The 144,179-nt window shown below is 37.7% G+C and overlaps 2 long non-coding RNA genes and 1 pseudogene across 2 annotated transcripts, besides 5 other annotated features; all 3 read left to right on the top strand.

The window, feature by feature from the left end:
- Positions 37,445–38,644: an enhancer, noted in NCBI's record as "MED14-independent group 3 enhancer chr3:182240944-182242143 (GRCh37/hg19 assembly coordinates)". NCBI's record gives its function as "activates an origin of replication core promoter dependent on BRD2, BRD4, P300/CBP and CDK7 cofactors, and independent of MED14, by STARR-seq in HCT116 cells {active_cell/tissue: HCT116}" and the evidence as "EXISTENCE:reporter gene assay evidence [ECO:0000049][PMID:35650434]".
- LINC01995 (long intergenic non-protein coding RNA 1995) lies at positions 54,676–63,510 on the top strand. The gene is made up of 4 exons (NR_134941.1): positions 54,676–54,717; positions 57,086–57,128; positions 57,346–57,721; positions 63,377–63,510. It is a non-coding gene; the product is annotated as a long intergenic non-protein coding RNA 1995 (long non-coding RNA).
- Positions 60,919–61,736: an enhancer, noted in NCBI's record as "OCT4-NANOG hESC enhancer chr3:182217852-182218669 (GRCh37/hg19 assembly coordinates)". NCBI's record gives its function as "activates a minimal SCP1, AML or CMV promoter by ChIP-STARR-seq in naive and primed H9 embryonic stem cells {active_cell/tissue: H9 hESC(naive and primed)}" and the evidence as "EXISTENCE:reporter gene assay evidence [ECO:0000049][PMID:30033119]".
- Positions 63,511–75,437: 11,927 nt separating the features above from the next.
- LINC01994 (long intergenic non-protein coding RNA 1994) lies at positions 75,438–114,830 on the top strand. The gene is made up of 4 exons (NR_040105.1): positions 75,438–75,606; positions 90,619–90,698; positions 112,961–113,072; positions 113,386–114,830. It is a non-coding gene; the product is annotated as a long intergenic non-protein coding RNA 1994 (long non-coding RNA).
- Positions 81,485–81,779: a silencer, noted in NCBI's record as "tiled region #13029; K562 Repressive DNase matched - State 8:EnhW". NCBI's record gives its function as "represses a minimal TATA promoter and a strong SV40 promoter by Sharpr-MPRA in K562 cells {active_cell/tissue: K562}" and the evidence as "EXISTENCE:reporter gene assay evidence [ECO:0000049][PMID:27701403]".
- Positions 100,745–101,580, top strand: EIF4EP3 (eukaryotic translation initiation factor 4E pseudogene 3; annotated as a pseudogene).
- Positions 107,753–107,953: a silencer, noted in NCBI's record as "peak4954 fragment used in MPRA reporter construct". NCBI's record gives its function as "represses an SCP1 promoter by STARR-seq MPRAs in K562 erythroleukemia cells {active_cell/tissue: K562}" and the evidence as "EXISTENCE:reporter gene assay evidence [ECO:0000049][PMID:32103011]".
- Positions 134,839–135,425: an enhancer, noted in NCBI's record as "OCT4-NANOG-H3K27ac-H3K4me1 hESC enhancer chr3:182144163-182144749 (GRCh37/hg19 assembly coordinates)". NCBI's record gives its function as "activates a minimal SCP1, AML or CMV promoter by ChIP-STARR-seq in naive H9 embryonic stem cells {active_cell/tissue: H9 hESC(naive)}" and the evidence as "EXISTENCE:reporter gene assay evidence [ECO:0000049][PMID:30033119]".

Genomic DNA, 144,179 nt, shown 5'->3' with positions numbered 1-144,179 from the left:
GCTTATGCCATTCCACATCAAGCCACAATGATGTAGTGTTAAATACTGAGAGCTGACGTATAGAAAACCTGTCAGTCAGCAGTCCTCCTCACTTCCCTAGCGTTGGTGAGCAGGACAAATAAGCCTCTAACTAGATTAACTTATTAGGCCATTTTCATTCAGGGTTGCTAATTTTCACCCACATTGGAACAATGGGTGATTCACAGGTTTATAGTAATGCCTGTAACTTATTTTCTAGTTGATAAGCAAATTATTTAGTATAGCAAATCATCCTTAAACATCATAAAAATCAATTTGTTACCAATTGGAATAATGAACATTCCAAGAGCAGGATTGTTCTGTATCAAGTGAAATAAAAACATAGTCATTGACTTCATTACACAGTCATTGACTAATCTATAATTGAGTAACTGGTACTGGACTCACCTTCTTCTATAAAACAGGAAACTGAACAAAATATATGAAATAATTGTTCTCAGATATTAGACAATAGGGCAACATGGGTCTATGATCTCTGAGAGGAGGAAGCAAATGACATTTGCTTGATGACTGCATTGGATTTCTTAAATTTTGCAGCACAGAAATGGGAAACTCGGGAGGAGGAGCAGAGCCATCTCACTGATTTGAAGACAGAAATCAAAGTTTCAGGGGTTTGAAGCAGCTGGAATTTTCAGAGGAGAGTATTAGAGAGATAAGAGCTGTGCAGAGAAAGAGCTCCAGAGATCTGTACATGGGTTCCTTTGAGTCTGGCTGAATAAGCTGCATACTCACAGAAGGAGAATCCATGAGGATGGACAAAGAAAAATTACTAGGGAAAGAACAACTGCAAGGGAGCTCAACCAGGGGCTAGGAAATGTTTAAGTGGAAACAGACAGAGCAAAGAGATTTCTTCACACACCCAGTTTATTAATAATGACTTCAAGAAGGTTACTCCTTAGCTCTAGGGCCCAAATAGCTCTATAACAAAGGTTACTCTAGATCTGTCCTAGAAAAGCCTAAATGTAATCCTTAAAAGGATCAGGCTTATCTGCAAGTGGCTGAACTGACTGACAAAACAAAATTCAACACTCTTTAAAGGAAGAAAACAATATCCAGACACTGAACAAAATCCAGACACTTGAGATGACAAAGAAAAAGTTTGTGTAGTCATTTAAAATTACTGTACAGGTAAGGAGAGCATCAGGAAGAATAGCTAATGGATGCTGGGCTTAATACCTGGGTGAGGAAATGATCTGTGCAGCAAACCATCATAGCGCATGTTTACCTGTGTAGCAAACCTGCACATCCTGCACATGTACCCCTGAACTTAAAATAAGAGTTGAATGAAAAAAAAAAGAAAAAATTACTCCACAGGCAAAGAAACAGTAGATGTGATCCATAACCAGGAAAAAAATAATCAGATAACAGAAATAGACCCAGAAGTGACAGAGGTGATGAAATTAGCAGACAAAGGTATCAAAAATGCTATTATAAGTATGCACAAAGATTTAAATCAAAATACGAAAATACAAAAATAGTGAAAAGTGAAATGGAATGTTGTTTGGGCTGAATCATGTCCCTTGAGTATTTGTATGCTGAAGTCCTAACCTCCTGTACCTCAGGATGTAACTGTATTCGGAGACAGAGTCTTCAAAGAGGTAGTTAAGGTTAAATGAGGTATTTGGGGTGGGCTCGAATGCAATATAACTGGTGTCCTCATAAGAAGAGGCAATTAGAACCCAGGTACATAGAGTGAAGACCCTCTGAAGACACAGGGAGAAGGCGGCCATCTACAAGCCAAGGAGAGGGGCCTCAGAAGAAATCAACCATGCTGACGTCTTGATCTTGAACTTGTAGCCTCCAGAAATGTGAGGAAATAAATTGCTGTTGTTTAGCCGCCCAGTCTGCGGTATTTGTTATGGCAGCCCTACCAAATTAATATAAAAATATTTTTGAAAAATTTAATCAACTCATGGGTTAAAAAATATAAAATTTGAAATGAAAAATTTACTGGATGAGCGTAACAGCTTATTAGACACTGCAGAAGAAATATCAGTGAACTTGAAGTGTGGGGCAGTAGTAGCTCTCCAGATTGAGGCACAGAGAGGGAAATAGCTGGCAAACAAAGGTGTAGAACTTCAATGACCTATGGGAAAATATCAAGCCACTTAACCCATGTGGATGGAAAAAAGTATGGAGAAAAGATGCAGAAAATACTTGAAGAAAACTTGTTAAAAACTCACAAATTAAAAACTATAAATCTATATTTGAAAGAGATCAATACATTCCAAGCATGATAAACACAAATGAAATCACACACAGAGACAACATAATAAAATTTCCAGAAACCAATGATAAAGAGAAAAATCTGGAAAGAAGCCAGAGAAAATATGCTCATGATATACAGGGGGACAAAGATAAGAATGACAAATGTTTTCTCATTAGAAATAATGCAAGCAAAAAGAAAAGGGAAAACACATTTACAATGTATACAAAAGAGAAAGATCAACTGTATTAGTTAGCTTAGGCTTCCATAACAAAATACCATAGATTGCGTGATTTAAATAACAGAGATTCATGTTGTCATAGTTCTGGAGGCTAGAAGTCTCCAATCAAGATGCCAGCTGCTTAGATTTTTGGTGAGGTCTTTGTCCTTGGCTTGTAGATGGCTGCCTTCTAATAAGGTCCTCACATGGCCTTTCCTCAGTGCATATGCATGGTGGGAGAGAGAGAGGCAGAGAAAGAGAGAGGGAGAGAATGAGGTAGAATGAGAGAAAATGAGAGAGACAGAGAAAGAGAGAGAGAGGGAATGAAGTAGAGAGAGTGAGAGAAAATGAGAGAGACAGAGAGAGAGAGAGGAAAAAAGACAGAGAATACTCTGGTGTCTCTTCTTATTAGGGCACTAATCCTATTAGAACAGGGCCCCCACCCTATGATCTCATTTAATCCTGATTACTTCCTTAAAGGACACATCTGCCAGTGTAGCCACACTAGGGGTTAGTGCTTCAACATAGGTAATTTGTGTGTGGGGCGGAGTGGAGGAAGGGTGCTGACATAAACATTCAATCCATAACATCAACCTAGAATTCTATATAAAGCAAATCTATCTTTTAAAAAGGAGGTAAAATAAAGACATATTTCAAAAATCAAAGGTGAGAGTATTGATACCAGCATTACCAACTATTACATGAGCAGTGTGAAAATATTAAAGGAAAAATTTTAATGAAAATATCTTTTATATTACCCACATATTTTCTATTCCTGGTAGAAAATTTCATTCTACCAGGAATGAATTTCTATTTTCTGTTCTGAAATTTCTGTTCTGCCAGGAATAGAAAATATGTGGGTAATATGAAAGACATTTTCAATTTTAAAATCTCTTTAAAAGATAAGGTAATGTCTAAAGCAAAAATAATAGCAATATATTAAGGAGATTGATTATAACATATGTGGAAGTGTATGACAATACCACAAAAAAAGACAAGGCAGTGGTAAGTGGAAGATTACTGTTGTAATGATCTTATATTATATATGAAATGGTATAATATACTTGCATGCAGACTGTGAAAAGTTAAACATGCATATTTTGACTTTTTTCAAAAGAGAAAACATTAAGAATTAAAACCATTACAGCTAATAAGCCAGTAGAGGGACAAAATGAAATCACAAAGACCCTAATTAATCCTCCAGAAATCATAACAGCACAAAATAATAACAAAGACAAATGGGACCAAAGCAAAACAAATAGCAATACAGCAGACTTAGGACCAGCCATATCAATAAGTGGACTGCACACTTTGATTAAAAGAATAAATAGGGAGATTTTATAATGATTAAAGGGTCAATTCATCAAGAATACATAGAAAGCTTAAACATGTATACGCTTAATGACAGATCTTTAGCATATCTGATCAAAGAACTCTTGGAAGTAAAGGGAGAAAGAGACAATTCCAAAATTATATTTGAACGGTTTAGACTCCCTCTCAGTAATTGCTAGCACAGATAAAAATCAGAAATCATATATATGACTTGAACAATACTACTAATCAACTGATTTGTATTTTAAGAACATTTTACCAAGTAATAGCAGAATATATATTATTTTCAAATTCAAATGAAACATTAACCAAAATAGGTCACATTCTGGGCCAAAAAACAAACTTTAACAAATTTTAAAGGGTTGAAATCACGTAAAATATGTTATCTGCTCATAGCAGAATTAAAATAAAAGTGAATAACAAAAACATATCTGGAAGGTCATGAAATATTTAGAACTTAAACAACACATTTTCCCACAATTCCTGGGTCAGAAAAGTCACAAAAGAAATGATATTATACAACATTTCAAAATCGGTAGGGTATAGGTAAAGCAGTGTTTTGAGAGAAATTTATATCAGTGAATACTTACAGTAGAAAAACGGAAGCTATAGAAGCTTCTAAGCTTTTGCTCTAACAACTAGAAAAAGAAGAGCAAATCAAACTAGAAAAAGAAGACCTTAGTGAGTGGAAAAAGAAAGCAATAAAGAAAGTTAAATCTCTAAATGCTACTGATATGTGGTAAAAAAAAAAAAAGGTAGTAAAACTAGTGGAACAGATAACAAACAATAGAGAATATCAATGAAACCAAATGCTGGTACTCTGAAAACATTTTAAAAAATGTATAAACTCTAACTGCAAAGTTCAAGATTAAAAGAGAGAAGACACATATTACCAGTTATCAAAAATGAAAGTGGAGACACACTGTAGATACTATAGACATTAAAATTATAATAAGAAATCAGAATGTCAATAAATTCAACAACTTGTATGTAATAAACAATTTCCTTGAAAGACACAGTTTACAAAAATGGACAGAAGAAGAATTAGAAAATACCAGAAGCCCTATTAAAGGATTTGCATTCATGATTTAAATTTTTTTCACAACAAAAAACCAGTAGACCTAGGTTCTTTCAAGTGATAAATTCCCTCTATTTAAGAAAGAAATGGTATTACTTTAAACAAACTTTAAAAATATACAAGAGAAGACTTCTCAACATTTTTTTGATAACGACATTAATCTGACGCTAAAATTAGACCAAGACATTATAAGAAAAGAAAATTTTAGTCAATATTTTTCATCTATGTTGCAACATAGATGAAACAATTTTTAAAATATAATAATGTAGCTAACATTGAATTGCAACATATAAAATTGACAATATATCATAACTAAGAGGGATTTATTTGAGGATTGCAAATTTAACTGAACATGCAAAAATAACCAATATAATTCATCATATTAAGAGAACAAAATAGAAAATTTATATAATTATTTCAATACATATTTATAAAAAGCATTTGACAAAATGTAACATTCACTCAGGCTAAAATCTGTTAGCAAACTAAGATAAAAAGGTGCTTTCTCAATTTGATAAAGAGCATCTACTAAAAACCTAGAGCTAACATCATGTTTCATGGTAGAAGAATGAATACTTTCCTCACAAGATTAAGAACAAGACAAAGACATTTGCTTTCCTACTACTGAAGGTTCTAGTCAGTGCAACAGGCAAGAAAAAAAGATAAAAAGCATATATTTTTGAAATAAAGATGTAAAACTCAATTCAAGAATGGCATGATCATGTATGCAAAAATTCTAAAAAATCCACAAAAAACTGCTAGGACCAATAAATAGTTTTAGCAAAGTCATAGATTAAAATTTAATATAAAAATATTAGCAACCAAATCATTAAAGATAGAAACTATAAAAACTATATTGTTTATAATAGATAAAAACATGAAATACTTAGGGATATCTTTAAAAAATTTATACACTGAAAACCATAAAGCATTGCTGAAGGAAATTAAAGAAGATCTAAATAAATAAAGAGATATATTATGTTCATGAATCAGGTGATTCAATTTTTTAAAATGTCAATTCTCTCACATTGATGTACAGATTCAACAAAAAAATCCTCCAAACTCAGCAACTTTAAAAAAAAATTGACAAACTGAGTCTAAAACATATATGAATGTAGGCATGCAGATATATTTATATTACCTTGTTTTAAGACTTACTATCAAGTTAAAATAACCAAGAGAGTATTGTATTAGCACAAAAATAAACAAGCAGATCAACTGAACAGAAAAAAGACCCTAGAAATAGATTTACACATATGAAGTCAATAGATTTTTGACAGAAATGGTGAGATAATTCAATGGGAAAAGAAGTCTTTTCAACAGACTATGCTGGAACAACTGGCTCTTCTGTTGGAGAAAATAAATCTTGACTTTTATTTCACATTGTATATAAAAATTAACTCAAATGAATCACAGGCCTAATATAAAACCTAAAACTAAAAGACACCTAGAATAAAACATAGACAAAAATCTTCATGATACTGAGATAGGCACAGATTTCTTATGCAGGACATTAAAAAACACTAATCATAGAAGAAAAAAAATTGATTCAAATAAAAGTCTTCAACAAAATGAAAGTCTTCTGGTTTTAAGTCCCCATTAAGAAGAGTCAAGCTACAAACTAGGACATATTTATAAAACTTACATTAAAAAAGGCTCATAACCAGAGTATAAAGAAATAAAAATGAAAAAGCAATCTTATAACTCAATAATAAAAAGACAAATAACTCAATATAAAATAGGCAAAAAATTTGAAAAGACACTTGTCAACAAAGATATGTCAATGACCAACGAAAGGTATCTAACATAATTAGTCATTAGAAAAATGCAAATTTACACCACAATGAATATACACACCTACTAGAAAGACTAAAATTTAAAAGCTGGCCAGGTGTGGTAGCTTATGCCTGTAGACCCACCAGTTCAGGAGGCTGAGGCAGCCAGATAGCTTGAGCTCAGGAGTTTGAGACCAGTCTAGCCAACATGGTAAAACCCCATGTCTAAAAAAAAAAAAAAAAAAAAAAATTAAAAAGCTAGCAATACTTTACATTGGACCATACTTAACAATGGGGTAAATGTAAAGCAACTAGAACTGTCTAATATTGCTGGTGAGTAATTTGTCCAATAAAATGTACAGAGAGACAAGGAGATAAAAAAAAAAAGAAGGAAAGGAAAGAAGAAAGAGAAGGGATCTAGGGAGGGAGGAAGGAAAGAAATAAAAAAGGGGCATGGAGGGGAGATGAAAAAACTTCAATATATGCACAGTAGAAATCCCAGAAGAAGAGAATGGTAAACAGAAGAGCAAACAGAAGAGCAGTATTTGAAGAGTAAACACATGTAATTTTTCCCAAATTGAATAAGGATATGAGTCATTAGATTAAAACTTCCCTCTGAATATAAAGACATATAATTAATGTAATCTACACCTCGACAAATCATAGCAAAACTTTAGACTAACAAAGATTAAAGAGAAATATCTTTAAAACAATAAAATAATATATTCAGAATGATGAAAGAAAATACAAATTATAATTTTATTTTCAATTAAACACAATTCAGGAATGAGAGAAAAATTAAAACATTTTCAGACATAGTCCAAGAGAACTTACTACCCATGCATACTTACTAAAAAATCTGGTAAAATGTGTACTTCCATAAAAAGAAAAGTGAATTCAGAGCGAAAGCTTGAGATACAAGGGAGAGCAATGAACACAGACACTGACTGAAATACATTTCGAAATTTAATAGCTTATAGTAAGTAAAAAATGAAACAAAACAAAGCAAAAACAACTCGAATGTGTCAAACTAAAACACTAGAGAATAAAAAGTCAACAGGAGAGTGGTGTTTTATAATCACTACACTAAATAACTCAATGTTTGGGAAAAGTGAAAAGCATGTTTAATATATTTAGTAATTGTTATAAAATTTTATATTTAAATGTGGAAGTAAAAATTAAGAGTAAGCACTAAATCAGTAGAAACTTAATGTTTAGTTTTAAAATTAGCAGCAGAAAATAATGTATCACTTTAACAGAAAGTAGGAATGGGGAAAAAATGAAAGCGAAAGAAAAGAATAGTAAATAGAAAACACAAAATGAAATGGTAGAAATAAAGCCGAATACATCAGTAATCATTAATTCTGGGAGGTTGAGGATGCAGTGAGCCATGATCATGCCATTGCACTCTAGCAGGGTAAGACCTTGTATATATATATATATATATATATATATATATATATATATATATATATATATAAGAAAGTCCAGGTTTTAATTGAAAATCATTTGTTATAACAACAAACTGGGGAGAACTCAAATGGAATGAAAAATAACAATGAACAGATGCCAATACTGAGATGACAAAGATGTTAGAATGATCTGAAAATAAATTTAAAGCAGCCATGAAAAATATCCTTCAGTGAGCAACTGCAAAGACACTTGAAGCAAATGAAAATATAGAAAGCCTCAGAAAAGAAATAATTTCAGCAAAGACATAGAAGAATAAAGAGCCTAGGGGGTTTACTGCACTCCAGCCTGGGTGACAGAGTGAAACCCTGTCCAAAAAAAAAAAAAAAAAAAAAGTTAAAATGCCATACAAAAAAACAACCAGAAGAAAGCTAGTGTAGTGACATGAATATCAAAAGAAAAATAATTTAAGACAAAGGCATTCATTGAAATAAGGATACCTAGAAATCCCCATCATCTCAGCAAAAAAGCTCCTTAAGCTCATAAGCAACTTCAGCAAAGTCTCAGCATACAAAATCAATGTGCAAAAATCACAAGCATTTCTATACACCAACAAAAGGCAAGTAGAGAGCCAAATCATGAATGAACCCCCATTCACAATTGCTGCAAAGAGAATAAAATACCTATGAGTACAGCTAACAAGGGAAGTGAAGGACCTCTTCAAAGAGAAACTACAAACCACTGCTCAAGGAAATCAGAGAGGACAAAAACAAATGGAAAAACATTCCATGCTCATGTATAGAAAGAATCAATATCATGAAAATGGCCATACCGTTCAAAGTAATTTATAGATTCAATGTTATTCCCATTAAACTACCATCGACATCTTCACAAAATTAGAAAAAAACTACTTTAAAATTCACACAGAACCAAAAAAGAGCCTGTATAGCCAAGACAATCCTAAGCAAAAAGAACAAAGCTGGAGACATCACACTACCTGACTTCAAACTATACCACAGGGCTACAGTAACCAAAACAGCATGGTACTGGTACAAAAACAGGCACATAGACCAATGGAATAGAATAGAGATCTCAGAATTAAGACCACACATCTATAACCATCTGATCTTTGACAAACCTGACAAAAACAAGCAATAGGGAAAGGATTCCCTATTTAATAAATTGTGTTGTGAAAACTGATTAGCCACAAGCAGAAAATTGAAACTGGACCCCTTCCTTATACCTTATACAAAAATTAACTCAAGATGGATTAAAGACTTAAATGTGAAACCCATAATTATAAAAACTCTAGAAGAAAATCTAGGCAATACCATTCTGGACATAGGCATGGGCAAAGAGTACATGATAAAATCACCAAAAGCAATTGCAACAAAGGCAAAAATTGACAAATGGGATCTAATTAACCTAAAGAGCTTCTGCACAGCAAAAGAAACTATCATCAGAGTGAACAGACAAACTAGAGAATGGGAGAAAATTTTTGCAATCTATACATTTGACAAAGGTCTAATATCCAGAATCTACAAGGAACTTAAACAAATTTACAAGAAAGAAACAACCCCATTAAAAAGTGGGCAAAGGACATGAACAGATTTCTCAAAAGAAGACATTTATATGGCCAACAAACATGCTCAACATCACTGATTATTAGAGAAATGCAAATCAAAACCACAACGAGATACCATCTCACACCGATCATAATAAAAAGTTAAGAAACAACAGATGCTGGCGAGGCTGTGGAGAAATGGGAACCCTTTTACACTGTTGGCGGGAATGTAAATTAGTTCAACCATTGTGGAAGATGGTGTGGCTATTCCTCAAACACCTAGAACCAGAAATATCATTTGCCCCAGCAATCCCATTACTGGGTATATACCCAGAGGAATATAAATCATTCTATTTTAAAGCTGCATGCATGCGTATGTTCATTGCAGCACTATTCACAATAGCAAAGACATGGAATCAATCCAAATGCCCACCAATGATAGATTGAATAAAGAAAATGTGGTACATATACACCATGGAATACTATGCAGCCATAAAAAGGAATGAGATCATGTCCTTCGCAGGGACATGGATGGAGCTGGAAGCCATTATCCTCAGCAAACTAACACAGGAAAAGAAAACCAAACATAGCATGCTCTTTCTTATAAGTGGAAACTAAACAATGAGAGCATATGGAGACAGTGAGGGGAATGTCACACACTGGGGCCTGTCAGGGGGTTTGGGGGAGGGAGAGCATAACGATAAAGGGCTAATGCATGCAGGGCTTAATACCTAGGTGATGGGTTAATAGATGCAGCAAACCACTATGGCACACATTTACCTGTGTAACAAAGCTGCACATCCTGCACATGTATCCCAGAACTTAAAATAAAACAAAATTAATTTTTAAAAAAAGAAATAAGGAGGGGCATTGCAAACAATAAATGGAACAATCTAGGAAGAGAAATATTTTAGCCACGAACTTGTATGTACTAAATTAACAAAGGAATTTCATTTACAGTGAGGTTTACCATATCCTTGTCAAAAACTGATGAATCAAGTGGGCCAGAAAGTGTTTTCAAACAATAAAATTAGCACTTTACCTAATATATAGAAATAGGCTTCTGCACCTCACAAAGAAATTATTTTCCAAGCACTCTCTATATGAGATCTATTTTTTCTATTTTTATTGTATCCTATGTAACCTACTAGATGGGAAATTTTATATGCTTTAAAAGTACATACTTTAAAAATAGAGTGATCTAGAAAAATGAATCAAGAAAATGAAAAGATAAAGGTACAAAGTAAAACAATACTACGGACAAAAGTGGAGATATTAATTATAGAGATTAAAAAACATGACTAATGTGAACTTTAAATCAATAACTTTGAAATCTTAAAGTGAACAGTTGTTTTGGAAAATTTAAATTACCAGACTTGACTGAAGAATAAATGGAAAATTAAATAACTCTTGATAATAAATAATCTTCAATCCTTAATTTTCTCACATGGTGAATTTGCTTCATCTCAAATTCACCAGGACTTGATAATTTTCCTAAATGTAAACTTTATGAAACATTCAAATAGAATATTGGATTAGTTATTCATTATGTTATAGAGAATCCTGTGTCATGATTGGTAGATCACACACACACACACACACACACACACACACACACACACACACACATCATCCATTGGCGGTAAAAAAGGAGCTCCTACATGAGCAACACCAGTTTCCCAGAGCTCCTGGATTTCTTGGTGCATTCATGTTTTATTTCCCATTTCTTTGCCAAAATATTCTCTAAAATCCTCTAAAACACGCTCAGTCTTAAGTGACTATTAGTAGTACAAACTGTTACCACTGAGCAGCTAGGAAAATGATCTTTTACCAAATAAATGTTAAATCTCAATTTAGAGGGGAATATTTTTGACTAGGACCTCCAGTGATCCCAGTAGTCAGTGTCATTTTCTTCAATGTGAGAATAAGCTGGCTAACCAAAAATAAATAAAATGAAATAAAATAAATCAGAGATAAAAAATGAACCTTGCATTCATTTATTATGTATTTTTTCTTATCATTAATAAAAAAATGATTTGCTGGCTAATTTCCAGAACTAAGTCTTAGATTTTGAAGACCTTGGAAATATGCAGTAAAATGCATTTTAGAATCAACATGCCATCTTTACTTTCCCTGGTTCCAAGTATCTTTTGGATGGTAAAAATTACTCTGGTAACATAGAAGAAGTATGTGTCTCCTAGTTGCTTCACCTAATACTGTGGGTACTTTATTACAATGAAGTAGGATCATGGTGGTTTGGAATCCTAGTAAAATGCCATAAAGAAAAATCACCATGAATATAGTAGAGTTCTTAGATGTTATTTAAAAGAAATGATATCTCCCCTTCCCACATTTTCCTTGGTGTAATATTGATAACCTCCTGATTTCCAGTTCAGCATAAATGGGAAATGTGGAGTTGGAAAGCATAAAATCTACGATTTCTGAAGGTACACTTTTGATTGTGTTTAGTCTGAATAAAAAGCAAAGGGTGTATATTGAACCATTCAAAAGGAACTGGAAATTGCATACTTCAAGCACACCTTTGAAAGGTCTACTTCTGTCATTACTGTATTAACAAAAGGCTGTAGGGATGCCGGCAGTCGTATCTACCTACTTTCTGGGGAAGAAAATCTAAAATGAAAAGACCCAACAAAAGACAAGAAGATGGAAAGAGATTGTTGTGAAGGAAATGTCCTGGATTTCTTTTTTTTTTAATCTGTTACCCAGGATCCCAGAACCTATTTTACACAGAATGTTTCTTGGATACAGTGCTGCTAATAACTCTAACTGCAAGTCAGGTAAGACATGCAAATATTAATACATCTTTTTTTAATATCATGTACAATCAGGCAATTGAAAATAAAATGCTGTGACTTGATAAAACAAATAAAGCATATACTTTTGGTGATGGATATGCATGATGAAGGTAGAAATAAAATGAACAGGTCACCTAAAGTAGAATAGATGAAAGAATACTTTAGAGTTCATAAGAAGTTTTCCTTGCAAAAAGATCAAAGAATAGTTGAAAGTATATTTAAAAGCTGCATTGTGGTAGAGCTTCTATTCTAAAATTCTTTAGCTATTCCATTTGAAAACACACACTAGCTGTTAGGTTAGCACCAAATATGGAAATGTCAAAATGACCATGGTCTCAGTAGGGTTAAAAGGAAAAATAAGAATTTGTTGTAAAAACACATCATTAACTATATTTGCACCTCTGGTTCATTGGCCTTGATAACATAGGTTGTTTTTCTTTACCATCACAGTCAGTTCCACCCTCTGGAACAATGAACCCCTAAGCTTTGGCTAGGTGTGCCTGGCAGTTTTCTTTGAAGATATTATGTTGCATTGTAATGAGGTCTTAACTGGATTGATCTAAGTCACTCTCAGATCATCCTGGGCATCTTTTAAAAAAAAATAGATTTCCTTTTTTAAGAACAGGAGCATAAAACAACCACCACCACAACAAACATATTAAGTAGGTCTCATTTTGAAGGTTTCAGTGACTAGTTTAATTTTTCCAAAATCATCTACTTATCTTTTTACTTCAAAGCAACAAGGTAGGACAGTCATCCAACTTAGACTTATTTGAATTAAACCAAGAGCTTGTTTCTCTCAGCAGCTTAGTATAGATTTAAAATGACATGAAGTGAACATACATGTTGGAGAAATTACATTGGAGTATATGATATGTTCAAGAGACTTCTAGGTTTATAACAGACAGTATAGCCAGGCTTGAAATATTCTCTGTGTTGCACTCTCCACTCTCTAATCATGTGGGCAGCATCTGGGGTGAGAAATTAACCTAGGTGTCTCCACTGAACACATCTTCATATTTGCATTAATCAAAAATATTAATTCATTCCTCATAAGCTCCTTGATAATAAGGACTAGATTTATCTTTTAATGATGTGTATCTTTAGTAAATTTTGAAAAAATAAGCTAATGATATCTTGATATACTACACTGTCCAATGCACCTCTTCTTCTTTTCCTTCTTGTACTTCCTTACCTGTTCTCTGTTGAATTTGCTCTTCAGCAACAGATGAAACAGTGCCATAACCTAATGCCATTAATTCAGTTTCTTCCCGGTCACCTCTCCACTTGTACAGCATTTTTATTTGTGGAAAATAATAAGAAACCCAAGACTTCAAAAAAGATTTAAGTAGCAGTAATGTATTCATAATTTAGATTCTGGGTTCTTTTAAGATGTAAAACTCACCTGAAACACATACTTTGCGATAGACATGTCACCTTGCTAAGTTGTATTCTAAGAAAGCCTACACCTGTTTTAATCCGCTCTCCCTTCTCCCTTCTCCGACTGATTCGAGGGTTGCTACACTATCAATGGTGAAGTGACATGACAAGAGCTTTCCAGGAATGCCGTCGCTGCAGGTGTGTGTAACAAACTATTCTAGGGCAATTTTAAAGGAATCGAGGGAAAATAAGGACAGGAAATAAAATAACTTAAAAATGAAAACAATCATTTAGTGAGTACATGCTCTGTGCCGGACACTTCATAATACATTTTTTTTCATTTAACCCTAACAATAACCTTATCAAGTATGTATGACTACCTTATTTCATACCTTCGAGAACCAGAGTTGCAGATAGGTTGAGTAACATACTAAACAGAAGAGCTGGGATTCAAACCGGGTATACTTGACTCTAGAGCCCATGCTTGTTCTGTGCCCACAGCTCTTATTACCAGGAAAGCAGTGACACATTTTATTTTTATTGGTGGGAGTCACTCAAGCCAGCCCATTCTCTGCCATTGAACCCTGCTTTTGCCAAACAAGTCAGTGAAGGTAAGAATGATACATTGGGTGGGTCAGTAGAATTATGGAAAAGTGATCACTGTATCAGCGTCTCCAAAATAATCACATTATCTCTAGAACATAAATATACAATGTTTACTGCTCATAGACTTTTACATAATTTAACTTATACTTGTAAGAAAAGAGCACCTATCCTCTTAGGAACTTTCCTGTCATGCGGTGATTATCTCTGGCCTATAATGAATAAAAACATTTCTATTACATCTTTTTGTTTGGTAGGAAGAATAGGAGCTGTTGACTCACCTATTCATGTTTTGGAGATATTTTTCAAGAAAGAAATTGGAGGAAAGCAAGGGAAGAAGAGAGAAGCCTCACAGAAATATTCTTGAGTGCTCACACATTTTTCTTAATATTCAGATGGCAGATGTTCAGCAGGAGTTAGTGCATCAAAGATTTAGGTTTAGAAAAAAGTAGAGAAAGGATTAAAGCAAGTCGATGGGAGAGGCAAGGATGTGTGGTGAGATAATGATGAGGAATTTGTTGTTGCTCTGTAATTATCTTCTAGATTTGTGTCTCTGCCACTACTGTGATGTACTGAAAATACACCATAAGATCTGATGTGATGCTGGGGAGGTTTAGAGAGTAACTCTAATACATCGCATTTTATTTTTTTCATTAAACCTTAATCATCTACAATGTGTGAGACTGTGCTAGGCACTTAAAATAAAGCATCCTTCACTTACTGGATGTGAGTTAAAGGAGGGTACATATTCTCGTCCCATTTGTCAGAAACAGCTCCATGGCAGGGGTCGGGGCAGTCAGGGGGTATAAAAAACCAACTAGATAGTTACCATTTATATTATTGGTGGTCCTCAGGGCATAAATATTACATAATAGGATGTAAATATAGTTTATTTTAAAATGTAGGAAACAAATTATCCTTTTTTTTTTCCTTTCATAGACTTAAAACAGTTAAAAAACTGTTGAGAACATTAACAGGACCTGTAACTCAGCACTACTTTTAATAGGTATGTAAGTTAGCTCTTCACATGCAAGTCAGATGAAAAATTTTATAGAAAGCGGGCAATAAACTTAATAAGGTGTTTTATAATATGCAGAATAAATATTAGTACAGTACATGAACCTCAATGCCAGCAACAAATTATAAAGCTTAGCATGCAATTAAAATCACTAATGGAACACTGTACAGCGAGAATGTGTTCATTCTTAGATCAGTCAGAGAGGAGCTATTTGGTGTCAGAGCCACCACTTGAACTTAATGACACCCTCTTAAACTTATTTTTAAACACTCTGTCTGTCATGCAATAGCTATACTTTATGGGTGTCTTCAGTTCTGTTTTAACATATGTCATACCTGCTAACAAAATATATCCTCAAGACAGAATGGCCCTTGTGGCCAAGAGACAATCTTCTACACTCAGGTGAATTTTTCTGATGTCAAACTTATGAACAAATAACAATAATGGTGTATCATTCAGTGATTGGCATGCCTACAGTGTCTTAAGATTTAAAATTTAGGAACCAGAGAGCTGCCTGAAATTTATTAGGTCATCAATCCTGCTGCCATGAAAACTATTTTGTCCTGATTTTAAAAATAAAATTGTGCTTTTTTGCTCCATGCTTTTTTGTCTGTGATTCTGTCAATATCATTTACCTCATCTCCATGTGTACAAATATTACTCATCTCTCAAGACCCAGATTAAATGCCATGTTCTCCATGAAACTCTCCCCCACTTTTCACAGTTGGAAATAATCTTCTTTTTTTGAACATCCATAGCACTTATTTGCATTTCTTTAGTGCTTTTTACTATCTAATAGTAGTGTATGATTGTTATACATTTTGCATAATTTTATAACTATATTTCTATACAATATATTTACTTTTCTGTGTACATTGTCACTTTATTTGGACTAATAGAGGAAAGAAGTGTCTCAGAATTAGGTATAGAAGCAAAGGGTTTCCATCTTTGGTTTACAAGCTAGATGTGGATATTTACTGGAAACTTAGCCCTTAAGTGGGGGATATCTGTCAGATGAGGGAATGGCTTTGTAGTCTCTGATGGCGCTGGCACATAGAGATGCCCTTTCTATGTGTAAATTTAAAAGTCGACATCTGTCAACTTTCTTGATGAAAGAAACGTTTCCATAAGTGAAAGGTTTCAAATCCACGCCCACATTTGAATGAGAAGAAAGACACGTGTTAGACGTGTCGTCTTCCTAAGTTGTGTTCTAAGAAAACCTCCACCTGTTTTAATTGGCTCTCCCTTCTCCTACTGATTTGAGGGTTGCTACGCTACCGATGGTGAAGCGACATGAGAAATGGCCTCCTATATTCAAGAAGAAAAAGCTCACAGAGCTCATGGTGAAAAATAGGAGAGAAAATTGAGTATTGGAATTGTATCTGATCTGCTCACCCTTAGAAACCGGGAGCCTTTTTGTTTCTGTGGTCATGGAGGTGGGCCCCTCAGACCTTCCCTCAAGACAGAGCGTGCTGAAGAGTGCAATCGGCAGACAGCTTCCAGATGCTGCACCTTTAGAATCCACCACAGCCTTCATCTTCAAGTCTGTGCTCTTTTAGAACTGCTCCCAGTGAGTAACTGGGTACAGGAGGTGTTCTGTGAGCCAGGCCACTTCTGCCCAGTGAGAGACTCCTCTAAAAAACAGTTTGTTCTGTGGCTTTCCTTGTCGTGGCTAGGACTTTCTCGAGCTACACTGCTGTTTGAAGCACTTCCTTCCTTCCTGCTCTCTTTTCATAGGTGTTAGATCGGCATTGTGATATAAAGTCTTTCCCTTCCTATAATTGCTTTATTTATCCTCCACAGACAAGTACACATGTTTGCACTTCTAATTCCATCTCTGTGTCTGCTTCCAGGAGTGCCGGCACTGACAGAGCTGCAGACTAGCTATCGTATGGACCAACCATTATGGCAAATTTGGACCCAAGTCCCCACACCCATGAATTCATTCATTTATTTGACTTATTTTAAAATATTTTTGAGCACTTTCTATGTTCAAAGCACTTCTGTTCTAGATATTAGTGATATGGGAATAAACAAAGCAGATAAGGTTGATATTTTGAATAGAACTTACATTATAATAGCATTAAGTTACTATTCTTTTACATTTATCCAGTATTCCATAAGGTTGTGTAGCTCATGACCATTTTCCAATTCTTAGCAAATTAGTGTCTGAAAAAGTCTCTTCATGTCCTTGTCCTTGTTTTTCCATCCATCTTTCATCTGTCAGAATGGTTTATTATATATGTGTATAATGAAAGAAAACAGAAGCAGATTTTGAGACTGTGTCTTATGAAGTAGCATATCTCAGGCAAAGTATATCTCATAACTTGGGCAGAATGAGGGAATGCTAATACGTTATCAACATAGGATAGTGGAAAAGAAGGGGGAGTTGGGCCTTTAAAAATCTATGGTTGGCTGTGGATTGGACTTGGGCTTAGACGGATTGATTTCTTTCAAATCTCAGGGAATTTTGCATGTGGAAAAAATACTCAGTACCATTTGTATCTTGTTTAATGCCTATTTTTTGAATTTATTTTAAAACTCTTTAAAATATAAAACCATTACTATTCCTCCAAATTAGAAGTTGAAAAAAATATAGCCCAAGGACCAAATCTAGCCTGCTGCCTATTTTTGTAAATAAAGTTTTATCAGGACACACCATGCCCATTCATTTAGGTATTATCTATGGTTTCCTTCATGCTACAACAATAGAGTTGAGTAATTGTGACAGAGACAGTCTGGCCTGCAAGTCTAAAATGTTTACTATTTGGCCCTTTTTAGACTAAGTTTGCTGACTTCTGGTTTAAATATTTTCACACTGCTGACCCAGCTACTATGAAAATACTATGGCTTTGTCAAAATAAGTATCCCAACCTATAAAAATTAATTACATATTTAATCCCTTTCTTTGATTGTAATTAAATCTGTGAAACTTAATATATCTTACTCTCTTAAATATATTAAACATGTCTCCAAACAAACCAAACATGAAAAATACCACAATGATTACAAAATATCAGTGATTACAAAACATGTAAAAACTTACACTAAAAGTGTTTATGAAAGTTCTAATACCATGGAATGGATTTGCATTTGTTTCTTCATTACCTCTCTCTCTTTATTCATTTCTTAAATTTTAATTTTATACCTTTCTCAACACTGCCTTCCTGGTTGCTATAACTAAGAAGATACTATTTCTAGGGTTGCAGTAATCATCCTAGTTGTACTAATATTATCAGGCATAAAGAAAAAAAATGGAGACCAGTTTAGGCTGCAGGATTGGAACTGATTCTTGCAGAGACAATAATTGATTGTATGACCCAATTTAAATGAAACTCAAGTCTATGATCATTAGGATGAAACCTTTTATTCATGGTTAAGTTTCATACTTGGTGGTTAATAATGGGAATTCTAAAATCCTTTACTTTTTACTTTTTTTGGAATTTGGAGTCTTCCCTGCCTATAATTGGGTATTGTGCTGCCATTGTGATATGTTTATCTGGTTTTAGCACTACTGGAATCAAATTATATATCACGTAAGTATTTGATTTTAATAAGTAGTCACCCAGAGGTTTTCTGCACAGACAATGAGGGATCAAATTTGCTCAGTTAATTCCCTTCTTTGGGATTTTGTTTTAATTATTCATTGTGTAACACACTGTGAGCTCCTCTTTTTAATTTCTGTTGTGTATGATCTCTGGGACTGACCAACTGATAGTTTTTTTTCCCACTTGGTTATTATCTGTGACTACTGGTGTTAAGCAGTCCTGTCCTGTTGTTGGTACTGTGAGCTTTTCTGGATCTATTTGACTTATTCATGGCTTCCTGTGTTCACTGTTTCCTGTACACACAGATAAAAACAAGTATATCACTATGATTTAAAAACACACATATATGTATGGAAATAATTAAAAGCTCACTTACATCAACATTTCACTATTTGTTAAAATAAATAAAATGCTATCTTTGTATTACAACTACTTTTATACACTTTTGAAATGAACTTTTTTCAGTGCCATAATGAATTCTACCTTTCACAGATTCAACTATTCTAATTAGCCATAATCATTAGCATATTTTTGTTTGCTTTGAATGTTTGAATTGTCACACCTTGTGAGTAGTAGCTCTTCAGCTGGATTTGTTGTCTCTCTGGCACATCCCCTGGCATCCTAGAAAACACGCTGATCTATAACTGCAAGACACACCCTTGCCATCCTAATTTTTCCTACCCTAAAACGTGAAGTCAGGTGTTTTTACCAAGTCCTGGTTCCTATGAGTGTGATTTGAAAACATAATCCGTGCTTTGTGAGTGCTCCTGATGGCACATTGTGCATGCAAGTGCTGCTGTTGCTGCAGGTGGAATTATTTTAGTGGCAGGGCTGGGAAAAACTTTAAGAGTCTGAGCTTATATCACATTTTTTCTCAATTAAAAAATTTTAATTATATGTTTTCATGCTGCATTCACATTAAAAATAAAACTGCACAAATAGGTTTTGTAAACCATGGATGATTTCTGTCCAGCACCAATATTTTCTGAGATTAGCTATGATTGAATCTGTAGTATTGGTCTCCCCAGCAGCCCTTTCTCCTTTCTTTGTTAATAGTACTTCAATTTTTCATTCTGGGACTTCTCTTCCCTCCTCCCTTGCTTTTCTGATGAGGTGGTCATGTTCGCTATCCTCAGCCTCCTCAGACACATGTCTGAGGTGAGACTATCCCATCTTCTCAGAATTTCAAATATTCACTGCTTGGACATTGACACAAAGCACTGACAAGAGTCTTTCCAATGACTTTCCCCTAAAGACTAAAAGAGATAATCTTTTAATACCTATTTCCTAATTTCCTGGAGCATCTCTGATCCTATTCTTCCCAAAGCCTGAATGTTCACTTTTTCTTTAGATTTTCTAATTTATTTTTTATTGTTAATGATTATTATGATCATTATTACTTTGCTTAAGTTAACTGGGGTCCATTTCTGTCACTTCCCACCAAAGAATCCTAACTGAGATACTCATTTTAGTGGATGGGTATGTGGGTGTCCATAGCTTATACTGTAACCATGGCAAGTGATTCTGAAAATCATTTGCATGATGCCATCATCAGTTCATTGAAAGAAGATTTCAGTCAATGACGAGGTGTGTGGGAAAAATGTGAGTTATTTTTATTCACATGTTGTCTTTTTTTTTTTTTGAAGCTCACTTTGCTTTTCTGTTTTATGTACTTTTCTATGTGTTTTCTTGGAATTATTTATTTTTATATGAAAATGATAGCTTGCTCATATTTTGTCATTTTCACAAAGAGAAAGCATAAGGCCATCTTTGAGAGAAAGGCCTGCGTAACTTCACCACCCTGGCCCTAAGTTTATCTGAGGTTGCGTATCCTGTATATATAACATAATTACTCAGCCTCTGTCTTCATGGGGGGGAAAAGGCCAGAGGTACTTTTGGGTTGTTTTCTTTGATGTCTTGGGATGGTTATTGACAATGGCTTTAGGCCATCAAGTGTTTGAACTTGTTTGAGTTGAACTATATGACTCCTACCAGCAAGGGTGCTGTGTTTTTCCCATTTGTGAAGTGCTATTTTTATTTCCTGTGTTCTGTAGACAATAATAACTGACCTTGAATTTTGCTGGGCTAAAGTGCTAGGTAAACAGTAAATAATCGTAGTGACTCCATGAGATCACTGTCTAGGTTGGGTACCTTTTGCATTCTTCAACACTCCATTGTTGGTTCAGGTTTTCTTTTTTTTTTGTTTGTTTGTTTGTTTTTGGTTTTTTTTGACAGAGTCTCACTATGTTGCCCAGACTGGACTGCAGTGGTGTGATCTTGGCTCACTGCAACCTCCACCTCCCAGGTTCAAGCTATTCTTGTGCCTCAGTTTCTTCAGTAGCTGGGATTACAGGTGTGTGCCACCCCGTCCTGCTAATTTTTGTAGTTTTAGTAGAGATGGGGTTTTACCATGTTGGCCAGGCTGGTCTCAAACTGCTGACCTCAAGGATCTGCCTGCCCCTGCCTCCCAAAGAGCCGAGATTACAGGCAAGAGCCACGGCACCTGGCTAGTTTTTGGTTTTTAAATTGCCTGACTTAATCTTCAGATTATAGTAAATGATTCCAAAGCATAGCTACAATAGTAGCTACCATTTATTGAGTATAGTGCCAGACACTGTAGTAGGTGCTTTGTAAAAAGTGTGTTTTATGTTAACCAAAATCTTGGGTGGATATTGATGTGGTAACACTTATAGACAAGGGAACTGGGATTTGAAGTTCTGTGATTTGATAAAAGTTTTATCAAAAATTCCCATGCCCTACATTTTGATATTTATTGAAATGAAGTATGCCCTGGTCCTGCATATTTGTACAGAGATATTACAGTATGTCTATGCTTCTCTAGTGGGTGCATACTTGCTGAAAGCCAATACTGTAAATGAATCCAATTTTTCTAGGAACTCAGTTTTTAAAGGGTTTCTGTTGCCTGCAACTTTTTAGGAGCGCACTGGTACGATCATGGCTCACTGCAGACTTGACCTTCCAGGCATAAGTGATCCTTCCACCTCAGTCTCCTGAGTAGCTGGGACCACAGGTGTGTGCCACCACACCTGGGTAATTTTTGCGTTTTTTTGTAGAGAATCTCACCACATTGCCAAGGCTTGTCTTGAACTCCTGGGCTCAAGCGATCCTCCCACCATGGATTCCCAAAGTACAAGGATTACAGGTGTGGGCTACTGTGCCCAACTGGCTTGCAATTTCTGATCCACTACTGTCTCCCAAATATTTTCCTTTTCATTATGTGTGAGTTAGATAGGAGAGAGAAGACAAAATAAACAAAGGCTGGGAATGATAGTCCTAAGAACTAGATGCACACTAAAAAACTCCACTTAGTCTTCTTTTCTAAGTGGAGTCATAAAATATGCATTATAGTCATAAAATACTGGAGTTGGAAAGTATCATTTTCTTGAACCCTCTATTTATTTAATGCCTTTAATCTCACAGCTTGTAAGTAGTGGTTCAAATTCTGAGCCACGAGTTTTCTTACTTGATCTAGAACTCTTTCCACTACTTAAACATGGCCGGCCTTCTTAAGGGTCTGGAGAAGATTCACTCAAACACACGTCATATTGAACACGATTTAAATAAGCACTTTGTTATTTCTGCAGGTGAGTGACCATAACCTCTTCTCAACAGAGAAGCCTACTTGGCAAAACAAATAAAAGCCTTGACAAATAATGGGATAAAAACAACACATATGACTACATAGCCCTTGTTTCAATCATTTTCAAATCCCAAACTTTTTACCCGCTTATGCTTTTTTCCACATCCAGCATCCAATACCTTCTCCAAGCCAGAAATCTGAATGTCACCCTTGATTTCTCCCTCTTTTTTATTTCCTTTAGTCAATCAGTCAGCTGGTTTTGTCACCATATCATTTGAATATGACAATTTTTATTTCTTCCTACTGCTACACTACAGTTCAGTGCACCATCATCTCCTCACCTCAGTGATGGGATTGCTGCAACAACATTCTAGCTGTACCTAAAAGGAAATACCTCATGTTGTCTATGCATAACCACACCTCTTGGAGCCATGGCCTTTTGGGGGTGACTTGGGTCCTAGAGGGCATACAGCAGAGTGAAATTGGCTGATAATGGGTTGCCACAGAATTGGTGAAGAGTACAGATTGGCACAGTTTGTTTCAGTGCCAGGCTAAAGTTGTCACTGGAACTCTTTGAACCAAGGATGAGAGATTAAATTATTAAACAGGAAATGCAGCTGGCTTTGGACTCTAGGCATAACAGAATAGTGCTTCATGCTTTAGAGGCTGGGTGAAGGTATTAAGAGATCAATGGGAGGTCAGCAATAGATGAGAAAAAAACAAAATAAAATTGGAGAAGTAAGATGGTTACTTTCCTAACACTTACCAAGTTCTAAGTAGGACATATTTGTTGAATTGTATATAGACTGTAGTCTTGTTTATGTGGTATCAAGGTCTTCCCACATTGACAGTTGACTCAAAGTGGCTAGGCCAGCATACACATTTAGGAGCCAAGGGCTCGAAGCCTGAGTATCAGTTCTATGAGTTTAGTAAGTTCTTTGATTTTACTTTTTCCTTAGCTAGAGATTGAAAAGTGGCCTTGTTATGCCCAAACAGGTTGGGTCATGCTTAATTTGGACTGTCCAAAGGCAGAATAAAAAATTAGTAACAAAGGTACAGATAGCCAGATTAGGTGAGATTTTTAAAAAGATAAAATGGAAGATGGCAGCTTTATATGAAAAAGACTGTTAGCAAAGAGATTGGCCACTACAGGTGAAACTGAATGTTAGATGGAATCCACAGGGCTAAGGCTGAGGCTAATGGGTTTTGCTAAATCACTATGGGATTATATTTACCAAAAGTACCAATTCATTGTGTAGTAAAGAGAGTCTTGCCGGACAAGCATAAACAGTGGATTCCCTATCAAATAGCACACTTAGCTTGGGAGAGAAACCGTATGAGTCTTTCATAGCCAAGATGAAACAGTGTTTCATTGAAAACATTCTCACTCTAAACTCTCAGGGATCCTGATTTCTAAATTGGTTTCAATTAAATATTTTTTTTCCTTCTAAAAAAACAACATACACCTTTAATCTCTTCTAACTACTGGCAGATCTGTGATGCTGTAGCACTCCACACCTTCCCAGTGGCTGCAATTACACACATCAAGTTTCAGAATGAACGACAAGGTAAGATTCTGGAGGTAAAAGGCTACCACTTATGGTCCCCATTTTGCTCTCATGTGTCACAGCCTTTTATTGTCAGGAGTTATTTAGAGAAACAGTCACCGGCTAACAAAACCATCTGTTAGTTAACAACAGCAAAATATGAGGCTTTTTCAAAATGGCATGGGGCATTTCAAGTTAAGGGAGAGGGGTGCCAACTATTTTTTCCCTTTAGTCTTTCCTTGTTAAAGAAGAATGCATTTGTTATCAAAGCCAGTTTGGCTAATGTGCTTTCACCTCATACGTATCTAGAAATCAAAGCTGCCTAGAGAGTTATTTGAGGGTATGTTCTCCCTTTGGAGCCCATCTTGCTCCAGCCATGCTCATAAGAATTTCATGTGTGCATCAAGAAAACAATATAGCCTTTATGCCATTCAACCAACACGTCCTACTCAGAACATGGTAGATGTTGGGAAAGCAAAAATGGTCTCTCTGGACAGATTTGGTAAAATTCTTCACCTTTGTACTACTCCATTACTTCTCCCAGCCAGGGGAGAAGGGGTGGTAGATGAAGAATCTCTGTACTGCTTTTCCCTCAGCCAGATAGTTTCCCAAATCAGCTAAATATAACTCCATTTATTGTCATGCTAAAACGTTCTATTTAGCTGTGTTTAACTGGATATCATGGTTTCATGGGGTGACCTTTCACTCCTGGGAAGTCGTTTTAAATTCAATCCCCAGCAAAGGAAAATCCTTCCAATTCGTTGGCTGTGAAAGGTCACAAGTGAGATGTGTTTTGATGGTATCTGCCTATGGCTTAATTCTCAGTAAACCTGAGCACTAACTGGGCCTCAATTGTCCTTTGTCTTGGGAATCTGAGTTCTAAGAAGCCTGGGAGAGCTGAGTGGGAGACATGGGCTGAGTTGCTGGCATCAGGAAAGGGTACACAAAGGTACCAGCTGAAAGGTGAGGTTTATGGTGCTAAGTTAGGTCAACTCTGCCTTCTTTCTGAGCTGATTGGGAATTGAGACAAAATATATAGTTTCTCTTCTTGTTTCATTTGATCTCTTTAAGAGGGACATTTCCCACTTTCTGGGAGGCAAAGAGGGCTTAGGTGAGGTAGGTAAGGAACTAGGAGTGTGTGAACCAGTCAAGAAGAAATTGGAGTATCTGAACATTTAGCCATTTCAGGGTCCAGAATTTCAAGTTTGAATATTTCCCTTTCAGGACCTCTTTCTCTTCACAGTCCAGTAGCACTTCAGTCTATTCTGGGCTTTCCTCACCATCATCAGGATGCTAATTTTTTACTGAATTAAAATACCTTCAAAAATCTTATCAAAGAACCTCCCACTTAAAAAAAAAAAACCTCATGTTTTACCAAGCAAAGGTAGGAGTTTTGTCAGACATAGGAATGAGCACAGATTGTGTGACAAAGACACCAAAAGCAGTTGCAACAAAAGCAAAAATTGACAAGTGGGATCTAATTAAACTTAAGGGCTTCTGCACAGCAAAAGAAACTATCAGCAGAGTAAACCGACAACCTACAGAATGGGAGAAAATATTTGCAAACTATGCATCTGACAAAGGTCTAATATCCAGCATCTACAAGGAACTTAAACAGATTTATAAAAGAAAAGCAAACAACCCTATTAAAAAGTGGGCAAAGGAAATGAACAGACATTTCTCAAAAGAAGACATACATGCGGCCAATAAGCATATGACAAAAAGCTTCAATATCACTGATCATTAGAGAAATGCAAATCAAAACCACAATGAGATACCATCTCACACCAGTTAGAATAGCTATTGTTAAACAGTCAAAAAATATGGATGCTGGTGAGGTTGCAGAGAAAAGGGAACACTTATACACTGTTGGTGGGAGTGTAAATTAGTTCAACCATTGTGGAAAGCAGTATGATGATTCCTCAGAGAACTAAAAACAGAACTACCATTTGACCCAGCAATCCCATTACTGGGTCTATACCCAGAGGAATATAAATCATTCCATCATAAAGAAACATGCACCTGAATGTTCATTGCAGCACTACTCACAATAACAAAGTCATGGAATCAACCTAAATGCTCATCAGTGACAGATTGGATAAAGAAAATGTGGTACATATACACCATGGAATATTATGCAGCCATAAAAAAGAATGAGTTCATGTCTTTTGCAGAAACATGGATGGAGCTGGAGGCTATATCCTTAGCAAACTAACGCAGGAGCAGAAAACCAAATACCGCATGTCCTCACTTATAAGTGGGAGCTAAATGATAAAAACTTATGAACACTAAGAAGGAAACAGCAGACACTGGGGTCTACTTGAGGGTGGAGGGTGCGAGGAGGGAGAGGAGCAGAAAAGATCACTATCGAGTACTGAGCTTAATATCTGAGTGATGAAATAATCTGTACAACAAACCCCCATGACATGTGTTTACCTCTGTAAAAAACCTTCATATGTGCCCCCAAACCTAAAAGAAAAGTTTAAAAAAATACATGCAGAAAAAGGGAGTTTTGTCAGAGATTTTTGAAGAGTTCAGTATATGAGGTATTGGGTTGAAGGTTCCGTAGTTTTTTTTGCTTTTATTCTATTTCAAAGTTTTAGTGACTCTATATATTCTTTCAATCAATAAGGGTAATATCTGGCTTTTTCCTACTTAGAAAGAAGCTGAGAGAGCAGTCTGTCCTTCCCATCACTCCATTCCTTTCTTACAAACACAAACTATGCTCGAATCCAGAAAGTATTCAATGATTCTTGAAAATTATTTGAAAGTTTGTACTTCCATGTCTATGTTTATGTTGCTTCCTCTTCCTGGGACATCTTCATTTTCTCATCAAAATTCTGTTCCTGCATAAAGGCCAAAATGTCACTTCTTTCTGTAAAGCCTTCAAAATTTTTCACTTCCCTTACATTGTCTCTTCTCTCAAATTCATTCTCCCGTGTATTGAGGGGACCTTAATGCATGGAATGTGTATTCTAACGGTGACTTCCAGTTGGGACCCCACATCCCTAGTGGCCACAGCCCATCCTCTAGATGGAACTGTCACTTGCTAATAACTTCTGAGCCATGCCTCAGTTTGTGACTCCCTTCGAGTACCATGTCCTTGATTCTCTGTCTGTTCTTTAAGATTAACTGCTTCAACTAGATGAAGTCTCTCTAGTACTGGGCTCAAATTATTTTGAGAGGGTCTCTGCTCTGACATAGCTTGTTTTTTCTCCATGCTGATTCTGTCTTGATAAGGGTCAGTGTATCTTGTTTATGAGAGATAGGCATAAAAGTAGAAATCTGTCAACGTAGATTTTTCAAATTAAAACAAATTCATGCTATCTAGTTCTTAGATATACTATGAACTCCTCAGAGGCTGGAATCACATCTTAATCATTAATCATCTCTGTATTCCAAGTATTTAGTATAGTATCTGACAGCAGGCTTGCAATTTATTTTTGTTGAGTGAATGAATGAAGCAATGCAGTTTGTTTTGAAAGCCATCAGTATATCTCAGCATTGCAGGTCCATCATTCATTTAGCAAGCATTTTTTGAGAAGTTGCTTTTATGTGCAAGCACTATATTAGATGCCATGGAAATCTGAAATAGCCTTAATGCTACTAAGAATCACAACTACCACTAATAATTGCAACCACACAACAATAACCAACATATGTTGCGTACTTATTAGATTATAAGAACTGTGCTAATTGCTTCATAAGCATTCTTTTAACTCTTACAACAACTCTGAGTCAAGCATATTATTATTATTCCCATTTACAGAAAGAGAACTGATTTTCAGAAAGGCTAAGTAAATGAAAACAAGTTGGGAATATAATGTTTACCCAATAGAGTTAGGGAGATACAACAGTCATCTGGAATGTCTTAAGTGTCACAAGGAAATACATTTGCCGTTCTCAAATGTCATTTAAAGAGCCCTTGAATGCTAAATTGATACAACTGGGGAATTAGAATTTACTGGGTAACCTTTATTTAACCTGCGTATTATCACTAAAGAACTCTGCTTTCTTCATTCATCCATCCATTCACCAAACATGAATGGCATGTTGGCAGTGTGCCAGGAACTGTACTAAGCATTGGGGGCAGGGTGTAGGGAACTGGGAGAGGTGAGACAAACATGTAAAGAGGTCATTGTAATTCATAAATAAATGCTGTAATAGTGATGGGAACATGTTTCCAAGGAATATTTCCAACATTTCACCATTAAGTATGACATTTGTAGTAGGTGTTTGTGGTTATCTGCTATTAGGTTAAGAAAGGTCCTTTTATTTCTAGTTTGCTAAGAGTTGTTTTTTATTTTTCCTAAATCATAAATAACTGCTGCATTTATTTCCTGTAATTTTTTTCTACATCTCTTCAAATGATATTTTTCACTTATGGAGATTATTTGTCCTCTTTTATTTATTGTGATACTTGCATTGTCTGAAATATAATATTTCTTAACATTAAACCAACCTTGCATTTTTGGGATGGACCGTAATGTTATAGACCTATTCAGGTTTTATACCTTTTTTTCTTTATTTAAAAAAATTTTTCATTCACTTTTGTTATGTATTTGTAGGAATATATCTATTTTACCTAAGTTTTTGAATGTATTGGCATAGTTATCACACTATTAATTTATCATTTTTAACTTACATAACATCAGTAGTTATGGCCGCATCATTTTTAGTATTGTTTATTTATTTGTTTTCTCTTTTTTCTCTTCATTAACATTATTAAAAAGCTTCTCAATTTTATTAGTCTTTTCAATGACTACATTCTGGCTTTGTTTAAACCTAATTATTTTCTAATTTCACAATATACATGTTTACCTTATTTAATTTTGAGCCTTTCTTTTCTTTTCTGTGGGCATGCAAAACATACATTTTCTTCCAAGAAGTACCTTAGCTGCATCCCTCAAGTTTTGATGTTTATTTTTCATATATAATTTATTTTAAAATTATATAATAATATAATTTCCGTTATGTTTTCTTATTTTGCCATGAGTTATTTAAAATGTATTTTAAAATTTCCAATGAAATAGATTGTTATTATGTTCTTTTTGAAAAGTTATCTTTATTACATTGTGGGCTGAGGATGTGGTGTATAGAGAGTCTTTGAAATGTATTATACTTGCTTTATAGCCTAATGCATGGTTAATTTTGGTAAATAGCCCTCGTGTGTTTGACAAGTAGTTTGATGCAGTGTTCTAAAAATATATCCTTTGGATCAGGCTTGTTATTTTGTGTTGTTCAAATCTATACCCTTGCTGTTTTTGGATTGTTTGATCCATCAATTACTGAGAGAAGTGTGTTAAAGTGTATGAACATATAACCTTCCGTTAACTGATAGCTCAAGTTTGTATTTATACATTTTGAAGCCATAACACATACCTTAGAGTTTAAAATTGTTATATGTTCCTTGTGAATTGAAGCTTTTATTACTATGTAGTGACCATTCTTATTTCTAATAGTGCCTTTTAGCACTATTAGACCTTAAAGTCTATTTTACATGATATTAATGTGGGTTCACCAGCTTCTTTTGGTTCATATTTGCTCAGAAGGAAATATTTCCAAAAGGTTAACAGTCATTAATGCTGGGTGATGAGATAAAATGTAGTTGTTATTTTCTTTCTGCTTTTCAGTATTTTCAAAAATTTCTTTAATAAGCATATACTATTTTCATAATAAGAAAAACTACATTTTAAAAATTTGATTTAAAAAATGATTAAGAGCCCAGAGAGATCCTCCTTTTTGATCAAGCTTAGTATGTGGGGTCTAGATTCTCATGTAACAGTTTATATGTCATACAAGTAGCTCTTACCAGTGAAACTTTTTAAAAATTAATTTCTATTTTTATTTCAATAGTTTTTGGGGGTACAGGTGGTTTTTGGTTACATGGATAAGTTCTTTAGTGGTGATTTCTGAGATTTGGGTGCGCCCGAGCAGTGTTCACTGAGCCCAATGCGTAGTCTTTTATCCTTCAACCCCTCCCACCCTTACTCCTGAGTCCCCAAAGTCCATTGTATCATTCTTATGCCTTTGCGCCCTCATAGCTTAGCTCCCATTTATAAACCAGAACATATGCTATTTGGTTTTCCATTCCTGAGTTACTTCATTTAGGATAATGGCCTCCAGTTCCATCCAAGCTGCTGCAAAAGACATTATTTCATTCCTTTTTATGGCTGGGTAGTATTCTATGGTTTATATATACCAGATTTTCTTTATCTACTTGTTGGTTGATAGGCACTTAGGTTGGTTCCATATCTTTGATATTGTGAGCTGGGCTGCTATAAACATGCATGTGCATGTGTCTTTTTTGTGTAATGACTTATTTTCCTCTGGATAGATACCCAGTAGTGGGATTGCTGGATAGAATGGTAGTTCTACTTTTAGTTCTTTAAGGAATTTTCATACTGACTTCCATGGTGATTGTACTAGTTTACATTCCCCCCAGCAGTGTAAAAGTGTTCCCTTTTCACCACATCTGTGCCAACATCCGTTGTTTTTGACTTTTTAATTATGGCCCATTCTTGCAGGAGGAAGGTGGTATCTCATTGTGGTTTTGATTTGCATTTCCCTGATAATTAGTGATTTTGAGCATTTTTTCGTATGTTGGCTGTTTGTATATCTTCTTTTGAGAATTGTCTATTCATGTCTTTTGCCCACTTTTTGATGAGATCATTTTTTTTTCTTGCTGATTTGTTTGAATTCCTTGTAGATTCTGCATAGGAGTCCTTTGGTGGATGCATAGTTTGTGAGTATTTTCTCCTGTTCTGTGGGTTGTCTGTTTGCTGATTATTTCTTTTGCTGAAGCACTGAAACTTTTTGAGGTCTTTCTTGGTAAGTAATATTCTATTCTACCGACTGCATTATGTATTATCAAGGATGATGAAATGTGATGTCTTACCTAACACTTGCTGGCAGAATTAGTGACCCCCCTTCTACGTTTTCACTCCTTTTCTGGGTTTCTGGTTTTTGAGTACTCATCACTCTACCTCGTGGACATAAAGTTGCTTGGGGCAGGAATCTCTGGCTTTCTGGGTGGGGTCCAGGTTGTAAGCCAGCAAGGTCCATCAGACAGGAAGCAAGGTCCAGCCTCAGGGCATTGGTAGATGTATGGGGTTTCAGAGCCGGGCTCCCAGGCTGGACTCAGTACCTTTGGCACCTGGTGTCAGAGGACAAGGAGTGCTAGCTGATGTCATCAGGTCAAGTCAGTGTTTACTAAATGGAAACATATTCATAAATACCAATTCTTTAATAACCCTGTAATGGATACATTGTTGTCCCTTATGACAAATTGTATGGATAGGCTTGCTTTGCTTTTTCCCACCCCTTCTGGCGTGCCTTCTTCATCTGCAGAGGCTGTACAAGTAGCAATGATATTTTCCACATGCCCTTGCAGCTATGAGGTTGGATGCAATTCCAATTTTACCACTTGTACTCTCACAAGACTTGGGTTAGTAATAAAGTGGAATATAGGGAGAGAGATTCGGCATGAGGCATCTATCTTGCTAGTAAGGAAGATGCCAGAGGTAAGTGGTTGTCTCAGAAAACAGCAGAGGCCTATTTACCCAACTCTTCTCATGCTTTGGAAAGTGACTCAGTAATACATTTCTTCTTATTTTAATTAGTTAGCAAGGATTTTGTTTTCTGTAGTTCTGATCTGACAAATAGATCCATTGCACACAAGAGAAAACAGACTTGGAGATGGGAAGCGACTTGCCCAAGATCTCACTGCTAATGAGTGTCAGAGCTGGACTGTGAGCCTAGGCCGTCCAATGCCAAAATAGCACTCCTTTGGCAGCAGGACAAGTGACAGTCTCAGAGATCAGGCTACAGACACCCCCAGGGTCACTGAGATGCTACTAAGAAATCACACATCAGCTTGGCGTGGTGGCTCATGCTCATAATCCCAGCACTTTGGGAAGTCGAGGTGGGCAGATCACTTGAGGCCAGGAGTTCGAACCCAGCCTGGCCAACATAGCAAAACCGCATCTCTACTAAAAACACAAAAAATTAACTAAGAGTGGTGGTGTGCACCTGTAGTCCCAACTACTCTGGATGCTGAGGCATGAGAATCGCTTGAACCAGGGAGGCAGAGGTTGCAGTGACCCGAGATTGTGCCACTGTGCTTCAGCCTGGGTGACAGAGCAAGACTGTCTAAAAAAAAAGAAAGAAATCACACATGCAGATCCAAGGTCTTGGTGCCACAATGATGCTTTTGATGACAATATCTAATAAGGGCTGCTGCCACTTGGCACAGGCCTGGGCTAGAAGATGGCTCCCCACCAATTCCGCCCCTATTACTGTCCCTTTTTTTGTGGTCCCTTTGGCCTTTATTCTAAATGTATTACTTGCTCTCTTGTATTTCTGGGTTAGTGTTGAGACCCCACACAGATCTGTTTGCTCGTTCAGTCATGTTCACATCGTACTGTTTGCTTCTTTACTGAGCTTAGAATATTTTATTGCTTCTGCAAAACTTTTTAAGGGTGAAGGAGGGAATGATGAACCAGTAGGTTCAGGCAGAGAAGCAAATATTGAATTATAATGATCAGATTATTCATCCCGTCTCCTACTAAGCTATCTATAGTAGATGTCCTGTCCATCTTAGTCCATTGTTGCCTCATTTATGGCTCTCCTCATAATTTGTAATTCTTTTATTTCTTTTCTTTTGGTTCATTTGTTTTACTTTACTGTTTTCATACTAGGAAATAAAGTTCATGAGGTCAGGGTACAAGTCAATCTCTGTCAGGGCTGTTGTATCTGCAGCCCGTAGTTCAATTCTAGCACAAAGTAGGCATTTGAAAACATTTACTGAATGAATGAATGAATGCATGAATAGCAGAGACCATGTTTATCTTTTCATCTTTGTATTTTGGCATCCAGTTCAGAGACCAACATGTAGAGGTTACTGATTCATTTTATTGAAAAAGAAACTATAATATGTATGACCTACATTCATGAATAAAAATTTCACTTTTTTCTCTTCAGTGTCTTCAAAACTGGAAGCTTTGGGTCACCATTCACTTGCGATTTATTCAGCAACTATCAGTACAGTGAGTTGATTCAAAGATAAATAAGAAACACACCTTTCACAACTTTAACTTTAGTAGAGAATTCAGCACATTGTATATCTTTAACAGATTTTATAATGGATCAATAAATGAACAAATAAATGCTAAATTTCTGAGGATTGATATTACCCACAGAAAAAAAATCTGCATTGTTGGGCAACAGGATAATTTCAGCTATGCTGCATTGATTGAATATACTGGATGTTGTCTACATAAGACAATATTTCCTGGATGGCTTTCTCTCTGGTTGTTTCTCCTTTAGCTGGTGATATAGAATAGATTCCATAACACCTTTGTCTCTGAGCTTTGTTGGTGGGTGAGCAATGCCTATGGACACCACTCACAGAGCTGAGACACTGGCAGGAGAGAGTAGAGAACAGGATAATGAGAAAGCAAGAAGAAGGGAAAAAAGGGAAATGGGAGAGGTCAGGTGATGTAAGCAAGGAAAAGAATGGAGGAAAAGGAAGAAACAAAATCAATAATGTTTATGATGCCTGCCAGTTATTGAATGCCTATCATAGAGGTTCCATGTTGTGTTCAACACATGTGTTATCTCTAATCTTTACAACCCAGCCAGCAAGGTCAGGAACATTTATTGTTTTCATTGTGTAGATGAGCAGATAGGTTCAGTGAGGTCAATAAGTAACTTGACCAGCTACACACTGCTAAGAGGGACAGCCAGGATTTGCTCTCAGGAATGTCTGGCTCAAATCCATAGTATGATCCCTTGGTGAGGAATGACAGAGATCTTCTAACAGGGCCCTGCAGGCCTCCCATAGGACATTGGGATTATAGATTGTCAAACACCTACTCTAGGTGGAATATCTAGATCTCAACACTTTAAAGTATATCTGTTTATCCGCTAATTCATACATACACACACACACAAACACACACACACACAATCAGCCAGAAAAAAGAAAAGAAAAATGGATTAATCGGATTAATTTCCGTGTACAACTCAACCAAAATCTTCTGGAATAAACACTTAGCAGAAAAGAGGACTAATAGATGACAAATGGCCAGCATTCTCAAATGCCATAATTCCAGAAGTAAAGTAAAACCCTCTAAATCCACCCTCACCCCCCACATATAGTGAGTAAACAAAGTTACATAGACCAAAAAAGCAACAGGAAAATAACAACAAAAAAAAGTTGAGGGGCCCTGAAAATACTGTCTGAATGTCCTTTCCCCAAAGGGTTGAGGTCAGGCATATGGTTCTATTCACCAAGCCCTAAACAAAGGACTTGGGCTATTTTATGCACTGATCATTATTGTTGCTTAAATTAAAGCACGATCCAAAAAGTGTAATGCAATATTAATTTTAGTTACTGTAGCTAATTGAAAACATAGCAAGAGCTGTGACTATAGAAAATGGAGTGAGAACACTCAGATGCACATCCAAGTCTATCTTACCCCTTTTAAGCTGGGCAATAGCATATTTTCAAAACATGGCCATTATCCCCAGAGTCTGTACTTAAGTGCATCAGGAGAAATACTTGGCCTGGGAAAAAGGAAAAGCAGTTAACTCCCAGCTATCAGCAGACTTCGAAACTTCAAATTTAATTTGAAAACTATCAATGGTTAATTTGTTCACATGAAAGACATTACAAATATATATATATAATTCCTGTCAAGCCAAGGACTGAGTATTTTTTATCTTGCTGTTCCCAGTATGAAGCTCAGATCCTGGCATCTACATGATGCTCATCAATAATTGTTGGGTGAATGAGTGAATAATTGTTGAAGACCTTTGTTTAATAAATGAGAACCCTCTTTTTCTTAAACGATTGACCCTCTTCCCCAGTGAAAGTGCAGATCAGCAAGATCTGAGGGAGAAAAGACAGCTCTTCTTTGACTTGGTTCAGAAGTTCCGAGCGGTGGGGAATGCAAGCAGGAATTTTTGTCTATTTCATTCCAGTGCCTAGAACAGTACCTGGCACATGTTAGTCCTCAATACACATTTGTTGAATTAATAAATAAATGCTTAGCATGGGGTTGCAAAGAGAGAATGAGTTAAGCAAAGGAGGCAAAGTGGAGAACACAAAACTTTACTGTGTCGTTTTATTTCTCTGCTGAGAACTCTGCCGAGTTATCAATTCCCAAACATTCTAGACATACTGTTATTTGATATAAGTACAAGAATCCCTTCCTCCCTTCTTTAAATCAGTATAATCTGCCTTGTGGGGATTAACCAGGTTTCTGTTTATTAACATGAGGGACTAGGGTGATGCTTTTAAAGGCATCAGTTCCAGCAACTTAGTGGAAGATGCTCTAGAACAATTCAGGATGCAGGGGAACATATTAGGGCAATGTCAGGCATTTTCATATCCTAGGAGAACAGTGTGTCCTCAAAAAGAGTGCACATTAAGTTTCTGGGCTTCGTACTCTCACCTTCCACTACCTATTTACACCCATTGATTTTTCCTAGAAGAGGCTTATTCTACTCATTTTTCTTCAAACAAAAACACTTTACTGACTATCAAAGGCCAGTGACGCAGAGCATGTACATGAGAGGCCATGTTTAAGTAGCACTGAGAGAAATGTTCTTATGAAGGACGTTCCTAGGATGTGTCTTGAGTCTGCACTTGACAATTAAATGGAGAGAAACTGACAAAAACAAGCTGGATGCACTTTAGCAGGATTAATTTGTATGGAGTTGGAAAAATGTCATCAACATTCAATAGTTACCCTATATGGCATCTGACTTTTCTTCATAAAGCAACTGTGTGTGGTATTCTGTGTACGTGGGTGGCATTTTTTGGCCTTTTCAGGCAAGTATGTATATGTTGTTTTTTGTCTTCTCCTTTTGTTATACACTTAGCCATCAATTTAAAGGGGTTGGGGGGAAAGACTGTTGAAACAAAATTTATCATTTATTGTCATTTAGGCAAGCACCACATTTTCCGAACCCATTTTGAATTCAGTTCAAGTAATGGAAAGTTGGTAAATTTTGCACAGAACCATAAATCTGAAAAACTGTCACAGAACTTATTCTTCCTCTATTGTTTCATGATCACACATGGGAGCCACAGTTATATACTTTTGAACACATCTCTTTTAAATAGAGTTCCCACAACTGTGGTGCAAAGATACAGACAGCTATTTTCACATAGTAAGAAAGTATTCAGTGGGCCTTTGCATTTTGTTCTATCCCCAAAAACTATTTGAATGTGACTCTTTGACATCACTGGGTGAAGCTCTCAAGTGTTAGTGCACACAATGGGGCTCTCTTTAGTAACTAGGAGGAGGGGAAATGTCAAGAGGGCAAGCAATAAAGCCAAGAGGGAATATGGTTTATGAATGCAAAACTTACAGTAGAACTTTAGACAGGAAAAAAGTTGACGATGCAAGTTAAAGCTGGCCCCAGGCAGCAATAACTTACTGAAGTGGCATTTATTTGGCTGATAACCCAAGGTCTTGCTGAACTTGCTAGTACAACAGAAGTAATCTTTATGGAAGAATGAATTACAATAGCAGCTTGCAGTAACATTATTTGATCTTTCCATTATTTAGAATGACCTTGTAAGCTCCTCCGAAGCTGCAAGTTTCAACTTTCTGCTGTGACTTTGAAACTGAAACAGGAATTCTCCTACCTATCCCAAAAGATTTTTTTCAGTAGGTTTGCAGTATGCCTCACCTGCGGAAGAGCGGGTGATAAAGATCTAACATGCTATTTGATCACAGTGTAACTGAGCTGAAAGTAGGTTGAGTAAATAATTTATACTCTGAGAAGTAAAGTGACTTGCTCAAGGTCATACAGCCAGGTGATCTGCTTCAGGCACCATGTTGGTAGCTATTATTTGAGAGCTAATTAAGCAGGCCGAGATCCAGAAGGCCCAAGGTGGAAGAGGATTATAAGATCACAATGCTTTATGAGAAGCATAGGTGCCATGAGAGCAAGAAAGAAGAATGTTGACTTCTTTGAAAAGACTAGTTTTTCTTTCATTTTTTTTCCTTCCCTAATGGGAATGATATTAATGAGCATTAAATAAATTTGTAGCTAAATGTTAGAAATTTATTTAAAGTGCACTAAGAATCTTCAATATATAGACAAATGTTTGTTTAGAATGGAGAAGTTTTGGCCGGGCGCGGTGGCTCATGCCTGTAATCCCAGCTTTTTGGGAGGCCGAGGCTGGTGAATCACGAGGTCAGGAGTTCAAGACCAGCCTGGCAAAGATGGTGAAACCCCATCTCTACTAAAAATACAAAAAAAAAGTAGCTGGGTGTGGTGGTGGGCACCTGTGATCCCAGCTACTTGGGAGGCTGAGGCAGAGAACTGCTTGAACCCAGGAGCGGGAGGTTGCAGTGAGCCGAGATCACACCACTGCACTCCAACCTGGGCAACAGAGCAAGATTCCGTCTAAAAAAAAAAAAAAAAAAAAAAAAAAAAAAGAATAGAGAAGCTTTTTGTGGGCGTTGAGGGAGGGATTAAGCTTCATCATTAAGTTTAAGACACTTGGAGCATTTTCTCTTCCAAGGCACATGCACATTCCCTTACACACCCTCTGAATCCCAAACAGCATTCAGTCTGGGTGGGGTAAATATGTGACAACACACCTGGAGAAATAGCTGAATCATCCATCAGTTGCAGTTCAGGTATTTGGCGCTGGCTGGAGGCATAATGATGAGGCAGGGATTCTTGGTTTCTTGTCTACCTCCTCTCCTTCCAGTGCTTTCTTTCAACTTCATAGTTCCAGTTTGGGAGCATTTGGAGTGAGATAGAGAGAAGTGTGAGATAAAACTGGAAATATTGGGACAGGCCGACAGAAAGAACTTGAGAATTTCTCTCTCTCAGTCTGCCATTTTTTTCCTCAACACACCAACACAGCTAAGTGCACAGGTATGTTTATTTCAGCACTATTTACAATAGCAAAGACTTGGAACTAACCCAAATGCCCATCAATGATAGACTAGATAAAGAAAATGTGGCACATATACACCATGGAATACTATGCAGCCATAAAAAAGAACGAGTTCATGTCCTTTGTAGGGACCTGGATGAAGCTGGAAACCATCATTCTCAGAAAACTAATGCAGGAATGGAAAACCAAACACCAAATGTTCTCACTCATAAGTGGGGGTTGAACAATGAGAACGCATGGACACAGTGAGGGGAACATCACACACTGGGGCCTGTCGGGGGGTAGGGGTCAAGGGAAGGGAGAGCATTAGGACAAATACCTAATGCATGTGGGGCTTAAAACCTAGATGACGGGTTGATGGGTGCAGCAAACCACCATGGCACATATATACCTATGTAACAAACCTGCACGTTCTGCACATGTATCCCAAAACTTAAAGTAAAATAAAAACAAAGAAAGAACCTACCTCTATCCTGTATTCCTCTTTAACGATCACCTTCTCTTTTCTCTTTCATACCTCAGCTTCCTGAGATCTGTCTGAAGTTTCTTTCTTACCCTCACATTTGGCTTCTGAACTGTTCAATGTGGCCTGATGTGAGCTTCTATCTTGCCTCTGTAACTGCTTTCACTGAATTCATTAATGACACAACTGCAAATCTAGTGGGCATGTTAAAGTTCTTATCTTAGGCAACACATCTAAGGTCTGATATTGTTGATCTCCTTCTTCTTTTTTTTTGAGATGGAGTTTTGCTCTTGTTGCCCAGGCTGGGGTGCAATGGCATGATCTCGGCTCACCACAACCTCTGCCTCCCAGGTTCAAGTGATTCTCCTGCCTCGGTCTCCCGAGTAGCTGGGATTATAGGCATGTGTCACCACGGCCAGCTAATTTTTTTATTTTTAGTAGACACGGGGTTTCTCCATGTTAGTCAGGCTGGTCTCAAACTCCCGACCTCAGGTGATCCACCTGCCTCGGCCTCCCAAAGTGCTGGGATTACAGGTGTGAACCACTGCACCCAGCCGATCTCCCCCTTATTCTTAAAACTCCTTTCCACAATTTCCTTCTTACCTTGCTGTCCTCTTACTTCATGAGAGTCTTTCCCCTTTCATGTTGGTGTTCTCCAGTGGTCTCTAGGTACCTCTTCTGATTTTATTTTTCATACCCCATGTCTCTGCTCATGCAGTTTCAAAAGGTTTTATTCTGAGCTCTGGGCCCATATTCCAATTGCTTTGTGGAAGCCTTTCACGTCTGCTCTGTGGGTATCACAACATCAGCCTATCACTGATGTGCTGAATTTATTGTCTCTCCTCCAAAATTCGTCCTTCTTCTTGTGCTTCTGATTCTGCTTACCACTTCCACCACACACTTGATCTCCCATGTCAGAAATTTGGAAATCATCCATAGCTCTTTCACCCTTACCACGTACATCATCGTCACCAAATTCTCCTGATTTTGCTTCTTAAATGGCTTTCAAGCCTCTCTTTTCTTTTGCCCGCCCATTTTTTCCTGCTGTGGTTTAGCTACCCATCATTTTAAATCTTAACTGATTTTTTTTTTACGTCCAGTTTCTTTCTCCTTAAGACTCATTTTATATACTACTGTACAATTATCTTTAAGAGATATTGATCTTAGGTCACTTTCCTGCATATAATTCTTCAATGGTTTCCCATTATTTATAGAGTAACAATGGAAAATAGTGTGTTTATTATGTGCCAGGTACTGTTCTAATTGCTTTACATATATTAATTCATATGTTAATTCTCATAATAATCCTATGAGATAGGTAACTGTTATTATATTTTTATCTCCACTTAACAGATGAGGAAACAAGGGCATAGAAATGGTAATGAATTTGTCCAGTTGGGGTAGGAATTAAGCCCAGACAGTCTTAGTCCAGGGCATATGCTTCTAACTGCCACTCTATTCTGCCTTTTTGTTGCTAGCACAGAATTCAAGGTCCTTGCTGATCTGGTCTCTGCTGAACAATCTGCTTCACTTCTTGCTCTTCTGGCAAAACCCCCCATTCTCCTGCCAAACTGGACCAATTGTCATAATCATCAAACATAGCTCACAATGCTCTGTTTACTTTTACATATGCTATTCTCTCTTCCTAGAAAATAGCTACCCATTTCTAACACATGCATTCACGTATTTTGCTTGGCTGGTCAAGAGTCAGCTGAAGTATCACTTCCTACAGGCTAACTTAGGGTTTTCTCTTCTGCTCATCTTCAACTCTGCGGCACGTATCTATAACAGAACTCTCTAATGTGGTATACTTAGTCTTCATATGTGCAACAGTCCACACAGTGTCTTCTTTGTACAATTGTGCCTAAAATGATTATTGAATAAGTGGATGGATATTAAAAGCTATGGTAATAAGTTTATACTTAATTTGGGTTATGAAATGTTCCATTTGTTAAACACTTGTCAAGAGGGTAATAGGATCAGAAGCATGAAGTGTTGATGGGACATGAAAGGTCTCAGGCAGTGCCAAGGTATTGCATAATGAGGGCTTGATCTATGGTGGTATCAGTGGGAAGACAAAGGCAGGATGGATTTGAGGGGTGCTATGACAGTTGAATCCATCAGACTTCACTTATACATTAATTCCTAGAACAAATAGTTATTGAGATCTATGGGACACTGATGTCCACAAAGTTATAGTAGTGAGCAAAATATACAGGTTCCTAATGTCAGGGAGCTTCTATTCTAGAGAAGAGAGATGAGCAATAAACAAGTTTAAAAATAAACAAGAGTTTAATACCAGTCATGAGAGTTGTGATGGGGAAAGTATAAACAGTGTGATGTAGCAGAGTTTCTGGGACCATCTCTCTGATGCGGTGATATTTTGGCCATATGACAGGAAACTACCTGGAGGAGAGAAATGCCACATGAAACCCCATGGAGAGAACAAGTTTAATGTGTTTGAGAAGCAGATACAAGGCCAGAATGGAGAAATTATGGAAAGAAATCAAACCATCTGGTAAATGGGTATGAAGTCAGAGATTACATAGAGAGCTTTAGGCCATGGAAAGAAGTTTGAATTTTGTTCTAAGTGTGATGGTAATTTATTGGCCATGGAGAGAGAAAGAACACTCATGGCTCTGGAACATTAGTAACAATATTTATCAAAATGAGGAAGCTGAGAAGTGCTAGTCTGATGGGGAAAAATAATTTTAGTTCGAGGAATTAATTGATGGCTCTGAAAGTGAGAAATGTGAGTTTAGGGACTGAGAAATTAGTCCCTCAAACTAAAATTCTCTTTTCTCATCAAACTGGTACTTCTTCTCAACTTCTTCATTTTGATAAATATTGTCATTTATATGTAGTCAGATTTCTAAGGAAGAGAGTGAAGACAGAGGCTGCAAAAGAGAGAGAACTAAGGACGAAAGCCAAAGATAAAGCCTCAGAGAAGTGGAAATGATGGTAGAGGAAGAGTCCTCAAAGGACATCTGTAAGGATAAGGAAGAGCTAGCCGTGTTCTCAGACACAAGAATGGGGCCACCGGCAGAAGAGAGAAAATGCTGTTAAAAATGCACAGTAGGGTGACTATGGTTAACAATATTACATTCTAAATTTCAAAAGAGCGAGAAGAGAGGATTTTGAATCTTCTCACCACAAAGAAATGATAAATGTTTGAGGAAATGAATATGTTAAATACTCTGATTTGATTTTTCATACAATGAATACATGTATTGAAACATCACACCATACCCCATAAATATGTACAGTTATTATGTGTCAATTAAAAAATAAAGTTGTGATGGAATAGGGATCAAGGTTAGCTGGGACCAGGCAGCAGCATGTAGGCCTTAAGGAAGCATGAACTGTCAAGCTGAGGCTGCCTAATCAGAGCAGGGAATGCAGGCAGGGAGAACTTCAGCCAGTTATATTCCTAGACCCAGCCAGGCAGCCCAAAGCCCAGGTCTAGCTTGGTCACGCACCAGCACCAGGAGCTCATGCTGCCTGGCCCTCCTCAGTGAAACTGGCCCATAGGTCATCTCCCAGGAGTGAGGTTAAGTTGAAGGAAGTTAAGGGTGGGCCCTGGAGGTTGACGAATGTTTAAAACAGCCACTGTGGCCTCCTGCAATAATTAGTCAACAAGGGATGTGTAAAACCATTTTTGAGGATCAGTGAGAGCTCAGCTGAGGTTGGAAAGCTTTGCTTTATGGTGGCGCAGTTTCCATGGTTTCCTTTCTTATGCGGTTTGGAATAGGGAGCAGAGAAAACCAATTATTAGCTACAATAAGTCTAGCTTGATGTTAGAGGCTACTATATATTTTTTACTCCCGATACCACAATATTATTTTAAATTTTGTAGAAAAACAGACAGATTATAGGTCAAATTAAATTTATTTTTTTGAGATAGAGTCTTGCTCTGTTGCCCAGGCTGGAGTGCAGTGCCACGATCTCAGCTCACTGCAACCTCCGCCTCCCAGGTTCAAGCGATTCTCCTTCCTCAGCCTCCTGAGTAGCTGGGATTACAGGCGCCCACCACCACGCCCAGCTAATTTTTGTATTTTTAGTAGAGATGGGATTTCACCATGTTGGCCAGGCTGGTCTCAAACTCCTGACCTTGTGATCCACCCGCCTCGGCCTTCCAAAGTGCTGGGATTACAGGCATGAGCCACGGCACCCGGCCTAAAATTTGTTATTTTTTATATTAAAAAATCATATATGATTTCAGCCTAATTTTGAAAATCTGCAATAAGTGAAACCAAGGTTCTGCATTAACAAGCCTACACCAATTTATATTCAATTGTAATTTTAAAATAAATGTGAAAATGTTGGATCGCTTGTTATAATGACTTGGGCTCTTATCCTAGCAAGTATGTGCATTGGAAACCAAGAATGTACAAATAAATAGTAATGGTATAACACAAATTTCAAAATTTTTGAGTGACAGGTTAACAATGCGACGTTTTCCACTGACTGATATTTTAACATCACACCTCCAACAAACCTATAATTAAAGTTATTTTGGCATTTTCATCTCAAATCCTTGCTTTTGGGGGGTGGGTGGTGTATAATTCCACTTTTTAAATGAGCTTCCAGATACAATTTGACATAAAATACAAAATCTTATTCTGGCAAAAATTTCCCCTCCACCTTTCCATCGTGAAATATAGGAATATGTGGCTTGTCAGTTTAAAAAGTTATAAAGGTATTTTAAAAGGGAATTGAAGCTTTCGTGTTTGTTTGTTTGGATTTGTTGACCAGAATGTGTATGTGAGAACTAAAGTCCGGCTACTGTACAATTCACACAAACATAGAGGCCATTAGAACATACAACAGGCAGTTTTGGGAGAAGGGAGTGGCCCCACTTACTATGCTCCTCTTCTTTTAAGAGCATTAATTATTTTATATTTTTCTTTCAGAGAAATAATACTTGCCGTGTCATCATTCCCAGGAAAAATATTTGGGTCTATAGCTGTATATTTTAAACAGCATGTGAATAAGAGGAGCAACAGTATCAAAATAGAAAACACACATAGAGTCAAGGCAGTGGGCGGAGAATCAATGATCTCTCTTTTTGTACACTGTCTCCTCTAATCTTTTAAGCACAGAAAGTTCAGGTGGAATTCTAATGCCTTCCTTTCCCATGCATTCCATATGTATGTATCTTGTATGTATACATGTAACAGCAGGGGATAAATCTCTTGAAGAGTCATCTTCTACTTCCGCTTCCTTGGGTATGGACTCTGACGTAGGAGGGGAAAAGCTTTAGATACTTTTGAAGCAAGGAGTTAGATTCCCCCCATGGAATTCAGAAAGTAAAAGGAAAGTGCTTGGGAAAAAATCTTACGCTGAGGTAGGGGGTCATAGAAAGGCCATTGAATTCTTATAGGAAGGTCATGGGGGCAGTGGGAGGAGTCATGGACCAAGGATGATTTGAAGAATGCCATCCTTTAAGGAGGTTTTAAGCACATCATTGGTAGGGAAACATCAATATGGTCTTTCTTGCCCAGACAATTATAGGAAATGTCTCCCAAAACAGTTCATAGCCCAGGCTGGGGGTGGGAGTGGGGTGAAAACTACAACCATCATTTAGTCACATCACATTGAGTACTGACTCACACATACACAATTCTTCCTAAAACTCTTGGTCATCTTATGTGGGCAAGGGCTTTATTTTCCTCAAGAGGAACATTTTTCTTATAAATCTCTTTCCCTCCCTCTCCCCCAAACTTATGCACAATCTAAATTCCTTCAAAATAACAGAGTCTGAGCCTCAAATTCATCCAGACGTTTTATAGCTCACTCCTCAAATTCTCTGGTGTCACCATAACATACAACTAAGTAAGACAAGGAGTGATGTCAGGTGCTACCTTTGAGTTAAATGTAGTATTACTTAGTGCTTCTTGGTAAACCTTTATGGCAAATTAGAGGTTTCCCATTTCCCCAGTCGGCTGGCTATAAGATGTTGGGAGGGTGTTTTTTTCTTTAACACAAGGCTCTTAAGAATTTGTAGCAATGCATTTTTAATACTGTCAATAAACAGCTTCCTCAAGACTCAGAGGGGCAATAATGGAAGCTGTTAACAAAGTGTGAAAAGCAACAGGCTAGCAAAGGTTAATCACATGGCTGCCCACTAATGACCTCTACAGCCCTCAGTTTAAACCCAACAGCACTTGTAAAGACCAATCACGTGAATAATTTCCTGTCTGAGGTAGCCTTTATGGTTAAGAATAAAAGCGGAGCTGATTGTGAATGGAAACCCCCTGGCAGGGGAGGTGGTTATTATTTTTAAGCTGATCTAAACACCTGGGTTTCCCACTGGACCCTATTAAACTTCCCCCATTATGTCTAAATATTTCAATCATTTCTGCAGCAGTTGTGAATTAGTGCATTACTAAGGTAGGCAAGAAGTAAGAAAGGGGGCAGTTGACAAATGGCAAACCCCCCCTTCCCCAAGGTGATGACAGTCAGGTAGGGAGAATCCCAGGCTTTGGGAAAGGATTTGGAGGGGTCATCCCTCCTCTGTAGCTCTCTGACCCCACCCCGCCTCAAGGAAGACCACACGTAAAGCCATTCAGACCAAGAAAATTTTACTATTTTAAAGGCCTCCAGATGAGGAGATTCTTTAGCTTGCCCTGGTAACCCATTTCATTGTTTAACAGCCCTCGCTATCAGCCAGCAGTCTTCCCATTGGAAGAACTTAAGTAATTTCTGCTGTGGTTCAGACCCATCTTCCCTGCCTTGTCTTTGGGTGGCTGTATTTTGCTGATCTTTCCACATTTTATTATTGACTTGGTTAAACATTACTCCTCTCCCAATAAAATTGCTGAAGTCTTTGAAGATTTTATTTTCTACCTCCAACTTACAGATCTGAACATATTTAGGTGAAAAGCCTTGACTAAGTCTCTCATCTTGTAACAATGACATTTTTAGGTTCATGGCAAGGACAGGGCTTAAAAGCAGTAATAGGGCTTCAAGATTCTAATTTGGTACCTAGAATTTGGGTGGTCCTTTGGACAGTGGGTCAATGCATACTCAATGTTTCCTCTCTTCTCATTTGCATCATCTCATCTCTTATTACATTTTTTGGTATAAATTCCTTTTTTCTGAATTATTTTATAAGACCCCATAAAGGGCAATGTGTAGCAGAGGAATAAGAACAGGATATGGATACAGAGTCGGATGTCTAATTTAAGATTTTGTCTCTATTTACTTTCTATGAGAACTTATTGTGGTTGGTAATTTAGCATAGAAGTTCCCAACCACAACAAGATTCAATTTCCTAAAAGCAATACCTGTTTCTTAGAGTTGCTGTGAAGAAGAATACAGTAACTTATATATATTATCCAGAATGTAGCGGGCATTCAGTATGTGTCAGCTCTTGTTTCTTTCTTCTTTATTAGCAACCCTGAATCCAGCTTGGTGGCTTATACTTGATTAAAGATTCACAGGAGGCATTCAAATTTAGCATATTGGAGATTATTTGGTTCCAAGTAGCAAACCTACCACTTGAACTAACTTAGGCAAGAGGGGAATTTACTGTTTCCCCTTTCCAATCAGCAGCTTGTCTCAGAGATACCTGGAAACAGGGGCTCTCTGGGGGACCGTCACCAGGACACTCTTCATCTTTCTTCTCCACTCTTCTCCTAGATTCCTGACTGTATTTTCTCAGCCCCACTTCTACTTGGCTTGAAAGATGACCTTCTGTGCTCTCAGGCCCACATCTCTCAGCTTTACCACTAGAGAGGGGGCCAATCCCCTCTGAGCTCCAGTTAGAAAACTCTGGGGGTAGGATTTGGATTGGTCCAAATGGGTCATGAACCCATTCCCAAGCCTATCAATTGAGGTTGGGAATTGGGAGGAAGAACAGTGATTGTCACTTTCTATTAAAGTCATATGGTTGAAGTAGCGGTAGGGTCAGTTTCCTAAAAGAAGAGAAGCATTCATACTACTGTACACCAAGCCCATCCTCCTGTTAGCACACAGTGCTCAGTAAGCCTTACTTGAAAACAACAACAGCAAACCAGAATCGTGAGTAGACGCAAGGTACAACAAGATTGAATACTGACATTGATTTCCATTATTTGGCTTTCTCCCCAGGTCCCCAGGGCCCAGGCTCTAATTAAGTCACCTCTCCTTGGTCTACCTTCTCCAGGCTGCACCTGTTTCCAAGCTCACAGCAACCTGAGGCCTGTGATTAAATTCTACCTCTCTATCTCTTTCCCTAAAGGCCAAGCTGTCTTCTGTGGGACTAAAAAGCTGACCTGATGAGTTATTCTATGTTAATAGTAATAATATTTATGATTATAAGGCACATTGCCACGGATGATGTTAATATGCTAATGGGAAAAGGCATGTGAAAAGAGAACAGGAGTTTTTCCAAGTGTTTTCTGAAGATGCTGCATTTAGCCCATGCCTGCCCCACCTCAGATACACACAAATGCATATAAACTTACGATGGCGTGAACGTCAGGCTAGATAGGAAGAGAGGGAAAGATTAATGGGAATAAATTATCAAGAGGCCAGGGTCTTGTGGTTATATCTGGAAATCATGCTGTGTGGGAAGACAGCCACTTCATCTAGTAATAGCTTTAGCCTTCCTGATTCTGACACTGTTTGTTCTCTTTGGAGTTCAGGATTTTGTGACATTTTATCAGGGATACAAAATCTGGCAAACTATGGAGTTAACTGAATTTTAAATATTGATTTCCAGCATGATTTTGCTTCATTTTTATTGGTTTTATAGGGCCAGTAAAATAATTGAGTTATGAATATTTGCCTGAACTGCATAGCAGAGGCATCAGATCTCTCTGACTTGACACTGCAGAGAGAGTGGGAGAGAATGCTGGAGTGAAGCCTCTACTAATCCCTGAGGATGTTGCTTTTTCCCCTGTGTCACAGCACTTCATATTTATGTCTCCATCACTTATCTGAAGGCTGACTTACAGCAGAATAGCATATATTCACATATCCCATTCCAAAGCATTTATTAAGTGCCTACTGTGAGGTGAGCACTGTCTTAGGCATGAACGATTCTGAGATGAGCAGTACAGAGTTCCAGCATCAAGTTTCTTACAGTCTACTAGAGGACACATGTAAGTAAAGAAATTACAAAATGGTGCCTACTAAACGCAATAGAATATTCAAACAGAAGTGGTATGGGAGAGAGACTAGTAAACTGCACAGGGGTTGGGGAGTGAGAAAAATCTTCCAACGAGGAAGTGACATATGAATTTTACATCTGATGGGATTTCCAAGCACACTTGATGAGTCTCATTCTCCCACACTGCAGCAAAGGGTGATCTGATCCATACAGCTGTAGCTCTTCACTAATGATATGAGCCAGCATCCATTGAGAAACCTCTATTCCAGACACTGTCAGGGTGCCACATTTATGATCTCATTAAATCCTTACAACTCTTTGAGGGTGAGTGCTCTCCATTTTATAGATGAAGAACATGAAGCTTAGAGAGTGAAGCTTGTGCAGGGTCATACGGTTGACAGGAGACAGTGCCAGGATTCTAACTCAGATGGGTTCGACCCTGGGCCCAAGCTCTTGCCCAAATAGTGTACATAATCAAGAGAGGCCTCGGGTACAGTACTTGGCACTTTAGACTTTTCACAGTGCTTTCACCTGTTTTGACTCATTTGAACCTCTCTTAAGCATCCCAGGGATGACACTGGCAGGGCATTATCATTCCATTTGAAGACAAGGAAAAATGAAGCTTTAGAGCAGAGAGGTCACACAGTCACACAGTTAGTAAGAGGGAGAGCTGGGCTAGGACTCAGGCTGTTTGACTTCTAGTGTAGTGCTGCTCCCTTCACTGCGGAATGAATGGAGAGTCGGCCACATGCATAGAAGCGATTGCTATGCTCCCCACATGCTGCCCTGCCTTCCACCACCCCATGATCCCACCACCAAGTTTCTGTAATTGATTTAAAAAATCCATAGAAGAGGCTGGGTGCTGTGGCTCACACCTGTAATCCCAGCACTTTGGGAGGCCGAGGTGTGCAGATCACCTGAGGTCAGAAGTTCGAGGCCAGCCTGACCAACATGGTGAAACCCCATATCTACTAAAAATACAAAATTAGCCAGGCGTGGTGGCACATGCCTGTAATCCCAGCTACTCGGGAGGCTGAGGCAGGAGAATTGCTTGAACCTGAGGGGCGGAGGTTGCAGTGAGCCGAGATTGAGCCATTGCACTCCAGCCTGGGCAACGAGAGCGAAACTCCATCTCAAAAAAAAAAAAAAAAATCCTTAGAAGATTTCTCTACACAGACATGCAGACATGCAGGGATGAGGGAGCAGGAAAGATGTCTTCTTTCCTGCACCTGGTAGGGATGGGAAAGACCTAACTTATATTCTTTCTCAAAAATTATTCTAAAGAAGGAGGAATGTAGGCTGTCATGAGTCTAACATGTCACTGAAGAAAATTAGATGTTCTTCAATTTTTATTTTAAAGGAGCAATAAGAGGTGCCATCTCTGCAGATGACACATCATGAGAACTGATAACAGTGTATCACTGAATGTCAATAAACCACAGGTTATTATCAAACAGATTTGGATGGTTAAAACATGGGCTGTAAATGATATTACCATGTAGGCTGAAAGATTAACCATACCCATTAGTCAATGAGGTGAGCCTTGGTCCTACCTTCAGTGGCAATATCTTTAAGGGTTTCCATAGACAAAACTACTTTCTCCTTGTCAAGCCAGACTCCTCCAGGGTTCAAGGTCTCCCCTTTTGTACTTCAGCAAAGAATTCCAAATAAACCTTCATTAGGAACAAACAAAAACTTTCTTCATGTGATTTAAACTGTTCACAGACTTTGAATGTTTAAATCTCACTCTTTTGAAAAAATGTTATCTTATTCGTTTCTTGAAAATTTAATAGCACTCAAAAATTTTTGCTCTAAGGAATATATGGAAAAAAAAAGACATATATGGGAGACCCAAACTTAATTTCTCTTTTACTATGACCTCAGGTTGAAGGCTGAGTTTAGTGAGATGCATTTCACAGATAGAAAAAAAAATATGAGAAAACTCTAAAGGAAATTCACCTTCTTGGAAAGGTAAACTAAAGCACAGATAAATTCACGATATCAAATACAATACAAGTGCTCAAGGGGATACGAAAAAGGCAGTATTGTAATAATATATGAGAAAAATGTTATAAATTGTGAATTGTTATACATATGTCAGGAATTTGGTAGCTCCCTGCCATTCTCCCTTTTGAGGTCACCCCATGAAGAAACCTTTCTCTAACTTCCTGATCATTCTTCTCCTACTAGGTAGGCACTTCTCCGTTGACATTCACATTATCCTATGCATAGCACTGTCACTAAGCTCATCACATTGCATTATGATAAGCTGTTATTATGTCTTCCTCACTGGACTGTAGGCCTGGGAATTACCCATGTGATGTCTTCATGCCTAGCATAGCTGTGCCTGATGCAAAGCAGATACTTGGTAAGTATTTGTGGCCTTAACAATCAAACAAATAAGTGAACTTTTGGATCTTAATTCTTAAGTGGAACTCTGTTATAGAGATTGGAAAATCTTTTCTGCTAAAGGCTTTTTTTAAATTTTAATTTAAATAAGCCTGGGAAGACTGACTGCTACCTATGCCACTTGGAGTGTCATGATGTACATCAGTTTATTAATTACTTTGAAATATTTTTACTGTAAAATTTGTCCAACTTTGTTTAATCGAGCTATACTAGATTCTGACCACAAAGCCATGTTAAGAAACACCTAGTAATATACTTGAGCAAATGCTGCTTTAAAAGTTAAATAAAAATATGAAATAAAATAAAATAAAATGTGTCACAAAGTAGAATTAATACCAGATGAGTGCTAGACTCTATATGGCACCAATTTGAAAAGGAGAAAGATTAATATGGAATGAGCTGCAAAATCTTTTTGAAGGAAAATGGAAGCTTGAAAGATAAATTGAATCTGGCTGGGTGGGAGGTAAGGAAGCACTATGGTTTTTCATCTTTTCCTCCTTCTACCACCTGATAGGACACACTCCAATTAACAGTAGTGCCTTACTATGGGGTGAGGGTTTTGATTTGGGGGAAGAAGTTGTGAGTAGACTAAAAATGCTCTTCACTTTCTGAAGAGCTTCCATTGCAGCTGTGCATTATTGGAGATTCACCACTTTGAGGATTTTAATCATGGCAGAGGGAAAAGAATATGCTGTCTAGCTTTTCTCCTTAAATTCCACAAGTTACCATGAGTGCAGGTAATTTCACTTCCATGATTAACCAAATTGTCAATTTTAAGAGCCTGCGAGGCTTGCAGGCTTTCAAAATGGGCATATTTTCACTGTGACTGATGAGCATGTCCAATGTTCCTGGCTTGGGTCCCTTTTAAACTCTGTTTTTGACCAAAAGTTGTATACTTTCTAAAAAAGAATCAAGTCTACCATAGCTCAAATTCCCCAGTTACTCAAATAATTCCTTGTAAACAGGAATGTGCTGAGTTATTTTAGCTATATGCTCCCTCTCTTGAACTCTTGCCTCTCTTCTTGTGATTCATTTATATTTTCAGACCCCAAACAATGATTTAGTTAATTTTCATGTCTTACTAATTCCCAAATTTGGCTTTCTTGTTGTGCCAAACAGTCTGTTTATTAATCCCAGAGATCCAGACTGAGAAAAATGGTTATATTTGAAATAGGTTTAATTTAATCAGAGAATGGTGGCATTTGGAGCCATTTTGGGGGAGGAAGCATAGTCCTAGTGAGTTTCACAATCTTCTTCCCATTCCTTCAGATTTCTGTTTAGGTTGCTGGGTAGAATAAATTTTCAATAAAAAAGAGAGAAGTGTTTTTAAGAGTCCAAAGAGAGAGCCCTACAAACACTTTCCCACTTTTCAATATGAATTATTTCCTTTTGATTTTTTCAAAGCAAGCAGAGACCAGGCCAAGCTTATTTGGAGGTCAGTCTGAAAATAGGTGAATCTGGATCTCTCTAACAACAACAAAAAAGGCCTTTTCTGGGGCACTCAAGCACATCGTTCACAGCAGACTGTGTGTGTTATTGTTCAGTGTGGATACAAACATATATGATAGGTCACATGTGCAAAGACCAAATCATGTTTATGTAGTGAAATAACTTATCCCTTACTGTGGAAATAGGAATCCCTGGAAGCAAAAATTCTTGGGAACAGAAATTGTGGTTTATACATGATCTGATCTGGGATGTGGGGCTTTTATTCTTTTTCTGTTTATTGTGTGTGTGTGGGTGTGTGTTTTGTTTTGTTTTAGTAAACCACAAAGGGTTTTACTGTAATACTGAGAATAGTCTGTGTATGTGCATTTATTTGTGTGAATGTGGGTATAAAAAAGCCTCATTTAGACTTTTTCTCACTTCTTTGGTAAAGGCCTGGTTGAAACAACTTCCTATAGTTTTCTTGGTGAGGACAGAAAACACAACTTCAAGCAAACGTTAGGGAGGAACTGCTTGAGCTCTCTAACAGCACACGCTTACAACTCACTTTAGAATGAAGTGTAGTGTGCAAACACCTAATTTTTACAAAACTGCTTGTATTCGGAGTTACTAATTACAAACCCTCATGCTCTCCCTTCTTTTTCTGTTCAAATCTGCAAGGTTATTTAATTGAAGTCCTATTTTGTGGGTGCAGATGCATGATGTGTTTGAATCATCAAACAGATTTAGTGTGTTTTGATTGTTGTGTGTGCCTCATTGCTATTCCCAGAATGTCGAGCGGAGCTTATGCTTCTCGGGAAGACTTGAAGCATGAAACAGTAAAAGAGACCTTTCTTCTCCTCCCACCCCCTCGCCCCCCATTTTCGTCGAAACTTTGCCAATATCAGATCGCACTCTGTCTGTTGCTGCATTAAAATGAAGTCATTCCCTCCCACTTGCCCCCTTCCCTGCTGCCCTTCCCTTTGCTCTCCAGCCCCACAATTTTCTTCCTAAGTGGGGAAACTTGCTTGCTTGCTATGGAAGAACATCTTTAGTTTTATATTTTTTCTGCCTTTCTCTCCTTCCCATTTCCCTCTCCATTTCTCCCTCCTTCTTTGCGGTGGTTTTTGGATTGGGGGCTGTGAAGGGAAAGAGAAGGGGCCTGTTTTCCTTTCGAGGTGAAAACAGCCTTGGAACCGGCAGGTGCACGGCCCCGAAGCAGCTGCTTGTGACTTGCAAGCTCAAGCGTCTTACTTCCCCCTCCAAGCCAAGAGCACTTCATATAATCCTCTCATGCAATTCACACTGTAATTGCAGAAACCCCAACTGCTAGGGCTCATATTATTATTATTATTACAATTATTATTGTTGTTGTTTTTCACTGATAACAACATCTTCTGCAAACAGGAAACTGTCATGTTAATTAGTTTTTGTGTAAGATGAGTTGCTTCTCTGGAAGTAAGATTTTTTTTTTTTTTGCTCTGAGCCCTGTCCCCTGGCCCCCTCCAGCTCTAACCCCCTTGAAGGCCACTCAGGGAGTAGCACATGTGGAACTTTTATGTGGTTCTATAGAGCCTTTTATTACCCTGTGGGCCTCATCCTCTTCTTAAGAAAGAGGCCGGCGGTTAGGTGCTGGCAATGAAAATTATTTTCTTGAACACCAGCTTGTTTTCTCAAGGTTCTGCTTATTCCTTTGGTAATTATGAGACTAAAAGGTCTTTTTTCTTTTTTTTTGTTTTATCCATGAGTGCTTTAGACTATGGAACAATCATTTCATGGTTTTGAGGAAGAAAGGGAGAGGCATAAAAATATGGGGAGATTCTATTTTTTTCATGACATTAAAAATGCTTAGACAATTAGTAAAAAATACTGATTTTAAAAAATCTGATATTTTGAGAGCCAGAAAATATCTAAACTATTACTGCCGCCTGTGCTAATTTGTAATTTTCATCTACAACTTTGGCCTTTTCATTATTTATCAAAATCCAGCTATTTGTAACCACTGTCATGATTTTTATCACAGCTACATGCTACAAATACCTAAACTGTTGTTTAAATAGTATTTTCTTTATACGGACTTTCCTTTTAAATATAATCTACTTGCAAAAGAAATTAATTGCTACAAAAATATCACGTCTATAAATGGTACACAAATGCAATTTACCATAAAGACAAAGTAACTACAAAAATTAAATAAATGCAAGCAATTGATGTTACATTATTTCGTGTTACAGGTGTTGTAAACTGTAGGAAAGGTATTTCGTGTTACAGGTGTTGTAAAGTGTAGGAAAGGCGTTCAAGATGAGCACTGAGACTCTGTTCTTACCGTGATCAGAAGGACTGAAAGAGAACTGAAAAGAGAACGACTCTCTCACTTTGTGGACCAGTGGCATTTAATGCCATGCCAGTGTACCACTGCATACTGCTCTCCTCCTGGGGCATGTCCCCACACAGTGCAGGTCCTGCACTTTGGGAAACATAGTCCACTGTGTTGTTTGTGGCTTAGGTGGCCAAAAGTCCACCATGAATATTTGGCTCTAGAATGGCTATTTATTTTTTAAAGTTGGCTCATGATGTGTATGAACTATGTATTTCTAGTAAGAGAGAGACAAAAACAATTGCTCATACAGGAGAATTGGGGTCTAGTCGTAGATTAGTCAAATACCGAGCATACCAAAGTTCTAAAAGAATATCAAGGGGAAACCGAGGAGAAACAAGTTCTAGGATCCAAATGGCAATAATGGGAACTAAAACTGGGAGTCAAAATGGGATCAAAAATCTGGAGAAAGTGAAATATAGTCAGAAATGGATTGAGATGGATATTCCAGAAAAAAAAGCATTTGTGATCAGAGCTGAGATATCTGAGATTTTCATGTAGTAGCAGGTGATGTGCGAGAGAGAATGGCTGGGTAAAACACTGGGTAAAATCAGAGTAGAGAAAGAAGAGCAATTCTTAGCTAATTATTGTGAGTCATAAAACACAACGGCTGAGAACTCCTCAGCTCACCTCCATACACCCACCCCCACATGCAATATAGAGGTAAAAGGGTTGGTAAACCTCACAGTTTTTCTTAATCATAAATAAAACATTTTCTAAATATTTATGTCCCCAAACCTTCCACAAGCCCATTGTGACTTCACTATGTAAATCTTTCCAGTCATTCTTAATGGTTATATGGTGTTTATCTCCCCATGACACTCCTCCCACCATGTTATTCAGCCTTCAGATGGAAGGGACAGCCTTGAAGATGCATAAGTAAGCTAGAAAATGTTTCTTCAGTAGAAATTTCAGTAGAAACTTGGTAAAATGATCTCTTTACAACTTCCATGATTTTATTCTCCAGGACAATATGGCAGGATGGTGAGTGCTGATGTGTTTCTTTAGGCCTGTATCTGTTCTGTGGTTGGCTGGTTAATGGCAGTTTCTAAAGTTGATGAAGCTTATTATTATTATTATTATTATTATTATTATTTTGAGACAGAGTCTTGCTCTGTCATCCAGGCTGGAGTGCAGTGGCATGATCTCAGCTCACTGCAACCTCCGCCTCCTGGGTTCAAGTGATTCTCCTGCCTCAGCCTTCCGAGTAGCTGGGATTACAGGCACGTACCACCATGCCTGGCTAATTTGTGTATTTTTTAATAGAGACAGGGTTTCACCATGTTGGCCAGGCTGGTCTTGAACTCCTGACCTCAGGTGATCTGCCCTCCTTGGCCTCCCAAAGTGCTGGGATTATAGGGAGGAGCCACCACGCCCAGCCTGATGAAGCTTATTAAAGATAACTTTTATGATCAATGTGTCTGTTTATATTGGTAAGTGAAGATGATCCTAGCATTGTTCTAAGTACTCTGACAGATAGAAAAGAAACCTACTTAGGCTAGGCATGGTGGCTCAAGCCTGTAATCCCAGCACTTTGGGAGGCCGAGGTGGGTGGATTGCCTGAGGTCAGGAGTTCGAGACCAGCCTGACCAACATGGTGAAACCCCGACTCTACTAAATACAAAAAATCAGCCGGGTGTGGTGGTGCATGCCTGTAATCCCAGCTACTCGGGAGGCTGAGGCAGGAGAATCGCTTCGACCTGAGAGGTGGAGTTTGCAATGAGCTGAGATTGAGCCATTGCACTCCAGCCTGGCAATAAGAGCAAAACTCTGTCTCAAAAAGCAAACAAACAAACAAAAGAAACCTACTTAACAAATACTTAACTGAGGACTTACTATGTGAAAGGCTCTGTGGTGGGGGTACAAGCACGTAGTCTATTGCAATGATATTTGATGAAAACTCTGATAAGGGTAAGTACTGGAACTTCATAGAACACATGAGCAGGCCCCTAACCAAATCTTCTAAAGTCAGGACACGCTTCCACATAGGCTGAGAACTTAAGGCCAAAACAGGAATCAGTGAGGGGGAGTCTAAAGGGAGAAGTTCAGGGAAGGAGAGGACCCCTGAAGGCCTGGAGGTGAAGGTGTGTGTGGGGAGTTTCGAGAACTTTAAGTAGCTCACCATGGCTGCAGGTTGGGAGGTAGGTGGAGAGCAGAGGCAGAAACTGAAGCTGAAGAAGGACGGGACTTGAAGGCCACGTGAAGTAGTTTAGAGTTGATGCTGAGTGAAACAGAGAGCTAATGAAGGAGTTAAGATGCCGGACTGAAATCTGGGAAGAAAGGCTGCCCTGGAGAGGCGCGAGAGGAGGTGGAAATGTAGGTGATGGCACAGAGGGGAGGGTGAAGCATGATGAGGAATCTGACCAATTGAGCCTGAGGGTGCTTGCAGGGTGGGTCACTCTGGGCCAGCTGGACAGGCAGTAACCTCGCAGTGATCTCCAGGGACCAATGGCAAAAATGCAGGTCATCACCATCTTAGCAGAGAGGACTGTCCTATAGGCTGAGCACCATGATATTGGCTTGGGGGTGAGATCATGCAGGGGAGTCGGGTAAGAAGTATGGAAGCCCTTTGGGTTTTGATCAAAGAGAGTATTTTTTGAAGATTTTTGATCAAAGACAGTATTTTTTTGGGCAACATTTGGCTAAGTGAGCTGAGTTCTTTCCTATTATAAATGTCCAGTATGCTTCATGAACCTGTTTTACTTTGACAATGAGCCTGTAACGTTAAGGGGAGCATCAGTTCTCACCATCTGGTAATGGTATTAATAAAAGATAACATTAATGAGGTATGGTATCTCCTTTGGAGCAATCGCTGTGCTGAGCACTTGACATGTATTATCTCATTTTTCCTTCCCCAAACTCAATGAGGTCTTGTTATTATTATCTGTATTTTACAGATGAGAGTACTGAGGCTTGGAGAAGGTAAATAACACCATAACTATGTGACAGAGGTAGGATTTCAACCGAGGGTTGATTCCAGAGCCTGAGCTAGAAATCAAACTGCTATAGTTAAGGATGTATTGGACACTGAGTCTAAGGATTAACTGTGTACAAATTAGACATTTTTAGAATGCACAAACACAAACAATTAAAAGTCTTTTGGTTTCTTTCTGCATCTTCCTCTTGGAATTTTGCTGCAGGAAAAAGGTTTGATTAATAAGGGTTATGACTACTTGTTTCAAATTAAACTTGGTTTTACTGAACATGCAAAAGCAACAGGAAATACAAGTAGGATTTTTTTCCCCAGGTTTTGATACTTAAACTTTTGGAGGATTAAATTTGCGAAAACAGTAAGTAGGCTTTTATTTTTACATTTCACATATGGAGGCCATGCACTTTCACAATCCTTAAACTGGAAAAGATTCACAGAGTTAATCTACCCGAATCATTTAGTAGCCATTCCCCTTACTGAAAAACAAAATGTCACCAGAATTATTACAACATCCAAATAGTGAAAAGAGTTTACAGATCAAAAGCCTAATCTAACTCCTTTATTTTACACATGAGGAAGCTGAGGACCAAAGCAGCTACAGGACTGACCTGCCCAAAACCACACAGTGAGTCTGCAGCCCGGCTTCGGACCAGAGTTTCTTCTGACAAGCGGCAAGCTCACTGATGGCCACACCCGCTCATCCTGGATAACAGTATTCCCCAGTGGAATTAACACGATGCATCTTCCTGGAGTATCATTTTTACTTTAAGATTTAAAAGCAAGCAAGCAAATTAAATAGTCATTTAAATCATATTTATATTAAGCCTAACATGGCCATATTGTAGAGCAAACCATCGGGATTTAATAAACAAAACAGGAAACTTCAAAGAATGCTTTTTCTTGGAAAGAAGGCAGGAGAGCAAGAAAAGCGACTGCCTCAGCCTTTATCACGTGCGTCTTGTGGTTTAAATGTATTCTCTCTCCTTTAGAGATTTTCCAGAGGGCAAGTTTTTTTTTGTTTTTGTTTTTGTTTTTTTTTTGAGACACTCTGGGATCTGTTAGAAGTGTGACGGACAATAGTGAACTATCAATTAATAACATTGTTCATGACTATGCTGTTAAATAACTTTGAGAGATGTCAGAAACATGCCTTGCAGTTTCCATTAATGTATAATTTAAAATTGTCTAAATACATGTTAACAGATCCTTTAATACAATAGATTTTAACTTTTTATCTTAGAAATTTATTTTTTGAGCTAATATTAATAGATAATGTACTCGATTAGTAGTGTGTCACACGAATAAATGCATTTTGCATTCATTCAAGGTTATCTTTAAAATGATGTGAGTAATCTGTTTCATGCCCACAAGTACTATGAATGCTAACACTTCATTCTTAACTCATCTAGTTGTCATTAGGTACAGCAGCTGATACAATCTTCCATTAGACAGTCTCAGAACTGTGGGTGGTCTTGGAAACTATACCATATGAACTATAATACACAATAGAGTGAGTTGGGGAATTTTTTTAGCTTTAATTCTGAATCATGAAGCTCCTATTGGTTGAAATTGAGCAAAATAATAAAAAGGATCTTACTCTAGCATCAACTATACTGATGTGTTAGAGCAAAGTTCCTTATATCCTCTTTGCTACTTAAAGAATTTAAATTTGCCACAGTTATTTATTTATTTTTTTCAATTTAAATTGTTTATTTACCTAGCTAAAGGACCTGAAATAGCAGTGCTAGCAAACAGGGTGCACAGTTGACTGTTCACATTTTTAAAAAGCTAAATGCTCATAAAATAAGATATTGAAGAGAAAACAATAATGCATTTTAACTATGCTTTTGATTGAACCAGCACTGAGTACATGTCACTGGGACATTTTGGAAGTAAACTATGCAATTCACATCAATACCAAATTGGCTGTGCTCACTGTGGTGTTATTATAAAGGGAGTTAACTCATAATGTTTGGAAACTCGACGTCACTTTAAAGGTCTGAAACTTCAGTGTTATATATTTTTTAAAATTTCTTTATAAAAATACCTTTAAGTGCCTTAGATGTAATAAACACTCAGTAAGTAGCTATTGATTTAATTTCCACCAGAAACATACTGCATTGGAAGTCAGAATAGAAGTAAAATGCAAAGCAAATTATCAATTTGATATTTACTAGGTGGGTATGGAAGCAAGTGACATGTATGGTTTTGGCAATTCAAGAAAGATATATCTGCCCACAGAACTCTACACAAGTAATCATTTGCTAATCTCAAGAGAAATATTCTTTAAAAAACAAATCCTTTTGTGTATGCTTATGAAGATTAAAAAATCTTTCAAAACTTCATTGAAATGACAAGCAAACTATCATTTCTGTAAATGAGCTACAAATGTATGATTTTACAATTAGAAAAATATTTAAATGAGAAATCTGCAACCACAAAGAAGTTTAGACTGAAACAGTGCTACTTTTTTTTTTTCCTGGCATAGATAGATGATCCCCTAGTCTTTTTCACCATAGTCTGGAGTCCTTGTAAAGAAACCACACACAAGTTATTCTCTGGGCAGAAGCATTTTAGCTTCCAACTTTAATTTTTTTGTTCAACAGGCAGATAGTTTAAAAAGTCTTCTCTCCCATCTTACTCTGTTTCTTAAAATCCTTCACATCTTAAAAGGATAGAATTATAGTGCTGTTCATTTTGTACCTTCCATCCTACCTGCTAAGTTGGTTTTGTTTTTTAATAACCTAGGCCTAATTATTAAAAATTCAGTTGCTCTCCTTCCTTTCCCTCTCTCTCTCTCTCTGTCTGTCCCTCTCTTCTTCCTTTCTTCCTTCCTCCTTCTCCAAGTCCCTCTTGTCCTCCCCACTCCCCCCTTGTCCCCTTTAGAAGCCCCTGGGATGACACTGTTCATTGATGCATCTCCCTCATTAGCATTGCTGCAGCTTGGCTCAGTGGTTTCAGAGGCAATCCGTCATGAGAAAACTGAAGAATGTGCCCCATTTGCATGATTCTGTGCCAGAATGCAACTTTTTCTCAGCTGTTCTTTGTGTAATTTCCCCTTGAGCGTTCAACTTTCCCATGAAGTCCTAGAAATCATATTACAGATTTCCAACCCAATTGAAATGCTTTACAGATTAGTTTTACATACTTGCTTCCTTCCCCCCAAAACTTCGTAGTTCTTCATAAACAGAGCAAATTAGTACATAAAAAACAGGTTTAGCCTTTTATCGTTTGAAGTGTAGGGCACATTAAATGAATAATTTTGCTTTGAAAATGCAGGGGTTCATATTATATGTGCAAATATATATTTATTACACTTGTCCAAATGAGGTCACAACACTACTAAATACTTAGGCAATTTCTGCTTTCTAGTCACTTAGTGCCACTTGCAAACCACATTTTGTAAGCCACCATGGAACTCAGAGCAAAACATAGCAAAAAGGTGGATGAAATGCTCACTGTTTCTTTAATAAGGAGAGCTTCCCACGTAAGTCAAGATCTGTTTTGCAGTTCTTGGGTGAACCCATTTTAATAAAAGAATGAATTCATAGCTAACTAGCTGCTAATTAAATAAGTATTCTCACAGCATTTTTTCTAGATAGAAAATGACAACTAAAACAACTGTGAGATATGCAATCTGTTACCAAGATTTCCGTTTTCCAGAAATTAAGATAAATGTAATATGGTATATACACAAAACACTACATTCCAGAAGAGAAAACATTCCATTAAAGAATGTTTATCACATTACATCTGAATTAACAAGAAGAACCCAACTTATTTACACACACACACACACACACAACAAACACACACACACTCCGTAGCCCTTTTTAACGACGTTATTCTTCTCAGTATTATTATACACAAATTGATAGTCTTTTTATTCCCTTTTGACTTTTGGGTGCAGTCAGTAGTAAGAATAAACCATTTCTTCTTCTTATTCTCATTCTAAACACTGTAGAATAAATTATTTAAAAAATTACTTTTTGACCATTGGTTGGAAAGTAACCATAAAATAGCGAAGATATTCTAAAAGTGTTTTAATTATAACTACTTAAAATTTTAAATGACTTCATAATCTTTGGGAAGGAGAAGATGAATTTAGAATGAGAAGGCTGAAAAGACCAAACTTAAAACCTACTGAGTATCAAACAGAATTAAAATAACTTAAAGATAATTCCCTGTACTAACAGAAAAAAAATAAAGCTCTTAAAATACAAAAATTTGGTCGTTGAAGAGCCGCTCACACGGTGATTAGAATTAGGTTGCAGAAGATTTCATTAATTATAGGTGACTGATTTTCCCTGGGCAGACAGCTCAGGTCTCCCGGCCCCCTCCGTCCACCCCCTCCCCAGCTCATCTCAAACTGTTGTCTAACCTTTCCCTTAATCCATCTCATCTTGAGCTGATGGGAACTGCTTTCATTCTACCTCTTGTGGAGGTAATGAAACAATCTTCTTATTCACTTGGTTCCTCTGAGCCGGTGACATGCAACAACAACAAAAAAAAGCGAGCGCCCTGATTAATGGCTGCTAATTAGCAATGTTAATGACCAGGTGTCCGAGAGTACGGCCAGCTCCTCTCAGCATGGAGTGATCGCTCAATGAGGGCCCTGCAAATCCATTCCCAGTGACCCTTCCCCTCAGCTGCCAGTAATGAAGCCCGCTTGCTCGTTACTCCCGGGAGAGGCGCAGGAGGAGACCTGGGCCTGGGACCCAAACCCTTGCCTGGGGTCTAGTAGGTCTTCCATTAATTAAGGTTAGCATTTCTGGCCCCCCAAAAGCTCAAAGGTAGAGGAGTGAGGAACAGGGAGATGTACTCAAACCCTCTTTTGTCCAGAGGAGATTCTTTTTCTAAATGGAGCCAGTAATTAATTTTAACCGTTTACATGTACATCTGTAATTTTGACTATGTGCTAGCTATACATATCATCTTCTCAATCAGATTCTTTTATTATCCCGAGATGATTCACATGGGTGAAGCAAATCTCATATTAGCTTTCAAATACAACTTTTCATCTGTGAGGTTTACATGCTTTTTTTACCATTCAGCACAGATTACCTAATGACAGCAGAAACTCGGTGCGCCTAGAGGCGTGCTTAAAAAAATAATAGTAATCTTTGAAAATATTTTTTCTAGTTAGAAGGTAGGTTAAGTATGTAAGTGCTCTTATCTCTCATATTGGAGTAAGGGAATTATAATAACTTTTAAAACAAAACGACAAAACAAAAACAAGCTTTTCACAGAGCTTTATAGAGAATCGGCTCTATAAAGACCTGAAGAATTATTTTACTAATTAGAGTTGGTTCCTTTTTGGAATGCTGACCAGAAAATTGAAAAGTGACAGGACTGAAGTCTTTGTAGATAACTAACCATTAATTGTATTTGCCAATTTGTGACAGGCTGATTCTGTCTGAGTTTACACAATCATTTACTTTCCCCTCACTGGAGAATGGCCTTGTACTTCCTCCAAGCAAAGGGAGTGGGGATTCAGTTTGGAAGAAACAAACTGAAATGGAAGAAAGTATGCTATACCATTGTTTTTGTTTTAGCACATTCTTTCTTTTTAATGTATATGTCTCAGGTTGGGATAATACCGTGGCGGATTTAGAAATACTATATATATACACTATATATATATATATGCATATATATATATGCACACACATATATATCTTACTTGCTGAAAGGTCGTATGTTTGATATCATTGTGATAAGTTTCTGTTAATGACATTTTTGATACATGTGTAATTTATTTTGGTAGAATGTGTTATTGTAAAAATTGCCAACTATTCGTAGGTGATGAAATACCACCCATAACTGCACTTAATAGCAGAGTTTGAAAAATTGTGGTTACTACTTTGCTCTGGGCTAATAGGTCCGAGTAAAATTTGACAAGAAAAGCTTCAGAGCTTTACTTCCAAGTGTGGACAGGTCAAGCAATATCATCTCCTAGACCACAGAGGAGGAAGAGGCTGCCTAGATAGGCGTCTGGCTCCTCTTTCATTGGAGCCCACCTTCTGTTGCAGTAATATTTGATGTAGATTTCTGGGGAGAGGGATACAATTTTTCTCCCCATCATTAAATGATTTAGTACATTTTCTTTGTAGGAAATTTAGAAAACATTGAAAAGCATATGCATACATGTTCACATGTATTCACACATGCACACACAGCACCCACAATCCTAAACAGAACTATATCCATTGCCAACATGTTGTCATATATTCTGGCTATCTTTTTTTGTGCATACATACGTTTTTGCTTTTAACCGAAATTGTATCATACTGCAGATAATGCTTTGTAAATTGCTTTATAAAGTTAACAATCCGACCATAACTTGTCATGAAATATTCTTCTACAATAGCATATTATGGCAGCCTCTACTAAGAGCCATGAGTCTCCATTGACCATGAATGGTTAATGACGATTTCTAGAGTGACTACAGAGCCACATTACTGTGATGGCCCCAGTGCTAAAGGGAAGGACACAGGCTCCATCCTGGCCAGTTCCTCCCTACCCGGTGAACTTTGAGAGTTTGTAGAGGATTGAGTCATATCCCTCCATTAGCTTAGATCCTGCTTCTTTCTCTTCTTTCTACAGTCTCCAGACCAGTGCCAAGGAGCCAAAGAGAAGAAATGAGAATAACCAAGGTATGCTGTGTCCAATTAATTAACTATTAGCAAACAAAGGACCAAACAATGTGACTGTAAGCTTCATGACAGCAGGGAGTTTGTATATCTTTTCACCTGTGTATCGGCAGTACCTAGCACCATACCTGGCACATTGTAGATAATATATATTTGTGGAATAAATGAATGAATGAACAATTAAAAAATACATTTGACTGTTTCCTAGTTTGCATTTTCTTGAGTGGCAGAGAGAGTAATGGACTTTTAGTTAGTGCCCTTGGAATGCCCGCAGGGACGTATCTCCAGAAGGAACTCATTCTCTTGCATTGGAAGTAGCACACATGAGCAGATACATGGTTTTATACTTCTAGCCAGAATGCATGAAAACCCTGAGATCTATCTGTCTTCTGCTCCTGTGTGGCTAGTCCTGCCTGCTCCTCAATTTGGTCAAAAGAGAAAAACAAAAAACAAAAACAAACAAACAAACAAAATTTTGAGTCCCAAGGTCCTTAATTTGAACTTGCAATTAAAGTGCATTATAAATTAAATCTGGCAATTTAAATAATTAAATATTTTACTTATCTCTTTTTTCCTTTTTTATAGGTTTATGAAACCTATATAAAAACCTATGAAACCTACACAGTCTGTGGATGGAATGTGTACTACTCTAGGAAATGAATAAATACGTTATCAATAGCAGGGGAATCAGTTGCACTTAACGTGACTCAAAGTTAGGAAGTGTAGGGTTAAAAAAATGTAGGGTTCATTGGATTTTTTCTTTCCTTTTTAAATTTAAAAACTTCAAGTTACCCTGGGAAAAATGACCAAGAAATAGTAGAAAATAACCACTTTGCTTCAAAAGATGTTTTGTAGCAATTAGCCAAAGAAGAAGCCGTATCCTCTGCAAGACATCCTCCTGTGTTGTGTGCAGTAGGGATGGCTGTTCCTTGACCCCTCTCACTCACCTACCTCTGGCGCTTTGTTCAGGGGGCAGAGGCAGAGCGAGACCCTTTTGGTAAATTTATCCTGTTGGAATAGCAAATGGAGAATGCTGTAATGCATTCACCCTTTCCTCTATCCATCCATCAATCATTGTATTAATCAATCGATTGAAAAGCCTGTTTAAGCATCTCTCTACAGCCTATTATCCACACTGAGTCAAAGAAACATGGCTTCTATGCTTTGCAGTTTGTAGTTTAAGAGAAAACAACAATGGAGGTAGGCACGGAGGATAAATAGACAACAGGTAAAACACTGAACAAGTATGTGAAATGAAAAGAATGATAATATTAACATTGTCAATCAATTAACAGGTAGTTATGCTGTGGTAATTACATGCTCAGCACTGGGTTTGGGTGTTCTCCAAGTTAAATAGCTAAAAATCAGGAAGAATTTTTTTTTTTTTATTAATTACAGTTTTAAGTTGAGAAACTAAAGAAGTTTACTTTCCACTCTGCATAAAGCCTTGTGGAGGCAATAGGATGGGAATGAAAGGAGGTTGTGTGTTCCCACTTTGGTACTTGTTGAAAAGAATAAAATAGCTATGATGGGAGAGTGAACAAGTGATGGTTGAGACACTTGGATAACTTTAAAATCACAAAAGTGCAGAGTTGGAATGGGCCTGAAAAATCATTTTTTCAATGCTTCCCACGGTACCTAAAAATTGAGGCAAATTCAGAGGTTTGTTTTGTGGAGAATAAGATGTTGGTCAAGTAGGCATGAGAGGAGCCTGCTAAGGGACACAGAAGGAGACACAGGAAGTGAGGCCTTCCTTGGATGTCATCCTGACCCCGAAGAGGCCTTCAAAGCTGCTCCAAAGGGTCTTGTTCCTTAGTTGTAGCCCATTTAAGAAGGCCCTAGAGGAGAATAGGGTTGATGTAATGAAAACCCATAGTGAGATGATCTCTTCAGTAACAACAAGAGGCTGGAATTCAGTGAAGAAATTGTATTAATCCAGGCAAATGGTGCCCAAAGCCTGTATTTTGGATGTTTCACTCCTCTAACATGCATCAGGAAAAAACAAAATCCTTATTACCTGCTTAGGACTACTAAATTCCAAATCTTAATCAAAGTTTGCTGACGTTGATATCCCAGCTTAATATATAATTAACCCATTTTTGAAATCTGGATAAAAGGTAAAGTGAATCCTTTTGGACAGACTGGGCTAGCTGTGGAAACTAAACCGAATGATCATAACATCATTTCAAAATATCTAAGGAGTGAAGAAATCAAATCTTTGTTGACTATCAACCCATAGTAGTCACTGTGCTAAGCACTCCAACGTTGCCTAATTAATCCTTATCATCCTCAAAATAAAGTAGTATTATCCACAGATTACAGACTCGGAGGCTTAAAAAGTCAAGTAACTGGACCCAAATCCCACATAAAGTCACTGAGTGATAAGGAGTGGGTCTTATGACAACAAGCCACTGCTTTGCCACAGCACCATGCTGTCTCACATAATTTGGACATGTTTTTTCTTTTAGGGATAGATTATCTCAGAGTTGGGCGAAATCAATATTTCTCACCCATGCAGTCCCCCAACCACCAATTCACTGGGCATACAGGTTATAATGGTTGGGTGGATGTGTGGTTCTTCCTGTTTTTGGTACAATCATGACATATCATTTGGATATCGTTGTGCATATCCAGAAAGTCTTTATGCTCAGGATATGGTAAGAAGCCAAGTTGGCTAAAATTTTTGAAGCATCAAAAAGAAGTTTTTCTCACCAGAGAGGATAAAACTCCAGAAAAGTACTGAGGCTGCTGGTAAAGTATCTTAGACCCCCATCCTGCCCTTCTGAAATCAAGTTCCAATTTTAGGGGTGCTGATGTGTCCATCTGTACTCCTCAAGTTTTTCACCGTAGACCTGGGACTATGATTTACTGCTCACATTTGTCCTGAGGTTGTGTCTCGCGACCCCTATGACCATGTCCTTGAAGACTTTGGAAGAGACTGCACTTCTCTTTCCATGATACATGAACATTTCTTCTACCACCTTTAAAAAACGTAATTGCGAGGGGTTTTCAGTGTAAAGAAGATCTCCTGGAAGTCCCCAACTATTTGAGATTGGTTCCATATAATGAAGATATTGATGCCAGATCACAAGGTGATTGGAACAGAGGCTCTCAATGATTGCTTTTTGATGAGCAAGCAACAAGAAGCTGCTGGATCGTAGCGCACCATCTGGGGGAGCTTGTACATATGAGCTCTCCATGACCATGGCTGCTGGGGACCTCACATGCAGCTCTAGGAGTGTGAGAGTGTCCTGAGGATTCTCTTAGTTTCTTGCTGTTTGAGAGACACTCAGACATTTTCAGGGGTCTCTGACAAAAAGCAACATCATATTTCCACTCAAGACTGAAAGTTACAGTGGAGCAAGTGGAAACCTTGAGGGGGTAGTGCTTTTAATTTTGAAATCTAAAAAGAGCTAAAAGGTTCTTTCTGCTGTGTGTCTGGCCATTCTAAGAGCCATTCTGCCCAAATAATACCAATTTAACGGAGGGTAGGGAGATAGGAAAACTAATAGAAATTGCGCTAAACTAGGATCTTTATAATGATTGCATTTTTCCTAGGTGAGAGGTATTATTCTTTCTATTTTACATATTAAGAAACTGAGGATCTGGAAAATGAGATGTCACAGAGTTGGTAAGGGGTAAAACCACATATTCAAGTCTTGGTGTGACTGCGAAATCCTCCATAACAGTGCTGTTCAATATGATAATTATTAGCCATTATAGCCCTTTTTATTAAAATTAAAATTAAATTTAATAAAATATTCAATTCCTTAGTCAAACTTCAGGTGCTCATTAACTGCACGTGGCTGGTGACTAGTATTGAACAATGTAGATATAGAATATTTCCTCCATCAAAGAAAGCTCTGTTGGACAGTGCTTCTCTATAACCATGCTGAGAACTTTCTTTGGCAGAAGTATTTGTGGAAAATAACAGTAGTGAAACTCTTCTGCTATGTTAGTGAAGAATGGTGGAAGTAAAGGGAAAGATTGATGTACTTGGAAAATCTTTAACAAAGTAGTTTAGTTGTAGACACATAGTATTAACTAAGCCAATGGCAACGATAATAGTAATATCTAATTGTTCACTGCTTCTTATATGGTAGGTACTATTCTAAACTTTGTGCATATGAACTTATTTAATCCTCACAGCAATCCTACAAAGTAGATGCCATATGATCTCCATTTTGTAGATGAGGAAACTGAGGCACAGTGAAGTCAAGCAACTTCCTAAGGTTATCCAGATAAAGGAAAGTAAACCAGGATTGCAACCCAGATAGTCTGGCTTCAGATACTGGATGCATAACCATTATGTCATACAAGAATGTTTTACAGGCGTACATAGGGGAAAGTTTTGAGAGTAAGTTGGTGGTTAGAAATGGAGGTATAAAAAGCAATGCATTGTTTTTTAAAAACGGAATAACCTGAAAACCAAGCAATACTTCCTCTTGCATGCTGTCTGTGTGCATGTGTGCACAGTATGTTAAGTACATATTACATATAATTTTATATATATAAAATACATATTTTAAGTACATATATACACATACATACAAAATTTGTGTTTGTGTGTGTGTGTATGCATAGCAGTTTATGAGACCAAGTCAGATACAGTGTTGTTAATGGGAAGTAAATAAGATAAAAGGAGAGGATATTATAATTGGAAAGCAACAACTATTATATAATTATTGGTAAAATTTATTTTCTCTGCCTGCTTCAACCATAAGTAAAGGAGAAAAATATTGGTTAAGATGAAACCCGAATGAACTAATCTCATTGTTTTTGTAAATTTTCCAGTTTGCAAAGTAGGTTTAAAAGTTTTGCAAATGTTTCAGGAAAATTTTGGAAGAAGGACTTCAGGTTTGACTTGAACGATCAGAATTTAAATTCCTGTTATCTGTGTGTAAGGTGTGCACTTGGAAGTTAAGAATTCTTTTGTATCCACTTATCTAATTTAGCATTCCCAAATGATGTTCATTTGCCCATCCATCTTAGTTTTATCCTCACCGTTATCTTTACAAAGGATGATAATTTTTCACAACAAGTACCACGTGTGTGTTAGGGCCATTGCCATTTCAAGTGTTAAGAGTGGTTCTAGGCTCGGTGTGGCGGCTCACACCTGTAACCCCAGAACTTTGGGAGGCCGAGGCAGGTGGATCATTTGAGGTCAGACGTTTGAGACCAGCCTGGCCAATGTGGTGAAACCCCATTTCTACTAAAAATACAAAAAAAAAAAAAAAAAAATTAGCCAGGAGTGGTGGCACACACTTGTAATCCCGGCTACTGGGGAGGTTGAGGCATAAGAATCGCTTGAACCTGGGAGGTAGAGAGTGCAGTGAGCAGAGATTGCACCACTGCTGTCAGCCTGGGTGAGAGAGCAAGACTCTGGCTCACTAAAAAAAAAAAAAAAAAAAAAAAAGAGTGTGGTTTTATTGATATCATACTTGTTGGGTGGGTTAGTCCTGTGGATATAGCTTTTATTTTAAGTAAATACAGAAGTACTTAGAAAGTGCTAGCACTTATGCTTGTAATTTTTCAATTAGGAACAATAATATGTAAAACTAAATTAAATTTTCATCATTAACAAAGTCCTTTAGTTCTCAAGTGGAAACAATTTAAAACTCAGTTTATTTTGTAACATTTTTGCTGATGAGTAGTTTTTTTTTTAAGTATGGGAAACATGGCTTTTTTTTTTTTTAAATAGAAATACAACTAGTATTTTAAGTTCTGTTTAGTATAACTTTCTAAATTAAGATACTACCCATGAAAACAAAAGTCTCATTACCTTTCTGGTGACATCTAAGCGTCACCTTAACAAATTGGCGTGTGATATCAGACTACGTTACTATGACCATATATGAAAAATTCTCAACTTTGTAATGATTATAATCTTACCTGTCTTCCCTATCACTATGCCCGTTTTAAATACTTATTTTAAACCAAACGAAAAATCTTTATTATAGAGTGTTACAGAATGGAGGATTTTTAAAAGAATTATTCATAAAATTATCCATTTTTTTCTCAAGAAGATAAAGTGCACTGACTATTACGTACAGGAATTGGTGACTTGAATTTTATCTTTTTGAGCTGTAATTTCAATGTTGGAAACAACTTTAGAGATCATCTAACCCTTCCCTCTTAGAAGCTTTAGTAGACCGACCCCAACACTGCACACAGCTAAGACTTGAGCCTGGATTTTCTCTCTAGGAGTCATTAACCAACCAAAGCTCACCATTTTTTGTTCACTTTTTGATCAGATCTTGGACACATCAAATCTTGATTTAATAAACATTTAAACCACTTGAGAAATGGATTGCTGTTTTGCTTTGCTTAGCTGCTGCAATCAAATATGTACTGAGTCTCCTGTGCACATGATCCATGCAGCACTGTGCTGAGTCTATGAAACCACAGAACTGGAAGGGACCTTGGAGATTATCTAGTTCAATTGCCTTGGCTTTCAGATGGAGAAAATGAGAAGTGAACGGGTGTCACAGGGCCACACAGCTAGCCATCATCAGATCTGTGCCCCTATTCCAGATGGCCTGACCTCGAGTCTGGTCCTCCTATTACTATGCTATTTCCAGTGCAGTGTACAGTTCCGAGGGTATAGTCAGGTGTTCAAACAAGGATCCAAACATTGCTGAGGCCTATTGACTTTTGTTCCTGTTGCCTTATGGGTGGTTGGGACATTGACAAAGCATAAATATTTGCCAAAGAATCATGAATAAGCTCAGCTGGGAATCAACTTTGATATGCAAATGACAGAGGTGGTTATAAACATGAAAAAAAGTTTTTTTTTAAATTAAAAAAAAATAAGTGGTAAAGCACATGGGGTCAGGCAAGCCATTTAAGAAAATGGCCTTCTCCATGGCATCTCATTGCTCTGGGAATATTGCAGTGGAATGGGAGCTTTGATAATCTCTGTGAAGAATAATGGCAAGGGGAAAGAAGGCTGCTTGTCGACAGTAACCTACAGACAAATGAAAACCCGGGCTGTGTCCTGAGAGTTTTAGGTAATCCAGGCTCATAATTTGATTTGAGAAGAGCTACTCCAGGCTACTGTGTAATTATAGAAGCATTCACTCGGCTGGCTCCTGTTCGCCTCATCACGTTCTACTTCATTGCCCTTTATACTAAAGCCCCTGTTGATGAGAGGGCGGAAACAGTAAGTACAAATAAAGCAATTAGCAGGTGGGGAATGCTACCACTGTTTAAGGATAACATACAATCTTTATTGGTACTTATTAAGTAGAAGTCTAGAGCTTAGAGACAAAGGGAAATATCACAAGCCACAAAAATGAAAAGGAGTGTGGGAACAAAAAGAGAATGGGGAAAAATTATACCAACATTATCTACTTCATATTTCACAAATCTTATCCCAGATGCTGGTTTAAAAAATACTATTAAACCTCCAGTTTATTTATATTATAGTGAGTTACGTTCTCAACTAAAATTCACCTTGTAGTTTTCTTCCTTCTTCGGACCTACTCTTTTATGATGTGAATTAACTTGAAAAACATTTTAAACAGTTACTGTGTTCCATTGAGTTTTGAATCTGGGTTGTAGTTAAATCCGCCAGCAGAGGGAGTTAGGATAATTAACAAATCTTGGCAGGTCCTGACATTTAGAACGTAGATTCATAGGCACTGTTGGCAGCACTGAAAATGCCCACTGTAGATAAGGAATATAATGGGCAAAAGGAGGAAAGCAAGAGGATTTCAAGTGTTGTTGAAATCCCAGCACAGGATATTGAAGATGGACAAGAAAATAGGGCACAGGCTTTCTACCTCCATTTGCAGAGTAATCCACGCACTCTGATTCTTGGTTTACTTATCTGAAAGCAGGGATAATATAACTCTGTTCATCCAGAATGCTATAATTCTCATATATTGGCAGATAGCATTGCTCTTCATGCTCTAGCCTTATTTCTTCTGCCTGAGCACCAAGGTAGAGTATAAATAATTGCTGTGCTTCTCAGAGCAGCCACAAGAAGATGTCGCTTGTATCTGATTTGGGCCTAGTGCCTTTGTCCTTGCACGCCTTATTAATTAAAGCTCTGCTGTCAACTTCAGCTACCTAAACAGGATACAGTCTCCAATTTGAATAGATTTCCAAGCAGTCAACTTGAAAGAAAGGTATGGGAATTTGCAGAAAAATCAATATGTTTTTCCTTTGCCTTAGTAGCAGGAGGGTACTTTGGGCAGAGACGTGTACAGATACCTAGAAAGATAAAGTTTTACACTGGCAGTAGAAATTAATATTGCAAAATTAAATCTTTATCTTCACCCTAAAAAACTTAGCTTCTTTTAGGGAAAACTTCTGGTTCTCACTTCAGGTTTTACTCATTCCTTCTCTTTTTCATCCTCTATCACCTAGCAGCCACTTGAGGCAGACCCAGAGTGTCAAAAGTAAAATCTCTTGGACAATAATACTGAGAAAAATGTTTATTTCACCTTTGACCGAAATCACAGCACCTTCATGGGACATTATCTCAGTCAGATCAAATGTCTAAAGATGATTGTGACCAGGCCTTCCCAAGTATCATTCAAGGGAGGTGACTTATGTGGGCAAAGCAGGGAAGAACAGCTTCCAGAAGTATGCAAAATGCTTAGCACTTAGTGTTAACATCTTTGGTACCTTTTGATAGTGCTAGTAAATATATAAATATGCACATCACGAATTTTCTTTTGGAAAGTGTACATTATGTATTTAAAACAGATTTTATTTGAGGATCACCAATATGCTCATGAATTTTTATGATCCCAGTCCTATATGTCCAAAAACATTGAAATTCTCAAATGACAAATACTAAGCCATAATTTCATAAATATACAGAATTTTCATTTGTAGTCTCTCTCATTTCCATCATCATCCTCTTCATAATTGCCACTATCCACTGAATTTGTTTTAGTGCTTCATAGTTTTAAAGGTGTTTCATAGCCATGAACTTACTTAATTCTTAACAATCTGTGAATTTGACAGGTGATACAGTATGATTTTGCAAATAAAGAAACAGACACAGAGAAGCTCTGTGACCTACTTGGGGATGGCTCTGTCTGGGATAGTATTTAAGTGTCTAGGTCAGTTCGAATCGGGTCTCCATCTATTATCAAATGCAAGAAACTGGAAATAGTTTCAGTAACTATTCAGCTCTTGTGTATTATTAGTACTGAGTAAAAAAACAGAACAAAATATTCACACATACTCTTGTGCCTGGGAATCTTGGTAATTTAGAAATGTGGCAAGTGGTAGAACAGGATACAGAGAGTATAATTCACCTTTCTACCCCTCCCTTTCTCACCTCTGCGTCTTTCCTTTTGTGTCAGATTAAAAAATAAAGTAATGGGCAAACCTAGATGGTCGTGGTTGAGCAGAGAGACTTGTGATTGTAACTGCTTAAACCTGTGAACAAGACTTCAAAAATAATCCCTATAGATGCCTCTCTTCTCTAAGATCTCACCCCACTCTGGGGCACAAGAACTTGGTTGTACTTTTGGAAAGGCTGTCAAGAATTTTTCTGCTTTGGCAAACCCAGAGGTGCACCATTTCTGCTGTAGAGTTCATCTCCTCCAATGTAGACTCCTAGTAAATTATTTTTCATTACATATTGATACGTAGTTCGCCTTTGATCATTGCAATTTATATTTGATGACAAGGAACCTTTCCAAGAACATACTCATTGACAGTTTGAAGGGCTGAACAAATGTCTTTATTTTTATTTATTTATTTTTGAGATGGAGTCTTACTCTGTAGCTCAGGCTGGAGTGCAATGGCGTAATCTCGGCTCACTCCAACCTCCGCCTCCCGGGTTCAAGCGATTCTCATGCCTCAACTTCTGGAGTAGCTGGGACTACAGGTGCATGCCAGCATGCCTGGCTAATTTTTGTATTTTTATTTGTTTATTTTGAGGCAGAGTCTCACTCTGTCACCCAGGCTGGAGTGCAATGGCGAGATCTCAGCTCCCTGCAACCTCTGCCTCCTGGTTTCAAGCTATTCTCCTGCGTCAGCCTCTTGAGTAGCTGGGATTACAGGCGCGTGCCACCACGACTGGCTAATTTTTGTGCTTTTAGTAGAGACAGGGTTCCTCCATGTTGGCCAGGCTGGTCTCGAACTCCTGGCCTCAGGTAATCTGCCTGCCTCAGCCTTCCAAAGTGCTGGGATTACAGGCATTAGCCACCGCTCCTGGCCAAATGTCTTTATCTTTAAAACAAGCATTTCAGTCTACAGTATTTGTAAAGGACTGGGATTTGTTCTAATTAGATTTGTTCTCATGGAGGACAGCATTGTTTTTATTGGCTTGTGAATGTGACCGGAGATACTTGCAATCTACCTCATACATAGGTTCTGTAGTTCACAATGTCCCACCTGGATGACTTTTAGGCTTTGTTGTCCTCATGGTAGCCTGCCACCTCTTTGGGCCTGGCCTGTAGGAAGCCTAAGTGAATCATCTCCTCACAGAATCAAGAGTAGACCATAAATGATGATGAATGCTTCCAGGTTGCCTGGAGCCACTGCACCTGATGCCATTTGAAACTCCCGCAGGAAATACTGGTCATCTTATTCCAAGTGTCCTTGAAGCCAGTGGCAAATTCCTCTTGTTCACTCAAAAAGCATGCTTCCTGTTGTTTTTGGGTGGTCTTCCAAATACCGAGACCTGAGAATGTTTAACAGAGAAAATAAAGAGCATATTTTAAATTCTCAAGTAAAATACTCTCTGATTGGTAGAACTTGGTTTTGATAGCATAGTGTGGAAATAGCATGGCTGTTTATTTACTATGAGCATTTTGTGACAAACAGGCCTGATTCAGGGTATGATAGCACTACCCTTCACTCTCTGAAGCAGCCAATTTCTACCATCTGTTTAGGCCGGTTTCTGACTAAGCAAGTTGTTCCTTTTAGATCCTGTCTTCAAGGCAGTTTCTGATGGTAGACAGAGGACACATTTTTCTCTGCTCGTCCATATGTCAGTACAATCATTGGCTGCTCAGACACTCCAGGTTGGAGGTCTATATAAGTTACGCTCACCAGCCTTTCTGAACCAGATGCCAAGGACACACCCCAACTGGCTTGTAAAAGCAGTACATCTAATCACATAAAGCCTCTATAATGTGGTTTTTTAAATTAAGTGACCCACAGGATATTAATCTAGTGGTAACAACTCCCAAGGGATGTAGCACTGGCAAACACTTCAAGAGCTGCTAGTACTAGTATTAAATGTGATGTTCATTTTGTCTAAACATATGGAAATAAAAATAAGCCATGGGAGAACGTCAGTGCTGCACATGCTATATTGTTCATAAACCTGTCATAAATAAGTGTCTCTTAAAAAGAAACCAATTAATAAATGTGCATTGAATTGCAAGGCTTAAATATTCTATAATATGGGGTTTCTCCTCCCCGCACCCTCCACCAGCATTCCTATCCCTGCCAGGGCCCCCCCACCCCACCTCCTTGTTACTTAAGCTGTTATAACATTTTCCACTTTGTGGCCCATCTCGGTTTTGTTGTTGTTGATTGAGTTATTTGGTTGGCTCAGAGGCTTGAAAAAATAAAGAAAAAAAAATCTGTAAGCTATAAAATGCAGCTTGTTTCTTCCTTTGTCTGTGTGTTAGAGTCTGGCTTGGCACTAGAACCCCACCCCAAACCTCCCACCGAGAGTATGTCATATTTCTATATGCTCACGCATGTTCGGCTCTACCTCTTTTGAAATGATGCCCAAAGCCCAGCAATGTTTACATAAGTAAAAGGGAGTTTCACTTTTATGCTTTAATTTCTACATAGAGCAGAGAGTTTTCCTAGCCATACCTTATACTTTGTTCATAGGTGAACTTTTATTTTTCGAATGTGATGGTTTTATCCAGCTTTGACAACAGATTTCTTTAGGAGATTACACACCTGGAATTAACTTTTTCTGCCAAGAATTACAGTGCACCTGGAAGTACTAAATCATTTTTATCTATGTTTTAGAAGCTTTGTGTAGTGAAATTGCGTATCTCAATCTTGACTTGTCTCTTGAGGAGAAGCTTAAGGACTGGAGTCGGGTAGATATGTATATGCTGGTGCTATGGAGTAAATACATCCAGGGTGTGTTTACTTTTCACCAGCCAAATACTCACTACCTGAACACCATCTCCCTGAGTACCTCGCTTCTTAAATGACTCCGCTTACTGCATAACATATGGAAATGTGAGTATGCACTTTCAGCAGATTGTTTGCTATGTTTACACCAGTTCTAACACTAATCCCCATTAATGTTTCATATAGTCCCCAACAGGTTTCAGAAGATATCAGACACCATATCTACTGTGTGTGTGTTTGGCATGATACACACTTAAACAAGGGGAGTGATAAAGAAGGATTTTTAGAGATTTCTTTCCTAAAGATATTTGCTAACTAGATTAAATATTTTGAGAATGGGAAATACTTCCTATGCGTATGAATGACAGCAAAATATAACATCCTTTAATTTAAAAAATATACAGGGAGTTCATTATAAATAGCCATACCATTCCATTTGGAGACATATTACATTTTCTGTTGGACAAAGTCTTGTGAGGTACAACTGTAAGACTATCTTCAAGGGATTTAGGATTACAAGTCAGAAAAGTTATTACAAACTCATGCCTACACATTAGAAAGATAATATTGTGTGAGTATTAGAAATTACTTACATGATTTCTTGGGAGTGGGGAGGGAAGTGTTATAGGAAATTTAGATGAAAAAAGTCTTCAATCTTTAAGTTTTGCTATCAGCATTACAGCTCCTGTTTTTGTCATGAAACCAGGATATGCTCTCATTTTCCTGACATGAAGTAGTATTTCTAGAACAACAAACGCCTTTCATCCCTAGGCATCCTGAAGTTTGCCAAACTGGTTCTGCTTACTTGTCGAACAAGGATAATTTCTTCTCTTGGTTGTCTCTGATATAGTGTCAGCATTTTAAAGGCCAAAAGTTACCATAGTGACAAATTACTTGAGTATAAACATTTATTCTGTTTAGACAAAAATGCTGTAAGATTAAGAAAAGGATTAGAAAAATCGTGGATAAACCAACACATTTATTTTGATGGATTTCTTTCTTAGACAACATAAGAATGATATTATAAGTGATATTGTAAATAATGTTTAGTGAAAAAAGAGTACAGAAAAACAAAATATAGATACATTAAAATATATCTGCTATCAAATTCAAATATAAATAGTTGAATTTCACAAATTACTATTTTCTGTTACTGTAGTTTAATTTTACATGAATGTGACTAAATTCTGCCCTGGTTATAGATAAACTGATTATGTTCTTTAAGTAGTTCAAATTTCCTGATAACCAGTAGTCAAACTGAAGAACAAGCAGAATTAGTAGCCAAGTCTAATAAACGACTGGGAAAAATTGTATCTGTCTCATCCTCCTGGTTCCCACACACTCTAGTTACATCATTACTTAGCCTGTAAATTTGGAGGCCAATTGGGCTCCAGAGCTTGGGTCAGGTGACCAAAACATCAAAATGTGTCTGAAACTCTACCCTAAAGATGGGGTTTCAGCAGGGCCTCTGGATAGCTGACTCCTCTGCGGCTGCTGTGCAATTTTCGTATTTTATTTCACCTTTGCTTTCAGGCTTAGCTTTTGGTCCCACAGATTGATGGCTGAAGCAAACTCGTTGATTTGGGTTTTTCTGTGCAGGTGCATGGGCAAAATTATTTCCTGTACCACATACTACAATCAGTTATGTAATAGCTTAAAAGAAAACAAAAACAGAAACTAGACCTTTCTCTATGAATTGGTTTTCATCAGAGATCATTCTAACTCCTTGATTTTTGTTTCATCTTTTTTTTTTTGGTTTTGAAAACTATTTTGGATTTTGTTATATTTTAAAACATAATTTGATGTCTAAATCCACAAAACTTAAAAGCCAAGGTTATTAGAGCCACTGGATGCAACTCCCCATCGATGGAGCTGAAATACTCTGCTCCTCTTAAAAGGAGCGGAATGTGTAACTCTACCCCCTTGCTAAGGTTTCACAGGGCAAGTATAGTGATGACAACAACTACTTGTTTTCTGCAGATGTAGAAAGGCATTTTTTTTTTTTTTACATGTGCAGGAAGCAACAAAAAACCTGGTCTTTGGGGACAGGTGAGTGAGTTGCCTTGCAAGAAATAAACCAAATAATCCTTAAAGTTGCAGTAACATATACAGAACCAAAAGCTTGACACCTCTGTACACAAACCTATTTTCATGTTCAGATTTACATTTCTCTTGATTGCTACAGGAGGAGCTATGATAGTTTCTGGCTGGGAATTTGTTTCAATATAGTAAAATCCATCAGAAATGAAAAATATCCTTGATAAATTGTTATCAGGTATTTAACAATGCTTTCAGGAAGCAGGGATGATGCACTAAAGAAGGAGAAAACTCAGGTGAAAACCAATCTTGTTAAAAACCAAGGCAAACAAACAAACAAACAAACAACAACAACAACAAAGAAAAACCAAGGCAAACAAACAAAACAAATTGTCCTTCTTCTTGGATCAAATAATTGCATGAACTCTATTCCGTGACTTACACAACAAACATTAGTATGTACTAATTACCATGCTACAGGATAGGGATACAAAGAAAGTAATGAGATATGATAACAACGATAATGATAATAGCAGCTACCATTTATGTAGTGCTCACGGCATACCACACTATACTGAGCACTCTACATTTATCCTAATCCTCACATTAATTCGAGAAGTTAATTATTGCATTTTACAGAAGGAGAAACTGAGGATCAAAGAAGATAAATGATTTGCTCACGATCATGCTTCGGTTATGTGGTGAGCCATAGAGATAGAATTTCAGTCTACATTGGATTTAATCTAGGAACTCTGTTCATAACTGTTCTCCCACATTTTCTAGAGATTGAATAGAGATACAAGTCTTTCTTTGTCCTTAGGAGGTTTTTACTCCCCGTGGTGGGGTAAACTAGATGAAGAAATAATTGACATTACTCATGTTAAAATATCAACAGGACTAAGTGCTTTAGGAAAGTCAAAGTTTCAGAAAAGAAGTGGTTTGGACCAGAACTTTTCTGAGGAACCCTGTGTCTATGGCATTGGAGCAGGGAAGAGTGTAGGTGGTAGATTAATGTTTGATTATCTTTTCCCCTGCAGGTAATCCTTTGGAAATAACTGATTTCTAGTTTTATTCTGCAAAACTATCACTGAGAGTGCTGTGTAAGACAGAGCAAACTCCTGTCCTCACAGGTGACTGCCAAATAAAGTAACTAGGTACTCACGTATTTTCCAGTACAAGTACTTCATTTTTAATTCATGGTCCAGGTCCTCTGTACATGCTGTTACTAATATTAGGTTTCAGCAGAGAATAATGAACAGGAACACAGGCCTGAATGTCTTAACATTTTTTAAACGACGTCTGCAGTGCGAAATTCTATTTCTGGCTTAATTGGAGTCTTTACATAAACAAGAGGAGGGCTCTGCAGTGTTGGGGAGGCATAATAGTCCCACAGCTTAGCAACAGAAAAGATAAGAGTCAGCATGATTCGGAACTGGTAGAAGGTTAATGCAGGCAGGCTTTTCCCCCTTAGGTCTCAGCATAGTATTCTTAAATTAGACAAGAAAAGGAGAGGTTTTCTGAGTTAGGATTCTAACTAGAAAGCCTAGATCAGCCCCTTGGAGTGAAGCTTTATTCCATCAGAAAAGGAGGGAGGAGGAGAACTTGCTCTGGTTGGGAAATAGTACTGTTCAAGTGGCCCCCAAGGCAGGGCTGACTTATCCATTAGGTGCAGCAGGCAGTGTTTATGGGGCCCGCGGTACTTTTAATGTTTTAATTACATTTAAAACAAAGAAGAAAAATGAATGGAATGATAATGAATATATGATGATGATGAATTCAGTTTGCTTTATATTCATCTTTATACCAGTAGAATTGTAAAGTATAACTTTTAATTATTTTTTGGAAGAAGGGATGACGGCAAAATGCCTGGAGCCCATGAAAGTCATCACGTGGTCCTGCCCCAAAGAGGCCATTTAAGCAAGTTAAATGACTTTAGTAGACAACCTGTTTTTTTTCCCTTACTAGTGTTTTCTCACTGTAGATTCTACTTACAGTGAGTCTTTGAGAAAAAACACAAAAAACTATGTTGGTTAACAAAAGCATCAAACGCACATTCCCTCTAGGTTTCTAACAGTGCCCTGACTGGCATAGAGCTGGCATTCAACAATTGGTTATATATATTGGACATTGATTTAAAGAAAAACCATACTGATGTACTTATTCATTAAGTACAACTATTTATTGAGCATCAGCTGTGTGCCAGGCACTGTACTAGGTGCTACGGATATAACAGGAAATAAGACATTCTCCTTGAATTCAAAGAGCTTCAGAGAAAGGCAGTAAGAAGAAACACAAAAATGACATTTTCAGGAGGTAGTGGGTTGATAAAAATGAGGTGGGGGAAATCCTTGCTTTCTGAATTTCTTTTTAAAAAGTGTATCAACCTCCCAATTAAAAGAGGTTTTCCTCGATGACATTCAGACACAAGCTAAAATCGTCATAAATACATGAAACAGAGATATTGCACTGTAGATGGTAGCTAAGCTTCTTATTTAAAAATAAAGAATGTGGCCGGGCGCGGTGGCTCACGCCTGTAATCCCAGCACTTTGGGAGGCCGAGGCGGGTGGATCATGAGGTCAGGAGATCGAGACCATCCTGGCTAACAAGGTGAAACCCCGTCTCTACTAAAAATACAAAAAATTAGCCGGGCGCGGTGGCGGGCGCCTGTAGTCCCAGCTACTGGGGAGGCTGAGGCAGGAGAATGGCGTGAACCCGGGAAGCGGAGCTTGCAGTGAGCCGAGATTGCGCCACTGCAGTCCGCAGTCTGGCCTGGGCGACAGAGCAAGACTCCGTCTCAAAAAAAAAAAAAAGAAAAAAAAAAAATAAAGGATGTTTAATGATTTTTCAGTGAAAGGAGAACTGCTAAAGCTCATCTGACTGGGGTGATTTTGGCCATCCAAGCACTCAGAATTGGTGAGTGTTGTTTCTGCAGAAGGGCTAAAGCTACTGCTGGGCAGCTTTTTCCTCACTGTTGCTAAGGCCTGCTAGGAGTCATGATAAATTTTGAGATTCAACTGAAAGAAGAACAAGTTTCACGGGAGACCTCCAAGTCACTTGGTTTGAAGTAGGCACCAAAGTTAATTCATTTAGTTTCTCATGATGAGACTTTCAGGCAACATGTAGATCTTGACTGGTCCATTCATATAGCAGACATGTGCTATTACATGCCCTACACGTACCAGGCTCCGTGCTAATGTTTGGTTTTGAGAGAGGAACAAAACAGACAATGGCTCTGCCCTCATGGGGTTTAGTTTCCCATTTTCCTGTTGGAGAGGGAGAGGTAATACAAATTTCAAACAACAGACGGGGTGACTGCAGGTTTCTAAAAGTACCATTCTAGTGGCTATCTTTTATTTTGGCTTTTTGGTAACAGCAACCCAATTCTCCTTGGCATATGGTGTTATATTGGTCAAGGGATTCTGTCTTTCTCTAGCCAGGAAGTGGGCTTGTGATCCAAGCTTAATCAATCAGAATCTCTTTCCTGGAGTTTTGAGGGGCTTGGTGTTGATTCCATGAGCATGTGGCCAGATTCTGAAAAGAAGATCCCCATTGATATCGCAGTATAGTCATGAACGGCCACAATGGACTGGACCAGTGAGTTAAGGGTAACTTTTGCTTTACTTTGCCATTCGTTGGGCTGGGTTATTAAACTAGATTGACCCTAAATTCCTTTCACCTAGTGCTTCCTTTTTGGAAATCAGTAGGGATCATTCAGAAGAAGAATGTAAGCATAGACATGCTGACTGGATCAACATGGTATAATGGAAAGAGCTTGGGGTTGTACTGATTTTGGTATGCTTACTGGGCAGTTTCTTCCAGTCTAAAATTGGAAGTGTAACACCAGCTCCACAAGGTTTTTGGGAAATTTAAATCTAGAAGGCCCCATTTAATGCCCATGCCCATGAATGTCAGTTCTTTGCCCTTACCTACTTTCACTTCTCCTGCCCGAGCCCTACCACATACTGTCTTCATAAATAGTATGTTGCCAAGTTGGCTGGAAATTGTAAAATAATGGCAAAAATGTGCAATAACAACTCTGGAGAAAGAGATGAGATAGGGTTGGAAAGCTGATAAGTGAATCTTCAGCCACTTCCTCCTCCCTTCAGATAGCGTGGGTTTGGAGTGAAGTGTGGGCCGGAAATTTGACAATTGGCTAGATCTGTGGCTCGTGAACTCTGCCTGGCATGAACACTTCTATTTCAGCACATCTGTGATTGCCATATCACCAGCATTTGCAGAAATGGAGGATTAATTTTATTGTGCATTAGCTCAGCAGATCTGGTGACATAATATTGCACTACGAAGAAGGATTACTCACCAGTTTCTGGATGCTACATTTTTAGAAACTAACTCCACTTAACGATAAGTGTTGGATCTAACAACTTCCCCCTTTTCCCCACTCCCACTCTCCAATCACCCAACCAACAAATATTCCTTAATGTAAAAACCAGCTCTCATGGGACCAGATGGATACAATTTTTCTTCAGGAAAAAATTCTGGATATTTCCCCAAAGTAAAAATTTTATAATACTTCTTCATTTATTAAAAACAGATGTGCCATGTTTATAATATCACTCCAAGCCCCCCTTTTTTTGGTTTATGGAAAGCAATTTGGGAAGGTAAAATAATATAGCATTTGTGAGTCATTTCTGAAGAAAAAATGCAAAAACTGTACAGTAGTCTGCAAGCCAGACAGGGGATATGGTCATAAGGAAATATGGCTACATCCCAGGGCAAACAAAGAGGAGACTTTGTTTCTACTTCTGTCGTACATCTACTCAGGGTTTCGACATATCCTTTTTTCACCTATGACCTCCATCTGCAGAAAAAGAGACTCAGAGACAGGCTGTTAGTAAGGTCTAGTGGCTGGCAGAACTCAGTCGCACACTGCATCCTATAATCTTCCTACTTGCCACTAAGCCAGTACCATTTCCCTTACCTGTTGTCTTTTTTAAAGAACTTTTCCCCCATCCTCATCTAGGCTACCTCACAGAGCCTTCTTTTTCTCCAGGTAGCACACCTTAAAAACTATTCCTTCCTTTCTCTATAGCCTCTTTGTCCATTCTGTCATTTCTACTTGCTGATGTTTAACCAGCTGCTGGGCTACTGTGTCACTTAGGTAGCTGTATTTAAAGTCCATGGAGTGCGGAGTATACAGTGAGTAGGGCCCTGTGGACAAATGCAGAAATGAAATGTGCGTGTGCGTGTTCTTTATTGGGTGCTTATTGCATGCCAGGCACTGCCCTAAGTTAGTTTTTAGAGTTCGTTGTATTTAATTTTCACAATTTTCTATGCGGTATGAGTTTGGACAGACCTGCATTTAAACCCTGCTCTATCATTTACTTGTAAAAATATGTAAGCTTTAAGTAGGCAGTATCCATATTTTTATGGCTAATTCCTGTAATTTCTATTTGTATGGTTCAACAAAACAGCTTTATCTCTTATATAGCCAGGGAAGATTTTTAAAAAAATTATTAAAAATATTCTGTCAATATTCTTTGTATTTGAAGCTCTGATGGCAAAACTGGATATATGCCATATTCATTTTTTTAACAACATAAAGTACAAAGAAAGTGATAAAAAGTACACAAACTGCTCTAATTTAGTCTATGCAAGGAGCAGACAGTAAAATATAATGGTCTACTTATTCTTCTGTGATTGACAGCCAATCCTTGGAGCAATTTGCACTCTGATCAGATAGCAGGTTTTCTCCCATAACCTTGAGGTCCAAGTCTCTCTGCCCTTTATTGTGAAATTGTCTGCCCTTTGACCCTTTGAAAAGGTGGAGTCCCACATCTTCTAAAAGCCTTCCCTCAGTCCTGCACTGATGTGTACAGTAAATGACTGATTGTCTCCATTATATGACCATGGCAGGCACAGAGAAATACCTAACTCATTTTAGCAAAACTTATCCTAATTGGAACCATAATCAAAGATAACTGGAATACTCCAGAAACTTACCTGGAGACCTGGATTTGGTGTCTTTTGAAGTTTTGGTAAAATAAGTGGTACCTTCTTTATGCTCGTATTTTCTTTCCTTCCAATAGGGGAGTGAGGAAGAAAAAAAAAATTGAAAGGAAAGCTAAAGCATCTCTTCTTGCACAACCTTCCCTTCTCTCTTTCTCTGTAGCAGAAGGTGACACTGGGCTGCTGGGCTGGTTCAGAGGATTATGCACATAAAGTCCTTATCACCTGTGCTATTTAAAGTGGAATGGAAAAGTGCAGCTGAAAACATCCTGGGGGAAGCATTCTTTCCTAGGGCAGCCAAGGTACTTTTCATCTTCACCTGAAGGCAGCCCTCACCCAATTTAATACATCATTTAGTTCAGCATTAGTGAAAAAATCCTCCCCAGGCCTGCTCACAATGACCCTAGGGCTCCATAGAAAAAGACTGAGAAGGAGGGTTACCAGTTTTCACTTCCTCGGTTAGAAGTAGTAAAGGTAAACTGCAAACGTGGACATGGAGCCAAATGAGGAGGTTGAGGAGTGCAAGCTTTAAATGACAGAAAAGTGCTTTCTTTAAAGCTTCTGGGTCCTACCACCCAGCAGATAGGAGGAGAGCCTCAGATATAGTGACAGGTATGTAGGAAGGAAAGAAGGAAGGGAGGAAGAAAGAAGGAAGGAAAAATTACTGAGAACCCACTATGTTAAGTCTTTTGGCATTCTATCAGCTTCACAATACCATTTATGCTTTTATTATTCAATTGTAATTTTACAGAGTAGCAAACGCATACTCCAAAGAGTTGGGTAATTTCTCCAAAAATGCACACTAGCAAGGACAGGAACAGGAATTGAACCTAGATTATTTGTCCCAGTCTTTCCCTTTGCCCCTTTCAGGTGGCTTTGTTGTTCAGCGTTGACTCCAGGATTTCTACTTGAAACTAGGCCAGAGTTCAATCTGTGGGAGACCTCAGCATCCCCCAACTGGGAGCTTAAGGCCAGACCAGTTAACTAGAGCTTATCTTCAGGGATGTTCAGGGGAGATGCCACTCATACCTACTGGGAGGAAAAGAACAGGTATGGTATGTCTGTCTGTGGGTGGGGCTATGGCACTAACATGTCCCTATCATGGGGATACCTGCCAGCCATAATATTGGCCCTACAGTTCAAAGTGAGTCAAAAGCCCATTGCTAATTTCTTTATGCTTTCTAAATCTGAAAAAATAAATCATTAAATGGCAAGACTCTGGTTGCTCATTCTGCTAAACTGTACATTGTGTCCCTGTCTTCAACAAATGTGTGCTTTGGGATTATTATAATTTTGAAATTTAGTTTGATGGTTCTTTAAGTCGGTCATGCTTTATCCTGCTTAGAGTAACTTGCTACAGAACTTCATGCAGTCTTTTGATGGGTTTACCGTGATTTGAAAGCAAAGTCATGTCCCTCTCAACTGATCATCTTCCTTAATATCTGTGTGATTCACTACAACAAGATGCGGTTTAATGCTATCTGCCAAAATTGCGAATGATATATGTGCTCCAGGACATCTCTTGCCTCTTGTTATATACAGTTTTGAACCCAATGTTTGGAAGTTCTTTTGTGATTTGTCATTTAAGCAAAATATAGACAGACTAGGTTATCTTCTAAGAAGAGAGGATAGTTTCAAAATGTGTAAAAGACACTTGCAGAGAAATTCGAAGTAATTGGGTTTGCTACACTGATATTTTAGTATGGTAAATAAAACTCTTTCTTATAAAAACTTCTATGATAATTGCTGACATAATTTTAAAAAATAATTTAAACTAGTTGTCCAAGAATTTTGAGTTACCCGACGCTGGTCAAATGCCAACTTCAACATTTATTAGTTGTGTATTCTTGGGCAAGTTACACGAGTTTGCTAAGTCTTATATTTATCATCTGTAAAATGGGATATTGACACCTACTTAAGGAGTTTACTCAGGGAGATGAGGGTTAAATGAAATAAATTGACTAGTGTTCACACTCAGTAAAAGACATTCATTACATGGAATTTATTATTATTAATCCTAGACAGCAGTGTGCATTTTTCAGTGTTTTGACTAGCTGGGGTTTGGTGATATTATTCTGAATTTAAAACTCTCACAACCACAAAGGGCAGTAATCATAATGTACAAATATTTTTTTTTAACATGGAGATGTTTGGAAATGGAAATCAGCCAACCTCCTAATCTGATAATTCTAATAGAAATGGGAATCCATGAAGATTGTTATATTAAATCTTTACATACAGACAAGCCCCTATATACAATGCAGATGTTATGATAGATGTCAGTACTGGTATTAAGGTATGCTTCATGTTCTCATTACTAATACGCTATGATTAATTCAAATAAATATACCAAGAATATATAGTAGTGTAATTTTCTACTTCCTCACCAAAAGAATTATATGTGTCTTATGTTTAAAGAACTCTCCTGCTAAAATTGATGGAAGATATCACGTGGCAAATATAATGGTTTTTACCAGAACATGGTAAATGGTTTTTTACTATGGAACATGAAAAATATCTAGTAAAGGAAATTATTTTGATGTTAAAGGAGGAACTAAATAGCTACACACAAAATAACACCCATCAGAGGTTTGTTACATATGAATTTTATCTATGCCTTTTTTAGGTGTATTTGTGTTTTTAGTGGCTACTATGTCTTTAGATAATGAGTTCTCTGAGCAATTACCTAGCGAGTTGGATAAAACACAGGGTTCATATTTAAATGTGCACTTATTTGGTAAGTAACTAAGACTTCTTAGGTTCACTTAGAAGCAACTTAAGTTGCTTCTTCTGTAATTATGGATGGGGGTGCCTTCCTGGTGATATCAAGTTTGTAGAGAGTTTGTCAAGTAAGATTGTAGAAATTAGAGGGTTCTGTGGACAGAGAACTATACAATGTAAGAAATTCACTAACCTTGCCTTCTTCCTGGGTAAAATACATCTCCTCCTTGTAGTGTACTACTTATTGTGCCTAGGGATATTCATTAGAATTTGGTGAACAAATATATGTCAAAGACTTCATGTTTGAGAATTTCTTTAATGGATATGATGAAAAGTAAAAGAGCTAAAGATGCTACCGTTGTCTGCAGATTGACTAGAGATTACCAGTGACTTTTAAAATGCAATTTATGACAAATTTTTTTCATGTATTTATTTTCTCTAAAACCTTTCCGTTACTGCTTATATTAAGGAAATATGGAAAATTGGACAATTCACATTGTCCTCAACTGAAATATGTTACCTGTTTTACATTTATTTCATCTGGACAAAATTAATTATAATTTAATTTCCTTTTACTTTTCAAGAACTTGACCCTTAAGTAAATAAGAAATGGATCTGCTTGCTTTTTAAATTTATTTAATAATGTTTATAAGGATAAATGTTCTTTAAGAATGGAATAGTAAATATAGGTTCCAAAGATCATTTGTATAATGCATGCATATAGTTCCCCAATAGTTTCCTTCCTGATCCTCCAAATCATAAAAAAACCCAAATTTTCTGATTTTAAATACTTTTCATTTCAGGTAGTCTCCATCAGTTTCCCTTTACAAGTATGATTAGTTGTAAATATGGCCAACTTTTTTTTGGTCTTAATATTTGATTATCAATAGATTTTTTTTGCTGATAGAAATAAGGACAACTAAAAAGAAAAAAAAAGAAATAATTTGAGAGTGAGGCAGAGAAAAGGGTTCTTTATAAATAGATGTTTTCTGGAGTGGAAATTCATAGTTTCAAAAGGAAGTAAATCACTTAATTAGGTGGGGAATGGCATAGTACAACACAGACTCAGACACTGATTTCCCTTTCTGAAACATCTTTCTTGTTCCAGTTTTCTCTTTAATCCTCTGTACTAATGATGAGTGACATCATTTTTCATATTACCGGCTTTCCAAAGTGAACTGATATTTGGCATAACCAAAAAGGTACAATATCTAAAAGCACTAGGATATTTTAAAACCAGTCTTCTCAAGAAGAGATGATTATGCTTTACAAGAGGAAATATTTCTACCATTAGCCTTATTTCACTAACAAGTTTCTGGCCAAAAAGAAAGCAATAAATACCTACTCATGCTCAACTAATCTCAAATAACTTTTTAACAATCCATTTGTTTTGAAGTGCCAAATGCATATTCAGGATGTCGCCTCCCTGCCATTTCTTTATCACTTTTGTTGGATTTACTAGTACAAAAGAAATATGTCTTACAAAATTACTCTTAATCACATGGATTGAGATCAATAGTAAAATAAAATATTACATGTTGTCAACTGAAACGTTTCATCACATTTAATCTAACAGATCAGATTTGGGAGGCTACAAAATATGAACAATTCACATGAGAACAATGAATGGTAATTACTGAAGATGCCTATAAGATACATTTTATCAGTTCATGCCCTTTTGTTTTTCTAGGAGATGTTATAGTCTACCATCTACTCTTTAATATTGTTCATAATATCATGATCAAGAAAATTTGAGCTGGAAAGACAAGATGCAAGTAATTTACATTATGATTTTTAAATAATGAGTTCTCTCATTATTATTATTTTTAACAAATAATGCTAGTAAAAGTTCCTACTTGACTAGAGTTTTGACTAGTTGTGACAAACAGGGTCTCTCATCAGAACTTTGAGTTTAAAAGAGATTAATTTCAAGCAGATGAGTACTTCCTCCTGGGACAGCCTTCTCCAACCCGATGACCTTAAGGTTGAGTAGCTAAGCATATTTTTCTTACCTAAAAATAAAATCTAAGTTTTTTCCTTCCTTCCTTCCTTCCTTCCTTCCTTCCTTCCTTCCTTCCTTCCTTCCTTCCTTCCTTCTTCCCTCCCCCCCTTCCCTCCTTCCTTCCCTCCCCCATTTTTTTGGGGGGTAATTTCTGGCTTTTGCTTTTCATATCCCATTCTGTTCACCTACAAAATGAAAATAGACTCACTGACTTGATGTAATCAAATGTTGTAAGTCAATAAAAGTACAGCCAAGAAATTGAAGTTGGATTAAATTGAATGAGAGTTTGGGTCTAAAGTAAATATGACAGTAGACCTAAAAGGAAATTTATAAACTTTCTCTTTCTTTAATATTGTGATAGGCAGAATAATGCTCTCCACCCTACTCCAAATATGTCCGTGTCTTAATCCTTGGAGCCTATGAGTATGTCACATTACATGGCAAAGGGAAGCTAAGATTGTACCTAAAATTAAGGTTGCTAATTTGGTGATTTTATGATAGAGAGATTATACTGGATTATCTGGGCAGACCTGGTATACTTGCAAAAGTCTTTAAAAGTAGAAGAAGAAGACTGAAGAGGGGTCAGAGTGATATGATGTGAAAAGAAGTTGATCTCCCATTGCTGGTTTTGAGGATGGAGGAAGGCATCATAAGCCAAGAAAAGCAGGAAGCCGTCAGAAACTGGAAAAGTCAAGAAAACAGTTGTCCCCCAGAGTCTACAGAAGGGAATTCACCTCTGCTGACACCTTGATTTTGGCCCAGTGAGACCTGTGCTGAACTTCTAACCTATAGAACTATAAGATAATAAATTTATGTTTTAAGCCACCAAGTTTCGATAATTTGTTGCAGCAGCAATAGAAAACAAATACAAAATATACTCTCTTTCCTATAGTAATTTCTCTTTAATAACTTTTGGTGAGGAAGAATTTGTAAGGGAATGTATTTATCCTAACTTTTGGCTTATGATAATAGAGGAATTGGCTAGAATGAGTCAAAAATTATATTTTCTGTTACCCTTGAAACCAGCACGTTTGCAGAGTGAAAGTTTTTATTGTTTTTCTGCAGCATTTTATTATTTTATTTATTTATTTATTTATTTATTTATTTTTGAGGCAGGGTCTCACTTTGTCACCCAGGCTGGAGTGCAGTAGTGGCACAATCACAGCTCACTGCAACTTCAACCTCCTGGGTTCAAGCCATCTTCCTGCCTCAGCCTCCCGCATAGCTGGGACTATAAGCATGCACCACCATGCCTGGATAATTTTTAAATTTTGTTTTGTGTAGAGATGGGGTTCCACTATGTTGAACTTGACTCCTGGGCTCAGGTGATCCTCCTACCTCAGCCTCCCAAAGTGTTGGGATTACAGGCGTGAGCCATGGTGCTCAGCTCTGCAGCATTTTATATCTTATTTGCAAGAGCTGTGTGGACTTTCATTGGCTTCTTTCTTACCCTGGTTTACCCTGGAAAGCAGAGATTGAGAAAAGAGCTTGCATTCAGGTAGTTTTTTCAGGAAGTGACCCAAGGAATCAATAGGTAGAAGCAATTGTCATTGGCTCACATCACCCATTGAGGGTTGCCTTGGGTGGTGATCTCCCCTGCACTTGAGCTATGCATGCATCCATGCCCAGTAAACTCCTGTGGGTATCCCACTTCTTCAGTACCTGAAAAATGCCACAGCAGGCCAATGATATGCCTGAGGAAATATGTGGTCAGTATTGGAACTCTTTACCCCTTTTACCAAGTAATTGTTCACCACAGCTACAACTGCAAATGGCAACTGAAATAAGACTGAGAGGAAGTGAGGCAGAACGTGAGAGGCATCTGATTCAATCCATTCTCTGCATATGTTAAGACCAATTTGTCACTGAGTCTTCAAAGTGTTGGCAGCTGCAATCACTCCAAAAAGGAGCTTAATACAAAGTATTAGTGTAATAAGCTGCAATCTCCACTGCTGCAACTGAATCTGAGGTTATAATTGGTATTCATCATCTAGCTTCTCCAACACCCATTCTAGATTTCCCTCACCCTTGCCCAGCACTTCAGTTCCTCTAGACTGCCTGCTTGGTGGCATGCCATCTCCATCCTTGAGGGATCTGAGCTCTTAGCTTCCTTGTCCTTACTGGGCTGTGATTGCTAAAATTGGCTATTGACCAGTATCACTTTGCATAGAAGTACCCAGAGACCCCCAGTGAATCCCCGTATTCCAGATTCTGTCTGTTCTCATTGTATGGTAAGAAACCCTACTCCTCAAGATAATCACATTTGCTTACCTCCCGAAACAATAGTAACTCCTTTCTTTGCTTGTTAGGTCACTGGCATGAGGAACCCAAAGTAGAGGCAGGCGGTAGTCATAGTTTCCGCCTCATTGAGATTCTTATCATTTCCTTTCAGTGAAAGCAGCACTCCTCTGGGTATCAGGACCTCTGAATCCTATAAAACCTAAAGGTGCAGGGACAAGAAGCACACATTCTGTAAGTAGACCACTGAGAATCCACTGGGAATGATGGTGAGAGGGTCAAACAACTATATAGACCTGTTTATTTTAGTTACTGGGGGCATAACATCACTATTTGTTTAATTAATATATTTGTTCTTGGTGGACAATGTCCCAACTTCACAGAGGTCTTTGCCCTGAGTTAGCACCTTAGTTGAACCTTTAACAAGCAATTCCATCATTATAAGTAGGTGAATTTTTTTCAGGTGATGCACTATATAGTAGAAATAATTAATCATTTGGTCATGAATTGATTGTTGCAAACTTTTCTCTGTAAAATGGAACCCTTGATTTTTAGTGATAATATATGGGAATCCATATAATCAACAAGGTACATTATATGCCTTTGAATGGTGGTGCTGTCAGACATGGCAGACAGGAATATCAAAGCCATATGGGAGTAAGTATCGACTCCAGTAAGGATGAATCATTGCCCCCTCCAGGGTGGAAGGGATTTGATGTAATCAACCTGCTACCGAGTGTTTGGCTGATCTTAGGTTTTGCTGCTTTATCAAAGGATTCATGCCAGCTTGTTAACAGTTTGGCACATTGTGTATTCAACAGCAGCCTTAATAAGTGGGAGCCCAAACTGTTGGGTTCTTCCATGCACAGCCTCTATTCCTGTTACCGTTGGTATTTCATTATTGGACCTAATGGATAAGCACATTGGGTGGTCAAGGACAGTGGCTGTCTGACATCCACAGGATGAGTCATCCTGGTTGTTTGGTGTCTCCTCTGACTTTGATATTCTCTGGTGGGAAGTAGCATGAGATCTGTGCCCACTTCAATGGGTCTGTCACTTGCTTCTCTAGACAATTTTTTCCTCTCTGATCTTCCAAATTGGTTCCTTTCAGGCCCTGACCAACCAACCAAGCTGTTTGCCAATACTCAGGAGTCCATGTATGTCCTTCTTAAGCTACTTCTTCTTACATAAAAAGTAAATAATCAAATTTACTGCTCTCAGCTCTGTCCACTGGAAGGACTGTCCCTCACAACCGACATTTAGATCCATCCCTAAGTGGGGCTATGGTGCAACGGAAGTCCATTTTCAGTTTGTACTGACATAGTGTATACAACCCAGCTGTGAACTGAGACCGATATATTTTTTTCCTTCATCAGCTGACTGTATAAATACTTCCCATGCCCTCAATAAGATTTTAGTTGTGAGTTGATGTTCAGACATTGATGACATAGAGTTAGGTGGTGTGAGTATCGGAAGTCCTGCTCATGTAGCATTTTTGTATTCTCTGGCTCTGCTTGGTCCTGATTTTTAATTGCTTCTATACTAGGATGGATTGCTGCTGTATTTGTCTGTCATTATGATTTGGTAGATCTAAAAGGCCAGTTCATTATGGGCAGCAAAACTTACATAGCCATTCAGTCAGACAGTCTCTGTAAAGGCTCAGTAGCAGCCAGGGGCTGCTTTGCAAAAAACGAATGTAGTTCATGCTACAGAAGATGCGGTCTTGCTCCAAAATACAAAGGACCTTTCTGCTCTGGTTTTGTATTGGCGTTTTCCAGAGACCCTACACCCGTGTTTACAATGGATCAATATATTCACCATGGATATGGGTAGTGCCGTACTGCTGATTATATAGTTTGAAGAGTAAGGCAGTTTGCAGTGCTGCCTGGATTTGTTGTTGAGCCTTCTTTTTGCTCTGAATGCCATTGAAACTGTGAGCCTTCCAAGTTACCCAACAAATAAACAGTAGTACTCCTCAGAGCAGTATATGCTGTCTCTGAAATCCAAAAGAGATGACTAAACACTCTGTCTTTTTCTTAGTGGTGGGGAATGTGAGATGAATCAACTTATTTTTTATTTCAGAGATGTTATCTTAGACATGCCCCAGATTCTTGGACTCCTAAACACTTCATCAAATATGATAAAGCAAGTGTGGTAAGATGTTAATTATAAAATCTAGGTGGCAAAAGCAAGACTAAGCAAAAAGAACAAATCTGGAGGCATCACATTATCCGACTTCGAACTATACTTTACGGTCATAGTCTCCAAAACAGCATGATCCTGGTATAAAAATAGGCACATAGACCAATGGAACAGAATAGAGAGCCCAGAAATAAACCCACATACTTACAGCCAACTGATCTTCAACAAAGCGGACAAAAACATACAGTAGGAAAAGGACACCCTATTTAACCAATGGTGCTGGGAGAATTGGCTAGACACATGTAGAAGAATGAAACTGGATTCTCATCTCTCACCTCATACAAAAATCAACCAAGATGGATAAAAGACTGAAACCTAAGACCTGAAACCATAAAGATTCTAGAAGATAACGTTGGAAAAACCCTTCTAGACACTGGCTTAGGCAAAGATTTTATGACCAAGAACACAAAAGCAAAAGTAACAAAAACAAAGATAAATAGATGGGACTTAATTAAACTAAAAAGCTTCTGCACAGCAAAAGAAATAATCAGCAGAGTTAATTGGCAACCCACAGAGTGGGAGAAAATCTTCACAATCTATACATCTGACAAAGGACTAATATCAAGAATCTACACAAACTCAAACAAATTAGCAACAAACAAACAAACAATCCCATCAAAAAGAGGGCTAAGGACATGAGTAAACAATTCTCAAAAGAAGATATACAAATGGCCAACAAGCAAATGGAAAAATGCTCAATACGACTAATTATCAGGGAAATGCAAATCAAAACTGCAATGTGATACCAACTCACTCCTTCAAGAATGGTCATAATCAAAAATAAAAAAAAAATAGATGTTGGCCTGGATGCGGTGGAAAGAGAACACTTTTGCACTGTTGGTGGGAATGTAAACTAGTACAACCACTATGGAAAACATTGTGGAGATTCCTTAAAGAGTTAAAAGTAGAACTACCATATGATCCAGCAATCCCACTATTGGGTATCTACCCAGAGGAAAAGAAGCCATTGTGCGAAAAAGATACTTGCACATGCGTGTTTACAGCAGCACAATTTGCGATTGCAAAAGTATGTAACCGGCCCAAATGCCCACCAATCAACAAGTGGATAAAGGAAATGTGGTATATCTATGTATGTGTGTGTATATATATCTATACAAACATACCATGGAATACTACTCAGCGATAAAAAGGAATGAAATAATGACATTTGCAGCAACCTGGATGGAATTGGTGACTATTATTCTAAGTCACCAATTGGTGACTATTATTCTAAGTCACCAATTGGTGACTATTATTCTAAGTCACCAATTGGTGACTTATTCTAAGTCCTGAGTTAGGACTCAGGAATGAAAAACCAAACATCATATGTTCTCATTCATATGTGGGAGCTAAGCTATGAGGATGCAAAGGGATAAGAATAATACACTGGACTTCGGGGACTCAGGGGAAAGGGTGGGGGGTTGCTAGGGATAAAAGACTACACGTTGGGCACAGTGAACACTGCTCGGGTGATGGGTGCACCAAAATCTCAGAAATCAACCCTGGAGAACTTATTCATGTAACCAAACACTACCTGTTCCCCAAAAACCTATTGAAATAAATTAAAAATTTTTTAAATTCTCGATAAAAATCTAGATGGTGAATACTCAGAAGTTCACTGTAAAGCTATCTCAACTTTTCTGTACGTTTGAAATGTTTATAATAAAATAAAAGGAAAAAATGTTTGTTGATATGTCAGACACCTGAATCTTTATAGGCCTTCTCTTCTACCTGTGCTATGCATGTATCTAATTAGCACTAAATAATATTGCATTGTCTGGATGTACCACAGTTTATTTATCCATTTACCTATTGAAGGATGTCTTTATTGCTTCCAAGTTTTGGCAATTATAAATAAGGCTGCTATAAACATTCATATACAGGTTTCTGTGTGAGCATGAGTTTTCAGTTCCATTGGATAATACCAAGAAACATGATTGCTGGATCATATGGTTGCATCTAGTTTGCTATCTTAGCTAAGGTATGGGGTGAAATTATGGGAGCTTCCACTTGGTGCTTTTTACCATAATAACTCTTACTTAATAGGTCAGGGAACCAATGAAAGGCCTTTTAAAAGTATTTACCCTGTGGTAACAGGGTAAATACTTGAGCCCATTGGACTCAGTGTGAGATGGTGTTAAGCCAATTCCTTTAAAAGAGTAAATATACACCAGGCATGGTGGCTCACACTTGTAATCCCAGCATTTTGGGAGGCTGAGGTGGGCGGATCACCTGAGGATGAGAGTTCGAGACCAGCCTGACCAACATGGAGAAACCCTGTCTCTACTAAAAATACAAATTAGCCAGGCGTGGTGGCACATGCCTGTAATCCCAGCTACTCAGGAGGCTGAGGCAGGACAATGGCTTGAACTCGGGAGGTGGAGGTTGCAGTGAGCCGAGATCAAGCCATTGCACTCCAGCCTGGGCAAGAGGAACAAAATTCCATCTCAAAAAAAAGAAAAAAAGAAAAAAAAGTAAATATACACTATGGGAAAGAGAATACTGAGAACTTTCAAGTCCAGTTGGGTAAAGAGACTAAGGTGTTTCTTATACCAGGGGATCCAAGATGCCATCATGGCTCTGTGGAATGATTAACTTAAGGATTCCAGATGAAATTCAAGCTTCAGTTTTCTCCTTTAACGTGAAAATATTAATTACACCTATTTCATTGGGTTACAATAAGGATAAATGAGATAATTCTGGCATTTAGCATGTTCTCAATTCATGCTAGCTATAGTGTTAATACTAGAGCTAATGTTGCTGACTTTAAAAATATGTTTCTTAGAATTGTCTCCATAAAAGAAAATACTAACAAATGACAGAAGGAGGAGACACAGAAGAAAGGGGAGAACAGAAAGGAGGGGAAAACATAAAAAAGTATAAAGAAAAAAGAAAGAAAGAAAGACATAAAAACAAAAGAAAATGATTTTAAAATGACAGAAAGAAAAGAAAGAAAGGGAGAGAAAGAGACCTCAGCTACCAGGGTGCTATGAATAAAGGTATGAAACATGCCAGAGGCCATGTGAAAACAAATGTTTTTCTGAATGTACTATAAGACTGTTGCATATTTCAACAACTGAGCACTGGCTTTGGCTCAAGTAAAGCCAAAGGTTCAGGTTTAAAACTACAGTCATGAGAGTGACACCACCAGCATGGCAAATAGAAGCTTCTGAGTCTCCCTCCACCCACAGATGCACTGAATAAACATCTATCCATGGATCCATTCCCTCTGAGAGAAAGTCAGAGACCAATTGAGAGACTCCTACCCACTGAGCAACTAAGAAAACAACATAAAACAGGTAGGAGACGCCCAGGCGCACTTGGGCATAGACCTCACCCTGGGCACTATGCCATAAAATTGGAAAAGGAGTCTCCAACACCCAGTTTCTCCCCATGGAGAAGAGTGTCTGGACCTCACACAGAGGGCCTTGACCTCATGCTTCCCTGTTGTTTTATACACAGCAGGGATTAGACACACACGTGTCCCCCCAGGCTATAGGAAATAAAGTGGTGGTCTTATATGGATTTTCATTCACCTCCAGGTATTTCATCCCCTAGTATCAGTGCACAGAAGAGGCTTTAAAAAAAACCACAGCCCTCTATTGCCTACTCTCACCACAAAACACTTTCAGTGACTGCCAAGCAGGCAAGTGGCCTGGCTTCAAGCTAACTTGCATTGTAGAGTTAAAGAGACAGCCAATTCCAGACACCAGTCTGGAAGGAGTTTGCACCCATACTAAGCACCCCAACTTTTACCACATCCACCTAAAAGACTGTATCATTAATCTCATGGCTTTTGGAGCAGAGGGGACTAGCATACACACATCTCCCTGGATAGCAAGAAAGAAATAGTGTCTTTAAACATGCATGCAAGCACCATCAGGGACTTCATCCCTCTGGAGTGGTGCAGAGAAGGGGCCTAAAAAAATGAAACTCCCTGTTTCTCCACCAGAAGGGGTTTAGAACACACACTGAGAGCACCAAATTGTTAAAGCTTCCTCTTGAAGGGCTCCATCCTAAACCTAGTAGCTCTGGGAACAGAAGGAAATAAACATATGTGAGTCTTCCCTGATCCCAGAACAAAGAGGTGATTTTAAATGGGCATCCAAATACTTCCAGGGGTTATAACCCCTTGGGGCAGTGCAGGAAAGAAGCAGGCACATGGAGCTCTCCCTTTCTCTTCATAAGAGGCTTACCACACCCACACTCAGTGGCTACTTGACAGCTTGGACTCTAATAAACTTGCATCAGGGAGCCCGTGAGGCAAGCAAACAGTAGCCCTCCATTAGCTGAAGCCAGAGCTTGGCACTTATCTCCCTGGCTTGCCACAGAGATAAATTCAGGCCCATCCAGTCTTTCTGGGAGGAGTTTGGCCATGCACCATGTGTCACAACTTCCATAGCTCCTACCCAAGGGACTGTTTCCTTAACAACCTTCCTCTGGAAGTTCAGAGGACTTTGCTATTTGGAGTAACCCAAGGCCATAGAAAACAAACAGGTGGATGTATAACGGGCCTACTCCCAGAAGCTATCTCTCCAGGATCAGAAGGTGCAGCCTGAACATGAATCCAGGCATTTGCCACAGATCTTCTCCTGGACTAGTCCAGAGAGAGTGGGATATAGACACCTGAACCAAGCCTCACTGTGAGACAGAAAGATTTGGAACTCACACCCACTCCCCCAAGCTTTCCAGCTACATCTAAAGAGTCTGGCATCCCTCAAACTGGTCTTGGGATACTGACAAGACATGGTACATCCTAAGTTTTAGGGGACTGTATTAGTCCATTTTCACATTGCTGATAAAGGCATACCCTGAACTGGGCAATTTACAAAAAAAAAGAGGTTTATTGGGCTTACAGTTTCATGTGGCTGGGGAGGTCTCACAATCATGGTGGAAGGTAAAAGGCATATCTCACATGGTGGCAGACAAGAGAAGAGGGCTCGTTCAAGGAAACTCTCATTTTTATATAACCATCAGATCTTGTGAGACTTATTCACTATCATGAGAACAGCACAGGAAAGACCTGCCCCAATGATTCAATTACCTCCCACTGGATCCTTCCCACAACATGTGGAAATTCAAGATGAGATTTGGGTGGGGACACAGCCAAACCATATCATTCCACCCCTGACCCCTCCCAAATCTCATGTCCTCACATTTCAAAACCAATCATGCCTTCCTAACAGTTCTCCAAAGTCTTAACTCATTTCAGCATTAACTCAAAAGTCCACAGTCCAAAGTCTCATCTGAGACAAGGCAAGTCCCTGCTACCTACAAGCCTGTAGAATCAAAAGCAAGTTAGTTACTTCCTAGATACAATGGGGGTACAGGTACAGGCATCGGGCAAATACAGCCATTCCAAATGGGAGAAACTGGCCAAAGCAAAATGGCTACAGGCCCCATGAAAGTCCAAAATCCAGCAGGCCAGTCAAATCTTAAAGTTCCAAAATAATATCCTTTGACTCCATGTCTTACATCCAGGTCATGCTGATGCAAGAGGTGGGTTCCCATGGTCTTGGGCACTCTGCCCCTGTGGCTTTGCACCTCTCTCCCAATTGCCTTAATAGGCTGGCATTGAGTGTCTGTGGCTTTTCCAGGTACACGGTGCAAGCTGGGGTCTGGAGGACGTGGTCCTCTTCTCACAGCTCCTCTAGGCAGTGCCTCAGTAGGGACTCTGTGTAGGGCTTCCCTTCTGCACTGCCCTAGCAGAGTTTCTCCATGAGAGCTCTGCCCCTGCAGCAAACTTCTGCCTGGGCATCCAGGCGTTTCCATACATATTCTGAAACCTAAGCAGAGGTTCCCAAGCCCCAATTCTTAACTTCTGTACACTTGCAGGCTCAACACCATGTAGAAGCTGCCAGGGATTGGGGCTTGCACCCTCTGAAGCCATGGCCCAAGCTCTATGTTGGCCCCTTTCAGCCATGAGTGGAGCGGCTGGGATGCAAGGCACCAAGTCCCTAGGCTGCACACAGCATGGGGACCCTGGGCCTAGCTCAAGAAACCACTTTTTCCTCCTAGGTCTCTGGGCCTGTGATGGGCTGGATTAACTGGTGAAAACCTTCTCCATACAAGCTTAGTCTAACAAGATGGAGAGGTAGGTGTCTTATATAATGTACAGAAACCAACACAGAGAATTAAGTAAAATGAAGAAATAGGGGAATATATTCCAAACAATAGAACAAGATAAATTTTCAAAAAACTGACCCAAATGTAGTGGAGTTTTGTGATTTACCTGACAGGAAATTCAAAATAATGATCATAAAGATGCTCACAGAGATCAAGACAGCAATGCAAGAACAAACAAAGATCTTCAACAAAGAGAAAGTATAAAAAAGTGCTAAACAGAAATTAAAGATCTGAAGAATGCTATAACTGAACTGAGAAATTCAATGGAGGTGTTTGATGGTAGTAGTAGACTAGGTTAAGCAGAAGAAAGGATTGGTGAACTTGAAAACAGATTACTGGACATCATCCAATCTGAGGAGCAAAAAGAAAAACATGAAAAAGAGTGAGGACAGCTTAAAGAGACTTATCAAACGCCATCAAGAAGAACAACTTATGCAGCAGTGTGCCAGCAGTAGAAGAAAGAGAAAAAGGAATGGAAAACATATTCAAAGAAATAATGGCAGAAAACTTCCTAAGTCTAAAAAATAAATTAGAAAGATAGCTTTAAAAACCCTGTAAGGATACTAAATAAGATAAACACAAAGAGATCCACACCATGACATATCACAGTCAAACTGTCAACAGTTAAAGCCAAAGAGAAAGTGTTGAAAGCAGCAAGAATAAAAGCAAATTGTGACATACAGAGGAACCTCTATAAATCTATCAGTGGGCTTCTCAGCACAAACCTTGCAAACCAGAATGGAATGGAATAACATATTCAAAATCCTAAAAGAAAAAGACTGCCAGTTAAGAATACTATATTCAGGCAATCTTGTCTTTCAAAAACAAAAGAGTGATAAAAACTTTCTCAGACAAAATCTGAGAGAATTTATTACACCAGATCTGCATTACAAAAAAATGCTAAAGGAAGTTCTTTAAGCTGAAGGACAAGGATGCTAATTAGTATCATAAAGTCATATGAAAGCATAAAACTCACTGGTAAAAGTAAGTATGTTGTCAAATGCAAAACAGTTTAATACTATAATGGTGGTGGGTAAATTGATTATATCTGTACTATAAAGGTCAAAAAACAACATTATTTTTAAAAGGCTACTATAATTACCTATGGAATATATTATAAAAAGATGTATAGTGTGAAATCAAAAACATAAAACGTGGGAAGAAGGGAAGTAGAAGTGACGAGTTCGTGTATACAATAACAATCAAGTGTTCTAAGCAAAAATAAATCTGTTATAAGAGGTTTTATATAAGCCTCAGGGAAACCACAAAGCAAAAGCTTATAATAGATACACAAAAGATAAAAAGAAAAGAACCAAAGGATACCACTACAGAAAGCCATCAAACCACAAGGAAGAAAGCAAGAGAGAGAGAAGTGAACAAAAGATTTACAAACAACTAGGAAACAATTAACAAATTGAGAAGAATAAGTTCATACCTATCAATAATAACCTTGAATGTAAATGGATTAAATCCTCCAGTTAAAAGTGTAGAGTAATTGAATGGAGGTTGGGCATGGTGGCTAACGCCTGTAATCCCAGTGGCTTGGGAGGCCAAGGGAGGCATATCACTTGAGGCCAGGAGTTTGAGACAAGCCTGGCCAACATGGTGAAACCCCATCTCTACTAAAAATACAAAAATTAGCTGGGCGTGGTGGTGGGTTCCTGTAGTCTCAGCTACTTGGGAGGCTGAGGCAGCAGAATTGCTTGAACCCTGGAGGTGGAGGTTGCAGTGAGCTGAGATGGTGCCACTGCATTCCAGCCTGGGTGACAGAGTGTGGCTCTGTCTCAAAAAAAAAAAAAAAGTGTAGAGTAATTGAATGGATTAAACAACAACAACAACAACAAAAAACACCCAAATATATACTGCCTACAAGAGGCTCTACCTTACCTGTAAGGACACACATAGATTGAAAATGAAGAGAGAAATCCATCAAAAATGGCGACTGTCGAACAGGAAACCACCCCTACTTCTAATCCTGTGACTACAGAAAAGGAGAAAACAGAATCTATTCAGGAGGTTGCTAACCCAGAACACTATATTAAACATCCTTTACAGAACAGATGGGCCCTCTGGTTTTTTAAAAATGGTAAAAGCAAAAACTTGGCAAGCAAACCTGTGGCTGATCTCTAAGTTTGATACTGTTTGAAGACTTTTGGGCTCTGTACAACCATATCCAGTTGCCTAGTAATTTAATGCCTGGCTGTGACTACTGACTTTTTAAGGCTGGTATTGAGCCTATGTGGGAAGATGAGAAAAACAAACTGGGAGGACGATGGCTAATTACATTGAACAAATAGCAGAGATGAAGTGACCTCGATTGCTTTTGGCTAGAGACACTGCTGTGCCTTATTGCAGAATCTTTTGATGACTACAGCAATGATGTATGTGGTGCTGTTATTAATGTTAGAGCTAAAGGTGATAAGATAGCAATATGGACTACTGAATGTGAAAACAGAGAAGCTGTTACACATATGGGGAGGGTATACAAGAAAAGGTTAGGACTTCCTCGAAAGATAGTGATTGGTTATCAGTCCCACGCAGACATAGCTACTAAGAATGGCTCCACCACTGAAAATAGGTTTGTTGTTTAAGTAGACACCTTCTGAGTATTCTCATAGGAGACTGCATCAAGCAGTCGAGATTTGGGAGCTGAACCAAAGCCTCTTCCAAAAGCAGAGTGGACTGCATTTAAATTTGATTTCCATCTAAATGTTGCTAAGATATAAGAGAAGTCTCATTCGCCTTTGTCTTGTACTTTGGTGTTCTTTTTTTTGGCTAGCGTGTCCACTATCCCAAACAAAGAATTACAGTACTCATCCCCAGAATCCATGAATGTGTTCCTGTCCCACTCTGTAATAGTTCAGTAGAATTACCGTTAATTACATATACATTTTACCTATCCACAATATTCAGAAAACAACTTGGCATTTTTATACTTTACACACACAAAAAATACGGTTAGTGTTCTATTGTATGCAGGCACATATTTTGCTGGTTTGAAAGATTATGATGCATATAGTTTCTAGCAATTTTCTTTGTTTCTTTTTACAGCATTGTCTTTGCTATACTCTTGCTGATGGCTACTAGATTATAATTTATTTGTTTTTCTACTTGATAACATTAGTGATTCTGATTTCAGTTTTTCATTTGTTTTGCTTTTGTTCTTTTCCTCATGTAACATTGGTGAAGGATCCAGGAATATGACACATAGGTGGAATAAACATTAGCTTTGTGCAAAAAATAAAAGAAAGTGCAGAGATAGAAAAATATATTCTATGCAAATAAAACCCCTCCAAAAAAGCAAGAGTAGCTATACTTACATAAAATGAATTTTAAGTCAAAAATTGTAAAAAGAGATAAAGATGGTCATTATATAATGGTAAAGGGATCAATTCAGCAAGGTGATATAACAATTGTAAATATCTATGCATCCAACACTGAACACCTAAATATTTAGAGCAAATATTAATAGATCTAAAGGAAGAGATAGACTGGCAATACAATAATAGTAGGGAGTTTCACCACCTCACTTACAGCAAACAACATATCATTCAGACAGAAAATAAAAATATAACATTAGAGTGAAACTACACTCCAGACCAAATGGCCCTGACATTTACAGATTATTTCATCCAACAGCTGCAGAATATGCATTTTCTCATCAGCACATGGAACATTGTTATGCCACAAAATAAGGCTTAGAAAATTTAAAAAAAATGCAAATAATAACAATTATATTTTCTGATCACAATAGAGCAAAACTAAACATCAATAACAAAAGGAATTTTGGAAACTATACAAATACATGGAAATTAAACAACATGCTTGGAAATGACCAATGGGTCCATCAAAAAATTAATAAAGAAATTAAAAAAATTTTTGAAACAAATGAAAATGGAAACAACATACAAAAACCTATGGGATACAGCAAAAGTAGTACTAAGAGGGAAGTTTATAGCAATAAACAAATACATAAAAATAGAAATATTTCAAATAAACAACCTAATGATTTCCATTTCCTTGAGAATGGAAAAGCAAAAACAAACCAAATGAAAAATTATTAGAAGAAAAGGAACATAAAGATCAGAGCAGAAGTAAATGAAATTGAGATAAAAATACAAAAGATCAGTGAACTGAACAGTTGTTTTTTGAAAAGATAAGCAAAATCAACAAACCTTTAGTTAGAAAGTGAGAATAATAGAGAAGATTCATATGAATAAAATCAGAGATGAAAAAAGAGACATTACAACTGATGCCACAGAAATATTAAGGATAATTAGAGACTATTACAAACAACTATATGGCAACAAGTTGGAAAACCTAGAAGAAACGAATCACTTTCTGGACACATACAACCTACCAAGTTAGAATCATGAAGAAATAAAAAAATTGAACAGATCAATAACAAGTAACAAGATTCAATCGGTAACAAAACATCTCTTAACAAAGAGAAGTCCAGGACTAAACGGCTTCACTGCTAAATTCTACCAAACTTTTAGAAAACCAATTCCAGGGCCGGGCGCGGTGGCTCACGCCTGTAATCCCAGCACTTTGGGAGGCCAAGGCGGGTGGATCATGAGGTCAGGAGATCGAGACCATCCTGGCTAACAAGGTGAAACCCCGTCTCTACTAAAAATACAAAAAATTAGCCGGGCGCGGTGGCGGGCGCCTGTAGTCCCAGCTACTCGGGAGGCTGAGGCAGGAGAATGGCGTGAACCCGGGAAGCGGAGCTTGCAGTGAGCCGAGATTGCGCCACTGCAGTCCGCAGTCCGGCCTGGGCGACAGAGTGAGACTCCATCTCAAAAAAAAAAAAAAAAAAAAAAAAAGAAAACTAATTCCAATTCTTCTCAAGTTATTCCAAAACATTGAAAGAGAGGGAATTCTTCAAAACTTATTCTGGGAGGCCAATGTTAAAAACTAGGCAAGGACACAACAACCACAAAAAAACAAACAACAACAACAAAAAACCTATAGGCCAATGTCTCTGGTGAACACAGATGCAAAAATACTTAGCAGAATACTAGCAAACCAAATCCAACAGCACTTGAAAAAGATTACCCATGATGATCAAGGGGGTTTTACCCCAAGGATGCAAGGCTGGTTTAACCTACGCAAATCAATAGATGTGATACATCACTTCAACAGAATGAAGGACAAAAGCTATACGATAATCTCAACAGATGCAAAAAAAGAATTTGATAAAATTTATTATTGTGTCACAATAAAAAGTCTCAAATTAGTTATGGAAGGAACATATCTCAAAACAATGCATACCATATATAATAAATCCACAGATAACATCATACTGAATGGGAAAAAAAGCCTTTTCTCTAAGATCTGGAACAAGACAAGAATGCCCACTTTTACCACTTTTATTCAACATGGTGCTAGAAATCCTAGCCAGAGCAGTTAGGCATGAGCAAGAAATAAAGGACATCCAAATTGGAAAGGAGGAAGTCAAATTGTCTTGTTTGCAAATGCCATAATTTAATATTTAGAAAAGCCTAAAATTCACCAAAAACTCTTACAACCAATAAACAAATTCAGTAAAGTTTCAAGATACAAAATCAGGATGCAAAAATCAACAGCATTTCGATACAGCAATGGCAAACAATCTGAAAAAGAAATCAGGAAAGCAATTCCATTTACAATAGCTACCAAACAAACAAAATTTCTAGGAATAAATTTAACTGAAGAGATGAAAGATCTCTACAATAAAAACTATAAAACACTTATTAAAAATTAAAGATGACATACAAAAAATGGAAAGATATTTCATGTTTATGGGTCAGAACAATTAATATTGTTAAAATGCCTTTACTGTACAGATTCAGTGCAACCCCTATCAAAATTCCAATGACATTCTTTACAGAAAACAATTCTAAAATTTGTAAGGAACCACAAAAGACCCTGAATAGCCAAAGCTATTCTGAGCAAAAAGAACAAAGCTGGAGATAGCACACTACCTGACTTCAAAATATGTTATGAAATTATAGTAACCAAAATTGCATAGTACTAGAATAAAAACAGACACATACACCAGTGGAACAGAATAGAGGATCAGAAATAAATCTATGCATTGACAGCCAACTGATTTTTGACAAAGGTGCCAAAATCACTCACTGTGGGAAGGATGGTCTCTTCAATAAATAATGCTGGGAAAACTGGATATCGATATGCTACTGTAGCACAAAACTAGATCCCTGTCTTTCACCATATGCAAAATTAGACTAGAATTGATTAAAGACTTACATGTAAGGCCTGAAACTATGGAACTATTAGAAGAGAACATTGGGGAAATGCTTCAGAACATAGGTCTGGGCAAATATTTTTTGAGTAAGACCATAAAGCCCACAAAAGCAAAAATAGACAAATAAGATTACATCAAGCTAAAAAGCTTCTGCTCAGCAAAGGAAACAACAGGGTGAAGAGCCAATATACGGAATAGGAGAAAATATTTGCAAACTATCCATCTGACAAAGGATTAATATTTAAACTATGTAAGAAACTTAACAACCAACAGCAAACAATCCAAATAATCCTATTAAAAATTTGCATGTAATCTGAATAGACATTTATCAAAAGGAGACATACAAGTGGCCAACAGGTACAAGAAAAAATGCTTGACATCACTGACCATCAGAGAAATGCATATCAAAACCACAATAATCCATTATCTCATTCCAGTTAAAATGGCTATTATCAAAAAGACAGAAAATAACAAATGCTGGTGAGGATGAAAAGAAAGGGAAACTCTTATACACTGATTGATGGAATGTAAATTAGTACAGCCATTACAAAAACAGTGAGGAAATTCCTCAAAAAAAACTAAAAATAGAAGTGCCATATAATTCAGTAATCCCACTACTGGGTATATATATCCAAATCATAGGAAATCAGTATATTGAAGAGATAGAGGAGATAGCTACACTCCTAAGTTTATTGCAGTACTATATCCCAGCTAAGATATGGAATCAATGTAAGTGTCTATCAACAAATAAATTGATAAAGAAAAGGTGGTATACATATATATATATATGCAATGGAATATGATTTAGCCATAAAAAAGAATGAAATTCTGTCATCTGCAGTTGTGGCAACCTAGATGAACCTGGAGGATATTATGTTAAGTGAAAAAAGCCAGACAGAGAAAGGAAAATACCACATTTGCTCACTTATATGTGGGAGCTAAAAAAAAATTGATCTTATAGATGTAGAGACTGGAATAATAGTTACTAGAGGCTGGGAAGGGAGGAGGAATAAGGAGAAGTTTGTTAAGAGGTACAAAATTACAGTTAGATGGGAGAAATAAGTTCTAGTGTTATATATATAGCATAGTGGGGTGACCATAGTTAACAACAATTTGTTGTGTATTTCAAAATAGCTAGAAGAGAGAAATTTGAACGTTCTCAACACAAAGAAATGGTAAATGTTTGAAGTAATGGATATCTTTATTATTCTGATTTGATCACTAAACGTTGTATACATATATTGAATTATTACATGTACTCCATAAATGTGTACAATTATTATCTATCAATTAAAAATAAATTTTTAAAACCCCCAAACCATAGTCATGATTATCTATTATGCCAATTAAGTATTGCTTCCTAGTAAAACCACTCCACAGTGTAATGGCTCACAAAAACATTAAATTGTTATCTCTCATGTATCTGTGGGTTGACTGTGCTCAGCTGGACGGTTCTTGCTTGGGGTCTTTCATGTAGTTACAGTCAGAGATCAACTAGAGTCCTCTGACGTATTGACTGAGCTGTACGTACAAGATGATTCATTCAAATGTCTAGTAGTGAGGGTGACTGTTGGGCAGAGCACCCATGTGTCACCTCTTCACATGCCTTGAGCTTCCTCAGTTTATAGCAGCCTCAGGGAAGTCAGGCTTTTTGTTTGTGGTGATATATAATAGGAAAACTCCCAACTGTTTTCTCCTGTTATACTATCAACACAGAATATTTCTGGTCACCAAAATGTGGGAGTTTTCCTAAACCAAGCGATTATCCAGTGGACACCAACAGAGTGTCCTAGGACTCAACTCAATTTTGAAACTATCTACCTGGAGATAACATTAGGTCTCACAAGACTGCCCCCTACTTCAGATGCCAATCATAAGTAGTAGGTTCACAGGTTACCCACAACTTCTGTCTGCCATGATTGCAAACTGGAGTTTTCCACAAACCCCCTTCTTGGGTTTGAACATTTGCTAGAGTGACTCACAGAATTCAGGAAAGTGGTTTACTTACATTTACTGATTTGTTATAAAGAATACACCAAAAGATACAGATGAACAGGCAGATGAAAGAAATGCACAAGGCAAGGTATTAGAGAGGGATGAGGAACTTCCATGCACTCTCTGAGTGCACCTTCCTCCCAGGACCTCCATATGTTCAGCCTCCTGGAAGCTCTCTGAGTGCTAAAGTTCTGGGATTTTTATGGAAGCTACATCATGTAGGCATAAGTGACTGTTAACTCAATCTTCAGCCCCTCTCCCCATCCTAGATAATGAGGTGTGGGGCTGAAAGTTCAAGCTTCTAATCATGGGTTAGTACCCATTAACCATGGGTTAGCACACATTCAGAAGCCCACCAAGAGGCACCACACAAAAAAAATGCTCCTAGCACCCACAAAATTCCAAGAGATTAGAAGCTCTGTGTCAGGAACTGGGGTCAAAGAACAAATATTAGAACAAGTGCTTCCCTTAGCACCCCAATTACTCAGGAAAGTACAAGGGTTTAGAAGATTGTGCCAGAGTGACTGGGGTCAGAGACCAAATATGTATGTCTTATTATATCACAATGTCACAGGGCTCCAAGGGAGCAAGGCAGAAGCTACCAATCCTCTTAAAGCCTAGCCCTGAAGCTGGCCTAACTTTCCCTCTACTCTACTCTGTTGGTCAAATAAGTGACTAAGGTCAGCCCAGATGCAAGGGGAGGGGAAATAGACTCCACTTCTCAATGGAATGAGTAGCAAAAACTTTGTATTTAACTTTAATTTTCTGCACATCCTCTCAAAATATACCGCTATGTAGGACAGCAGCATGATTTCTGGGCCCCCATGAATCAACAGAAAGACTGTTAGAAGAACATTGTATGTGTGGAGTTGAAAAGAGAGTAAAGTCAGGTGTGGTAGCATGTGCCTGTAATCCCAGCTACGCAGGAGTCTGAGGTGGGAGAATCACTTGAGGCCAGGAGTTCAGGGCTGCAGCATGCTATGATTGTACCTGTGAGTAGCTACTGCACTCCAGCCTGGAAAATATAGCGAGACCCTGTCTGTAAGGAGTAAAAATTATAATCTTTGTTCTTAGGAGGCCTAACACTTAATTAACCTGGAAGGAAGGTAAATGCTATTTAGAATGAGATATCTTACTCTGCTTCCACATTCTAGAGCAGGAGCATTAGTTAAGGCACCAGATGTCTCAAAGACCACCCGATTTTTTTTTTAAGGCTTATTACATTACAAAAGTTGGTAGAAGTTTTGAGATGAAAAAGAAGATCTTCTTATGTCCAATTAGGCGAAAATTAGCCAGAATGGCTAAATTGCTTTGCATTAAGATATTAATGGTAATTGTGGATTTTGGGTAGCAGTAGGCAGGTACTATAACTCAGAAAAAAAGGAAGAAATGAAGAAAATAACTCAGAAAAGAATTATTAGCATAATGGAAGCAGACAAGGGTTTTGAAGAACTGAGAAGTAATCCTAAAATTTCCTTGGAATGACATAATTACTTATTTGTGGGTAAACAACTTTTAACTCCCCTCAATACAGAATTAAATACACAGTGTTTATAAAATCCAAACCCATAGTATTGACATTTTTGCATAAAAAATCTGTGCTGGTTATTAATTTAAGCATTTATAGTTTGTTTAAGAAAATTTGGCTTCTTAGAGTAAATGTCAGATTTATGATTCAACTTTTAAATGTGGAATTAAGTAATTGGCTTAGATTTGAGATATTTAAGTTAAATTTATTTATCATATTTGTATGATTTATTTAAACATTTTGGAAAGGTTTATTGAATCAAAAAGCTATAATTAAAGGAAAATTGGATATATTGAATTAGTAAATACAATTAAGAATATTTTAAGGTATTTAATCAATTCTGTAGATAGGACAAAATATTAATTTAAGGCCCTTAAAATGTTTGCTAAAATATATTAAGCTTATAAGTTTTATGTGGTAAATTTAAAATGTTAAGGAAGTTTTGATTTTGTAAGCATAGTGAATTGAGGATTAATTTTTAAACCAAAGTAAACCACTGAATAGTAGTAGCTCTGCACAAAAACTACTCTCAAGCGCATTAAAAGAACTCAAGTTAATGATATTCATTCTTAGAGTAGAAAATTCTGATATATGGAATATCCACTTATCAATAGGCTGGTTTTCAGGTATTTTGAATTGTGATATCTGAGTAGGAGTCAAATTGGTTGGCCTTTTACACATCATTTGACTGTTCTCTCCTGTTCTTTTGATTCTTTGATAATTCCCTGGATGATGACATCTTTCCCAAGTAATGAGTGGCCCTGCTGAATACGTCAATTTTTGTAAATTAGGCTTTCCAATACCCACGGGCAAAACATTATACTCTTGTTTGCTCCCTTCTCAGAAGTAGCTGAACAGACTGAGTTTAAAGCTTATCTGAAAGAGGAACAAAGACTGGAAAGTTTTAGGTTAAAGGAATGTGTTCAAAAACTTGGGAACTAGTGAAGATGAGGGATTATAATAAAAGTCTGCATGTAACCTTAACTACAGTGTTCACTAAGAAAATCATTATAGCAACATAGGTTGGTGTGTTTATAGCTAGTTTTTTTTTTTTTAAAACAAAAGATTAAAAAAGAAAGGAGAAGGGGAAGTGGATGAGACATTCCTGTGATTGTAAAGCCTAAAACAGTAGACTTCAAAGCTTCTGAAGAAACCATTCTTGTAATCCGCTGCTTAATTCTCCCTAAGTACCAACTGGCAAGGTAGATCGGAATGGCTTAAATATTTACTAGGATTCCCAGTAGGAAACTTTAAGCAGATGAAATGACCATTGACATAAATGGGAGTAAAGCTTTCCTTTTCCCCACTATTTTTGGTTAAAAAAAAAATTCTTGTTTTGAAGAGTTACCAAAAATTCTTATGAATACTGATCAAATATTTGCAGGCCCCACTTTAGATAAAACGATCAGTGACATAAGTGAGAGTAAAGCTTTTATTTTCCCCACTATATTTAGTAAACAAAATCATTGTTTTGAAAAGTTAACAAAAATTCTTAAGAATACTGATCAAATATTTGCAGGCCCCACTGTGTGCAGGATTCTGCCTGAAGTTTCAGGGACAGAGTGAGATTAATGGTATTACAGTTAGAAGCAGCTGGTATTCAGTTGGCCTGTTCCTTCCTCAGCTCTTTGCAGCTACAGCCTTGGTCTAACCTATTTGTTTAGCTTTTCCTGACAAGGACAGGGTGGATCTTCGGAGCTTGCTGTTGTTGACTTGGTATGAGGCATGAGCCAAGCTCCGTAGAAGTCTTTGTCTCTGTTGCGTGGACTGAGCTATACAATCAGCATGGATTTTTTCTTCCCATTGGAACCTTTCACGGGACTGAGCCCCAGCCTGCTAATCTGCGGGCTATTGCTCTGCTCAGCTCTTTCCAGCTTCTTCTCCATGAGTCCTGTCTCTCTTACTTTTGCCTCAGATAGTGGATAGGAAGGGGTGGAAGAGAGAGAAGAGGGCATGCATGCTGGGACTATAAGGCTGTAGGCAGCCCAACTTCAGACTCACCCACTACCTGACACTTTTTTGTTTCAGCCTACACCCATCCAGCACTTGTAAATACCACAGTTTGCCAGGGCCCCAGGTGGCCCTATCTAACCCTATCTATCCCTGCACTATCCTATCCTTAGCTGTCTTTCTCTTTCATGTGCCACCCAGGCGTGGTTCCTTTTCTCATTAGTTAACATTCCTGGGAGTTTTGCCTGATTTAGATAGTATCATGCTAGGCTTGGGAAATTATTTGTGACCAAAAGACATTTAACTGAAAATATTTATTTTTATTTGCTGTTGAGTATTTTCAAATATTGAAAAATAATTTTTAAAAATAAAAAATAATTTTACTTACTTTTAAATAGCATTTTGTAATTTTATACAGTTCCATTACATACTCCTAATTTTTAGATCATATAAATGATGGTTACCTGTTTCTTTGAAATTCAAATTTTCGTAGAGATAAAACACAGTGAGGAGGGTTTGCAGCAACTGAATTTACCCAATAGGATTTCACTTATATTTATAAAGATATTAAAAATTATATAGCTATGTAATCCCTGGTGTTTTATAAGCCAGTGTGTGACCCAGTATATAATACTTGAGGGAAGTGAGCAACTTTTAGAACTTACATCAATTCGATAAAAATGCATTATTCTAATAAGTATGTTACAGAAAGTAAGCTATAAAAAGCCAGGATAAATATGAAAAAATAATCAAACATGCTAGTAATCAAAGAAATATAAATCATAAAAATGAGATATTTTAAATCTGTCAGATAGGCAAAGATATGAAATAATGCAAGGATGTCAATTATAAACTGCCTATATATATGCTTGTACAACATTTCTGAAGAGTGATTTGGCAACAGATATTAGGAACCTTAAAATATGGATATCCTGGCCAGGCACGGTGGCTCACGCCTGTAATCCCGGCACTCTGGGAGGCCGAGGAGGGCGAATCACCTGAGGTCGGGTATTGGAGACCAGCCTGGCCAACATGGTGAAAACCCGTCTCTACTAAAAATAATACAAAAAATTAGCAGGGCGTGGTGGTGCGTGCTTGTAATCCCAGTTACTCAGGAGGCTGAGACACGAGAATCCTTGAACCCAGGAGGCGGAGTTTGCAGTGAGCCGAGATTGCGCCATTGCACTCCAGCCTGGGCAACAGAGTGAGACTCCGGTGGCTCACGCTTGTAATCCCAGCACTTTGGGAGGCCGAGGTGGGCAGATCACGAGTTCAAGAGATCGAAACCATCCTGGCCAACATAGTGAAACCCTGTCTCTACTAAAAATACCAAAATTTGCAGGGCATGGTGGCATGCACCTGTAGTCCAGCTACTCTGGAGGCTGAGGCAGGAAAATCGCTTGAACCCGGGAGGCGGAGCTTGCAGTGAGAGGAGATGGCGCCACTGCACTCCAGCCTGGCGACAGAGCGAGACTCCGTCTCAAAAAAAAAAAAAAAAAAAAAGCGTATCCTTGATGCAAAAATTCTATTTCTAGGAATTTATGCTAAGAAATTTTTAAGTATGCATATAAAGGATGTTCACTGTAACATTCTGTATAACGTGAAAAAAATGAGCAACATAAATGGCCCAAAATAGGAGCTTAATTAAATAAATAATACAGTCATTATAAAGGATATTGCAGGAGAACAGCTAATGACATAGGTTGATTTTATGATATATTTTGAATAAAAAAGTCCCAAAACATTATGTACCATGTTATTCCATTTTAGTTATATGTGCATGACATATTCATGAATTAAACACCAGAAGTATACAGGCCAACATATTGATAATGACTGTCACTGAGTGGTTTGATTATAGGATGTTTAATCTTTCTTTTCACTTATTTTTATACTCTAAATCTTCCCATCGCCTTTGTAAATAATAAAGTTTCAAAATCAATAAAAATAGAGAAAAAAGGAATTATACTAATGATTACCTGTGTGATTTAAGGTAGAAGTTCTGAAAATTTTTGGTCTCAGGACCCTTTTACACCAGTAAAAATTATTAAGGATTCCAAAGAGGTTTTATTTATGTAGGTTCCACATATTTATATTTACTGTATTAGAAATTTAAACTAAGAAATTTATAAAATGTTTGTTTACTAATTCATTAAAAATAATAATAAACTAATTGCATGTAAAATTTTTTATTTTATTTCATTTTATATTTTTTGAGAAAGTGTCTCGCTCTGTCGCCCAGTCTGGAGTGCAGTGCCACAATCTCAGCTCACTGCAACCTCCACCTTCTGGGTTCAAGCGGTTTTCCTGCCTCAGCTTCCCTAGCAGTGCGTGTAACATATTTTTGTAGAAAAGTAACTATACTTTTCTAAAACAAAAACATTTAGTCAGAAGGGTTACATTGTTCTACATTTTTGCAAATCTCTTTAATGCCTGACTTCACAGAAAGAAGCTAGATTCTCATATCTGCCCCTGTATTCAATCTCCTGTGGCATTATATACCATGCAGCCTCTGGAAAACTTCACTGTGCCTTCATGCCAGAATGAGAATAAAAAGGCAAGTCATATTTTTTATCATTATGAAAATATTATTATTTTGAAAATAATATCTATACAAAAATTGTTTTGACCTCGTGGACCCCCTGAGAAGGTTTCAGAACCTTTGGGGATCATCAGATTGCGGCTTTAAGAATGGCCTGTTTAAGGTATTGCAGCTAGGTGGTGTGAAGAAATTAATCATAACAAAAAGAGTACACTATCAAATATTCATTGTGTGCCAAGAACTATGCTGAGAGTTTTAAGTATGTGATTTTGTTTAATCCTCTCCGCAATCGTAAGAGCTAATTACCATTATTACCCCCATTTTGTAGATGAGGAAGCTGAAGCAGAAAGAAGCCAAGCAACTTAATGACACTCTTCAGGGTGTTTGTCCCCACTGCTGGTTTTCTAGACCACTCCCTGCCTACAGTTCCTCTCTGTTCTCATCTCACGCCATCCTGCAAAAAGATGGCCATGTGCCGGACAGCTCTGTATGCCGCCCCACTGCTGTGCTTTACAGGATCTGTCTGTGCATGCAGGTAGGCTTATTTATCAGAAAGAACCCAATCTCACATGCCATAGAGTATGAGAAGGCAACATTTGGAGGATGTTGGAAAACATACTTTTAGAGTTCAGTGCATTGTCACCTTTTGGATCCTCAGATCAACCTCAGATGGGTGCACAAGAATCTCTCTTCTCTTGGCCTCCCTGCTGTCTGCTTTCCTTTTATCGTCCACCCCTCCCATCGCTTCCCAGTATCCTGGTTGCAGGGATCCTGCCCCTGCTCTTGTGTCAGTCTAAGCCAGTGAGAACTGTTCACGCTAGAGAATTTATTCATGGTGGAGAACAGAAGTGAGCTATTAAGTTTTTCAGAATGGAGCACCCACCAGAAAAGCAAACCTCTTGCTTGCTAATTTTAAACCATTTTCCTAAAAGCACGAGCCTAATGTGTTTCAAAGTAAAATTTACTTTAAAATTAACAAAGTTCAGAAGATTATTTTAATATTTGAAATAATTCTTGCCTGCTATAGTTTATCTGTCATCTGTATTTCCAAGAAACTTTACTTTTAAACTCTTTTAAAAATATGCCGTTATTGCTCCTTTTTATGACTGAGAGTATATGGAAAGATTGGCGATACATCTGCAAAACCTTTCCTGTGCCTGTAATAAAACATATGGTTTAGACCTCTGTTCTCTCCCTCCTCCACCTCTAGTTTTAGTCACCTAGAAATAGCTTCTCTATTTGTCCAAATTACCAAGTATTTACCTTCTCTGTTCTCCTCTAGAGCCTGATTTAGTTACAATATATTTATATCAGTTTTTTTTTTCTGAGGATATTAACCTTAGACTTTAGGAAGTATGCTTCTAATCTCCCCTGCTTATACACACATGCTTTAGGAGGGCAAGAAAAGTGTTTTATTCAGATTTATAACACTTGTGCCTAGAGGGGCCTGGCATGTAGTAATATACTCAATAAAAACATGTTGAGTTGACTCTAATAGAAATAATTCTTAAAATTCCTTTCTTCTTTTCTTCCTTCCTTCTTTCCTTCCTTTCATCATGCAATAAACATTTATTGAATTTCTCTTATGAGCCAGACGCCATGTTAAGTAAGTCCCAAGTTTGTAGATATTATCAACTCTGACCTCAAGAAGCCTAGAACGGGCAAAGCCGTACAGTTGGAAAGGTAGGTAGTGTTCCCACCTTTTGGGTTTTCAAGACAATTTGGGGAGGTTTTATTAAGGTTGTATCCTGAGCACACATTTCTCTTGTTGCCAAAAAAAAAAAAAAAAAAGCCACAAAATGAGAGAAACAGTATTTCAAACTGAAACGTCAGTAAGTATGCTTACTTATTTTTATGATCAAGAAAGTGATAATAGCAGACACAAATCTTGAGGATTCCTCAATATTAAAACAAACAACAACAAAAAATCAACCCACCAAACAAAATGACTATATAGGATAAAATTATGGGAGAAATAATCTGTAGAAAATATGGCCCAAAACATGCACAAAAGAGTAGAGCCATACGTTGGAGATATTGCGGGTTTAGTTCCAGACTGTTGCAATAGAACAAATACCATAGAAAAGTCAGTTACACACATTTTTTTGGTTTCTCAGTGCATTTAAAAGTTACGTTTACATTGTATTATAGTCTATTAAGTGTGCAATAGCATTATGTCTAAAAAAAGTACATACCTTAATTTAAAAAGACCTTATTGCTTAAAAAAAAAAAAAAGCTCACGATTATCTGAGCCTTCAGTGAATCATCATCTTTTGCTTGTGGCCTAGCTTTCAACCTCTCTCAGCTTTTGACATGTCTACCTCACAGTTTTTGATTTAAAGTGAGAGATGTGCAACTCTTCCTTCACATGAAGACATAGAGGACATTGGCCTAATTTCAATTTTGTTGTTATCTCAGGGAATCAGGAGGGCCAAGAAAAGGGACAGATGGGGGAACCATTAGTCGGTGGAGCTGTCAGAATGCATACAATATTTACCTATTAAGTTCACTGTCTTATACAAGCATGGTTCGTGGCACTCCAAAACAACTACAGTAGTAACATCAGAGATCACTGATAACAGATCCACATACTAGATATGATAATGAAAACATCTGAAATATTGCAAGAATTATGAAAAGTGACACAGACACGAAGTGAGTACATACTCTTGGAAAAACGGTGCCAATATATTTGCTCGATGCAGGGTTGCCACAAACTTTCAATTTATAAAAAATGCAGTGTTTGCGAAGCATGATAAAGCAAAACATACTAAAAAGAAGTACGTCTGTACTTATCCCTAGGTAGAAACAATTCTGGGGAAGCCCAAGCTCAGAGTCAGTGGTTACAAGGAGAAGGAAGGGTCCCCAGACACACATCAGAATGTGTAATTGGCAGCCCCACTGTTGTGACAGGGCAGTCCCTGCCTCTTCTCTTATCTATGTATGCTAAGGTAGGCAGCAGCTGAACTGGCCCACAGGCTAACGTGGCGGGGCTCTGGGGCCAGAGGGGCAGAGTATTGCCCGAGGCATTTACTTCTCTCCCCTCAGGAAGGACGTGGAGATTCTATACCCAAGACATAAAATATTACCTGACAGTACATTCTATCTTTCCTCCATAATCACTGAGTCTGGCTTAGAGTAAACACAGAAAACAGATAAACAGGAATTTTTAAAGATTAGCCCACATTCTTGGAGTAAGAGAACAAACAGAAGAATAATTTAAAATAAGTACACCTAATAGTAGAAAGTTCCAAGGAATTATTGCATCTACCAACAATAAATAATGAGAGATTTTGGAGATTAAATATTTGTTACACAAGATCAATATCCTCAATATATGAAGGATTCTTATAAATCAATAAAAAAGCTAACAATATAATAGAAAAATAGGCAAAGGCAAGAAGATATAAGTGATTCTTAAATATTTGAAAATATACCCAACTTCATTCATACTATGAAAAATGCAAACTAAAAGTACAATTAGATAACACTTTTCACCTATAAGATTAAAAAGTTGGAATGCTTTGATAGCACATTGATTTGGTCAGAGATAGACAAAATAAACCTCCTAAATGTTACTGGTGAGAGTAAGATCAGTAAAGTCTACATGAAGGGCAGTGAGAGAAGTTAGGCAATACATATCAGGTTATACAGTGACTTTGACCCAGCAATCATACATCTGGGAAGCTACCTTGCAGATATGTATGCACCCAAATGAAATTTCACTTGTGTATATACAAGGAAATTAATTGCATAATTTTTCATATTAGCACAATATTGAAAACAATCCAAATATCTATCAATAAGAAACTGGTTCAGTAAAGTATAGAACATCCATAGAAGGAAAAACTGTACATTAAGAAGATAGCACTATTCCACATATGGAAATTTATCCTACAGATATTCTTGCACTTAAGTGATTTATTTGGACAGATATACTTGCGAAGTGAGTAAAATAATATATGAAAAAAGGTATTTATTGAAGCATTTTTGTAATTGCAAAAAGACAAAAAACAAATGTTTATTAATAGCAGACTGATTAAATAAAGTATTGTACACTCAAATGATGAAGTGCCATGGCATTGTAAAAATGAATGTAGAAACTATATGGGTAAAATATTGAAAGTTCTCTGCAAATATCTTGTTACATGAAAAGGCAAGTATATACAGTTGACCCTTGAACAACATGAAATTTAGAGACAACTCCTCACACAGGTGAAAAACCACAACTAACTTTTGTGTGTGTGTGTTTTTAATTGTTTTATTTTTTATTTTCAGCCGGGCGTGGTGGCTCACACCTGTAATCCCAGCACTTTGGGAGGCCGAGGCAGGTGGATCACCTGAGGACAGGAGTTCGAGACCAGGCTGGCCAACATAGCAAAACCCCATCTTTACTAAAAATACAAAAAGAAAAAACAATCAGCTAGATGTGGTGGTGCATGCCTATAATCCCAGCTACTTGGGAGACTGAGGCAGGAGAATTGCTTGAACCCAGGAGGTGGAGGTTGCAGTGAGCTAAGATTGTGACATTGTACTCCAGTCTGGGTGATGGAGTGAGACTTTGTCAAAAAAAAAAATTATTTTTAGTTCAGGGATACATGTGCAGGTTTGTTTCCTAGGTAAATTATGTGTAGTGGGAGTTTGTTGTACAGATTATTTTATCACCCAGGTAATGTAAATGTCCAACAGGTAGTTTTTCCATCCTCACCCTCCTCCCGCCCTCCATCCTCAAGTAGGCCTCAGTGTCTGTTGTTTCCTTCTTTGTGTTCATGTGTACTCAGTGTTTAGCTCCCACTTATAAGTGAGAACATGAGATACTTGGTTTTCTGTTCCCCACGTATAACGTTTGGTTCCCCCAAGACTTAACAACTAATGGCGTACTCTTGACCAGAAGCCTTACCAATCACATCAATGATCAATTAAAACATATTTTGTATGTTATATACTGTATCCTTACAAAAAAACAAACCAGAGGAAAAAGGTATTATCAAGAAAATCATAAGGAAGAGAAGATACATTTACAGTACTGTATTATATTCATTGATATTGTACTGACATGGCGGGCAACTGTAGCTGCAAACTTCAGTCTATAGTTCATATCTGCCAATTTTTTTCCTTGCGATGTCATGACTTTCGTCTGCTTTTTGGAAGCACTACCAGCATCACTAGTGGCACTTTGTATGAGTCTCATAGTGTTATTCAAAGTTTACAGTGTTGCACTAAATATGATGACAAATATCTGAGAAGTGGGAGAGATCACTTTTTATTGCAATACGCTATTTAGTGGAGAGAGGAACTACTCAAGTGGAGATGATTAGCCTCACACAGCACACAACATTTGAAATAAACACTAATAACTAGTAACCTGAGCTCACCACAATAGCAATGGGAGGTAGCAATGAAATTATAACAGTAGTACAGTATGTACTACAGTTAACTTTATGCAGTTATGATTTAATACTGCACCTTTATATTCACATTTCTCTGGACTGCAAATGGTGCCATGTATGGTCTATGTTTGTGGATTTAAGTTTTGATAAATTTTAACTTAATAGATATGTGTATGTTTCATGATAGTTAATAATAAAATACATTACTATCTATGTATATTTTATACATTCACCACTTAACTTTTTCATAATTTTTCGCTGTTTCTAGGCTATGTGATTTGTCTGCAAGTCTCTGAATTGTCACAAATTTTTAAAAAAACTTTCTTATATATTTACTGAAACAAATTTGCATGTAAGTGAACGCACACAGTTCAAGTCTATGTTGTTCAAAGAGCAACTATATTATATTATCTTTTGTGAGTGAGGAGGAGGAAAATATATACATTTGTATTGTACTTGTACAGAAAAACTCTGGAACAATAGAAAAATGCAAGAAAATGAAAATAGTGATTTCCTTGTTTGATGCTGGAAAGTGGACAGAGAGTAGAAGCTAGAGTTTTCACTGTGTGTCTTAATTTTTTTTTAAACATGGATATCTCACTTCTTTAATAAATATATTTCCTTTTAAAACAGTTTTTTTAAAAAAAGCAAAAAACAATCAGACCAAAAAAGGGTTTCCTATGTTTATATTAAAAGATGTCCAAAATATATTGCTGAGAACAAAAGCAAAATATATACATAAAACACAAAACACACAGAACAGTGTATAGAATATGATACCATTGTCTTTAAAAAAAAATTTGACTACAAGGCTGTAAATGCACAAACTATCTCTGTGAGAATACACAAGAAATCAGTACTAGTAGTCACCTCTGGGGAAGTGAGCTGAAAGCCTAGGGAACAGAGATGGAAGAGAGACAGATTTGATTGTATTCCTCTTTGTACCTTTTAATTTTTTTCTATGTGGTGTATTATCAATTTAAAAAATAAAATAGTTTTTCAAAATTGAGGTCACAATAAAAAACTTAATAGATGACCTGAATAGCATCATGAAAGTATGTTAAGGCTTCTCACTTATAATTAAATTTTGCCACTGATAGAAAATACACATTAAGTATATATCTTAGAAATATAAGGGTAAAGGTGGGAAAAATTGGAATAGAATGCATAACCTTTGAACTGTGTAGAAAAGCCAGTAGAACAAATCTTTCTATCTCCAAATTAATAAAATAATTCTACAACAGCTTTAATCAGTACAACAAAATTGAGAAAAATCCAATCTATAACAAAACAAGACAAACAAAATTTAAATTACTATGGCAAGAAGAAGTCCACACATAAGAAATTATAAGAAATGTATTCCTATTACTTTCACTCTCAGTTTGGGTTAAAAAAATCTAGCTATATTTTATTGATAACAGATATCCAAAATAAATTAATTAGAAAAATTAAAAAGTCAAGAAATAGATAGCAGCTTGACACTAACAAAAAATAAAGTTTAAGTATTTTTAAGTTAACCTGAGACAAAACAGAAGTCAGGTAAAAAAGCCAAAGTGACAAAGAGGGATATTTCACACTGAGGAAAGGAAAAAATCTCCAAGAATATATAACAGTCATGGACATTTTGTACCTGACAGTATAGCTTTAAAGGAGGTAAATCAAGAACAGCTAAACATGCAAAGAAAAAAAGGCTGAATCTTCTATTATAGTGGGGGACAGTGCCCTAGAAAATAACAGAACAATTAGATAAAAACAAGAAAGGCTCTAGAGTTTTAAATAACACTGTTAACATGTTTAATGTTTAACTTTGTATCCAAAAAGGAATGAATATACTGTCTTGTCAAACATAAATAGCATAGAAAATTAACCATGTACTGTTGGTCTATAAAGAAAATCTCAATTAATTGCAGAAAGCAGAAATCATATAGACCATATTCTCTGATTGTAAAGCAATAAAATGAGAAACTAGTAAGAATAGCCAAAAAATCACCTATTCATTCAGAAAATATAAACTGCTGTTCAAAGTCAATTAAAAGAAAATAGAAAACTTGAACATTTCACTGGGATTGCAGAATTGACTTCATTGCACTAGTACCTTGTGTAGTCAAGACAATTTAAAGCTTGTTCAAGAGAGCTGTGGTTTCAAAAGACTACTGCCAAACTTCAACCTTCCTTGTGGCTATATACTTGTTGAAAATGTCAGAAAATGAGTCACTGAAAATTCTGTCATATCTGGAACAGTTGCCTCCAAACATATTTTAAATTAAATTGTTGAAATAATGAGAATAGTTTTTAAAAAGTTTACAGAGATACAAATGTGTCTACATTTACATTTGGAGGAATTAAAAGTTAAAATATAAGCCTTGTTCTTCTGTATCCCCCTTCCCAAAGTTAGAGAAAAGTGCATATCCATCTTAGGAAATAACTGAGTAAAAGTAAATTCTCTAAGTTGGTAACAGCAACTTACCACATCTTTTCCCTGATAAATGGCACTGCCGCTTAACTGGAATATTCCCCAGAAATGCTAGGACAGGGATTCAGTAAAACAGTTCACCATTGCTTAAAGACAATGTTATAGATAAATGGCAAAGCTGGACATCAGAGAAAGAAGCTCATCAGTGGCCAGCACAGCTTTGGGAATCTTAGATCTGGAGGGGACCTTATAGACATACCACTACCACCATCACTAATTTTACTATGAGAAAACTAGAATTTGGGTCTTCCCTTTCCCAGTCAGTATTTCTGCTACATTCGGAACAATAAACACTTAATGAGTCAAGGATCACTTAATAAAAATATTCTGAGATGTTTTATTGCTTAGGTATATATCTTTAAAAGTAAATCAGAAAATAGAGTGTGTCTATCTCTCAGACAATGTGTACTTTGTGAACTCTGGAAATCAGGAATATTGTATAATTGGCACCTTTCCTGAATTCAGCCAGTCAGGGCCAGTTAAAGGGATTCACTTGTGTTAATTTTTCAAGCAGTAAAGAACTCATGATGTGAAAATGCATATGGCAAGCTAAGGCAAAGAAAGTAGCCTTTTTTTCCTGATACAGCCCCAGGGCTGGGAAAGAACATTTGTGATCTCCCTTGCTTATCTGATTACAAAGCATGAAAAAGAAGAGGAACATCTAACTCCAGGGGAAATTTCAGCTACTCAAGGAAGGAGCTGGTAACATAACAGTTGTGAATGAACACATACACTTAAAAAAATTAAAATTTTTTTAAAAAGATAGTGAAGTCTTCTTCCTGAGGCACCCTACCCCATGAGATTGCAAGAAGACACACATAGAAGAAAGTGAATTTTCACTTTATATATAGTTTATTGTTGCAATAATATAGACTACAAGAAATTAGCTTATTAAGTAAAATCTACCTTTATTCTTAATTTTACTGTACTTGTTTCTCTCTGAAACCTTCTAATCAGGTCCTCTGTGGGACAGCACAGAATATTAGGAAAGAATTATTTAACAGTTTTCTTTATATTTAAAAACAAATCTTAGGGATTTTTAAAAAAATCTAATGGGAAAGTGGAGTTCTGCTAGTTTTAATTTTTTTCTTTTGAAAAAGAGTTCATTCCATATAGATTGCTCAACCAATAAAAATTGCTAGACAACAGAAATTCCCATCTTTTTTTTCCTCTTATTATATCACAAAATGAACTTTTCTGCAACAAATTATGGGTACTTTTGAATGTAATATAGAGACATATTTTCCACAGTATCAAACTAATTAAGATCTTATAGACACAATTTAAAACATTCTACCTTTAGTTCTCATTCTTCTATAAATAAGCACACAGTTATAAAAGTTATATTTTACATTACTTTCTTTCAAAGTGAATTTGTTTAAGTCAATTTCTACAAAGGTAGGGCCAAGAGAAAAAGTGATGTTTTTAAGTAGATCATTTTAGAATGAAAACTCGCAAGACTTGAAGATTTAATATTTTGGTATTAAATTCTGGTTTGTTCACCCTGTATGTAATTTAGAGCAAGCTACTTACATCAGTTTCCTCAATTAAAATGGGGGTAATAATACTTAATTCTTTAGGTTTTTGTAAGGGTCAGAGACATCTACTGAACTGAGAGTTTCTTAAAAGTTGGCATCACATTTTACTCATCTTATTCTTTTTCCTTCTATGTTTATTAATCATGGTTCCTTAGTCAACTCTTCTGTAAAGTATGACTAGGTTGTTAGGGACTAAAATATTAATTTTGATGTACCTTTCCTCTGAAGTCTTCTAAGCACATCTGTTGTGATTTTACCAATTTACTGTTTGCCTACTAGACATAATGAAAGTTCGTATAAGCATATGACCTAATATTCAAGTTAGTGACTCTTGTTAGTGAAGATGTTCTAAATCTGCATCTATTTTCCAATTACTTGTCTAACTTCACATTCTACCACTCTGCTCTGTGCGCATTCTGCTACAGACAGATAGGCCTTCCTGGTGTGTCCCTGGGCTATTGCACCTGCTGTCTTGAATACCGTTTTCCTAAATACCCACATGGTTTGCTCCTTTAATACCTCCTCTTCAGCGCAGGTCTCGTCAGTGGGGCCTGCTCTTACACCCTTGCATGCTGTATATCCTATTTGCCCTATTGATGTTTTTCCATAGTATTGTTACTGAGAAAAGAGTCACATAATTTATTTGTCTTTATTTTGTTTGCTTGCTTATTATCTGTCTTCTTTCACTAGAATGAAGCTTTGTTAGGCTAGGCCCTTTGTTTTGTTCATGTAGTCGATACTCAATAAATATTTGCTCAAAGAAAGGTTAAATGATTGAACAAATGACTTATTGCACATAGAGAGGATTTCAAAATACTTCCTTGTATTCTCCACATCAAGAGAGGACTCACTAACACAGTTCTAGGGCAGAATGTAAATACTTTCATGTTCAGTACCTCTTTCTATTTCTTATTGTTACAGCTGTCTTTTCCATTACATTATAAAGTCTTTGGGAGTTGGTGATCATGTTTATTTATTTCTCTATCATTCTTTGAGCACCAGGCTTGGCACATAGTAGGCTCTCATACATTCATTAAAAAAACGAGACTGGTACCATCTAGCTTTTGTAGTTGTCCAAGGACTGTGATATTAAATTTGATATAGTTTTGCTATATATATAGCTATAACCATAAAAAGATAGTTAAAACAAATATATATACTATATATAGCATAACTATATTTATAAATATGTAGTATAACTATATATAGCATAACTATATATGGTTATAGATATATAGCATAACTGTCAAATTTATATATCATATATAATCTTTTACATATAACTTTAAGATCATTAAAGATTGTTATCTCCACCTTAAAGATTTACTGATGAGATATTATGATGTTAGATTCACTATGCACTAATATAAGGGTAAGTTTATCAAAATAACTATGTGGATATTGGTGAGTTGAGACCACAAGATAAATGGAATCAATTGATAGCAACCTTTAATGAATCTTTTATATACATTAAACTATAAAATTTATATATATCATATATATACACATTTGATATATATCATATATTTCTTCAAGGATTAAAAAATTCAGTCAGGTATTTAGAGTGTTTCTTTTCTTGCTCATAGAGATATCTAAATAACATTTAATTTCAACTCCCTAGCCCCAGGCACTATTAAGATAGACTTCTAACTTTCCTGCAGAAGAAAAGCTTCTGAATTATGTTAGCATTAAAAAGTCAGTGGGGTCTGTGGTTAGCTTTCTTTAAAAGGCAATTCTGGGAGGAAAAAATTTCTGATTAGCCATTTTGAGCCCCACTTTCTGGAGTGAGATTCTGTGAAGTGTTTCAATATTAGGTTCATTTTTGTAAACCTATGCACACTAGCTCTTTCACAGAACCAGAATGATTTTCCTGGATCAAAGATTTGCTTAAAAGTCATTCTTTCATTAATGGTGAAGTGTCGATTTTGTTACAATGAAATTCTAAGAACTCCCTGTAGAAATTAATAGATACGTTAAAAAAATTCAATGCATTGTGCTTTCTATATAAAGGCGATGCTTTGGATCCTGCCTAAATGTCTTTGGCACTTTGAGCTGTTTTCCCAACAATACTATTGGAACCATATGTGAAAGATGACTGCCTGGGGTTGTGGGTATAGGCTCTGGTCTTCCTAAAGAGTAGATATATGTTTGAATTTAATAGCTAAAAGCTGGATGCATGCCTGGAGACAGTCAGGAAAACTGCTTTTTGTTGGTGTGAAATGAATTAGACATCAGCATGTCTGGGTCTTCCCCCCAAATCTTGCCACTTTCTAGTTATGCCTGTCATTTATCCTCTCTGGATCTCATCTCTATAAAAAGTATTTCAGAAATACTGAGATCCTAAACATTTAAACAACCTTAGTGTTTTTCTGCTTTCTGACTTTCCACCCCACTCTATCAATCATATCCATAAATCTCCAACTTTCAATATGCCCTACCTAGAAGATTATAAATAATGGTTTTTAATGGTGAAAGTAATTACCTTAAGAGTAGGCACATAGTGTCTCATAATGTATATGTCAATTTACTGAAAGTGACCATTTATTTGACTTATTTACTTTTACTCTAAAGAGTGGCTGGATAATAACCTGTTGGATCATGCAGCAAAGAGCAACTGTAACCGGATCCTCTTCTTGTTGACAGAAGGTCGACGTGGCTGTCTTCGCTGTGTTGACTGACATCTCTGTTCTGAGTAATAATTAGGTATCTTTATACCTTTGCTTGCTTCACCAGGAATATCTATTGTTGACCGAGGCAGCAGAAGTGGAGGCCACACCTGAAGGATGCGGACATGTTTCCAGTGACATTATCTGGAGTATTAATGATTTTACCATTTGTTCCTCATCATTTGCAACAATTTTTATTTTTTTCTTTAAAAGGAGAATGAGCAAGTCAAAGACCACATTATTTATTCAGTCTTGGATTTTTGTTTCTTTCTAGACAGTCAAGTGAGTTTAGTCTTGAGTCTATGGCCATCTTAGATGGTTTGTGCACAAAGTCTTTGAGTGAATTCAATTTTCAGAAAGACAAAATGCAGTTTGGGATCTACTTCATGTCTTAAGACAATTGATTCAATTTATCTCCTGGCCCCAGTCCACCAAATCCACATAGTTATTTTGGTAAACTTACCCTTATAATAGTGCATAGAGAACTTAATACCATAATATCTCATCAGTAAATCTCTAAGGTGGAGATAACAACCTTTAATGATCCATTAAACATTCCTGATACGAGATGAATCAGGAATGTGATACCAAGCTGCACTCACTCATGCAAGCCAGAAACCTGGTGATCACCTTGACACCTTTCTTTCTCTTCCTTACTCCCTACAGCTAAATAGTCCCCAAGTCCTATTGACTTCATCTCTTACTCATACCCTGAAGTGATTATCTCCATCTCCATGGCAACTATTACTTTCATTATTTGGGTCTTTATTTTGTCTGGCCTTGCAGTAGACATCTAACTAACCCTGGTCTCTTAGTCTCAATGTCCTTTCAATTAATCTTCCAAACCAAATTAGAAACCAAACTGTCTAAATGCTGTCATGCTGTTTGAAGTCCCTAAATAGATTGTTATCATTGTTATCACCACAGAGAATAGTGCTTGGCACCTAATAAGTACTCAATATGTATTCTTTAAATGAAGGAAAGAATAAATTATTTAAGAAAAAGCCCAGGATCCTTAGCATGATCAATAAGGCCCATCTCTATTTTATGAATTCTGCTGATGATGTGCAGGAGGTTTTGTGATAATTTACAACAAATATATTTACTTCAGTGGTTATATATTTAATTTATATGACTTGCTATTGTTGATTTTCTATATGCAGAAATGATATAAAATATACTTCTGACATAAACGTATTAAGCTATAACAGCAAGTTTTTTTTAAAGACAGAACATTGAATAGGGGCAGAAATAAATCTAAAGCCATCACAAAGCCAGCATAATGATCACAGACTGTCCACTGAGCTGTAATTATTTGCTTACACATTTGTTTCTCCTCTTAGTCTATCAGTTCCTCTAGTGAAGTAATAGTCCTTTCACAATGCTGGCCATGAGCTAAAATTAAAATGTTTTAGGGGTGAATAAAGTCAGAAATATTCGGTTTGGATATTGCCCAGATAAGGGTCTGGGTTAATTTTCATTGCTAAGATGGTGTTTAGTCAACATGGCAATAACAGTGAAGACATCTTTAATACTCAACATTTGAAATACATCAGGGAGTATTTAGACAAGCATTTTGGACACTGGTTCAAAACAAGTTTTTTTTAAGGCAATGGCTACATCATATGAAAAAAGTTTCAGTAAAAAGTGAAAAATTCAGTCAAGTTTTTGAATGGTCAACTTTCTCAGCACCAAACATTCAACTCATAGAAACCATTTAGAAGACTGAATCTTAAACTTACTTCATAGCCTTCCTCTTCTTATCTCTACTTGTGAAAAGCATGTATAGTTGTTTCTTTACAACTAAAAATGTGTCCTCTGAAATAACTATTAGATTAAAAACTAATGCATGCAATGCACATTAAGTGGTTTTATTTATGGATGTATGACTACCTTTTTCCCTTCTCCAAATTCATATAGACTTATGGAGCACAAGAGCTCAAGGGACCTTGGTAATATTCTGACTTTCTCATTCAGTGAATAAAAACACCGAAGCTGAGAGAAGTTAACTTGCCTTGGTCTTAAGGCCAGATTAAGGCAGAGTAGGGACTAGGAGCCAGGTCTCCTGGCATTCAGACTAGAATGTATCACTCTAGGGAAGGCTGCTGCTCTTTCCTTCAGCATTCCTTCCTCTCTGTTCCTGTAACCCCTATGCCTGAACTGACCTCCCTTAAGTGGGTAGTCTTTAAATTGTTTGCATTATTAAATGAACTGAACCAAGGCAGGAATGCACATCCTGAACATTTTTTCCCCTTAATGGTCCATTTTTGTAAACAGATATTCCCCAGAATTTCTTCAGAAGATCACCATGCTGTATGATGGCACACTACTATAATATTCTCCTAGAGCAGAATTTACCAAAAAGTAGATCTTTCTGGCACTCTTACCTATAGGGGTTGAATCAGTGAATCAGTGGAGTAAGAAACAGACCTTTATTGTTAAAAGAGGATCTTAACAGGCAACTCCATCAATTTATGAAAGATACTAGGAGGAAGTCTAATATAGCTCTTCTTGTTTAGAATAGAAGAATTACTTTTTAAAAAGAGCCTCAAGTAATTTAGAAATGCAATTCACTCTCAGATCTGGTAGGAAAAGTGCCCACAGGAGTATTCTATGGTCTAGGTGAAGACACTTAAAATTAAGTTTTCATAAACAATTTTAGATGACTGATTTACTAATAACAATAACAATATCACTGAAGTGGATACAAGGCCCCAAAGGAGTTTTCGAGACGTGGATGACAGTGTATGTATCTCGAACTGTCCCTAAGAAGGTAACTTGGACCATGGTAGAGAATTGGGTGCTTTACTGGGGGCCTATTAAGCAGCTGCTCACGGCTTTCTTGGTTTACCCTGCTTTTCCATCTGTTTTACCTGTCTCTATTTCTGAATAATTTATTTTGCCATCTGCATAAATAGAACACCTGTCTGAAGGCTAACCCTTACAACTAAATAATTTAGAGAAAATAACCTCTTTCATCTTTATTGGAATAATGTAATGACTTTTGAGAACAAAGCCCTTAAATAACTCTTGGGGACATTTCTTGTGTTTTCACTATTATACTAACAGTTTAAAAAGTTAATATTAATATATTTTTTAAAATTAAAATTTCCCACCTCCCATTTTTTTTAAAGATATCGGTTATAGCAGCTACTTTGGCTTTTATATGTTTCCTGCTAGTGTATTTCGTCTGTCTTTAGAAGAACGATTGCAGTTTGTAGATGGTTATAATTTTTTAGACCCTAACTATAAAATCTGTTCAACTCTTGACTGCCTGTGAGAAAGGGCAATATTTTTATGTTGTTGTAACATGAGCTTTTATAAGAATTTACTTCAGTAAGTGCTTATGCCCCTATTAGCAAATAGGCTTGGATATATGTAATAAACATTTCATCCTGGATGATGTCTGCTTTTGCTGAGGTTATCTTGGTACAGAAATTATTTTAAATGTTTTTTCACTGTGAAAGGACACTCAACTGTGGTGCAGATTTGTGAATTGAAGGTAAGCAGTTGAGTTGAGCTACAGATCCATTTATTAATAATCTTATGAACTCTCAGTCGTTGAAATGTCAATGATTACCAGAATGCTAAGGAACTTGTATCAAATATCTATTCAGCTGCTTACTAACTGTATGATCTTGGGTGATTTACTTCATTTCTCTGAGCCTCAGTTTCCTTATCTGTAAAATGGAGATAATAAGACTTACCCTTTAAGCTCTAGTGTATAGCCCCAAGGTATTCAATAAATGGTAACTTTATGTAGTACTTATTCATATTAAAGACTTAAAAGTGGGCACTTCTTAATATCTTGGATAAATAAAGATTTAAATAGCTTTTTAAAGTTAATAATTTTGAAAAATTTCTAATATTTTTTACATAATTCCTCTTTTTTATGTAGAGTATACTGAACATAACTTTAATTGAAAAATTACGGTCACCAGTGTAGTCAATGTAAATGGTAACTGTATACTATATGCTATGTACTAACTCTGTAGAACAGTTTAGTAATTTCACAGGCTAGTTAAGGTAGAGGCTACTGTTTATCCTACTTTTACTGGTGCTGGATAATTGTCCTTTTTGAAGTCATAGATCTGCTTTTCTTTTTTTTTTGAGATGGAGTCACATTCTGTCACCCAGGCTGGAGTGCAGTGGCGCGATCTCGGCTCATTGCAACCTCCGCCTCCTGGGTTCAAGCGATTATCCTGCCTCAGCCTCCTGAGTAGCTGGGATTACAGGCACGCACCACTACACCTGGCTAATTTTTGTATTTTTAGTAGAGACGGGGTTTCCCATATTGGTCAGCCTGGTCTCGAACTCCTGACCTCGTGATCCACCCCCCCTTGGCCTCCCAAAGTGCTGAGATTACAGGCGTGAGCCACTGTGCCTGGCCTGCTTTTCTTAATTTTATATCTTCTCCCTGGCTAACAGCTGTCATTTCTTGCTACAGCTTCTGGGTTTGTTGGTAGCTGTTTCTTTTTTTTATTTTTATTTATTTATTTATTTATTTTTTATTTTTTATTTTATTTTTTATTTTTTTAATTTTTTTAATTTTTTTAATTTTTTAATTTTTATTTTTTATACTTTAAGTTTTAGGGTACATGTGCACATTGTGCGGGTTAGTTACATATGTATACATGTGCCATGCTGGTGCGCTGCACCCACTAACTCGTCATCTAGCATTAGGTATATCTCCCAGTGCTATCCCTTCCCCCTCCCCCCACCCCACCACAGGCCCCAGAGTGTGATATTCCCCTTCTTGTGTCCATGTGATCTCATTGTTCAATTCCCACCTATGAGTGAGAATATGCGGTGTTTGGTTTTTTGTTCTTGCGATAGTTTACTGAGAATGATGATTTCCAATTTCATCCATGTCCCTACAAAGGACATGAACTCATCATTTTTTATGGCTGCATAGTATTCCATGGTGTATATGTGCCACATTTTCTTAATCCAGTCTATCATTGTTGGACATTTGGATCGGTTCCAAGTCTTTGCTGTTGTGAATAATGCCGCAATAAACATACGTGTGCATGTGTCTTTACAGCAGCATGATTTATAGTCCTTTGGGTATATACCCAGTAATGGGATGGCTGGGTCAAATGGTATTTCTAGTTCTAGATCCCTGAGGAATCTCCACACTGACTTCCACAATGGTTGAACTAGTTTACAGTCCCACCAACAGTGTAAAAGTGTTCCTATTTCTCCACATCCTCTCCAGCACCTGTTGTTTCCTGACCTTTTAATGATTGCCATTCTAACTGGTGTGAGATGGTATCTCATTGTGGTTTTGATTTCCATTTCTCTGATGGCCAGTGACGATGAGCATTTTTTCATGTGTTTTTTGGCTGCATAAACGTCTTCTTTTGAGAAGTGTCTGTTCATGTCCTTTGCCCACTTTTTGATGGGGTTGTTTTTTTCTTGTAAATTTGTTTGAGTTCATTGTAGATTCTGGATATTAGCCCTTTGTCAGGTGAGTAGGTTGTGAAAATTTTCTCCCATTTTGTAGGTTGCCTGTTCACTCTGATGGTAGTTTCTTTTGCTGTGCAGAAGCTCTTTAGTTTAATTAGATCCCATTTGTCAATTTTGTCTTTTGTTGCCATTGCTTTTGGTGTTTTGGACATGAAGTCCTTGCCCACGCCTATGTCCTCAATGGTAATGCCTAGGTTTTCTTCTAGGGTTTTTATGGTTTTAGGTCTAATGTTTAAGTCTTTAATCCATCTTGAATTGATTTTTGTATAAGGTGTAAGGAAGGGATCCAGTTTCAGCTTTCTACATATGGCTAGCCAGTTTTCCCAGCACCATTTATTAAATAGGGAATCCTTTCCCCATTGCTTGTTTTTCTCAGGTTTGTCAAAGATCAGATAGTTGTAGATATGCGGCGTTATTTCTGAGGGCTCTGTTCTGTTCCATTGATCTATATCTCTGTTTTGGTACCAGTACCATGCTGTTTTGGTTACCGTAGCCTTGTAGTATAGTTTGAAGTCAGGTAGTGTGATGCCTCCAGCTTTGTTCTTTTGGCTTAGGATTGCCTTGGCAATGTGGGCTCTTTTTTGGTTCCATATGAACTTTAAAGTAGTTTTTTCCAATTCTGTGAAGAAAGTCATTGGTAGCTTGATGGGGATGGCATTGAATCTGTAAATTACCTTGGGCAGTATGGCCATTTTCACGATATTGATTCTTCCTACCCATGAGCATGGAATGTTCTTCCATTTGCTTGTATCCTCTTTTATTTCCTTGAGCAGTGGTTTGTAGTTCTCCTTGAAGAGGTCCTTCACATCCCTTGTAAGTTGGATTCCTAGGTATTTTATTCTCTTTGAAGCAATTGTGAATGGGAGTTCACTCATGATTTGGCTCTCTGTTTGTCTGTTGTTGGTGTATAAGAATGCTTGTGATTTTTGTACATTGATTTTGTATCCTGAGACTTTGCTGAAGTTGCTTATCAGCTTAAGGAGATTTTGGGCTGAGACAATGGGGTTTTCTAGATATACAATCATTTCGTCTACAAACAGGGACAATTTGACTTCCTCTTTTCCTAATTGAATACCCTTTATTTCCTTCTCCTGCCTAATTGCCCTGGCCAGAACTTCCAACACTATGTTGAATAGGAGTGGTGAGAGAGGGCATCCCTGTCTTGTGCCAGTTTTCAAAGGGAATGCTTCCAGTTTTTGCCCATTCAGTATGATATTGGCTGTGGGTTTGTCATAGCTAGCTCTTATTATTTTGAAATACGTCCCATCAATACCTAATTTATTGAGAGTTTTTAGCATGAAGGGTTGTTGAATTTTGTCAAAGGCTTTTTCTGCATCTACTGAGATAATCATGTGGTTTTTGTCTTTGGCTCTGTTTATATGCTGGATTACATTTATTGATTTGCGTATATTGAACCAGCCTTGCATCCCAGGGATGAAGCCCACTTGATCATGGTGGATAAGCTTTTTGATGTGCTGCTGGATTCGTTTTGCCAGTATTTTATTGAGGATTTTTGCATCGATGTTCATCAAGGATATTGGTCTAAAATTCTCTTTTTTGGTTGTGTCTCTGCCCGGCTTTTGTATCAGAATGATGCTGGCCTCATAAAATGAGTTAGGGAGGATTCCCTCTTTTTCTATTGATTGGAATAGTTTCAGAAGGAATGGTACCAGTTCCTCCTTGTACCTCTGGTAGAATTCGGCTGTGAATCCGTCTGGTCCTGGACTCTTTTTGGTTGGTAAACTATTGATTATTGCCACAATTTCAGCTCCTTTTATTGGTCTATTCAGAGGTTCAACTTCTTCCTGGTTTAGTCTTGGGAGAGTGTATGTGTCGAGGAATTTATCCATTTCTTCTAGATTTTCTAGTTTATTTGCGTAGAGGTGTTTGTAGTATTCTCTGATGGTAGTTTGTATTTCTGTGGGATCGGTGGTGATATCCCCTTTATCATTTTTTATTGTGTCTATTTGATTCTTCTCTCTTTTTTTCTTTATTAGTCTTGCTAGCAGTCTATCAATTTTGTTGATCCTTTCAAAAAACCAGCTCCTGGATTCATTAATTTTTTGAAGGGTTTTTTGTGTCTCTATTTCCTTCAGTTCTGCTCTGATTTTAGTTATTTCTTGCCTTCTGCTAGCTTTTGAATGTGTTTGCTCTTGCTTTTCTAGTTCTTTTAATTGTGATGTTAGGGTGTCAATTTTGGATCTTTCCTGCTTTCTCTTGTGGGCATTTAGTGCTATAAATTTCCCTCTACACACTGCTTTGAATGCATCCCAGAGATTCTGGTATGTTGTGTCTTTGTTCTCGTTGGTTTCAAAGAACATCTTTATTTCTGCCTTCATTGCGTTACATATCCAGTAGTCATTCAGGAGCAGGTTGTTCAGTTTCCATGTAGTTGAGTGGTTTTGAGTGAGATTCTTAATCCTGAGTTCTAGTTTGATTGCACTGTGGTCTGAGAGATAGTTTCTTATAATCTCTGTTCTTTTACATTTGCTGAGGAGAGCTTTACTTCCAAGTATGTGGTCAATTTTGGAATAGGTGTGGTGTGGTGCTGAAAAAAATGTATATTCTGTTGATTTGGGGTGGAGAGTTCTGTAGATGTCTATTAGGTCCGCTTGGTGCAGAGCTGAGTTCAATTCCTGGGTATCCTTGTTGACTTTCTGTCTCGTTGATCTGTCTAATGTTGACAGTGGGGTGTTAAAGTCTCCCATTATTAATGTGTGGGAGTCTAAGTCTCTTTGTAGGTCACTCAGGACTTGCTTTTTGAATCTGGGTGCTCCTGTATTGGGTGCATATATATTTAGGATAGTTAGCTCTTCTTGTTTAGTTGATCCCTTTACCATTATGTCATGGCCTTGTCTCTTTTGATCTTTGTTGGTTTAAAGTCTGTTTTATCAGAGACTAGGATTGCAACCCCTGCCTTTTTTTGTTTTCCATTTGCTTGGTAGATCTTCCTCCATCCTTTAATTTTGAGCCTATGTGTGTCTCTGCACATGAGATGGGTTTCCTGAATACAGCACACTGATGGGTCTTGACTCTTTATCCAATTTGCCAGTCTGTGTCTTTTAATTGGAGCATTTAGTCCATTTACATTTAAAGTTAATATTGTTATGTGTGAATTTGATCCTGTCGTTATGATGTTAGCTGGTGATTTTGCTCGTTAGTTGATGCAGTTTCTTCCTAGTCTCGATGGTCTTTATATTTTGGCATGATTTTGCAGCGGCTGGTACCGGTTGTTCCTTTCCATGTTTAGCGCTTCCTTCAGGAGCTCTTTTAGGGCAGGCCTAGTGGTGACAAAATCTCTCAGCATTTGCTTGTCTGTAAAGTATTTTATTTCTCCTTCACTTATGAAGCTTAGTTTGGCTGGATATGAAATTCTGGGTTGAAAATTCTTTTCTTTAAGAATGTTGAATATTGGCCCCCACTCTCTTCTGGCTTGTAGGGTTTCTGCCGAGAGATCCGCTGTTAGTCTGATGGGCTTCCCTTTGAGGGTAACCCAACCTTTCTCTCTGGCTGCCCTTAACATTTTTTCCTTCATTTCAACTTTGGTGAATCTGACAATTATGTGTCTTGGAGTTGCTCTTCTCAAGGAGTATCTTTGTGGCGTTCTCTGTATTTCCTGAATCTGAACGTTGGCCTGCCTTGCTAGATTGGGGAAGTTCTCCTGCATAATATACTGCAGAGTGTTTTCCAACTTTGTTCCATTCTCCCCATCACTTTCAGGTACACCAATCAGATGTAGATTTGGTCTATTCACATAGTCCCATATTTCTTGGAGGCTTTGCTCATTTCTTTTTATTCTTTTTTTCTCTAAACTTCCCTTCTCGCTTCATTTCATTCATTTCCTCTTCCATTGCTGATACCCTTTCTTCCAGTTGATCGCATCGGCTCCTGAGGCTTCTGCATTCTTCACGTAGTTCTCGAGCCTTGGTTTTCAGCTCCATCAGCTCCTTTAAGCACTTCTCTGTATTGGTTATTCTAGTTATACATTCTTCTAAATTTTTTTCAAAGTTTTCAACTTCTTTGCCTTTGGTTTGAATGTCCTCCCGTAGCTCAGAGTAATTTGATCGTCTGAAGCCTTCTTCTCTCAGCTCGTCAAAGTCATTCTCCCTCCAGCTTTGTTCCGTTGCTGGTGAGGAACTGCGTTCCTTTGGAGGAGGAGAGGCGCTCTGCGTTTTAGAGTTTCCAGTTTTTCTGTTCTGTTTTTTCCTCATCTTTGTGGTTTTATCTACTTTTGGTCTTTGATGATGGTGATGTACAGATGGGTTTTTGGTGTGGATGTCCTTTCTGTTTGTTAGTTTTCCTTCTAACAGACAGGACCCTCAGTTGCAGGTCTGTTGGAATACCCTGCCCTGTGAGGTGTCAGTGTGCCCCTGCTGGGGGGTGCCTCCCAGTTAGGCTGCTTGGGGTCAGGGGTCAGGGACGCACTTGAGGAGGCAGTCTGCCCGTTCTCAGATCTCCAGCTGCGTGCTGGGAGAACCACTGCTCTCTTCAAAGCTGTCAGACAGGGACATTTAAGTCTGGAGAGGTTACTGCTGTCTTTTTGTTTGTCTGTGCCCTTCCCCCAGAGGTGGAGCCTACAGAGGCAAGCAGGCCTCCTTGAGCTGTGGCGGGCTCCACCCAGTTCGAGCTTCCCTGCTGCTTTGTTTACCTAAGCAAGCCTGGGCAATGGCGGGCGCCCCTCCCCCAGCCTCGCTGCCGCCTTGCAGTTTGATCTCAGACTGCTGTGCTAGCAATCAGCGAGACTCCGTGGGCGTAGGACCCTCCGAGCCAGGTGAGGGATATAATCTCGTGGTGCGCCATTTTTTAAGCCGGTCCGAAAAGCGCAATATTCGGGTGGGAGTGACCCGATTTTCCAGGTGCGTCCGTCACCCCTTTCTTTGACTCGGAAAGGGAACTCCCTGACCCCTTGCACTTCCCAAGTGAGGCAATGCCTTGCCCTGCTTCAGCTTGCGCACGGTGCGCGCACCCACTGACCTGTGCCCACTGTCTGGCACTCCCTAGTGAGATGAACCTGGTACCTCAGATGGAAATGCAGAAATCACCCGTCTTCTGCATCGCTCATGCTGGGAGCTGTGTACCGGAGCTGTTCCTATTCGGCCATCTTGGCTCCTCCCACCTGGTAGCTGTTTCTTGCTCTTATTTTAATTTTCTGCTTGTACTCTGTTGCAGCTTTGGAATACAAAGTTCTAAGGCAGCGGTTTTCTATGTATGCGTTTTAGTGTAAGAATTTTGAGACATTTTGCTATTCATTGGCCGGTGGCTTTCGATATGCCAGATACCTGGTTTCTGGACACTCAAGTTATAACTCTAAATCTTGCAAATCTGCTATTCCACAGACGCACTAACTTGCTTGTTCTATAAAGACTTGGTTATTGTACCAACTAGAAAAGAAACAGAAAATTCTCATTTGTCCAAAATTTAAGCACTTTTATAATTCAGACAACTAGAATAATACTAACAAAATCACAATCGAGAAAGCAAATTTAAGTTATGTTTGGTATAGTTTTAAATTTTGTCTGAATTTATCGTATTCAAATTATTTGGAAAATATTCATCTTCATTATGGAATTCCTATTATGATCCAGGCAATGTGTGACATAATGTAAATACCAAAGGAATAAAAGATGTTTCGTGTCTCTAAAGAGGTCAGCCTGGTGCTGGCAGGATTGGAGGGAAGGAAGCAGAGACATAAACGAATACACGGAATGAAGTGCAATATAACTAGCCCTATGATACAAGTATGTTCAGAATATAATTGGGGCACAAAGGCAGGAGTGGTCCATTCTGCACTACTGGGCCAAAGGAATGAGGACCATAGATGAAGGGATAGGCTTCCAGAGGAGATGAGATATGCCTTAAACAGTGAGTTGCTGCTCTGTAGCTAGATCAGGATATAAATAGTATTTAGTGGCTGATGTGAAAAATTTAGAGGCTTAAGTGGTAGCTTGAACCATTGTTCAGCTAGCAAGGGGAACTACAAATAATCCTATTGCTGGAAGGTAAGTGGTAAATGTTGGGGATGGGAGAGTAGAGAGCTGAGATCATAAAGGTAGACTTACCATAAAGGACCTTGTATATTATGCCTAGAAGTTTGCATTTTATTCTGAAGCAGGGGGAGTCCTGGAAAGGTTTTAAGCAGAGAACTAATATGATTTGATCTGCGCTTTCCAAAGATGCCTCTGATGGTGATGTGATGGATGGAATGAAGGAAAGCAAAAGTGGAAGCAGAATGATAGATTATGGAGCTATGGCAATGGCCCAAGAAAGCAGTCAGGAATCCTGAACTCAGGAAATGGGATAAGAGGATGTGGTAGACTTGAGAGGTATTTAGGAACTAACAGGACATGATGATTGATTAAATGTCAGAGTTACGCTGGCGTGGGGATGAAACTTGCGAGGGAACTTCCCGAGGAGTAAAGAGTTAAGGACACCCTCAGGTTCATGGCTGGAGTGACTGTGTAGGTAGTGCTCTTTATAGTGATAGAAAACTGATAGAGCATATTTTAGAGAAAAATGAATTCAGTCTGGGACATGTTGAGTTCGAGGTACTTGTGGCCTAATTGGGTGCCTGATGAAGTACACAGCTGGTATACCAATTGGATAAATAGATGCATATTATATTATGGAAAATTAGTGTTAAAATGCATACTAACCAATAGCAAGATTCATCTGGTTAGTATTAGAAGTAAATCATACTGTGTTAAAGCAAGCTTGTAAGTGGCTCATGCCTGTAATCCCAGCACTTTGGGAGGCTTAGGAGGGAGGATCTTTTGAGCCAAGGAATTCAAGGCCAGCCTGGGCAACAGGGTGAGACCCTGTCTCTACTGAAAATTTTAAAAAAGTAGCCCAGTGTGGTAGCACACACCTGTAGTCCCAGCTACTAGGGAGGCTGAGGTGGAAGGATTGCTTGAGTCCGGAAGGTTGAGGCTGCAGTGAGCTGTGATTATGCCACTGGGCGACAAAGCGAGACTCTGTCTCAAAATAAATAAATAAATAAATAAATAAATAAATAAATAAAAAGAAAAAAGAAAATAAAGGAAAAAAAAGTGAGACTCTGTCTCAAAAAAAAAAAAAAGAAAAGAAAAAAGCTTGCAGGAATAAAGTTTGAAATAGGCAAGGGAAGAGAGGGCAAAGATGTCATGAAAAGAATTTCAGGTGATTTCTTATTCAAATAGTTCAACTCCAAGTCCTTATGGCAGATGATGGTGCATGGACCAGCAGCTTGGTACATTTTGCCTCCCCTAAGCATGGTTCTGAGCTCCATGCTGTTGCCACTGTCTCCGCTTTTAACTCAGTAACTATGCTCTGATTTTTTCTTCTCAATTTTTCCTACGCACACCTCTTTTCTCATTCAAGGTGTGTGTTCCTGTAGTACTCTGCCAGACTTTTCCATGTAGCTGTATAATTATTCATGTTAATTTGTGCCGTGTTCCAGTAGATCATGAGACTTCTGATGGCAAGGACATAATTTTATTTATGTTGTACCCCAGTGTGAGGACTGGGCTTGATTTTATAGATATAATGAATATATATGTGATTATATGTACATATGACTGTATATATTATATGTATTATATATTATTGATTATATAAATATAACATACCCATCAGGTATCTATTTATCTATCTATCTATTATCTATCTATCTGTCTATCTATGAATCCATAAATATTGAATGAATGAAGTCAAAGGTAGTGGTCCTCTCATCTCTGTTGGCCTGTTTGCCATACATATTTTCAATCCTGTTTTTTGAGTACCTAATGTGAACTAGTAGGGTACTAGGTGCAATGAAGATTATATCAATTATGTATTATTGAGTAACAAACCACCAGAAAATTCATTGCTTAATACAATGGCAATTTATTTTTTCTCATTATTCTGTGTGTTGACCAGGCTGTTTTGCTTTTCTTAACTGGTCTCGAGACTGCAATCATGTGGGGGCTCAGTTGAGATAGGTGAGTCTAGGAGGGTCTCACTTGCACATTTGAAGTATCATTTGCAATTCCTGGAATGACTGGGGCAGCTCACTTCTCTTTTCCACATGGTCTTCCATTCAGGTCTTTTTCACAGCATACTAACTACTGAGTTCCAAGAAAATGAGAGCAGGAGTCACAAGGACCCTTGAAGCTGAGGCTCAGAAGCCTGCACAAAGACACGGCCGTAGCAGTATTTAAGCCAAAGCCAGTCACTTGGCCAGCCCAGATGTAAAGAGAGGGGGAAGAAATTTCACCTTGATATGGGAGAAGGCGAAGTCACATTGCCAAGTGTGGGATGGGCTATCTTTGCAAACAGAAAAATAGGGGAATTTTCAGAGGATTGAGTCTGTTCATTATCATACTTTGTTGAACAATATCAAAGGGGAGATCAGATCAGAAATATTTTTATTAATGCCCACTCTAAAATTTTTAGAGAGTCACTTTTGGAAACACTGTAATTGCTTAATGTATATTAACTAATGACAAGTTAAGAAAAAGTGACCTCATGCTGATATCTGAGTACAGAGTTGAACTTGACAATGTAATGATGAAGAGTAGAGAAAAAATATTTGATGTGAGTATGTATATACATATTTATTTAGATAAAAGGTCTTGCTCTGTCACTCAGGCTAGAGTGCAGTGGCACAATAATAGATTACTGCAGTTTTGAACTCTTGAGCTCAAGTCATCCTCCCACCTCTGCCTCTTGAGTAGCTGGGATTACAGGCACACGCCACTGTGACTGGTATGAAAAGAAAAATTTTTACATGAGGCAAATTAGGAAAGGAAGGCAAGAGTACATCTTGAAAACATTGTATATATATTATATGTCTCATATATTATTGATTATATAAATGTATATTACATACCCATCAGATATCCATATTTGAAAACAATCAAGGATGTTCTGGTTGGTTGTATAACAAGAGGAATCTGCACAGAATAAATGATAATGCTCATACTGCAACCCTAGCATGACAGACAAACATACAAACACACATACCTTTGTACATATAGGTAGATGGACATGTGAAAAAGCACAATGATATAGGGGTGATTTTAAAAGATACTCACACTGAAATTCCCCAGAAAGAAGAATAATATTAGAAAGTGGGAAAGAAAAGTAAAGCCCTTATAAAAGGTACATTAGCCAGGGTTCTTCAGAGGAACAGAACCAATAGGCTATAGATGGAGCGATAGGTAGGTAGGTAGGTAGGTAGATAGATAAATGGATAGATAGGTAGATAGATAGATTAAAAAAAATATTGTGAAGAATTGGCTTACATGATTTTGAAGGCTGGCAAGTCCCACAGTCTGCTGTCTGCAAGCTGGAGAGCCAGCAAAGCCAGTGGCGCAATTTCAGTCTCAGCCTGAGGGCCTGAGATCCAGGGGAGGCCGATGGTGTAAGACCCATTCAGAGTCTGAAGGCTTGAGAGCCGTGAGTGCTGATGTCCAAGAGAAGGAGAAGATGAGTGTTCCAGCTCAAGCACAGGCAGCAAATTCACCCTTTCTCCACCTTTTTGTTCTATTTAGGCCCTCAACAGACAAGGTCAAGTCCACTCACACTGGTGAGGATGATCTTTACTCAGTCTACCGATTCAAATTCTAATCTCTTCTGGAAACATCCTCATAGACACATCCAGAAATAATGTACCAGCTATCTGGGCTTTTCTTTGCCTAGTCAAGTTGACACGTAAAATTAACCACCACAAGTCCACTCCTTGTCACGTTGGTACCCACATGTCTTTTTGTAAATCATGCTTAATCTCCAAATACAGATAATAACAAAATCATTATTTTGCCTAACATGATACAACTATCTTGAATACAAGGGAAAAGGCGCTAATACTAATCCCTCCCCCAAAAGAGGAAGTGAAAGTTCTTGAGTGATGTTTATTCTTCCCCTGATATTCCTTAAATACAATAATATAAAAATAACAGTACTTAAATGCTGCCATAAAGTCAATACATCTTCTGTTATATAATAAGGAAATAAGAACAGAAAGAAAACAAAGATATCTGTTTAATGTGTGTGTATATATATATATATATATATATATATATATATATATGTATATACACAAGTGTATTCATAAAAAATAAGGAGAAAATTCTTATGATAATTAAAGTCTCATTTATGTAACTGGTCACATGATCATAGCTGGTATTTATAACTACCTTCTGCTACTATTCATTCAGTATTCCCCTTGCCTTCAGCAAGCATGTCAGCTGGTCATGGTTCTTTGCCTGATGAGGTGAACCAAACCATTCCTGAAGAATCTGGGCTATTAGTAGCCCTGCCTAGATTGGGCTGTTGTAGTGTTACACTGACCTTTACCACAGGGTGTGGTAATACTAAAAGACTCCCTAAGGGATCTCCTGTATACCAGACATACTTTTCCTTATTTTTGTGGAGGAGTAGTCCAATTTCCCCTTTGTAGCCTGGATCATTCACTCAGGCCAACACTGTAACTCCCTTCTTTTCCTGTTGATTCAGAGGCATAAAGAGCCCAAAGTAGCTGGGTGAAAATCTTAACATGCAGTTCAGTGGAATTATTTTGTTTCTTGCTGGAAGCATTCCTCCTTCCGGAACTAAGATCTCTAGGCCAGCAGAACATAAAGTCACTAGAATAGGAAGCAAAAGTTTGCTAGTGGGTCACAAGGGATAATAATGAGTGGTGACTCTTCCGTTTCCACTCTTTGATCCCTGAACCTATTAATTCTGTCTATTGGATAAACAGCATCATATACTGAATGCTGATTCATAGCATATATAACCTTCTGAAAAACTTTGCCCAAGTCCAGCAAGGTATTGTCTCCAAGGTGACACTTTAACTGAATCTTATTCTTTTTAAAATTTTTTTATTGTTATAGTTTAAGTTCTAGGGTACATGTGGACAACATGCAGGTTTGTTACATATGTATACATGTGCCATGTTGGTGTGCTGTACCAATTAAAACCGCCATTTACATTAGGTATATCTCCTAATGCTATCCCTCCTCCCTCCCCCAACCCCATGACAGGCTCCAGTATGTGATGTTTCCCACCCTGTGTCCAAGTGTTCTCATTTTTCAATTCCCACCTATGAGTGAGAACATGCGGTGTTTGGTTTTCTGTCCTTGGCGATAGTTTGCTCAGAATGATGGTTTACAGCTTCATCCATGTCCCTACAAAGGACATGAACTCAACGTTTTTTATGGCTGCATAGTATTGCATGGTGTATATGTGCCACATTTTCTTAATCCAGTCTATCATTGATGGACATTTGGGTTGGCTCCAAGTCTTTGCTATTGTGAATAGTGCCGTAATAAACATACGTGTGCATGTGTCTTTATAGCAGCATGATTTATAATCCTTTGGGTATATACCCAGTAATGGGATGGCTGGGTCAAATGGTATTTCTAGTTCTAGATCCTTCAGGAATCGCCACACTGTCTTCCACAATGGTTGAACTATCTTACAGTCCCACCAACAGTGTAAAAGTGTTCCTATTTCTCCACATCCTCTCCATCACCTGTTGTTTCCTGACCTTTTAATGATTGCCATTCTAACTGGTGTGAGACGGTATCTCATTGTGGTTTTGATTTGCATTTCTCTGATGGCCAGTGATAATGAGCATTTTTTTATGTGTCTGTTGGCTGTATAAATGCCTTCTTTTGAGTAGTGTCTATTCATATCCTTCACCCACTTTTTGATGGGGTTGTTTGATTTTTTCTTGCAAATTTGTTTAAGTTCTTGGTAGATTCTGGATATTAGCCCTTTGTCAGATGGATAGATTGTAAAAATTTTCTCCCATTCTGTAGGTTGCCTGTTCACTCTGATGGTAGTTTCTTTTGCTGTGCAGAAGCTCTTTAGTTTAATTATCCACAGCCAATATCATACTGAATGGGCAAAAACTGAATCTTCAAAAAAGCATTCCACTGTTCCATCAGGCCTGTTTCAGGATAATGGGAAACATGATAAGACCAGTGAATTTTACAGACATAGGCCTATTGCCACACCGTTTTTTTTTTTCTTTTTTCTTTCTTTTTTTGCTATGAAGTGAGTTTCTTGATCAGAAGCAATGCTGTGTGGAATACCACAACAGTAGATAAAGCATTCTGTAAGTCCATGGGTGACAGTTTTGGCAGAAGCATTGTGTGCAAGAAAGAAACATCTATATCTAGAGTGCTTATTCCAGTAAAGACAAAATTCTGCCCCTTCTGTGATGGGAATAAATGGTCCACTGTAATCAATTTGTCACAAGGTAGCTGGATGATCACCCCTGGGAATTGTGCCATATTAGTCTTTGTTGCTGGCAGAAGGGGTACTCAGTAGTGGGCCATAGTCAAATTGGCCTTTGGGAGTAGAAGTCCATGTTGCTGAGCCTATGCATAAACTCCCTCCCTGCCACCATGGCCACTTTGTTCATGAGCTCACTGGGCAATGACAGAGGTGGCTGGGAAAAGAGGCTGACTGGTATCTGTAGAATGGTCATTCTATCCCTGTGATTATTAAAATCCTACTCTGTTGAGGCTACCCTTTGGTGAACATTCACATGGGACAGAAATATCTTCATTTTTTGTCCATTCAGAGATGTGTATCCATCTACCTCTTTCTCATATTTCTTTGTCACCAATTTTCAGCCATGTTCCTTCTATTTCCCTGAGCATCCAGCCAAATCACTGGCCACAACCCGTGAATTGGAATATAACTGCTTGTCTTGCCATTTCTCTTTCCAAAGAAAGTGAACAACCAGGTGTACCCTCAAATTCTACCCACGGGGAGAATTTCTCTCTACTACTGTGCTTCAGGGGTGGCCCAGAGAAGGGTTGTAGTATTGCAACTGTCTACTTTCAGGTGGTACCTGCATATTGTGGAGAACTATCTGTAAACCAGGCCCAAGTCTTCTTTTTCTCTGTCAACTGGTTGCAGGTAACTCCCCATGAGGCCAGAAATGCTGGCTGGGAGAGAGAAGTCAGTGTAGCATGAGTGGGGTTCCTGGCATTTGGGCCATTTCTTCATGTCTCTTACCTTCAAGGCCCGCTGGGTCCTATTATGTATAAACCACTTCCATTTGACGATAGAGTGTTGCTGTGCATGACTAACTTTATGGCGTGGTGGGTCAGATAACCCCAAATTCATGATGTGCAACTCAGGTCGCATGGTAACTTGATGGCTCACAGTCAAATATTCAGTTTCTACTAAGGCCAAGTAGCAGGGCAATACCTGTATCTCAAAAGGAGAATAGTTATCTGCAAATGATGGCAGGGTCTTATCCTAAAATTCTAAGGACTGCACTTGATTCACTTGTGGGGCCTGCCAAAGGCTTCAAACAGCATCCCTATCTGCCACTGATCCTTTAAACACCACTGGATTTGGTGAATCATATGGCCCAAGTGCCAAAACAGCCTGTACAGCAGCCTGAATCTGCTGCAGAACCTTCTTTTTTTCTGGTCCCCACTAAAAACTAGCAGTTTTTTTGGGTTACTTGGTAAATGGGCTGGAGTAACACACTCAAATGAGGAATATGCTGCCTTCCAAATCCAAAGAGGCTGAGTAGGCACTGTGCTTCTTTCCTAGTTGTAGGACAGAACAAATACAACAACTTATCCTTCACTTTAGAAGTA

The sequence above is a fragment of the Homo sapiens genome, chromosome 3, assembly GCF_000001405.40.
Source record: "Homo sapiens chromosome 3, GRCh38.p14 Primary Assembly".
Lineage (NCBI taxonomy): Eukaryota > Metazoa > Chordata > Mammalia > Primates > Hominidae > Homo > Homo sapiens.
The sequence above is the reverse complement of the archived record's forward strand: the minus strand, read 5'-3'. Positions and strand labels throughout refer to the sequence as shown.